The sequence below is a fragment of the Saccopteryx leptura genome, chromosome 11 (genome assembly GCF_036850995.1).
Source record: "Saccopteryx leptura isolate mSacLep1 chromosome 11, mSacLep1_pri_phased_curated, whole genome shotgun sequence".
Lineage (NCBI taxonomy): Eukaryota > Metazoa > Chordata > Mammalia > Chiroptera > Emballonuridae > Saccopteryx > Saccopteryx leptura.
Genome location: NC_089513.1, coordinates 49,869,250 through 49,991,145, shown reverse-complemented (window position 1 = coordinate 49,991,145; position 121,896 = coordinate 49,869,250). Strand labels below are relative to the sequence as shown.

Sequence of the window (121,896 nt, the reverse complement as noted above, 5' to 3'; positions counted from 1 at the left end):
TCTGTCTGACTGCCTCCCCATTTCCAACTTCAGAAAAATAAAAAATAAAAAAAATTTTGTTTTTGCTCTTCAAAAGGCAGTATTAAAGAAATGAAAAGCTCCTGACCAGGCGGTGCACAGTAGATAGAGCGTCGGACTGGGATGGGGAGGACCCAGGTTTGGACTCCGAGGTCACCAGCTTGAGCGCGGGCTCATCTGGTTTGAGCAAAGCTCACCAGCTTGGACCCAAGGTCACTGGCTCAAGCAAGGGGTTACTCGGTCTGCTGCAGCCCCCGGTCAAGGCACATATGAGAAAGCAATCAATGAACAACTAAGGTGTCGCAATGAAAAACTAATGATTGATGCTTCTCATCTCTCTCCGTTCCTGTCTGTCTATCCCTCTCTCTGACTCTGTTAAAAAAAAAAAAAGAGAGAGAGAGAGAGAGAGAGAAAATGAAAAGGTGAGTTAAACTGGAATATTTAAAAACATGTATCAAAGTACTTGTATCTGGAATATATAAAAACTTCTCCCAATTAGTGATAATAACCCAGTAAAAATATGGGCAGATATTTGAAGAGACACTTCACAATGAAGACACATGGCAGACAAATAAGCACAAGATGCTTAACACCACTGGTCATTAGGGAAATGCAAATAGTATCCCAGCGAGATAGAACCACATACACTCAGGATGGGTACAATGAAAAAGATCGATCATACCCAGAATGGGTAAAGACGAGCAACTGGGACTCTGACACACTGCAGATGGGAACCTATGTTACCATCACTTTAGAAAACATTTTATAAGTTTCATAAAAGTTGAATATGCACCTACCTTATATGAACTAGTCATTCCACTCCTGGCTGCTTACTCAAGAGAAATGAAAGCATATATCCATACAAAGGCTTGTACATGAATGTTCATAATGACTTTTTTTTTTTCCAGTTTATTTTTTACCTTCTAAATTACAGTTGATATTCAATATCATTTTTTTTATTATTAATTTTACTAGGGTGACATCAATAAATCAGGGTACATATGTTCAAAGAAAACATGTCCAGGTTATCTTGTCGATAAATTATGTTGCATACCCATCCCCCAAAGTCAGATTGTCCTCCGTCACCTTCTATCTAGTTTTCTTTGTGTTCCTCCCCCACCCCCTCTCCCTCTCCCCCCCCCCCCCAACCACCACATTCTTGTCAATGTCTTAGTCTCGTTTTTATGTCTCACCTAAGTATGGAATCATGCAGTTCTTGATTTTTCTGATTTACTTATTTCACTCTGTATAATGTTATCAAGATCCCACCATTTTGTTGTAAATGATCCGATGTCATTATTTCTTATGGTTGAGTAGTATTCCATAGTGTATATGTGCCACATCTTCTTTATCCAGTCTTCTATTGAAAGGCTTTTTGGTTGTTTCCATGTCTTGGCTACTGTGAACAATGCTGCAATGAACATGGGCCTGCATGTGTCTTTACGTATATCAATGTTTCTGAGGTTTTGGGATATATACCCAGTAGAGGGATTGCTGGGTCATAAGGTAGTTCTATTTTCAGTTTTTTGAGGAACCACCATACTTTCTTCAATAATGGTTGTACTACTTTACATTCCCACCAACAGTGAATGAGGGTTCCTTTTTCTCCACAGCCTCTCCAACATTTGCTATTACCTGTCATAATGACTTTCTAATAGCCAAAATCTCCAAACAACTTCAATGTCAATCAACAGGAAATTGATAAAGTCCACATATTCACATAATGGGGTACTACTCAGCAATAACAAGAAATCACTGATATACAGTGCAATGTGGATCTGAAAATGTTTTTAAGGAAGCCATTCAAGTGTACATACTGTATGATTCTACTTACATAAAATTCTAGAAAATACGAACTAATCTATAGTAACAGAAAGATGAGTGCTTGCCTGGGGATGGGTGTGGGGGACTATCAGGTGGGGCAAGAAAAGAATTGCAAAGAGCCACGAGGAAACTTAGTAGTGATAGTTAGTCTATCATTTTTATGGGTGTCTGTGTGCATGAATATATGTCAAAAGTTAGGAAGAGTATGAACAGTTCAAATCAATACATTATAATAGTGAAGATTTTGACTCAGTAGATTTGGTGTGAGGCCAAGTCTATTAAAAGCACCCAGGTAATGTTGATGCCATTTCCATAACGTTTTGAGTGGCAAATCTTTTGAATAGTCTTTAATTCATCATATTTAGGCATGTCATTTGAGTATACAATAGCAATGTATGGCTGGTACCATATTGGATAGTGCAGATAAAAAACCTGCCAGTTAAGAAAGTTCTATTGGATGTATCAAAATTCTTCAATACACTAACTATTCATCTTGTCTTGTCTGCTAGATAGCTCACAATTGACTTGTCTCCACTTTCAGGCTAAATGTCTTTTTAGAAAGCTTTGCTGGAATTCCATTTTGGGTTTTTATAATATATTGTTTACATTTCATTTTATCGTGTTCTTTAATCTTTGCATCAGAGTTGGAATAAAGTTTAAAAAATAGAAAGTCCAACTGAAAGCAAATGTTAGTTCAATTTAAGGAGTTTCCTAACAATTTAGACCTATTTAAAAATCTCACTCTGTAACACTTTTTCACCATCCAGCACATTAATATTTCATTGCTCTTGGCTGTACTCAGAATTATGTACCAATTCAAGTTCTAGTATGACTTCTTTCACTAAGAGCTGTAGACCTGTGGTAAATCAAAACTTCTCTAGTAATGTTTTCTTCTGATTCTCACATTCCACATTTTTCTGTTTATTTCAGTGTAAAGAGAGCAAGACAGAAAGAATGTTGGCTTTTTGGCTCTGAATAAATAGGGGTTGGTCTACATGTCCAGAATAGTATACACTTTTGATTTTGCAGGACTTATGGTCTCTGTTGCATATATACTGCTCACAAAAATTAGGAGATATTTCAAAATGAATATGAAACAATAAAATATCCCCTAACTAGCAAATGAATATGAAATGAATATGAAACAATAAAATATCCCCTAATAGACTAGCAAACTAACTGTAGGCTAAATCCAGTCACACCTATTCATTCACATATCATTTATGACTTCTTTCATACTACAATGGCAAAGTTTAATATACTGCTCACAAAAATTAGGAGATATTTCAAAATGAATATGAAACAATAAAATATCCCCTAATTTTTGTGAGCAGTATATTAAACTTTGCCATTGTAGTATGAAAGAAGTCATAAATGATATGTGAATGAATAGGTGTGACTGGATTTAGCCTACAGTTAGTTTGCTGATTGTTGGTTTAGATCGGGGTAGTCAACCTTTTTATACCTACCACCCACTTTTGTATCTCTGTCAGTAGTAAAATATTCTAACTGCCCACCAGTTCCACAGTAATGGCGATTTATAAAGTAGGGAAGTAACTTTACTTTATAAAACTTATAAAGCAGAGTTACAGCAAGTTAAAGCATATAATAATAATTACTTACCAAGTACTTTATGTCGGATTTTCGCTAAATTTGGCAGAATAAGTCTTTATAAAACAACTTACTATAGTTAAATCTATCTTTTTACTTATACTTTGGTTGCTCCGCCACCGCCCACCATGAAAGCTGGAACGCCCACTAGTGGGTGGTAGGGACCAGGTTGACTACCACTGGTTTAGATCAAAATACCATTCTAACCATCTGAAGAGATGCAGAGACATCAGGAAAAAAACCCCCATACTTTATTGATAACATTTTATAAACCCTGGGTACATAATATAGTTGGTGCTCACATCTAAAGACAACAAACACATTTTCATAATTTCAGGTTATACATACTTTAAATGAATTAACTAGATTTATAAAATTTACAAAAATTTTACAGGCATAGGAATACGCAGTCATGAGACTTCATTGTAAGAAGGAGTATAAGATATGTTAGCAATTTTTCAAACCTACAAAGAAAAATTTAAAAATTTACACTGTTAATAAAGTTCTTGCTTAATCAACATTTTCTCTTTATTCATCAGAAGACTTAATTAGAGCAGCTTTCTTCTTATACTTTTCTCCAATCTCTCTAATATTTTCCAAGAGGTCTTCAGACACATGTTCTTCATACTCTCTATCAACTTTAGAAATCTGTTCCTCAAGGTGTTTCTGGTGAAAACAATGGCAATTGTTAATTTCTTTTAAAGTGTTTGTCAAAATTACAGACAAGACTATACCATTTTTTTTTAAGTGAGAGGCAGGGAGGTGGAGACAAACTCCCGCATGCACGCCAACCAGGATCCATCTGGCAAGCCCACTAGAGGGCGATGCTCTGCCCATCTGCAGTCATTGCTCAGCAACCGAGCCATTATTTATTTATTTTTAGCACCTGAGGTGGAGGCCAGAGAGCAATCCTCAGTGCCTGAGGCCACTTGCTTGAGACAGTCGAAAGCCATGGCTGAAGGAGAGGAAGAGAGAGAGAGAGAGAGAGAGAGAGAGAGAGAGAGAGAGAGAGAGAGGGGAAGGAGGGGGAGGGGTGGAGAAACAGATGGTCCCTTCTCCTGTGTGCCCTGACCGGGAATTGAACCTGGGATATCCACATGCTGGGCTGATGCTCTACCACTGAGCCAACCGGCCAGAGCCAGAGTGTACCATTGTAAGAAAAGAAGTAAAAAAATTCTCTTGTATCACTAGGTAGGCTCCTCTGTGCCCTTTTCTAATCATATCCTCTCTTTTCTCCCCAGAGACAACCACTTTGCTAAACACACACACAGACACACAGACACACACACACACACACACACACACTATAGTTTAGTGGTAGTACTTGGGAACAACCTTCATATTTACTGAATGATATTAAATGTAATGTTCTATGACTTATTTTATTCACAATTTTAAGATTCATTCCTGTTAATTCATACAGCTATAGCTTATTCATGTACTGCTGTATAGTATTCTATTGAATGAATATATTACTTATCCACTTTACTGTTAATGTATGTTTGTTTCCAGGCATGGTAGGCTGAATAAGCAGCCTCTCCAAAGATGTCCATGTCCGAATTCTCAGAACCTGTGAATATGTTATCTTATATGACAAAAGAAACTTGAAGGTATAAGCTAAGAATCTCAAGGAAAGATTATTCTGTATTATCCTGGTAGGTCCAACAATATCACAGGGGTCCTTGTACGAGGGAATGAGCAGTGTGACACAGAGATAGGATCTCAGGAAAAAGAGAAGTCAGAGAGGTTAGCAGATGCTGTGCTACTGGCTTTGAAGATACAGGAAGAAGCCACAAGCCAAGGACTATAGTTGGCCTCAACAAGGACTGCAGCCCAGAGGCCCCATTTTAGTCTTCTGACCACCAGAAATATAAGAAAATAACTTTGTGCTGCTGTAAGCCATTAAATTGGTGATAATTTGGTATGGTACCAATATGAAACTAATATACCAGTTTGTTTTTTTACTATTTCAAATATAATTCCATAACAAATCACAACAAATTAGGTGGCTTACAACAGATTTCTTCTCTTATAGTTCTGGAGGCTAGAAGTCTGAAATCAAGGTGCTGACAGAGCTATATTCTCTCTGAAAATTCTAGGCTTTGCAGGCCTGAAATACACCAGATGGTCTTTGTTGCACTTGCTGAGCCCTGCTATTGTAGTGGGAAAGCAGCCACAGATAATATGGAAGTGAATGAGTGTGTTCCAATAAAACTTTATTCACAAAATTAGGCTGTAAGCACAAACTGCAGGCTACAGTTTTCTATCTCCTAGTCTAGAACATCAAGCTACAAGGACCTGTACTGGGCTCCACCAGGATCTGCTCAAAGAAACACACTGTTCCATGGAAAATATACTATCTGAAGATACTATTCCTCTGTTGTCTGCAGTATAATTTCATCACTCATAAAATTTCTCCACATTCGGTTTTAGTGATGATTGGTTGACTATCTATGCTCCTTCTATAATTTACTGGCTAACTGTGAATTCTGCATAGTGCAAAATAAGTGCTCAAAATAAGTATTTTTTAATATAATCTGACCTTCTTTAATAACATTAAACTACACAGAAATTAAAAATAGTAATTTATCATTAGTTTCAAACTTAATTTTATATTAACTAATTAAAACTTTAACTGTACATACCTTTCATATAAATCTGTTGTGATAAATCACTCCTACATTAACAATACTAAGAATACAGTAATAGTTATGACAGATAGAGGTACAAAGCATGTTGGCAATTATTTAGCACAACCCTGTCAGTTTACAGAAGAAGCAAGTAAAGACCAAAGAAGTCAAATGATACATACAAGCAGACTTTCCCAATCTAGGCCAATAATCATATATTATGAATGAATAGATCTCATTTATAATTTAATTTACTGATTTTAGAAAGGGAGGGTGAAGGGAGGAAAAGGGAGGGGAGAGAGAAACATTGATTTGTTGTCCCACCTATTCATATTCATTGGTTGCTTCTTGTATCGAACCTGCAACCTTGGTGCACTGGGACAACAATCCAACCAAGCTACCCAGCCAGGGACTGGCTATTTCTCTTATGAACCCAGAATAAAACTATTATATATCATTATACACCATCCTTGGAGAATGAGAAAGTAATCACTCAAATAATTTTCTGGTCTGTGGTTGAAAAAGGATATTAAAGACTATAGAGACCTGGCCGGTTGGCTCAGCAGTAGAGCGTCGGCCTAGCGTGCGGAGGACCCGGGTTCGATTCCCGGCAAGGGCACATAGGAGAAGTGCCCATTTGCTTCTCCACCCCTCTGCCGCGCTTTCCTCTCTCTCTCTTCCCCTCCCGCAGCCAAGGCTCCATTGGAGCAAAGATGGCCCGGGCGCTGGGGATGGCTCTGTGGCCTCTGCCCCAGGCGCTAGAGTGGCTCTGGTCACAACATGGCGACACCCAGGATGGGCAGAGCATCGCCCCCTGGTGGGCAGAGCGTCGCCCCATGGTGGGCGTACCAGGTGGATCCCGGTCGGGCGCATGCGGGAGTCTGTCTGACTGTCTCTCCCTGCTTCCAGCTTCAGAAAAATGAAAAAGAAAAAAAAAAAAATTAAAAAAAAAAAAAAAAAGACTATAGAGCTAGTAAATGGTTGAATTAGAAGAAGTGGGTAGAACTCAGGTTTTCTGATGTAGAATCCAGGATGCTTTTCTTAGTTTATTTTTTTTCCTCATTTTAATGAGAGGAGGGGAGGCAGAGATTGACTCACACATGTGCCCAACTGGGATCCATCTGGCATGCTCACTAGGGGGTGATGCTCGGCCCATTTGGGGCATTGCTCCATTGCAACCAGAGTCATATTTTAGTGCCTAAGGTGGAGGCCATGGAGCTATCCTCAGCACCCCAGGCCAACTCGCTCTAATTGAGCCATGGCTGTAGGAGGGGAGGTGGAAAGGGAGGAGAGGGTAGGGGGAGAGAGGGAGAGAGGGAGGGAGAAGGAGAGAGAGGGAGAGCTAGAGAGAGGGAAAAAGAGGGAGAAAAAGAGAGGGAGAGGGGGAGAGATGGAGAGAGAGAGAAGTGAGGTGGGGAGGGGTGGAGAAGCAGATGGGTGCTTCTCCTGTGTGCCCTGACAGGGAATCGAACCCGGCACATCCACGCGCTGCCCGACCCTCTACCAGTGAGTCAACCGGCCAGGGCCGCTTTTCTTAGTTTTCACCACTAAGCAGTGAAGAGCACTGCAAGCACGAGAGCGGCAGTTCCCCGTCTTTCAGCTGAGAGGAGGACATCGGACATCACATGCTCTGCTTTCACAACATGGAGGCCTATTAATGTGAAATAATGAGTCTTCTTTCTTTAAACCATTCACAACTGAGAATGTATCACCTAATAAGTTATCTAGGAATTTCAAAGTTTAGCATTTGATTTTAGCTTTTGGATTCTGTACAGCGGATTGGAGGAATAGTTTTACTGTTAAACTGTCAAGCTATGTAAAAGGTGAGAATAAGGTAAACTTCATGTTTCAGAAATACTTTATTCTGTTTATATGAAATTAACAGAAAAAAATATTTGTCATAACATGCTCTTTCATCTGAATGAAAACTTTAATGTACTAAAATGTTTTCAGTATGGAGAGCAAAGTTAGCCACCACATTCTATACTATTAATGTAATATCACTGTTGTTTCTGTGAACAAAACAGATTACTTTATAAGACGTATAAGTGTCTCTTTGCAACACTGCTAGAAAGGATTCTTCTGATAAATTTACACAAGATCATATTTCCCAAACAGAATTACATGAAAGTTTTAAAGCTTTTTTAAGATGTAGAAAAGCCCTTCACACACTTACCTCCACAGACCCTACATGTGTAGCAACCATCTCTAAAAGACACTGCAAGTTATTCCCCACTTTTCGTCTCTCTTCAGTTGTGGTCTGTACAACTAGTTGGTATCTGTGGAATAAAAACTCTTGTTTGAGTTGTCTAGGAAAAAAACTTAATATATCAGTTCTAGTTAGTTCACTTCTCCTTTTCATATTCAATAAAACCAGGTTCTGATAGGGATATCTGCTGTTGTTATATGTATAATTCACAGAGGTCCAATTTTCAATCATTAAAACGGAAGAAAAAAAAAATTCAAAGATCCCTTGCAAGCAACAAATATACAGCAAAAAGACCTCAATCTTTAACATACAAAGCTTGGGAGCAAATTACCTAAGTCTCCAAAAGGATTGTAAACTTAATCCTTTTTAAAAAAATTCATTTTAGAGGAGGAAAAAGAGAGAGAGAAAGGGAGAGAGAGAGAAGGGGGGAGGAGCAGGAAGCATCAACTCCCATATGTGCCTTGACCAGGCAAGCCCAGGGTTTTGAACTGGTGACCTCAGCATTCCAGGTCGATGCTTTATCCACTGCGCCACCACAGGTCAGGCCTTAATTCTTGATCTAATATTTTTCTATAATTATCATGCATAATAGCATTTAGAGTAAAAATTCCTCTTCACAAATGTTTTCAGAGGCAACACATTAAAAATACTTAAATGGGAGAGCAGGGGTCTTGTTTTTAGGCCTTCAAATTCAAATTCAAAACAAAAACTGCAAGCCAAAAAAACCTTCAACTGAGTTGACTATCCCTAGGCTATAAATAAGAAAGTGAACGCCTGACCAGGTGGTAGCACAGTGGATAGATTGTCTGCCTGGTACACTGAGGACCCAGGTTTGAAACCCTAAGGTCACTGGCTTGAGCATGGGATTATAGACATGACTCAATGGTCGCTGGCTGGCCTGGACTGCCCGCCCCAACAAGGCACATATGGGAATGCAATCAATGAACAACTAAGGTGCTGCAACTATGAGTTGATGCTTCTCATCTCTCTCCCTTACTGTCTCTCCCTTTCTCGCTAAAAAAAAGAAAATGAAGAACTGTGATTTTCTTCCTTTCTCTCTCTCTCTTTCTTTTTGTTTTAATTAAGTGAGAGGTAGTGAGGCAGGGAGGCAGGGAGGTAGAGACAGACTCCCGCATGTGTCCTGACCAGGATTCACTCAGCAAGCCCACTAGGGGGTGATGCTCTGCCCATCTGGGGCTGCTGCTCCAAGTTGCTTGGAATGGAGCCATTTCAGCACCTGCTGGAGCCATTCTCAGTGCCTGGGGTCAAATTGCTCAAACCATTTGAGCCATGGATGTAGGACAGGAGGTGGGGGACGAGTGAGAGAGGGAGGGAGAGAGGGAGAGGAGAAAGGGAGAGAGAGAGAGAGGAGGAGGAGGGGTGGAGAAGCAGGTCACTTCTCCTGTGTGCCCTGATTGGGAATCAAACCTGGGGACTTCCACATACTGGGCCGACGCTCTACCACTGAGCCAAAGGTCAGGACCAGAACTGTGATTTTCTTATGGGTTATACTTCTAACCTTAAAGTCAGATTTTTAAAAGTTATTTGAAGGCCACTTAAGAATTATATAACCTGTGAATTATCTATTTAGAATATTAATTTTATAGATGTTGTAGTAGAGAATTATATATATAAAGGCAGAATATTCTACAAGAAAAAAAGTCTATTTTTAGTTATAGTTATTACATGTTGTGCCTAAATTTTTTCCTATGTAAGTTTTAAAATTATAAGGAAAACCAAAAGAGAAAACTTGGCAATGTATAATTTGATAATGAAGAACTTCTAAGAAATGTAACATATAGCAGAACCCAGTCAGTTCTGTTATAATGCTTGTTTGGAAATACGTATTTGTTTCAATTGGATATATTAGGTAGCAATTTGAGCATAATGTAAAATTTGCATTTGCTGATTCCAATTTCCTTCTTGAGAAACATTAGGTGAATGCAGAAAACTGTACTCAGCTGAATCCATATGCAAAGAAATACATAAGACACAAAATACTCCCTCAGTTCATCACATGTATGATGAGCCACATGTATCCAAATCTGGTGTTACAACCTTCCATTTAATTTGGATAACCCTCTTCCTACCTCTCCTCAATAATGCAACCCTTTGGATACTCATTTCCCCACACAAACTTCAGGTCTTTTAAAAATAAAGAATGATATTTATCATAGTATTTATGTGTTAAATATTTAACATGCTTACAATTGTGCTAGCATTTTCATTAGGTCCCAGTTTTGTTTATGTGTCACTGACAGAGATTTTGTGTTGGGCTCCAAACACAATTTTCCTACAGGTCCTGTGATTCTTATCATAGATTCTGTATAGCATAGTAAATATTACGAAGGCATGTGTTGCGTTATAGCAAGCAGACTGACTATGTGATTTATAGTATAATATAGTTTATATATACCTAATTTCTAGAAACTATATATTTTTTTGTGTGGCAGAGACAGAGAGAATCAGAGGGACAGATAGGGACAGACAGGAAGGGAGAGAGATGAGAAACATCAATTCTTTGTTGCGGCGCCTTAGTTGTTTGTTGATTGATTTCTCATATGTGCCTTGACTGGGGGGCTACAGCAGACCGAGTGACCCCTTGCTTGAGCCAGCGACCTTGGGCTCATGCTGGTGAGCCCTGCTCAAACCAGATGAGCCTGTGCTCAAGCTGGCAACCTCGGGGTCTTGAACCTGGGTCCTCCACATCCCAGTCCGATGCTCTATCCACTGTGCCACCACCTGGTCAGGCTAGAAACTCTATCTTTAAAATGTGAGCTGAGCGAAGTTTATTAAACTTTAGTGAAATTTAATTAAAATTTACTAATAGAAAAAGTTATTTGAATTGATTTAAAATTTTATATTGTTTCCAAGAACAAAAAGCCATTTATTAAATTTGATCTAAAAAGGAAGGAGCCAGTAGCTATAATAGCAGCACAATGTATTTTTCTGGGGAAAGTATCTTCACATTACAAGCTATTTTGCCAAGTTCTATTTACTATTCCCTCGCCTTCAAAAAGCTCTACAACACAGTTTAAAGCAAGTAAATATAGATTTAGTTTTATAGCAATGTCAAATAATTAAACTGAAAATAACATGATAAATCTTGGTGAAATGAACTTACTCCCGCTGAATAGAATCTAATTCATTCATAGCTTCACTGAGGCCGTCGTTAACAGCACTCTCCAGCGTGTGCTTGTGTTTCTCCAAGGACTGCAGCTCACTGGCACATTTGTTGTCCTCTTCCTCAGCTTCCTATTAGAATAACAGGATAAAGCCATGGTTATATAGATTTCTTTTAATATTCACATTCTATATACTTTAAATGGACTTTAAAAAATTTATGAAAGCATTCTGAAAAGTCAGGTTGAATCATTTGTATTCTAAGGATTCTTACTGCTTTACATGTAAGAGATAATACTCTTTTAGGAATCTTATACTGTAAACATAAATGTGACCTCAACAAGCCTGAATAAAATTCTTTCAGCAGTATTTTTCAAGTCTGAACTATAGGAAATTTTATGATACTGTAATTTAATTTTTTTCCATGAGCATCAAAGATGCTGTTTTTATAACTCAAAATGTGGATAACTTTCATACTACTATTTAAGCAGCCCAAATTAATTAATTCTTAGGTTTCTCAAGATGAAATATAAAAATTCACTTAAGTGCTTTACAGAAAAAAAAGGTGTTGTCATAGAAGACATATAAAAAAAACAAAACTGATTACCAAATGCCTCATATTTCACATGTAGACCATATTATTGCTGGTGTATTTTCTAAAAATTTTACACAGCCTAAAGAATGTATAAGCCCTAAAGTTCTATAGGGCAAGAGAAAAGTTTTCAATTCCTAATACTTTGTTGGTGTAATTATGTAAAAAATATTCGTATGGTTAAAATTTTCATGTAAGATGCATTAACTGATAACGAACAGTCATCACACTTTGAGTACCTTCCTAAGTAAAATGCTGGCCAGAAGTGCGGTTGGAGGAGGTAGAGAATATATTTCATTATTTTACCCATAGTTCGGATTTCATGTAAATGATTTCCGGAATACTGCCAACATAGTCAGTTTGTAATGATACTTTATATGCAATCACATATACAAACGGCCTTATTGGGGTTTAAGATTTAGGAATAGTTACCACTAAATCTCCATAGAAAAGTAGACGAAATTATGTTTAAAACATGGTTTGGTCTTACAGGGATCCTAAATCACAATGCGAGTATAGAATATTAGTGACAGAGTAAACATATTTACCATTCCCTCAAGTCCAGTGAAATAGCCCAAGTCCAAAAACAGTCATTTAAAAGAATAAAATAACTCCTTTCCATAAACTTTGAATAGAAGACAAAACTACAACACAAGTTACAGGGTCAATCAATAATGGCATAGCTTTGGCTAATCTATACAAAGTGTGGCAAAGTTCTTACCTTAACTTTTTGTTGGTAAAGATCATCCAGCTTTTGAATTTCTTCTTTCAGAGTTTTTACACTTCTCTTGCTTTCTGTTACCATTGTATTTAACTTGGGGAATAAAACTTTAGATAAGAAATCATACCCATACATCAAAAATTTTAAAATAAGTTAAAAAACTCATATTAATAAATTAACTAACTAAACCATGTGATTTCTTCTAGTTCTTTTGAATACTCCATCATTTGTCTTAAGAATTTATTATTCCAAAGAGGAGTTAATTTCAAGAAAATCTGCAATTAATGTTTAAATGCAGAGTGGTATAGTAGGACATTAGTTAGGAATCAAAAGTGTGGCTTAATTCCCAGTAAAAGAAGGATAGCATTATGTTTTTCCACTAGTTGCTGTGGGAATGCTTTTAAGCTCTCATATATACAGTATTATATAAATATTATATACTATGTTTTTTATGTCAATTTATTAAAAATATAAATTATTTTTGCTTCTACATTAGTTTTCTAGCTTTCCATTTCTGTTCACTTTCTGGGATATTAAAAAACCTATTCATATGGATTTTATTGGGCAACATTTGCTAATTGCTTACAGTCAATGCATTTTTCCAAAGAGTAATAAAGCAATTACATTTAACCTTGAGCTTTAAGATATATTGAAACTTTTCCTGGATGTGGACTTTTCCTGGACTCCTGCTCCCTGTGACAGCTCCTAACAGACTGAACTGTGGTTGGGTTGCCTTTCTCAGGGATTTGGCATGGTGATGGGGCCAACTTGGACTTGGTGAACATGTTAAGGACACTACTTTTTTATGGATTCTTGCTGTATTGGCCAAGAGTTTGCTTAAAGGCTTTTAATCACTGTAAAAAAATAGAAGACTGGATAAAGAAGATGGGGCACATATACACCATGGTATACTATTCAGCTAGAAGAAATGATGACATCAGATCACTTAAAGCAGAATGGTGGAATCTTGATAACATTATGTGGAGTGATATAAGTGAATCAGAAAAAAGCAAGAACTGCAGGATTCCACTCATTGGTGGGACATAAAAGCGAGACTAAGAGACATGGACAGGAGTGTGGTGGTTACGGGGGTGGGGGGAGGGAATGAGGGAGAGGGGGAGGGGGAGGGGTACAAAGAAAACTGGATAGAGGGTGACGGAGGACGATCTCTCTTTGGGTGATGAGTATGCAACAGAACTAAATGACAAGATAACCTGGAAATGTTTTCTTTGAATATATGTATCCCGATTTATTGATGTCATCCCATTAAAGTAAAAATTTATTTATTAAAAAAAAAAAGATATACTGAAACTAAAACTGAAGGAAAAGTGTTTCAATAGCTCATTTCCTGCTAAGTGCTGATACCAGTTGATATTGGTAATACAGAACATTTTCAGCTAGATCAAGAGGAAAATATTTCCCATAGGAAACAAAATAGTAAAATGTATAAACTGACATCTTTCTTTAAAAGTAATGTTCTACATTTACATATATTTAAAAAATTTATATATCTATGTTTTGAGGAAAATTTAGTGAAGCTATTGTTATTTATTGAAAGGTAGGATGGTAATAAAAAAATGAGAACACGTTAAAGAAACTCGCATATACTTCAATCATCATTCCTATCCTATTTTACATATAAAAAGAGTGCCCTGAAAAGAATGCTATTTACTCAAGATCATGCAACCAGCATACGCCCAGAACTCAAACCTGGATGTTCCATCTCCAAGGACTTTTTCTATACCACCTGCCTTTTCTATTATCTTAAATACTATGGCTACTGAAGCTATAAATTTGCTTCTAATCAAATATACTTTACTTCTGAAGTAATTACTATGCAAGTTGTTTCACTGAATTCAACTGCAGTAAGAACAATGGACACCCAGATCACCAGCACTTCCACTAGATGCTCAAGGTTGTTCAAAATCAGGTTTACTTATCTCTGAGGAGCTTATATTTTCATGTCAGCTTTACTAAAGTTTCACCAATTAATTAAACATTTCCCCACTTGATTATGACAAATACACATTTCCAACTGGTAAACAGAAAAAATGAAAGAAAATAATAATCATCAATGATAATTTTGCAACCAAAAAGGACTACTGCTACTACTTGGGCATACTTCCTCTAGTCTACCTCCTTTGTTTCTTTCTTTCATTCAATAAAGAGCTCTAAAGTTGCTTATAAGAAGGTAGAGCCAGAAAATGGAATTCCATCACTTCTTGTCTCCAGACAACCAAGATACTTGTATGAAACCTTCCCTTTTTCCTTCCAGTCAGTTTCAGGATATAGGATACCCATTTCCTCATGAACAAATTTCCAGCTCTTCTCTGGATCTATGCTTTCATATTTCTTTATATCATCAATCCCTGCTGCTCTTAATTTTTAAAAAATTTATCCTCTTGCCCTTGAACTCCATCTCTTATAGTTAAAACCAACACCCTCCCCCATAAAGAATCCTCAAATAAAACCACAAAAAACAAAAACGTTTCCAATATACCACTTTATAACTACTGTTTCATTTCCTTTCCTTAGACACAAACATTTTTATAACAATCTAATTTGTCATAGTCCACAAAGAGTAACCTATTTCATACCATAGTATCTTTCATCTCCTACCATTTAAGTTTCAATCCACAGTAATATGCTCTCTGGCTCCTCTGCTTTTGCAGATGTCACTAGTAACCATCCTAGTTGCTAAAAAGCAAATGAACAACTTTCAGCCTTGATATTCGGAATCGGAGTAACATTGGTTGGCTCCCTTCTGAAATCCCCTTCCTTGGTTTTTAAGACCATGTAAACTCCTGCTTTCCTCTTTAATTCTTTGGAGGTCCTTCTAATTCTTCCTTTTAACTTTCTTTCTCTGCTTTCACTTTGACCTGGATGTTCTCCCAGGACTCTGGTCTTGGCTATATTTTCATTTGCTCACGTGAGAGCTCTCATTCTCACCAACTGAGAAATTTCCTGGTTTTAATTAGCTGCATACTAAGAAACATCTATCTGTATATCTCCAAACTCCAACTGCCTATTGGACATTCTTCACTTTGGTGACCCAGAAAACTGAAACTCAGCATATGCCAGTGTGAAATTCTCTCTTCCAGACCTTTCTCTTGTATCCTTTATCTAGGTTCTAGAACACCACCACAGACAAATATTCTCTTTAAGAAAACTTTTTATGCTCTTCTGAATTGTCTCCTTCACTCAGTTATCTCTGTACTGTTCAATTTTACCAAGAATCCTGCTAAGACACTTTTGTGTGTGTGGCAGAGACAGAGAGATATCGGTGTATTTCAGAAGCAGAAACTTTTTAAAAACTACTTTTGGAAATAGACTTTCAAAGATACTTATATGTGAGTTTCCCTGAATGCCTCTGACCACAATGAGAAACCTGGTAAGGAATTTCTTTCCCTAGTTCATTTTAACCCCAAATACTACACATCTACCTTTAAGGTAGCCATCTCAAAAACCTTTTAGCATAAAAAGGAGTATTATTAAATTATTTCAAGTTAAAAGTGGCAATTCTCCATTAAAAACAAAGGGGAATGCCCTCAGTTACATATATTCCTTCATCATAGATGATACGTAAAGTCTAGGATGTTTAAGTTACTTTAAAAATTACTTTAAAAGTTTCTAAGTCCACTCTCATTTTTCATATTTTATTAAAAATTTATTCCTTAGCAATTAGAAACCACAAATCGCATGTAATTTTGTTTTAAAAAATCTTCTTTTTGCTCTTAATGACTATGTGTTGTTACTTACTTGTTCTAAAGTGTCATCTAACCCCATTTTTTTATTTAGAGCTTTATTACTGTCCTCTTCAGTTTGGTTTAAGAGTTCCTTGAGTGGTACCTATAAAATACATAGGAATGTGTGTTACACATGACACAAGTAAATACACAGCTCCTCTCATGAGGTATCTATACAACGTGACAGAAGGAACCACTTTTGGAGAAAGAGTGAATTCGTGATATTCTGAATTTAAACATAACATTAAGAATGTAAAATTAATTTTTAATGTAATTAAACATTACTATAGAATTTAACTTGCTTTTGGTTTTGAATACATATAAAATTCTACATTTGCTTACCATTCTGGAATCTACTGTTATTAAACATTTTATAAGTACACTTAGTTTAATGCCATCTCAGAAACAATTTATTATATTCTCCAAATGCATCATTTCTATTAATCCTTTTCAACTTTTTAGTCTTACAATTATCTGCTTCTATTTATTTCCTTTTACCCTATCCATTGCAACTATATTGTAATAGCAGAGACTAGAGCAGGGTCTGGTTGAATAAGCTACACAATGGAGGACTCTGAAGCTGCAAAAGAAATGAGGAACATCTCAACATTCTACTGTAGAGATTCATAGGTTATTCTGTGAATAAAGAAAGGTGGGAGGCCTACATAGGTAAATGTTTACCAGTTTATTTATATAGAATATAACTCCGGAACAGCCGACTACAGACACACAGAGTGAGGTGTCTGGGAAGGGGCACGGGCCTTGTGTGCCCTCTGGACTTTGCCACTCTCCCAGCATCTCCACACATCCACCAACCCGAAGCTCTTATATGTTTGTGTTTCTTATGCTTTTCTGCTATTTTACTGATTTTAATTCGACAAAGCATTCACTGCTCCACATTATTATTATTTTTTATTAAAGTAAAACTTACACATTAAATGGTTAAACTGAAATACTTAAGTTAAAATAAAGTTAACTTAAAATTAAATTTTAAAGTGTACAATCCAGAGGCATTTAGTAATCCACCATATTATATAACCATCACCTCTAGTTCCAAAACATTTCTATCACTCCTAGAGAAGCCCCTGTATGTTACTGTTTTCAGTTGGTCTTTTGAGGTTTTAGGTGCGTTTTAATTTTGGGCTCTTCAGTTTCGAAAGGTATAATGTCCTCTTAACTTTTCTCCAAATATTGTGACAGTTGAAATGGTAACTTCTTAATTCTATTTCTATTTTTATTGCTCTATTATTATGTAAAATTATTTCAAAAAATGTTTCCTCCTTTTCTGAGCATATGTATTCTTTTTGCAATGGATGCTTTTTACAGTGATTTAATTCAGGTAATTATTTTTTATTTATTTATTTTTTTTTCATTTTTCTAAAGCTGGAAATGGGGAGAGACAGTCAGACAGACTCCCGCATGCGCCCGACCGGGATCCACCCGGCACGCCCACCATGGGGCAACGCTCTGCCCACCAGGGGGCGATGCTCTGCCCATCCTGGGCGTCGCCATATTGCGACCAGAGCCACTCTAGCGCCTGGGGCAGAGGCCACAGAGCCATCCCCAGCCCCCGGGCCATCTTTGCTCCAATGGAGCCTTGGCTGCGGGAGGGGAAGAGAGAGACAGAGAGGAAAGCGCGGCGGAGGGGTGGAGAAGCAAATGGGCGCTTCTCCTGTGTGCCCTGGCCGGGAATCGAACCCGGGTCCTCCGCTCAGGTAATTATTTTTTAAACTAGTCATGTCAAACTACTCAAAACAATGGTCAGTCAACTGTCTGTCTGGTTGCCTGGCTATCTGCCCACCTACCTAGCAATTGCTTGAGAAATAATTCAGTAAAAGACTAAATGTTTACTGGTTGGTTTTTTTAAAAATTGAAAACAAGTCTAGCTTTACTTAAACAGTCTATCGACCAAATAAACTGTAATCTCTGGGAAAATAGGGACTTTATCATTGTGGGTATTTTATTTCCAGCACCTAGCTAATATGGAACATATGTACTGAATAATTCACTGAAGGAATGAATAATTCTCAAAGAGAAATTGTTTAACTTTAGAGTTGACATTCTTATATTAAAAAATTAAGTATTTTAAAAATGGACATTTTAGAGGGCCACTAAAATAGTAAAATTTGTGAATAATTAAGTTGTAAAGAGCAATTTAAAATTTTTCTTCCCCAAATTACATCCTTTGACATATTTAACAATCAGGTACAGATTTCTCATCACTGATTGCTGAAGTCTCTTGATGCTCTATTATATTTTATGTTTTCATGTGTGTACTTGTGCCTGAAACTTTTTCCCACAGACAACCCCCATAATCTTCCAAGATTCATTTCAGGTTTGCCATCTCTCTGTGGATTCTTTTCTCTCCATTCTGGGAAGAACTGATCTTGTTACCATACTTTGTAAAGACTTCTAATAAAGTACAATATTCTACTGGATAGTTAAACAGATAAAATAGGTAGGGAGGAAGAAAAGGTATTATAATTCTAAGAGTAATGTATAATAGGAGAATTTTTTTTCTACCAAGAACAAAGAAGATAAAAACTTCCAGTATTTATTGCTATGTTTAGTCCTGAGTTACAGATATGCTGAAATCTAAACTTTTACTTATAGACATATGCACCAGACATCAATGATATAATTTGAAAACTCTGATGTACTCATCATTACTTACATAAACTTGAACTCTGTATTTGACAAGGCAGTTGGCACCAGCTTCAGGATTAAACTTTATTTCAAAGTCATAACCTTTGGAATTCTCAGCACCTTTAGGGATAAGTTTTAATTTTCTAGCCAACTTGTGATACTCGGCTAATTGTGTTTCAATCTATAAGATGAGAACACAAAAAGGAATGTTAAAAAAACAAACAACCCCATTCCAAATGGTTTTCAATAGGCATTTCTCTAATTTTACACAAAATTATATTATCTTTTTAGTAGTGTAGTAATTTAGTATACTATAAGCAGTATATTAACTACTGTTCTTCCATTTGTCTGACAAATAGTTTGGAATGAGTCTACATTTATTTTGTTATTAATGAAAATCCACCCACTTCCCTTTAAAAATAACTTATAGAACCAATAAGCAGATATAAAGGAAGAGGTATGAAGCAAACCAAACTTAGGTACATACATCACAGTCAAAAAACTTAAAACCAATGATAATACCTTGCTAACAGTTTGTTAAAGATTTTGATTTCAGTGACATGCATTTGTTCATCACCACCACCTGAATATAAGCTCTGAGAAAGCAGTCGAATCCCCAGCACCCAGAATAGTACTTGGCATATAGTAGATACTAAGTATTGGAGTAGAGAAATGAATCTTCAGAGTCTAGGCAATTTGTTTTCATACTGCTTCCTCCATTTAATACATGCTTATTCCCTTGTTGCTATTACCATCTATAAAAACGAATCCTTTGAGTGAAAAAACGCAATGGCAAAAGCACCCATTGGAACTTGCTTAAATAATTTGCCATTTCCAAAAATTTACTAGCTCTACACACTTATTAAATTTAAGATTTCTTATTGATGAATCCGGATATCATCTCAACTACCATTTGTTGTATAGTAGCTTTCTAGGGACTACTAATATGCATGTCTATTTATCCTTACACTAAATAGTACTAGGGATAGTTTCTTCTGTTCTTTACTAGCATTTCATTGATCAAATGAAAACCTCGTTCCCAAGCCCATGTCCTTTATCATGTCTAACTGCAGGGAGAGCAAATATGTGACATGTGTCTCCTCCCCACAACCAATTTAGACAGTGAAATCTGATTAACTCTTTCCTGATGATTCTAGATGCACTCTCAAAGTCTGTCTCAACAAAGAACTCCAAAAGGCTACCAAAGCCAGAGGTGGCACAGAGAATAAAAATTAGTTCAGAAAAAAATGATGAATGAAATATTTATACTAAACTTTTGCATTCTGCCACCATTCTTTACTATCTCTTACCCAGGACCCAAGGGCTTACTTATTTCAGTGTCCATGGTCCTATTGTGGCTCTTCATTAGGCTACTGCTTATCTACTTCCCTGATAATTTTATTTCTTTCAGCCTCATCTTCCAAATCAAAAGTAGCATTCTTTTTAGTACAGCTAGTTTTAGCTAGTTAAACTGAGAGTTTACCTAGCCCAGAGGTTCCTAACTTCTTCTTTCCCACAATGCTCAAGAGATAAAAATACACTCAGTAACTGTTGAGGTAACTCATTTCAGATTCACCAATCTAGTCTAACCACACTTCATTTTATAAATAAGGAAACTGAAACTATGACAGCTTAGATGACACACTCAAGTGACATAGGCATGATGTGGCAATCCAGGGCTAAAACACAGGTTTACCAAATTCAAGGTTCAAAGACAGGCGATTTCTTATGGATGCATATTTTTCTCCTTAATGTACAAAAATAGATTACTAGAGGGTTAGGAGGATGAGGGAGTACAGATGGTTAAAACAAAGCAAAATTACAGTGAAACAGAGCCAAAAAGAGAGGTAACACTTATTTTTGATCCTGAACTGTCTATTCCAGATTAAGAATTACATGTATAGGTGTTAAAATACAGGTTTTAATAAAGCAATTATTAAGAAACTTATTTAGAAACTGTCTGCATTTTACCTATAACATACTCTATAATGTGAACAGGATGAAAAGGCAGTATTGGCCCTTATATAAATGTAGCCACATTTGAGCTACTTTTTTTCCTTTTAACAATGGTGGTAAACATACAAGAAAAATATAAATAAAGATAAATATATAAGAAATATTATACTAAGAAAAGTGCTAGAAGTAATAGGATAAAATTGTATTACTTTTAGACCAAAAGATAGAAATTAATTTCTTCTTAGTGATATTTAAATTTTAGAAGTATACCTACAAACAAAACTTGTAACTGAAAATATTAGAGTAAAACACTTCAAATAAATATTTGTCTGGAACCCTAAAAAAATGAGCCTTTTAAAAGACATGCTTTCTTTTCCTTTCCTTAAAACAAATTTTATATAAGTTTTCTTAAGAATAAAAATAGTGTATTATAGCATAAAAGACTGCTGTGAAACTGATAGGAAAATTTTCCTAGACAATTTGTTACTATATTGTTTTAGAAACATTGGTGATATGTTGGTGATAATGCTGAGTCATTAAAGTCCTTTATACTGATTTTTACTGATTTCTACATTGCAAAGTCAGATAGTCCAGACCCATATAATAGCCCATTAGATATTTTCACTTGAATGTCCAATGAACACAATAGGTCCAGCAGACCACCTCCATTGCTGACTGGCAACTTCTCTTTTATTCCCGATTGAGGGGTAACTTGCTCAGTTGTCCAAGCCAGACACTGACTGTTCCTCCTCTTTTCATCAGGTCTTTTTCATTCTACCTTTTAAGTAGTCAGAATCTATCCACTTCTTTTAATCTCCACTAGCATTATCTAAATTCAGCTTATAAATTCTCACATTACTGCCATATATCCTTATCTGGCTGTTTTGCTATCTTCCAATCCATTTTTCCTATTATCAAAACAGATTTTTCTGCCCGATCGACGCTGGCGCTGTGGATTTAGTGTTGACCTGGGATGCTGAGGTCCCAGGTTCCAAGCCTCGAGGTTGCTGGCTTGAGTGCAGGCTCATCACTTTGAGTGTGGGATAATCGACATGATCCTGTGTTCGCTGTCTTGAGCCCAAAGGTCGCTGTCTTGAAGCCCAAGGTTGTGGCTTGAGCTAAGGGTCATTGGCTCAGTTGGAGCCCACCCATCAAGGCACATATGAGAAGTTATCAATAAATAACTAAAGTGACGCAACTATGAGTTGATGCTTCTCATTTCTTTCCCTTCCTATCTGTTTCTCTCTCTCTCTCGGTAAACAACCCCCCCCCCCCCCTGATTTTTCTGAAATGTGATACCTGTTTACAAAATTTTAAGGGCTTCTTAGAGTTTTCAGGATAAAATCCTGAATATGACAATGATCTTCACTGTCTGGCCCATGTTTATCTCTCACATCTCATTTGTTGCCCCCATCCCTTGCTATTAATTACCAGCCATGTGAAACGCTAAGGATACTAGAGTGCATCATGCTATTTTTTCTCTGCGTGCTCCCACATACTTTGCTGACTCCCGTACCCTTGCCATGCTAGCTCTTACTTCCATTTCCCAACTCAGTTCAGGTTTTATCTCTTCAAGGAAGCCTGATCCATCTGCCCACACAATGCACACTAAATTTGGGTTGAGTATACTAATGTTTTCTCAGTACCTTACAGAAATTCCTATTAGAGGTCTTATCTCATGGTAGAAAATATCAACTATACTAAAAGTTTCTTGACGGTAGAATCTGTGTCTTTTTATCTTTATTTCCTCTATGCCCAGCATGATTTGTATACAACAGAAGTTAAAATGAATGTTTGAGTAGTGAACAGGTAAATTAAGAGGTGAATCACGTCCTCTTCTTGTATAAAAGGCATGGGATTTATTAAAATTATTTTCATGACCTAGGAGACATTTTGCTTATTTTGGCTTACTGTTTGAAAATAAAAGACTACCTCAAATTTGACTGAAAAAGGCTACTGAATTGACTTAAAGGGATGAGTGCGTTTTAGTAAAATGTCGATGCTAAACAATTGTACCTGTTTAGCCAATTTATTCTACACACTCAGTTTTTAATCAGGACAGACCTTTACAAAGGTCTGCTCTGGTGAGCTGCCACTCTGGAAATGAAATGACATACCGCCTCTTTGCCTCTGGCATATTTTAGCTCCTCATTCCACATCTGCTGTTGTTCATCCTCCAGGTCCTTGGTTAGTTTATTAATGGTCTGCTGCAATTCATTTCTTTCATGATTTATTCTCTCTATGTCTGCAACTGAGTACTTCTGGTTATCAACAATATTCTGTAGTCGAGTATTCTCCTGTTTCATTGTTTCACATTCTAGTTCTGTGTAAAAAAAATTGTTACAATCCTTCAATTTCTAGAAAGAAAGTATGCCTTTATTTATTAATTGTTTAAGCAAGAGGAGAGATAGACAGACTCTCACATGCGCCCTGACTGGGACTCACCCAACTACCCCGCCTGGGGCCGATGCTCGTATCAACCAAGCTATCCTCTGTGCTTGGGACTGACACTTGAACCAATCGAGCCACTGGCTGCAAGAGGGGAAGAGAGTGTGAAGGGGGAGAGGGAGGGAGAGAGAAGCAGATGGTTGCTTCCCATGTGTGCCCTGACCAGGGATCAAAGCTGGGTTGTCTGTACGCATGGCTGGTGCTCTATCCATGAACAAACTGGCCATGGCCAAAAATTATGTCATTATTTAATAGATCTGATTAAGATGTCCAAATTTTCAAGTTCTGTACATATATGATTTCTCTTTTGGATAGTTCTGTTTGATTCTTCCTTATTAATGACATTTTTGAAAGATGAAACACAAGTTTTATGTGAACCTTATTTCCCTATTGCCATGCTTTGGTTTTCAGAAAGTGTTGTTTGGAAAAAATATGACCCCACACGTAATGGTTACGATTAAGAATTGTAGCCTGACTAGGCAGTGGTACAGTGAATAGAGCTGGAGTACCCAAACTGTGGCCCCCTGAGGCCATTTATCCGGTCCCCTGCTGCACTTCCGGAAGGGACACCTCTTTCAGTGGTGGTCAGTGAGAGGAGCATAGTTTCCATTGAAATACTGGTCACTTTGTTGATTTAAATTGACTTGTTCTTTATTTTAAATATTGTATTTGTTCCTATTTTGTTTTTTTTTACTTTAAAATAAGATATGTGCAGTGTGCATAGGGATTTGTTCATAGCTTTTTTTATAGTCCGACCCTCCAACAGTCTGAGGGGCAGTGAACTGGCCCCCTGTGTAAAAAGTTTGGGGACCCCTGGAATAGAGCATTGACTTGGGATGCTAAGGCCACAGGTTCAAAACCCTGAGGCTGTTGGCTTGAGCACGGGATCATAAACATGAAGACATGACACCACGGTCTCTGGCTCAGCTGGAGCCCTATCCTACCCCCATCAAGGCACATATGAGAAGCAATCAATGAACAACTAAAGTGCTGCATCTACAAGTTGATGCTTCTCATCTCTCTCCTTTCCTGTGTGTCTGTCTCTTAAAAAAATAAATAAAAGAATTGTTACACTTAAGGGGAATAGTCTGTCAATGTTCAGTTCAAATGCTTTTAATACTCCTACATGACTCTCCGCAATAAGCCAGGAAACCCACAAATTTTTCACAAACACAAAAATATTTGTATTAAAATATATCAGTTTATTCTTATTTCATTGAATTTTCAGAGGTTTCATCAGAAATTAAGTAACCATAGCAGTTAGGTTCTAGCTTTGCCTATTTGCCAAAATTTGTAATCAAGAATGACTATATTGTACCAAGGCAATATGGTACATACAAGAAGTAAATGAGTATGCAGAGGAGGAGAAATGATAAAATTTAAAATATCTGAGGTTATACAGAACAGTGTTTTTGAACCTTCTATCTCATAGCTTATAAATATGACAGCGGTTTAAAGCAGGCTGGGATAATGCATGGGGACGCGCATGACCAAGGGGGCCAGGAGAAATCATCCTGAGGGTGGGGAGGATTAAGATCTTGGCTTTGTGATAATCTGTTTGTAGCACTGTTGCTGGAAAGCTCTGCACCTGAACGCACAGTAAATTAATGGTTAATTTAAATAAAATTTTATACAGGAGTCTGCACAAAATAATCAGTAATGTACAGTATCTGTTGAGTTTAAATATATTTCATTTGCTTTTGGCCATGAATGGTTTTAACTAACCAATTAGGTTAAAATACTCAGAATAAAAACATCTTAGGTTAACAGCTGTCAAATTATTGTCTCAAACTAAATCACTCTGGAATGGCAAATGATTGAAGTATTTCTCTCTCACTCAGTTTGCAATTATTGGGAAAAAGGCTCACAAAAAAAAGCATAGGCCCTGGCCGGTTTGCTCAGTGGTAGAGCGTCGGCCTGGTGTGTGGGAGTCCCAGCCAGGGCACACAGGAGAAGCGCCCATCTGCTTCTCCACCCCTCCCCCTCTCCTTCCTCTCTGTCTCTCTCTTCCCCTCCCGCAGCCAAGGCTCCATTGCAGCAAAGTTGGCCCGTGCGCTGAGGATGGCTCTGTGGCTTCTGCCTCAGGCGCTAGAATGGCTGATTGTGGCAGAGCGATGCCCCAGATGGGCAGAGCATCGCCTCCTGGTGGGCATGCTGGGTGGATCCCGGTCAGGCGCATGTGGGAGTCTGCCTGACTGCCTCCCCATTTCCAACTTCAGAAAAAAAAGAAAAGAAAAAAAGTATACAAATTCTCTCGATTAAACACTAATAAAGTAAGAGTATTAATTTTATAAAATATTGATTTAATGGCATGACAAATATTGCTATAACAAGAAATTAGTCTATAGTTCCTTGTAACTATGGAAAACAAACAGTAGGGACCCAGTGTAAACTATTCAAAGACCTGGTTTACAGCAAATCTAAAATATATGATCAGTTATTAAATACAAAACAAAATACCCCATTCAGTCATTGCCCCTGATAATTATTATTCTGGACAGATGATCGCTATTCCATAGGGTAGAAGTTAAATATCCTAAGGACAACCTATACAACTCCTACGTGGGACAGACACAGCCTATAAAACCCAAAAAAGAATAAAATTGAGGCAGGCGAAGACTTGGGAAAATAGTATAGTAGGTTCATACTGTTATTTATTTTTTAATTGCCATTCAATGACAGCAATTTGTAGATAACTTCCTTTGCTCTCCTTCTGGCATCAGAGAAGTATTAATCAAATCATACACCAGTCTTTTCAGTGTCTATGATTAGATCAATGTGTTCATGAAAAAAAGGTTAGGAACACACAAGTCATAAACAAGCTTTCTTTAATTGGGATCCTGTTTCATAACAATCATAGTACTTGCATCTTTTCATTATATTTTCAATCACCTTAAGCTGCTGAGTAGTTTAGTGGGCAGTGATAGAGGTAAGGTCATTATAGCACACTGAAGCTAGCAGTGATTTAAGAATCTGGCTTATTAATTACCAGGTAGAATAGAATGTATATTTATATTCAGGCAGCCTGACATTCTTAGGTTAGGTCCTTCTTGGCTTCAAAAAGCCAGGTACCTGAAAACAAGAAGGTATCAAACACGCTGGGCAATGGTCACACAAAGATATGAAGTCCTAATCCCTGGATTTTGTAAACACTACCTTATTTGGAAAAGGAGATTTTGCAGATGTGATTAAGTGTAGTGTTTTGAGATGAGATTACCCTGAGTTGTCTAGGTTGGCCCTAAATGTTATCAAAATGTCCTTAAGGATAAAAGCAAAGAGAAACTAACAGACACAAGAGGAGACAGACACACAGACAAGGCATGTGAGAATGGAGGCAACACAGGAATGCTATGAGACACCAGACGCTGGAAGAGACAAGGAATGGATTCCCCTCCACAGTCCTCAAGCAAACTGAGGAGTCTGAATTTAGAGCCTTTAGAACTGTGAGTGAATAAATTTTTGTTGTTTTTAGAAACCAAGTTTGTGGTCATTTGTTACAACAGCCTCAGAAAACTAATACAGAAAGCACTGGAAACTTGGTAGCCTGCTTTAGCTATTTAACATTAAAGGAAAAAAAGATGTGGATGACACAGCTTTTTATGTGATTAATCTCACACAGATCCCCATCCCAGTCCGAATGACCTCTTTTAGCGTTAGTTATGCTTACCTATCCTAGAAATATCTTCATCGAGACTATTCAATTTTTGATCAAGAATGGCTGAATGAGACTCCAAATTGCTCAGGTATGCCTGATATTTTTGAACATCTGCTTGTAAGGAAGCTTTCAGTTTTCTCAATGTCTCTAAACGATTCTTTAAAAGAAAAAAACGTTAAATTAGTTATTCTCATCAATAATAATTCTATACTTCACTTGAAAGTAAAGCAATATTGCTTAAATTCATTTTAGAGTAAGGTAAATAAGAGTTTTCCTTTCATTTTTAGAGGGAGTCAAGGGACTTTACTAGTATTATGTAATTAAAAGATGTACTTTTTAAAAAGTCAGTTTGAGATAGAAAATGTCAAGAGCCAGAATGAAAAAGCACAAACACTTAAAATCTGATATTTTACAGAACAGTCTGGGTGCTTCAACAATATAACAGACAAAATAAAATTAGATATATGAATATTATCATTTAGCTTTTTGAAAGTTGCTAGAACACAATGTATTATATAAACCTTTTTATTACCATTTCCTTTCCACTAACAAAACTCAGGGCTCTTGTAAATAGAGATGTATAACATGAGAAACTGGTGCAAAATATCTTTTTGGTCTTACGTAAATAGGTAAGACTCTTTCATCATACTCTAATCATTAGTCCAAAACAGAACACAAGGGAAAACAAAGCTCCAGAGATATCAAACATGTTTTCATTGGGAGTTCTGTTCTATGAAAAAAGATTTACTTTTTAAGAAGCTTATTTTGTTTACCTATTTTTAAAAATTTTCAGAAGTAGCTGGTATTCAAAAAGAAGACCCAGGAGTCCAAAAGAGCTCAGTAAGTGTATAAGTTAATGAAGATAAACATGTTGACTAACCGGTTCTGTTTCTCTTTCTTGTTCCAGTCTTGCAATTTGTTCATTCAGTGCTTTGTTTTTCGCTGCTAATGATTCCAGCTTGAAAGCATCTACATTAAATAAATCCTCTGGAGACAAAAACCCAAAACCTTCATAAGATCTCAAATCTGCCTTGAACATTGTTCCCCAGGTTTTCACCATTGCTCTCACTTCTTTTGGTCTTTGGCCAACACTGTCAGCGAAGGACAATCACCTTCTGCAAAACAGCAAACTATCCTCCTTTCTCCATCACACTCTCTACCTCCTTATCCAGCTTTATTTTTCCGGTACCACTTAACACAATTGCCCTACAGTGCTCATTTGATTCTTGTCTCTGTCTAAAATAACGTAAACTCATTGGGCAGAATTTTTATCCCTTACTCATTACCGTATCCTCAGTGCCTAAATGGTGGTTAGCACACAACAGGTATAGAATAAATATTGTTTGAATAAATGAATACAATTTGTTTAATTAATTATAAAGAGAAATATTAAAGAACTCTACAGATGCTTTCTGTATTAGATCACTATGAACTTTCCTTTTTTAAAACATCATTTACCCTGCTCCCTCTCTCATTTGGAGAAGTGAAAATGCTCCAGATTATTCTTCAGAACGTACATCCAATGGGAACATAAAGGATTGCTTTCACCTATGTGCTAATAGTGGCAAGGCTATACTCTCCTGTTTTGATTGATTTTATTGTCCTTGGAAGAAAAGCTTTACATCGGGGTAGTCAACCTTTTTATACCTACTGCCCACTTCTGTATCTGTTAGTAGTAAAATTTTCTAACTGCCCACCGGTTCCACAGTAATGGTGATTTATAAAGTAGGAAAGTAACTTTACTTTATAAAATTTATAAAGCAGGGTTACAGCAAGTTAAAGCATATAATAATAATTACTTACCAAGTACTTTATGTCGGATTTTGCTAAGTTTGGCAGAATAAATCTTTATAAAACAACTTACTATAGTTAAATCTATCTTTTTATTTATACTTTGGTTGCTCCACTATCGCCAACCATGAAAGCTGGAACGCCCACTAGTGGGCGGTAGGGACCAGGTTCACTACCACTGCTTTACACAATATTATCTATTTTACCTCCTACTCTGGCATGCTATATACAAGGCTATCTCAGTATAAGAACAAAAACATAGAACAATACTTCTGCAACATTTTAGAGTTAGCCAGTAAATATTGAGTATCACTTGATTATAGCTGAGTGGAAAATTTTTTCTTTGGAAATAAAAGGGCAGATTAACTTTCTGTCACAAATTTTGAAAGCAACCTTAGGTCTTTTGACTAATTGGTTAATTTCTCAAATAGAACAGCAAAGATATCACAGAAATATTATCCTCGAAGAGGAATAACACTTGCTGATTATCTTCTGTTCTTCTGGTAGTGTGTTTGATACCATATGACCATCTAATCTTGCAAAACCTTGTTAACAAGTAGTTTAAGGTCACATAGCCAGTAAGGGGCAATGCCTCAGGTCTGACTCCAACACCAGTATTCTTTTGTTCAACTATTACTTCTTTTTACCCAGGAAACAATGAAGATAAAAATCAGTAGGTATCCAAATGAATTGAAAGTGAGTAGCTCGTAGAAACACTGGGTATGGTAAACTAAGCTACAAATCCATGGGCAGAGTTAAATAAATGACCAAAAGCAAGCACACTGGGAATGAGAACACTTACTCAGCTTTGACTGCAACTCTGCATTCATCTCCTCAAAGCTGTCAGCACCACTCATGAAACTCTCATAGCATTTTATGGTGTAGTCCAAAAACAACTGATTGGGTTAAACAGATTTAAAAACAAAGACATGATTCTCTATTTTGTTTCACTTTTCTAACTGAAAGTTTAGATTTGAATTAAAAGAAAGTCAGGAATACTAAGTAGCCAGATGAATTCCTACAAATGAGACACAAACCTAGGGTATATCACTAAATATGCTGCACAGACTTATTTTGCTAATTCTAATACTGAGGAGAAAAACACTTAAAATAGTAACAGAACACTATTCATTAAAAAGCAAAAAAACCTTATTTTCAGGAAGCTAATTAATAAATACAATTCAACATAAAATGTACAAACATTTATATTTAGATAATCAACTTTGTGAAAAATTTAAATGAATTACCAATCATATTAAGTCCAATTAAACTGACAAGGTCCAGTTGTGAAAACCAGAACGTAATTAATAAAGGCTGTAATTTCATTCTAACTTCAGGCTAAAAAATGGCATGACTATTAGAGATCTAAACAGTGTAATACTATCATTCTTCACATTTATGCAGGAGAAAGTAACACTTATTTTGCAGTTCTGAGTTGTTTTGGTCATGGAGGATGCATGCTTTATCAGGAGGTAAGGATGGCTGGTCAGAATTTTTCCATAGCCTACATGAAGTAAATATCTCTCAAACCAATTTACTTTGCACCGATCCTGTGCTTACTAAGGAATCTTCTTTTTACTTGGTTGATATAAAAGGGGTATTCTGAAAAGGCAGTATGAGAATTTCTATAATTGGAAAGGTGTTATCGCTGATGGTAAATTTTTCATTTTACTTCAGACAAGTCTCTTAGGAAATCAATGAGAATGAATCACTTTCCTTAAACTCAGTCAATTTTGATTTTTCAGGTTAAAAAAAAATGAGTTTCTGGATCCACAAAGCTGAGTGAGGCTCAGAATCTCAAGGTAATTGCTTTAATAACTCTCTAATTAAAAATAACCCTTTAGGCCCAGGCCAGTTTGCTCAGTGGTAGAGCATCAGCCTGGTGTATGGATGCACTGGGTTTGATTCCCAGTCAAGGCACACAGGAGAGGTGACAATCTGCTTTTCCACCCCTCCCACTCCCCCTTCTCTCTCTCTTCACCTCCCGCAGCCATGGCTTGATTGGTTTGAGCGCATCAGTGTGGGCACTGAGGATGGTTCCATGGAGCCTCCACCTCAGGTGCTAAAAATAGCTCAGTTGCGAACATGGCCCCAGATTGGCAGAAAATTGGCCCCAGAAGGGGGTTGCCAGGTAGATTCTGGTCAGACCACATGTGGGAATCTGTCTCCCCTCCTTTCACTTGGAAAAAGAATGAAAAAAAAAAAGCATTTCCTGAAATAATTAGCTAAAATAACTTTGGTTTAACCTTTAAAATAAATGTTAATAATTTTAATATTTAGTAAGTACTGTATTTATATTTGGGTGAAATCTGAGGCACATATAAATCTAGTCCAATACACATACTGCAATTTGAGAATTTTCCTGCTAGCTGCTTCTCTACTAGGGATCATAGCTAAAGTGTTTGTTTGTTTTTTAATCAATGGTATAAATCAGTTTGAACTAGTCAAGCATCTTTGAACTATTTCCTTATTTCCTAGGTAGTAATAACAAATGAGGCTGATATTATTTCCACTTTCTTTTATGAAAAACGCTCCAAAGAGTGAAGGAAAGAAGAAGGGCAGATAATTGTTTTTCTTCTTAGGGACCTGCATGGTGATAGACGTTTTACAGTATGCCAAGGGACATTGTTGTTTAACCTCAACATTATAAATTTATTCCTCAGAGTTGTCTGTCCCATTTGAATATATGAATTTATATATTTTAGAAAATAGGGTGGATGGGACTAGTTATATATTTTGGGCTCTAATAAGGTGTGGCTTGGGAACCAATTAAGACTGTTTACTTTTGGAAGTAGAAAGTCTGATCTAAGTGGCAATATGTTGAACTAAAATGACCAAAACAAACAAAAAACCAGCATGCAATATGTTAATGTTCAATCTATTATGCTATGTATTGACAAAGAATTTTATTAAAATAAGCTGCATTATTGATATCTTGGTTCTAAGAGATGGGAGAGGAAAAGAAATGTATGTATACATTAACAATAATGTCATGATTTAATTTTACTTGTCCTGTAATTTTTACCTACTTAGTTAACATTTTCAAATTTCTGTGCCTAATTTCAGGAAGTTACAATGGGCTTTAGAAGTTTTTCGGGCCCTGGCCAGTTTGCTCAGTGGTAGAGCGTCGGCCTGGTGTGCGGAAGTCCTGGGTTTGATTCCCGGCCAGGGCACACAGGAGAGGCACCCATCTGCTTCTCCACCCCTCCCCCTCTCCTTCCTCTCTGTCTCTCTTCCCCTCCAGCAGCCAAGGCTCCCTTGGAGCAAAAGATGGCCTGGGCGCTGGGGATGGCTCCTTGGCCTCTGCCCCAGGCGCTCGAGTGGCTCTGGTCGTGACAGAGTGATGCCCCAGATGGGCAGAGCATCGCCCCCTGGTGGGTGTGCCGGGTGGATCCCAGTCGGGCGCATGCGGGAGTCTGTCTGACTGCCTCCCCATTTCCAGCTTCAGAAAAAAAAAAAAAAGAAAAGCTCTATAAAAGAACAAATTAATTTCAATAGAGAGGCATTTAGTTAATACTATCAAGATAACTAATGTTAACAGTAACGAGAAATACCTTATTGTACATAATTCCATCTTCAGTTTCTTCTTCCAAAGGTTGGCCATCATCAAATAAAGGTGAGCTTTCTCTCATGGCAGTATGTAACTAATTAGTATACAAGCAACATATTAAAAGTTTATAAGGAAAACATACAGCTTTCATGTTTTATCAATTGCTCTTAGTGCCATTTTAGATGCATTTATATTACTGCATGCTTGAATATTTCTCTTCAGAGATTATTTTATTGAGCCTTAAAATATTATCCTTCAGATATATTAGTAACAAAATCCCTTAGGATTATAAAGGGATGGGTTCCATATTCAGTTTTATTCTACAGAGAAAAATAGGCTGATCTTTAGACTATTAACCCATTGCTAGCATATACATACATATAATGCAACTCTTAAAATCCAAAACATAAAACATGAATAATTATTTCTCTTTTACATGAACTCAATTTAGGTGCTCATATGCTATCTACTGACTCCTTCAGTATGTATCAATATACAATTTGGCTTGAATTTTACAATATAAAATCTTCAAAAATACAATTGTTTAAGCCTGAAAGTGATTACAGATAATAAATTATAACAAAACATTGAGATGTTTATAATTTACAAGCTAAAAAAATGGCTAAAGGTTTTTAAGGCACATAAATTCCATTTGGAATACTGTTTTTATAATATAAAACTGCTATAAAATGTGAAGCTACAAATGAATATCTAGTACAATGAATACTGAAGTTTCTAAGAAAAGGATTATGTATGAGTATAAAAGAACAATGTGGTTTCTACTGAAAAGATTTCATTAAATTTTCTTATCATAGGGCTCAATATACGATTCCTGTCATTGATTCTTAAATTGTTAGTGTTCAGTTTTTCCACATTAAGCAAATCAAGATAGGAAAGGAGATGTCAACTTATACAATAGACTTGGAGGCATCTCAAGAGCTTGTTTGCCAAAAGAAGCCATAATAGGTAATCCACGAGCTCCTGGAATCATTGTGGAAATGCTGTCTCCCAATCACTTAATGACATACCATGCTCAGGCAGAAAAGATTAAAGTGCTCTAGCAACAACAGGGGTGTATTTGGGGCGGGAGCAGAGAGGGAGTTACCCAATGTCCATGGGTATTCACTGAGGAGAGACAAATTAAATACATAAATTTTATATATAAAGTTCAATAAAACTTGAGTGAGTTGTATTAATGGACTATGGTATTAGATTTCTACTCCTATTTAACAATTGGGGCTGCTGAATGTACCAGAATGTCTACTGTTTCAAATTCCATACACTCAGTGCCAGAATACATGCAGTTAAGAGCTAACTGACGGGCAAGAGAAAGCGGGGGGGGGGGGGGAGGACGGAACAACATTGGTATTAAGGATTCTAGCACTAAGTAGAGCAGGAAACTCAGAAGCTTATAAAAAGAGACAGCATTAGACTCAATAAAAATGTACACTTCTGTAACAGTCAAAATACAGCACAAAAATCAAGAGTACAAAAGGGAAAAAATATTTGTACCATTTACGTAAGACCTAATTTCTCCAACTTGACTGTTTTTGATATACAAAATGGTGCTTACAAATAAGGAAAAAAGGCAAAAGACACAAACAGGCAGTAACAATGTAAAAAACGTTCATGTTTAAAACAAAACATTGTGAATATGAAAATTATCACATCAATTATTAAAAACATTGATAAGGCCCTGGCCAGTTGGCTCAATGGTAGAATGTTGGCCTGGCGTATGGATGTCCTGGTTTGATTCCTGATCAGGGCACACAGGAGAAGCGACCATCTGCTTCTACACCCTTCCTCCTCCAGCAGCTATGGCTCAACTGATTGAAGAGTTGGTCCCAGGAGCTGAGGATAGCACCTTTGCCTTAGGTGCTAAAAATAGCTCACACACCCAGATGGGCAGAGCATTACCCCACAGCGGGCTTGCCAGGTAGATCCTGCTCAGGGCACATGTGGGAGTCTCTTTGCCTCCCCTGCTCTGACTTAATTAAAAATAAATAAATAAATAAAAATTAAAAAAAAACATTGATAAGCTTATTAATATAAAATTCAATATATAAAGGGTTCAAATTAGAAGCAAATAATGAAATACAAAACAGTCAAAAATATGCACAAACAAGCAAACAAGTTATGAAAAACCATATAAAAACATAATTGCTTTAGTAATATTTGTATTAAAACAAGCTATTTTTCACTTTCCAGTGGTTGAAGATTTTAAAGCAATGTCTACGGTATGGGAAAGTTGGTGAGCTCATACATTGTTGAGGAGCTTTTACTAGGTGCAAGTTTTCTGGAGGGAAATTTGTCAATATGCATCAAAAGCTTAACAAATACAAAATACACAAAATTTTTTACAGCAAAAATGTACCTTTAAAATATATCTCGAGGAAATGTTTTAAGTTGTCTCTGAGTTGTCATGGTTATATCACTTTCTGTGTATGCTTTTCTGTATTTTCCAACCTTTTTGCAATAAATATGGATTTTAATTTAAAAAGGGAAAGAAAAATAAATGTTATGGGGGAAATAATTTCTTACTTTTTGAGCTGTAAAATCTCATGAAAACAAAAAATCTCGTGAATGTGGTACTTCCTACCCCTCACCTCAGGAATCGTGTATTATTAGTTTGAAGAATTTAAAATCAAGCATGCTTTTCCTTTTTTTCTTTCTTTTTAAGAAATGGGGAAGAGAGAGAGAGAGCAAGACAGGGAGCATGAGAAAGAGGAGGGAGAAGACGGAAGCATCTATTCATAGTAGTTACTGTCTGTATGGGTTTTTTTTGTATTTTTCTGAGCTGGAAATGGGGAGACAGTATGACAGACTCCTGCATGCACCCGACCGGTATCCACCCGGCACGCCCACCAGGGGGCGATGCTCTGCCCCTCTGGGGCACCACTCTGTTGCAACCAGAGCCATTCTAGCGTCTGAGGCAGAGGTCATAGAGCCATCCTCAGCGCCCGGGCCAACTTTGCTCCAATGGAGCCTTGGCTGCAGGAGGGGAAGAGAGAGACAGAGAGGAAGGAGAGGGGGAGGGGTGGAGAAGCAGATGGGCGCTTCTCCTGTGTGCCCTGGCCGGGAATCAAACCCGGGAATCCTGCACACCAGGCCAACGCTCTACCACTGAGGCAACCAGCCAGGGCTCTTTTTTTTTTTTTTTTTTGTATTTTTCTGAAGCTGGAAACGGGAGGCAGTCAGACAGACTCCACTGCTTGTATGTTTTAAAAAAGATTTTATTTATTCATTTTGAAGGAAAGGAGAGAGAGAGAGAGAGAGAATGAATAGGGGGAAGAGCAGGAAGTATCAACTCCTATATGTGCTTTGACCAGGCAAGCCCGGGGATTTGAACCAGAGACCTCAATGTTCCAGGTCGATGCTATATCCAATGCGCCACCACAAGTCAGGCAAAATCAAGATTAGGAGAGAAATAGAACCTTCAGGGAAAAAAACCCTTTTCTATGTATACATTTTAAAATGAGAAGTCAAATACCTTGATGCAGTCTATTAGCCAAACCAAGGCTGCCACAATGTGAGGCCATGTATGGGGGGCTCCCACTGTATACATGGAGCTTTTGGATAACGCAAAAGGATACCTATGGAAATTAGAAAAAATAGGCTAAGGCTAACTTAATAATTTTGTAAAAATAATATCTTGATTAAGCAAGAAGTTATATTAAAAAACTTCCATGTATATACCAACAGTTTGACTTGTTTAGAAGATCTTTGTTGAGTCTGTCCTTAGTCATCTTACGCTCAAATGATTTTGTGTATTTTCTGGTTTCTTCTCTACAGGTTACTCTGTGTGTGTGTGTGTGTGTGTGTGTGTATAAAAAAAATATATACCCTTAGCTGCAGAACTTGATTTATAACCAATATGCTGAACTTCTCTTAAAAGATCATCTGTTCCCTCAAATTAAATGTACCTCAAATAAACCACATAAAGGCAACTCTTAATCCTCAGATTCATCTCTCCGTGTTTACTATACACAGCTTTTTAACTTCACCTCAGCCCATTTTCACCAGGCCGACAATCCTGACTTTTTTGTTTCTGTCAAGTCTGTGGTCTCCAGCCCATCCTATCTATTCCTGTCACTTCAGTAGGCGAGGGCCTTAGGAGCTATCATCTGTAGTTAGGTAATAACCTCCAAATAGTTATTCAAGTTATCCTACATATGTTGCCCACCGTGACTATCTTAAAATATTTTTTTCTCTTAAAATCTTTATAAATTTATTGAGTTTGATTCTTCTCTGGTTCCAACATTCTGTCTAGGCAAACAAGAAATATAACATACAAACCCAAGCCCTTTAAAAATTCTTGGAACCTCCTCTTCAAACTTCGTGTCAGGAAGTTCATATGAAGGGCACAGGAAGCCATAAAGAAAAGTGAAGATCTTCAGGAAGTCTTTAACAGAAGGAGCTTGTAGAGATTTCATGGATACACTATATGCATAACCATTTTCTGTAAGAAACTACAATAATTCTTATGAAACATCAAACATTTTATAATAGAAAAACATAACAATCACAATTTATACTATTTAGTATTATAAAATACCTCACAGAGTAGTCGAATGCATTGCTGAATGAATGCTTTGTCATTAAGTGGTCTTGGGTCCTTGATTTTTTCAGAACAGGAAAATATACCGAACTGACTATTCCGGGATCCAGGTCCACTGGTTCTGGGAACATTTAAAAAAGTCAGTCAAAACTTGTGGTCAAGTCCAAATTATTTCAAGGTGATTTTATATTTTAATATCAGCATCAGACACTGAAGTTCAACAAATCTTTAATTTTTATTTAGCTAAACAAAATTATCTTCAAAGCAGAGAAAAAGAACAATGAAGAATATAGTATGAAAAGAAAAATGTACTTTTGTATTAGACCCATCCTTTAAAGACGTGCGTTTTGAGTCCACTATCTTCTGCACCAACTGTTCTTCAAGTCTACTCAATAATGCAAGTCTATCTACCATCTTTCCTACCCTCTATGATTGCTCCTCCACTCCCAACCTTTATTTGTCATTTTTTCTTATGGGAAACTGTCTTTAATATGTTAAATAGGTTGGGCATTCTTTTAGTCATGAACATTTTGATGTTATGCTTGACTATTAATTTACCATATATATGTATGCTATTTTTTTTTCGGGGTGATGTTGCAGGTCTGAAATGGGGCCGCGCCAGCAGGAAGGCGCAGCCCTTGGACGCCCTGCAATTCTGTAGCATCCGCTCATATCCTGGCAGCACGGGGCGCAGCCGCCAGGAGAGTTTAAGAATGCAATGTATGTTATTTTTAATCATTAATGGCTACTGTGTATATGCTACATTCCAGGTCCCTCTCCCAAAACAAAACTTTATTTAAATCTTCATAATGGTTCCTTTTACCTACTTATGTGGCCCAATTTAGCTCACCATTGTAGTTTATTAAATATACTTGGAATAATAATTTTTTATTGGAAAGATGCCACAAAATTGAGTTGCAGATGACTGTATCTGTGGGTCCCATATCCATGGGTTTAATCAACTGCAGATTGAAAGTATTAACAAAAATGTTATGCTATTGATGACATGTACTAACTATGTAGGTCTATGGTAGTTGTGTTTGTAATGAACATGTACAGACTTTTTTCTCGCCATTGTTTTCTAAACAATAACATATAACAACTATTTACATATCATTTGCATTGTCTTAGGTATTTTAAGTAATCTAGAGATTTAGAGTATATGAGAGGATGTGTGTGGGTTATATGCAAATACAACATTTTGTATAAGGGACTTGAACATATACAGACTTTAGTATCTGCAGGGGCTTCTGGAACTAATCTCCACAGGATACCTAGGAGACTGTACAATGAACTTTGCTGTAATAGGTGAACTCTATTCATTAAAACTTCAATTCTCACCCTGGCTCATTGGATCAGTGGTAGAACGTTGGCCCCGGGTGTGGAAATCCCAGGTTCGATTCCCAGTCAGGGCACACAGGATAAACGACCATATGCTTCTCTACCCTTTCTCCCTCTTCTCTTACTCTCTTGCCCTCCCGAAACCATGGCTCGATTGGTTTGAGCGCATCAGCCCAGGCACTGAGGATGCTAAAAATACCCTCTACCTCAGGTGCTAAAAATAGCTTGGTGTGAGCATAGCCCTGGATGGGCAGAGCATCGGCCATAGAAGAGGGTTGTCAGGTGGATCTTGGTTGGGGCACACACAGGAGTCTATCTTCCCTCCTCTCACTTGGAGAAGAAGGAAAACAAACAAACAATCAAACAAATAAATTTTATTTCTCCCTGCAAGTCTGCTTGCTGATTTCAAGTTCTCTCTTGCCTAGGCTCTAAAATTCTTTAGCTTGGGCCCTCTTGCTCCACTACCCTGATTAAATAGCTAAACTGAGACCTACTTTTCTTCATACTACTATTGCTTAACCTTTAGTCTATTTGTTTTATCACAAAAAGGATACATACATGTGTAGACTCAGCTCTCATTCTACATAAAACTACACTAATAGATATCTTTTTGAATTATGAGATAATTTCTCAACTAATCATAATACTGTATCATTCAACTTATAGCTTAAGAGCAAAGGATCTAAAACCAGACTCTGTGGTTTCAAATCCTGTCTTTATTACTAGTTATATGACTTCAGGTAAATTAAATTCTGTGCTTCAACTTCTTTATCTATCAAATAGAGACAGTAATAATATTTCTTCATAGGGCAGTTCTGAGGAGTAAAAGAGTTAATATAGAAAAAGCAGTTAAAACAATGTCCGGGTTATAAAAATGTTCTGCAAATGCTAGGTTTTCTAATTATCATTATCTCTGAGGTTCAGTTCTGAGATGGAAGTTGCATTAAAAAATGCCTTGAGATTTTTCATCAAATGGAATGACTACCAGAAACAGTTTAACTTGGTTTCATGGCAAAGACATAAGGCAACAAATATTTCATCTCTAAATATTTTCAAAACAACTGAACAAACAAATTTGTCTAAAAACAAAGTTAATTTTTGTTTTGGTGAGATAAAGTAACAGCATATTTTCTCAATTTGGGGATTGAACATTTCTTTAAAAAATTAACTTTATTGAGGTGCAATTTGCTTAGAATAAAATGTACAGTTTAATGAGGTTTGACAATGTATATACCTATGTAATCTCTATCACATTAAGACCGAACATTTCTATCATCCCCAGTCTTATACCCCTTAGTAGTCAATCCTGCTCCATCTCCAGGCCAGGAAACCAATGCTCAACTTTAGACAATGGTTTTCAAAGAATGGTGTAAGAGATCTGAGAAGTCAAACTAATTTTTTTTTTTAAGGTGAGAGGAGGGAAGATAGTGAGGCCGACTCCAGCATGCACCCCAATCAGGATGCAATTGGCAACCCCATCTGGGGCCTGATGCTCAAGTACTGAGCTATTTTTAATGCTGAAGCTGATGTGCTCCAACCAAGCTATCCTCAGCACCCAGGGCCATGCTCAAACCAGCTGAGCCACTGGCTGCGAGAGGGGAGAAGAGAGGAAGAGGAACGGAAGGGTGGAGAAGAAACAGAAACAGATGTTAGCTTCTCTTGTGTGCCCTGAATGGGAATCTAACCTGGGATGTCCACATGCTAGGCTGATGCTCTATCCGCTGAGCCACCAGCCAGGGTCCAAAACTATTTTCATAAAAATCTAAGATGTTATTTGTCACTTTCATCCTCATTATCTCATGAGTTTACAGTATTTTCCAGAGGTTGGCTATATGATGTACATTGTAAGAGACTAAATGCAAAAGCAGATATGGGAGTTTAGCTATCTTCTGTTAAGCCAGATATTAAGAAGATTTGCAAAAATGTAAAACCATGACCCTGTTCTTACTGAAATGTTTTATGGAAAATAATTTTTTAAAAATTAAAAGTACATTATACTAATGTGTATTAGCTTATTACTTTAAATTGAATTAATACATATTTTAAAGTTTCAGTTCTGATTCCTAGGTTTTTTATGATTTACTGATTTCACTTAACATAATATTCTCAAGGTCCATCCATGTTGTTGCAAATGGCAATAGCTCATCATTTCTTATGGCTGAGTACTATTCCATTGTATGCATGTACCACATCTTCTTTACGTAATCCTCTGTTGAGGTACACTTTGGTTGTTTCCAGGTCTTGGCCTCTGTGAATAATGCTGAGCTGAACACGGGGTTGCATATATCTTTGGGTACAAATATTTCGAGCTTTTCAGGTAAATCCCCAGTAGAGGGATTGCTGGGTCATATGGAAACATTCTTAATTTTTTGAGGAACTGCCATACTATCATCCATAGTTGCTGTATCAGTTTACATTCCCACCAGCAGTGAATGAGGGTTCCTTTTCTGATAAAAGCCAATCTAACAGGTGTGAGACAGTATTTCATTGTAGTTTTGATTTGCATTTCACTAATAGTGAAGGTGAACATCCTTTCACATATCTATTTGTTGTTCATACGTCTTCATGAGAGAAGTGTCTGTTCAGGTCCTCTCCCTATTTTTTAACTGGACTGTTAGTTTATTGTTGAGCTTTGTGAATTCTTTATATATTTTGGATATTAATCCCTTGTTGGGGCTATTGTTTGTGATATTATCTCCCATTTGGTTGGTTGCCTAGGGGTAGATTTAACTGGGGGCGCACTAGGTGCGCACCCTGAACCCCAACTTCTTGATGGGCCGCAAAACACTCTTTTCTAATGAAGGGAGGGCCCTTCCTTGGGCCCTTAGGGGCCTAATATTTTCTTTTGCACTTGGGGCCTCAACTAACCTTAAACTGCCTCTGGGCTGTATTTTTGTTTTGTTGTTGGTTTCTTTCGCTGTGCAGAAGCTTTTTATTTATTTTTGCCTTTACTTCCCTTGCCTTTGGGGTCAAATTCATAAAATGTTCTTTATGGCCAAGGTCTACAAATTTAGTACCTATGTTTTCTTCTAGGTAATTTATTGTTTCAGATCTTATATTTAGGTCTTTGATCCATTTTGAATAAATTTTTGTGCTTGGGGACTCAGTTTTGATTTCTAATATGGCTGATATCAACAAACATCGCTCACAAAATAAACAAAGCTCTGTGGAGTCCTTAATATTTAAGTGTATAAAAAAGTCTGGGACTAAAATTTTGAACTTGATAATGATTTCTCCTAATTTTAAATGCTACGATTCCAAAATATCTGAAAGCTAGGTATAGATGTTTAATTAACTATTCACTTATAATAGTGAAACAGTGGTCTGATTGTGCTGATATCTCTATTAGCATAATCTAAGGCAGATATAACCATTTCAACCATTTAAGACAGAGGGAAACTATAGTAGATTAAAACTTTCTTTTTAAAGAGATCATGTTATCTATTTTTTTGTGCCCTGAGAACATTTAGCCCAATGCATAGCTTTAAAAATCCCTTTATTAGAACTAATAAAAAAAGATCATTACCTTTTACCAAATACAGAGACTTTTCTTTCAGATGTAGGTCTGTTTATACTCAACTTTCCAAAGGTTGCCTTTTCTTTGCTTTATGAAAAGAAAGAAAACAACTCTTTGAGATAAATATAAAAAATATTAGTTCCAGTAATTTTTGTAATTATATATGAACCAAACTTCTTCCCCATAACCTATAAAAAGTAATTCAAAATTATGAAAACTTTTAGCAGCAATCATAACTTGTAAATGGAATAGGCTAATATAATTAAATTATAATGATAAAAAGTTAGGAAAAAAACCCAAATCTACATTATGATTTCAATTATTTTAAAATATGGACATTTATAAATAACAAAACAAAAACCTTAAAAATAGACATTTTCAATTATAGAATGATAGCTATATTAAAACCTTTTCTTTTGGGGCCCACTCTATACCGGAATACATTATCTAAATTACAAACCCAAAACATTGACAATGGTAGCCTTTACTCCTTTAATACAATTGTAGACAAATCTTGTGGTGTACGTAAAGAAAAAATATATAAACATTTTACATTTCTAAAATAGCAGAGGCTCATACTATGGACACCTAAATAACTTAAGAACAGTTAGCGAATAAAACTTGTATCTTGTTAAACAAAAAATGTCAACTTCATGGCTCAAAGTCTTTTGGTATTTTTAACTTTTTTTTCTGAAAGTTTTTTTTTTTTTTAAAGAAAGAGGTCCTGGCGCAAGAAGTCTGAACTGCCAGCAGCATGCCTTAGATGAAAACATAAATCTGATGTCCTGGAGTTAAGCCATTTTATACATCAAATGTGGGGGTGGGAGTGGGAGATGTAAGGTGTTCTGAAATAATTTACATTAGATACAGACTAACGGAGTGGGGCCACTTCTGGGACTGGCACACTCCTGTGGATTAGCAGCACACTGAAGTCTGAGTGTAAATATCAAACGGAGGCTCTTGGAGTGCTGTGGCACCTGGCTTTTCTTTCTTTTGGATATTCACAGAAATTGCCACATGGAAATTAATCCTAAATTCCAACAGATATACAGAAATGGGAGCAATCTCTCTCTCTTTTTTTTTTTTTACAGAGACAGAGAGAGTGTCAGAGAGAGGGATAGATAGGGACAGACAGACAGGAATGGAGAGAGATGAGAAGCATCAATTATCAGTTTTTCGTTGCGACACCTTAGTTGTTCATTGATTGCTTTCCCATATGTGCCTTGACCGTGGGCCTTCAGCAGACCAAGTAATCCCTTGCTCAAGCCAGTGACCTTGGCTCCAAGCTGGTGAGCTTTTTGCTCAAACCAGATGAGCCTGCGCTCAAGCTGGCGACCTCGGGGATCTCGAACCTGGGTCCTCCGCATCCCAGTCTGACGCTCTAACCACTGCACCACTGCCTAGTCAGGCGGGAGCAATCTTTTGTCAGAGCATGTCCACAGCTATTAACAGGCCAATGGTATTCTTTCATTCCGAGGCCACTGTAAGCTGTAACTTTAATTCTGAACACTTCACTACTTTTTTCTTGTTACTTGGTATTGATACAGCTCTCCAGTGGCTTACTACAGCTTTCTCTTAAGTGGAAGAACTTCACTCACAGGGAAAAACTAGTTTACGATAGCAAGTTATTTTGGTCACCTTTTCTCAGTGAATCTTGAGAAAAGTTTGGAGAGGCGATGTTCTGTAGGATGCTACTTAAACTGTAGCTAATTATCAGAGCAATACCTTTGATGGAGAACTTTGCTACTTGAACACACCTCAGTAAACTGAGGGTTATTGCACAGAGCCTGCTCAAACAAGCAGCTCTAGAATAAGGGAGGTAAACAGGAAGAGTGTTGAGGGAATTAACTTTAGGACTTGCCTGGTAAAAGACGTGCTTTTGAGAATTTAAGGAACAAATGAGATAAAATACAATAGTAATATGCCCACTATTAGCTTTCACGGACCCAAAATTAGGTACCACTAGGAACAGACAAGATTCATTGTGACACCACTCACACTCCGGCTTTGTATCCACCTTTATGGATTTCTTTGTCTAAGATGAAAAGGCATTGAAGTACTTACGTTTGAGGGGTATACAGGCCTTGTTTACTGAAGTCTTGGGATCTTAAATCCTGCATAGAGAGGCGACCGGCACCACCGGTAGAAACTGAACTGCGCTTCATGCTTATGACCTGCATTCATGAATTCAGTATTAAAAAGTCTTTCCAGGCAGCACTACTAAGCACCAACCATTACCTTTATACTCAAATAGAAAGGCGACCAAATTCCATTGTTTCTTCAGAATTTTCCGAGGAGTTAACCTAAATTCCCACAAACACACATGAATCTGAGCAGTCTTTTGTTAGCTGGCCTATAGCTATCAACAGGCTAACTGTTCTCTTTCTCCCACTCTCTGGCTGCTGTAATTTAATTTAGAACATCTCAGAATTTTTTTTCTTGTCACCACGGTTTAACCATCTACTTCTTCAACATATGTTTCTGCATCGATTAACCCACATGCCCACTCCCAATCAACACTTGAAATGTACTTCTTTAAGTTTTTTTAAAAAAAGATTTTATTTATTGAAATTTTATTGATTTTAGAGAGAGGCGAGAGAGAGAGAAAAAGGATTGGGGGAGGGAGGAGGAACGGGAAGCATCAACTTGCTTCTCATATGTCTGTGCCTTGACAGGGCAAGCCCAGGGTCTCGAACCAGCGACCTCCGCAGGTGTACCGGCACGGACACTAGGATGTTACGCTAGAATCTCAAATATACCAACCAGTTCCTATCTCTGTTCCCATCAATTCTTCCTCCTTTTAGGTCTCCAGCCTCTTTTCTCCCCATCAGCATCTCCATAAGCCCTCCCCTTTCCCTTGAAAAGTCCCGGCCCGTAGAAATTTACTCGACTCCAGGAAACCAGCGCCTCGCAGATTCGGCCCGAGGGCTTCCCACCACAGCCGACACCGACACGTCGCCCCTAAACTGCGGGCGCTGTCGCCCCCTCCCTCCGGAGCAGTTTTGCCGCCACAAAAGTAAGCCGAATTACTTACCTTTCTTCCAGTTTTCTGACAGGATCCAGAAACCGAATTTCCGCAAACCGTGCAAGTCCCCGCTAGACAGTAAAACAGGAACCGCCAAAACACAGACTCCTAGCGCCCATCCGCCGGCGCCGTTTGAATTTTAAAATCTCCGCTGACGCTGACGTCATCACGCGCGCTGCGCTCGCGCGTGCGCAGCTCTTTTGCGGAGCTCTTTTGTCGTCGGAAATCTGCGTCTTCCGCGTCCCGCTGTTTTACAGGGGTCGCTGGCGGCTCTAGAGCGCTGTGAGCGCTCCCTGGGAAGTCGGTACGACCCCCAAGTTAGGTCCTGAAGACTCGCGCGCTCCACGTATTGAGTAGCGGACAGAGCGCACTAAGTCACCCTGGAAAAGCTTTGTCCGTACAGCAACATGGCCGCTCCCGTGGACTCCTAGGAAAGGGGATTTTTTTTCCATTTGGGCTGAATCGGGTGTTTTACACTATTTAGATGGGTGCTGTTTGCATGGTGCAATTCTGGGAAGGTGGCATGCACTTTTCTGACAAGGGAAGCGGTGAAGTAGGACATAGTGATTGCTGAGTTTGGGCTCAGTCTTTCCCGAAGATTGCACTGGTGTTGGCGACGCCGAGCGAGGTTCGGGCACAGAATTTGCTCGCCAAGAGGTTTTACTGTCTTCTAGTCTGGTGGTGGTCTGTAAGAAGTTAGGAGGAAGACCAATGGTTAGGGGTGGTGTTCGTGTGAAGTAGAGAAGTAGGAGAAAGGTTCAGTGAGCATAGGTTGCTTTGCTAAAATAGGACAAGTCTGCTTCTCTGAGTATGAACTCCAGAGACAAACACTGCCTAGCAGGCATCCCCAAACTACGGCCTGCGGGCCGCATGTGGCCCCCTGAAACCATTTATACAGCTCCCGCCGCACTTCCGAAAAAGGGCACCTCTTTCACTGGTGGTCAGTGAGAGGAGCACTGTATGTGGCGGCCCCCCAACGGTCTGAGGGACAGTGAACTGGCCCCCTGTGTAAAAAGTTTGGGGACCCCTGATAGAGAGTGGTGGGGGTATTAGCTCAGAACCGAAGTAGGGATACCTACTTTAACAGTTGTGCCATTAACTAGAGTTGTAATTTTGGGAACGCCATCCCTTCTGAGTTTCAGTCTTCCTGTCTAAATTTCTATATCTCACTAGGCATTACAGGACCTCCTTACCGCAAGTGGTGACTCCGACTGGAAGACCAATACCAGAATTACCATCATCAATAGCACTTGTCTGAGCAGTTGCTTTTTGTCAGGCGCTGCTCAGCACTTCATGTCGATTATTTCATTAAATTCCCTAAACTGCCCTCTGAGATGTCATAGAAAACGATGAAATTGTGGCTCACTGAGATCAAATAGTTTGTCCTTGGTCACAGCTAATACATGGAGTTAGAAATTTGAATCTAAATGTTATTATGTAGTATTAACTGTGGTTTTAGTCAGTTATGTATTTCTTACTCTTTGTCCTCCCTCTTAAGTTCTCCACTATAGTAAGCAGTATCCAGAACTGAAAACCATCTTTTGAAAAAAGGATTAGTAAGTTCTGAAGTATCTAGTTGCCAGAAGGCAAGACTGCTCAGAACCATAACATCTACTCTGTAACCTTGAAATTTTGCTGTGGTTTAGTGCTTCCGATGTGCTGTTAAAACTGCATTTTGCTTTGCTTTTTACCGTTTTTGCACTGTATTGGTACCAGTGATTAAGAAGGGCAATGATACTGAAGAGTGGGCCGACTTACTGTGGCAAATGCAGTTTTAAAAAACAAGAATCGAATGCTAACAACTCTTCTGGAAATTGTGACCGTCTCTAGGTTTATCTCACTAAAAAGTAGATTCACATAGGAAATATAGTATTCTTTGTTTTGACAGGACACTTTCACCTGTTAAGGATTCAGTGCCTTTTAGACTTGGAAGATGGAGGATAAATGTCTGGATCCAAATACCAAGCATGGCTCAGGAAGATAGGAGGATCAAATTGGGATTGTAGAAGTAAGATCAGATTTTAACCCTCTTTGCCCAGGTTAGCTGAAAATTTTGAATTATGAACCCTGAATTTAAAAGTTTATACTAAACTATTGTAATTTTTCTTAGGCCTGCTATATATCATATATATATTGTGAATATTAAATTCTCTTCTGTGTACATGTCAAGTTTATTTGCTTTCAAATGAAATCTACCTTTGTGTGTGAAGTATATTTTTATTGAAATAGAGGACATTTAAGAACTTAATCTGGAAAGTTGGGTTTCATTCTAATCTTTAATTCCCAGTTTTTTGTTTTTTAAAGAAAGAAAATGTCTGTAGTGCACCAGCTGTCACAAGGATGGCTACTGGATCATCTTTCTTTCATTAACAAGATAAACTATCAAGTTCACCAGCATCACGGGCCTTGTTGCAGTAAAAATGAGCCCACTACTTCCGACCACCTTGATTCTCTTCACATGGATTCTGTGTCCTCTTTTGGATCCTCTGCTGAATTTATTGCTTCTGAATCTACCACTAAGCCAGATAATGATGATGGAGGAAATTGTGAAGTGTGCATACAAAAATATGTTTTTCGATCTGAACTGTTTGAGATCCACAAACCTTATATAACGTCAGCTATTCACAAAGAATGGCAACAAAGTAATGAAAAGGAAGATCTAATGAATGGCATTAAAAAAGAAATCTCCATTTCTACTCTTGGAAAGGTAGAAACTTTTAAGGAAATTTTATATTTCTACAGAAAACACAAAAGAAATTTATTATTCCAGTCCTGGCTGGTTGGTTCAGTGATAGACCATAGGCCTGGTGTATGGACATCCTGGGTTCAACCCCTGGTCAGGGCACACAGGAGAAGCGACCATCTGCTTCTCTACTCCTTCCCCTCTCCCTTCTCTCTATCTTTCTCTCTTCCCTTCCTGCAGCCATGGCTCGGTTAGGTTAGAGCAAGTTGGTCCTGGGGATGGCTCCATGGCCTTGCCTCAGGCACTAAAATAGCTCCGTTGCTTGGCAACAAGATGGGCAGAGCATTGCCCAGTAGGGGGCTTGCCAGCTGGATCCTGGTTGGGGCACATGTGGGGAATCTGTCTTTCTGCCTCCCCGCTTCTCACTTCAGAAAAAAAAAGGAAAAAATTTGTTATTACAATATCTCAAATATCTTGTGATTTACTATGTATAAGGAATAAATAAAGCGTAAGAATCAGTAAAGCATAAAAAGGCTTTAGCATATCTAGAGTAATTTTTAACTCCTTGCTAACAATCTTTGCTATATCATCTCTGCCCTCATAGATCTTATAATTGTAAAGTAGATGATATTAAATAAGAAACCTGTTGAGAATTAGAATAAGGAGAGTATTAGAGATAATTTATTATAGTTATAGGTACCTGAAATAGGAATTTTAATATTCTTGTGATTTTTTTTCATGTGCATATTTTTTCTTCTTAACAAATGTTAATTGGTCATCTATGTGTCAGGCACAGAACACAATATTTCTGAGCTTTCAGCAATACAGTATGTAGGTAATTTATCATTACTATTATTCATTCAGATGAATAATAACAAGGAGTTGTAAAGGACTTTACATTTTACCAAGTATGGACATTGTCTTTTAATGTTTGGGTATTTTAATATTTTATTAGGTATTTTAATGTTTAGGTATCTTATATTGGGTAAATTTCTCATTTTAATATGGAAGAATATTGATGAGCATATGTAATGAATGTTATCTTGACAAAACTTACTGATACGCTATGGCAAATTGTACAATTAGCTTAACCTTAAGTTCATTTATTTATTCAGCCAACAAACATTTATCGTTAGCCTGCTAGGAGTTTGCCACCATGTAAGCACAGGTTTCAGCAAAAAAAAAAAAAAAAGTACAAGAGTTGGCCTTGGCCGGTTACTCAGTGGTAGAGTGTCGGCCTGGCATGTGGAAGTCCCGGGTTCAATTCTCAGTCAGGACACACAGGAAAAGCAACCATGTGCTTCTTCACCCCTCTCCCTCCACTTCTTTTCTAGCCCCCCTCTCCTCCAGTAGCCATGGTTCAAATGGTTTGAACAAGTTGGCCCTGGACGCTGAGGATGGCTCCATTCCCTTGCCTCTGGTGCTAAAATAGCTCAGTTGCTGAGCAATGGAGCATTGGCCCCAGATGGCAGAGCATTGCCTGGTTGGGGATTTGCTGGGTGGATCCCAGTTGGGGCGCATGCGGGAGTCAGTCTCTCTCCCTCCCCATCTCTCACTTAAAAAAATTACAAGTCCCTGCTCTGTATTGCATTGTCTTATGTGTTTTTTGCTATGGAATTGTTAGATATAGAACAGTGTTAATATATCTGATTTGTACCTAACCCTCAGATCAATCATAAATAACTATTAAAAGTACATTGGAAAAAAATTTAGGTGATAGTACATGGATGATAGTTACTTTTTTCAGAAATGAAGAAAGTTCAGAATAATTGTACCATATATATATCAACTGATAGATGACACTGGTGACTGTTTATATATTGTGACAGTGTTTTTGTGTTCCATGGATGTCAGTGCTACATTTTATCATTTGGTACTTTTTCTTACTAATAGCAGATCAGGCTGAGGTGATCTTTTGTCACCTATTAAATTTGTATTAAAAGTAATAATAGTTATTCTTACTTGGGAAAGCTTTTGTATTCTTTCTTCATGCCCTCTGCACTGATTTTGACCTTAATAGTCAATTAGTACCTCTTAAAGACTGAGAGGGACAATATGGAAAATGTGATGAAAAAAATTTCAAAATAATTAATACTGTGATAGATGACAATATAATTTTCTCCCTGTAATTTACTCTTTAGAAGCGTAAAAGATGTGTTGTTTTCAATCAAGGTGAATTGGATGCTATGGAATACCATGAAAAGGTAAGGCGTGAAATATTTATTGATGACATAAGATTAATATGAAGTAGTATAGGCTCTGGTGGTTGGCTCAGTTGTAGAGTGTTGGCCTGGCATGTGGATATCTCGAGTTTGATTCCCAGTGAGGGCACACAGGAGAAGCGCCTATCTGCTTCTCCACTCCTACCCCCTCGCTTCTCTCTCTCTCTCTCACTTCCCCACCTGCAGCCATGGCTTGATTGGAATGAGTTAGCCTGAGCACTGAGGATGGCTCCATGGCTTCCACCTCAGGTATTAAGAAGAGCTGGGTTGTTGAGCAGCAGAGTAACACCCAGATTGCCCCCTAGTGGGCTTGTCTGGTGGATCCCAGGTGGTGCACATGCAGGAGTCTGTCTCTCTGACACCCCTATTCTTACTGGATAAAAAAAAAAATGAAGTAGTATAAATAAACACACTATAAAGAAGGATGGTCTTAAAAATCAAGGTATCATTTAGTCAAGGTTAGAATTTAATAGTGGCATGGTTTATTGTTAACTTTTATAGTAACAATTTAAAGCAGTTTTTTTTTTAACACTTTTTAAAAAGACTTTAGAGAGACACAGAGAGAGAGAGAGAGAGAGAGAGAGAAGGGGGGAGGAACTGGAGGCATCAACTCCCATATGTGCCTTGACTCTGACAGGACAAGCCCAGGGTTTTGAACCAGCAACCTCAACGTTCCAGGTAGATGCTTTATCCACTGTGCCGCCACAGGTCAGGCAACAAGTTAAGCCATTTTTTATTAAAACTTCATATATTCCTATTTTACATATTTGATGCAAGTAAACTTAGGTTATGTTGGTTAAGTTTAGACATTTTATAAATTATAAAAGCCTATCCATGGCTAAAAGAATTTATTGAGAGAGTGTCAGGAGAAAGCATGAATAATGTGAAGGATAGGTTTCTGGAACTTAGAGATAAAAGAAATCTAGGAGATAAATGAGAGAAAACAGAGGATACATAAATATTTGAAGCTTAACTCTAAGGAACACCTTTGATTAAAATGGGAAACGGTTGGGATTTGGCTGAGGAGGCATTATAGTAAGTACAATTTTGGACATGTTGAATTAATATGGTGGAAGGATATTAGTTTTTTTCTCTATCTTTATTGTGGTAAAATATACATAACAAAATAAATACATCATTTTAACCTTTTTTTAGGTGTATAATTCAGCATTAAGTAAATACACACTATTGTGCCATCATCACCACTAAACATCTCCAGAACTTTTTCATCATTCCAAATAGAATTTGTACCCTACAAATAATAACTTACCATTCTCTACTTCTCCTAGCCCATGGTAACCTCCATTCTACTCTCTGTCTATATGAATTTGCCTATGTTAGATGTTTCATTAAGTGCAAAAATGTAATATTTATCTTTTTGTATCGATATGATTTATTTCACTTAACATAATGTCTATAAAGTTTATCTATGTTGCAACATATATCAGAATTTCATTCCTTTTTAAGGTTGAGTAATATTTTATTGTGTGTATATACCACATTTTGTTCACCCATTCATTTGTTCCTTTGATTTGTTTCTACCTTTTAGTTACTGTGAATAATACTGCTCTCAGTATTGGTGTACACATGTATTTGAGTCCTTGCTTTCAATTTTTTGAGTATATACCCAGAAGTGGAATTGCTGGATCATATTGTAACTTTATTTTTAACCTTTTGAGGAACTGCCAAACTGTTTTACCTAACAGTTGCACCATCACATGTTCCCACCAGCAGTGCACAAGTGTTGCAATTTCTGCACATCTTCTTCACCTATATTGGCTGTTTTCTTTTTAGTATGAGCCACCTTACTGGGTGTGGAGAGGTATCTCACTATGGTTTTCATTAATACATTGGATTTTAAATGTATTGATGATAGCTAAATACACAAATGTTAAATCCTTCAGTACCAAAAATCTGTGTATTAATTGTGGAAATACACCTAATGCTTGGAGTGCCACTTGCAATATTAAAATGCAGAAATACACAGAATTCCAGGGCCTGATACCATACACAAAAGATTAATAATTTTACCAAGAATCCAAGGTCTGATATCATACAAGAAAGATTCATAGTTTTACTTTAAGATGTTAAATTAGGAAGTAGCATTTCTTAAATTCATATGTGTTCTGATTGCTAAATACTTGTGACTGTTAATGATAACTGTAAATTATGAAACATTTGTATACTACAGAATGTAATCAAATTCTTTTTTTAAATTATTTTTTATTTTTAAAATTTATTTGTTAACATGGATTCAAGTATGCCACTCAATATAACCCCCTCACCCCTAACAGTGTTCCCCCCATTACACCCTTTTTGCCCCCCTCTCCTTATCTCTTTCTCCAGCTTCCCTCTGGGATTTCCTGTCCTGTTATCTGTATTCCTGTGTTATATATATAGAATTTCACTAATCCCTTCACCTTCTCTGATCCCATCCCCTCATCCCCTTTCCCTCTGACAGCTGTCCCTCTGCTCCCGTGATCTCACATCTGCTTCTATTCTGTTCCTCAGTTCACTGTGTTCATTAGATTCCACATATAAGTGAGATCATATGATATTTGTCTTTCTCTGCCTGGTTTATTTCACTTAGCATAATAAACTCCAGGTTGATCTAGGCCATTGCAAAAGGTAAGATTCCCTTCCTTTTCACGGTTGCATAGTATTTCATTGTGTATATGTACCACTGCTTTATAATCTGCTTGTCAACTGACAGACACTTGGGCTGTTTCCACATCTTGGCTATTGTAAACAATGCTGCAGTAAACATGGGGGGGGGTGCATATCTTCTTTTGAATCAGTGATTTGGTGTCCTTAGGATATATTCCTAAAAGTGGGATAGCTGGGTCAGAAGGCAGTTCCATTTCTAATATTTTGAGAAAACACCATACTGTTTTCCACAATGGCTGTGCAAGTCTGCATTCCCACCAGCAGTGCAGGAAGGTTCCTTTTTGATCATACCCTCGCCAGCACTTGTGTGTTGATTTGTTAATGAGTGCCGTTCTGACAGGTGTGAGGTGGTATCTCACTGTGGGTTTGTGTGTGTGTGTGTGTGTGTGTGTGTGTGTGTGTGTGTGAAGCGAGGAGGCAGACTCCTGCATGCAACCCTACTGGGATCCATTCGCCAAGCCCTCTTCCAGGCAATGCTCTGCCCATCTAGGGCTGTTGCTGCTTTGCTTGGCCACGGAGTTATTTTAGTGCCTGAGGCGAGGCCATGGAGCATTCCTTAGCACCCAGGGCCAACTTGTTCCAACTGAACGATGGCTGCAGGAGGGGAAGAGAAAGGTATAGAAGAAGAAAAGGGAGAGGGGGAGGGTTGGAGAAGCCGATGTTTACTTATTCTGTTTGCCCTGACTGGGAATTGAACCTGGGATGTCCATACACCAGGCCGACGCTCTACCGTTGAGCAAAGCGGCCAGGGCCTCATTGTGGTTTTGATTTGCATTTCTCTGATGATTATTGACATTGAACATTTTTTTCATGTGCCTATTGGCCATGTGTATGTCATCTTTGGAGAAATGTCTATTCAATTCCTTTGTCCATTTTTTAATTGGATTGTTATTTATAAATTTTGGTTATTAATCCCTGATTAGACATATTAGTGAATATGTTCTCCCATTGTGTGGGTTGACTTTTTATTTTGTTAATGGTGTCTTTTGCTGTGCAAAAGCTTTTTAGTTTGATACAGTCCCATTTGTTTATTTTGTCCTTTATTTCACTTGCCCGTGGAGATATATTGACAAAAATATTACTACAAGAGATATTGGAGAGTTTACTGCCTATGCTTTCTTCCAAGATTTTTATGGTTCATGACTTATATTTAAATCTTTTACCCATTTTGAGTTTGTTTTTGTGAATGGTGTAAGTTGGTTTAGTTTCATTTTTTTGCATTTTCCTGCCTAATATTCCCAACACCATTTATTAGAGACTGTCTTTACTCCATTGTATGCTCATGTCTCCTATGTCAAATCTGAATTGACCGTAAAGGTGTGGGTTTATTTCTGGGTTCTCCGTTTTGTTCCATTGATGTGTATGCCTGTTCTTATGCCAATACTAAGCTGTTTTGATTACAATGGCCTTTTAGTAATACTTGATTTCAGGCAGTGTGATAACTGCCACTTTGTTCTTCATTTTCAAAGTTGCTGAGGTTATTCGGGTTCTGTTTTTGGTTTCATTGTAAATTTTTGGAATATTTGTTCTAGGTCTGTGAGGTATGCAATTGGTATTTTAATAAGAACTGCTTTGAATTTATAGATTGCTTTGGGTAGTATAAACTTTTTTTTTTTTTTTTTTACAGAGACAGAGAGAGAGTCAGAAAGAGGGATAGATAGGGACAGACAGACAAGAACGGAGAGAGATGAGAAGCATCAATCATCAGTTTTTTGTTGGGACACCTTAGTTGTTCATTGATTGCTTTCTTATATGTGCCTTGACCGTGGGCCTTCAGCAGACTGAGTAACCCCTTGCTCAAGCCAGCGAGCTTGAGTCCAAGCTGGTGAGCTTTGCTCAAACCAGATGAGTCTGCACTCAAGCTGGTGACCTCGGGATCTCGAACCTGGGTCCTCCACATCCCAGTCCGATGCTCTATCCACTGCGCCACTGCCTGGTCAGGCTAGTATAAACATTTTAATGATGTTTGTTCTTCCTATCTATGAACACAGTATATGCTTGCATTTGTTTGTATCTTCCTTGATTTCTTTTTTCAATGTCTTATAATTTTCTGAGTGTAAGTCTTTTACCTCCTCAGTTAAAATTATTTCTAGGTACTTTATTTTTTAAGTTTCAATAGTGAAGGGGATTGATTCCTTAATTTCTCTTTCAGACAATTTATTGTTGGTATGTAAAAATGCCACTGATTTCTGAATATTAATTTTATATCCTAGCACCTTGCCAAATTCATCAGTCAGATCTAGTAGGTTTTTGACTGAGGCTTTAGGGTTTCTTATGTACAGTATTATGTCATCAGAAAATAGTTTCCAATTTGGGTACCTTTTTATTTCTTCCTCTTGTCTGATTGCTGTGGCTAGAAATTCTAGAACTATGTTGAATAAGAGTTGTGGAAGCAGGTGGGGGGCAGCCAGGTCTTGTTCCTGGTCTTTTTTTTTTTTTAGCAAGAAAATCAGAGAGAGGGAAAGATAGGGACAGACAGGTAGGAAGGGAGAGAGATGAGAAGCATTAATTTTTTTTTTTTGTATTTTTCTGAAGCTGGAAATGGGGAGAGACAGTCAGACAGACTCCCGCATGCACCCGACCGGGATCCACCCGGCACGCCCACCAGGGGGTGACGCTCTGCCCACCAGGGGGCGATGCTCTGCCCCTCTGGGACGTCGCTCTGTTGCCACCAGAGCCACTCTAGAGCCTGGGGCAGAGGCCAGGGAGCCATCCCCAGCGCCCAGGCCATCTTTGCTCCAATGGAGCCTCGCTGTGGGAGGGGAAGAGAGAGACAGAGAAGAAGGAGAGGGGGAGGGGTGAAGAAGCAGATAGGCGCTTCTCCTGTGTGCCCTGGCTGGGAATCGAACCCGGGACCCCTTGCATGCCAGGCCGACGCTCTACCACTGAGCCAACCGGCCAGGGCGAGAAGCATCAATTTGATTGCTTTGGCATATGTGCCTTGATGGGGGCTTGCCGGGGATTACAGCCTAACCAGTGACCCCTTGCTCAAGTCAGCGACCTTGGGCTCAAGCCAGCGACCATGGGGTCATGTTCTATAATTTTATGATCAAGCTAGCAACCCTGCGCTCAAGCTGGTGACCCCAAACTCAAGCTGGATGAGCCTGTGCTCTAGCTGGCAATCTTGGGGTTTCAAACATAGTTCCTCTGCATCCCAGGCTGATCCTCATTCACTGTACCACCTGGTCAGGCTTTTTCCTGATCTAAAGGGGGTTGCTTTTAATTTTTGCCCATTGAGTGTGATGTTGGCTGTTGGTTTGTCATAGTTGCCTTTATTATGTTGAAGTATGTTCTCTGTATTCCCATTTTGCGGAGACTTTTGATCATAAATGGGTACTAGATTTTATCAAATGCTTTTACTACATCTATTGATATAATCATGTGATTTATATCCTACATTTTGTTTATGTGATGAATCACATTTATTGATTTATGAATATTGTACCAGCCTTACCTCCCCAGAATAACTTTTACTTGCTCATGATGCATGATCTTTTTAATGTATTGTGGGATCCCCTTTGCTAATATTTTGTTGAAAATTTTAGCATCTATGATCATCAGGGATATTGGTCTATAGTTTTCTTTCTTAATAATGTCTTTACCTGGTTTTGGAATGAGGATAATTCCTGCCTCATAAAATGAACTTAGATGTCTTTCCTCCTCTTGAATTTTGTGAAATAGCTTGAGAGGGATAGGTCTAGTTCTTCTTTGAATATTTGGTAAAATTTGCCTGTGAAGCAATCTGGTCCAGGACTTTTGTTTGCTCAGAGTTTTTTGATAACTGTTTCAATTTTATTTGTTGTGATCAGTTTTTTTAGGTTTTCTGATTCTTCCAGATTGAATTTTGGAAGATTGTATGTTTCTAGGCATTTATCCATTTTTCCTAGGTTGTCCAATTTTTGGGGATATAGATATTTATAGTATTTTCTTATAGTCCTTTGTATTCCTGTGGAGTCAGTTGTTACTTCTCTTTTATTTCTAATTTTATTTATTTGGGTCCTCTCTCTTTTTTTCTTGATGAATCTGGTTAAAAGTTCATCAGTCTTGTTTACCTTTTCAAAGAACCAGCTTTTGGTTTCATTGATATTTTGTATTTTTTTTTTTAGTCTCTATGTCATTTATTTCTACTCTGGTCTTTATTGCTTCCTTCTTTCTACTTTCTCAGTGCTTTTTTTGGCTCTTTTTCTAGTTCATTTTGATGCAGGGTTAAGTTGTTTATTTGAGGTTTTTCTTATTTATTTATTTTTTTCCATTTTTTTTTTCATTTTTCTGAAGCTGGAAACAGGGAGAGACAGTCAGACAGACTCCCGCATGCGCCCGACCGGGATCCACCCGGCACGCCCACCATGGGGCGATGCTCTGCCCACCAGGGGGCGATGCTCTGCCCATCCTGGGCGTTGCCATGTTGTGACCAGAGCCACTCTAGCACCTGAGGCAGAGGCCACAGAGCCATCCCCAGCGCCCGGGCCATCTTTGCTCCAATGGAGCCTTGGCTGCAGGAGGGGAAGAGAGAGACAGAGAGGAAAGCGCGGCGGAGGGGTGGAGAAGCAAATGGGCGCTTCTCCTGTGTGCCCTGGCCGGGAATCGAACCCGGGTCCTCCGCACGCTAGGCCGACGCTCTACCGCTGAGCCAACCGGCCAGGGCTTTTTCTTATTTTTTAAGATACGTTTGTAATGCTGTGAAATTCCCTATCAGGACTGCTTTTGCTGTGTCTCAAAGATTTTGGGTGTTGTCTGTTCATTTTCATTTGTTTCAAGGAAATTTTTTATTTCTTTCTTGATCTCATTGTTAACACATTCATTATTTAATAACATGCTATTTAACCTATAAGTGTTTGAATGTTTTTCAGTTTTTTTATTGTAATTGATTTTTAGTTTTATGCCATTGTGACCAGAGAAAGTGCTTGGCATGATTTCACTCTTAAATTTATTGAGACTATTTTGTGTCCTAATAGGTGGTCTAGCCTAGAAAAATGTACCACGAGCCCTTGAAAAGAATGTATATTCTATTGTTTTGGGGTAAATGTTCTGAAGATATCAATTAAATCCAGTTGATCTAGTGCAGGGGTCCCCAAACTATGGCCCACAGGCCGCATACGGTCCCCTGAGGCCATTTATCCGGCCCCCACTGTACTTTCGGAAGGGGCACCTCTTTCATTGGTGGTCAGTGAGAGGAGCGTAGTTCTCATTGAAAAACTGGTCAGTTTGTAGATTTAAATTTAGTTGTTTTTTGTTTTAAATATGTTCCCATTTTGTTTTTTTTACTTTAAAATAAGATATGTGCAGTGTACATAGGGATTTGTTTATAGTTTTTTTTATAGTCTGGCCCTCCAGTGGTCTGAAGGACAGTGAACTGGCCCCCTGTGTAAAAAGTTTGGGGACCCCTGATCTAGTGTGTCATTTTAGGCTGCTGTTTCTTTGTTAAGTATAGGATCTATCCATTGATGTTAGTGTTGTATTAAAATCCCCTACTATTATAGTATTGCTGTTGATCTTACCCTTTATGTCCATCAAAATCTGCTTTATATGTTTAGTTGCTCATATATTAGGTGCATAAATATTTATAATGGTTATATCCTCCTTTTGGATTACTCCCTTTATCATTATGTAGTGACCTTCTTTATCCCTTAATATATAGCCTTTGTTTTAAAGGCTATCTTGTCAGATATTAGTATTGCTATACTGGCTTTTTTTTTTTTTTCATTTCCATTTGCATGAAATACTTTTTTCCAACCCTTCATTTTCAGCCTATATATATGATTTGTTCTGAGTTGGGTCTCTTGTAGACAACATATGTCTGGGTCCTGTTTTCTTATCCATGCAGCTACCCAGTGTCTTTTGATTGAAGCATTTAATCCATTTACATTTAATGTTATTATTGATATTTACTTATTTATTGCCATTTTATTCTTTAAACCTATAATCCTCTTTCTCTTGATTTTGCTTTTCATTTCCTCTTTTTATAGCATCCCAGTTAACATTTTCTGAAGTATTAGTTTTGTTGTAATGAATTCCTTGAGTCTTTTTTGTCTGGGAAGCTTTTTATTTCTCTGTCAGTTTTAAATGATAGCCTTGCTGGATAAGGTAGTCTTGGTTGTAGTGCTTGTTTTGCATCACTTTGAATATTTCTTGCCAATCCCTTCTGGCCTGAAGTGTTTCTGTTGAGAAGTCAGATGTCATCCTTATGGGGGTTCATCTATAGGTAATTAACTGCTTTTCTCTTGCAGCTTTTAGTATTCTTTCTTTGTCTCTTAACTTTGGCATTTTAATTATGATGTGTCTTGGTGTAGGCCTCCTTGGGTTCATCTTTAATGGAGTTCTCTGTGCTTCTTGAACTTGTGTGACTTTTTTCTTGATCAGTTTAGGGAAATTTTCAGCTATGATTTCTTCAGGTACATTCTCTATCTCTTGTTTGCTCTCTTCTCCTTTAGGAAGGAACCCTAATGAAGCAGATGCTGTTTCTTTTCATGTTATCACTGAGGTCTCTTAGAGTTTTCTGTCTTTTTGAGCCTCTTTTTTTTTTTTTTTTTTGCTGTTCTGATTCTGTGCCTGTTTGTCTTGCTTATCCTCCAAATCGCTTATTTGATCCTTTGCTTCATCCACCCTGCTGTTGATTCTTTCTAGTGCAATCTTCATTTCTGATATTGTATTTGTCATTTCTGAATGGATCTTTTTATAATTTCAATATCTTTTTTAATGCATACTTTCTCTTTGTTTAAATTTTTATTATGACTGTCCACTGTTGTTCTAAGATCCTTGAGCATCCTAATAACCATTATTTCAAATTCTGTGTCTGGTAGTTTGGTTATTTCCATTTCACTTAAATATTTTTCTGGGATTCCTCTTGTTGATTCATTTGGGTCATATTTCTTTGCACATTTAGTCTGTGTTTTAGGTGGCTTTGCTCTGACTTTGAAGTTTGTTGTGGAGCTTTAATGAGGAAGATGGGCTCAATGCTAGTGGCCTGTAGGCCACCTGAATTTTCATGCACTGGGAATGCAGTATTGAATACAGACTATCCTTTCATGGGTGCTGTTATCCCTTTAGGCTGGCTGGCTCTAAGGCTCAACCTTGATCATATGTATTAGACACTGTGCAGTGTTTGTCCTGTTGGGTGTATTTATTTTTTGAAATGTCTGGTGCCTGCTGGACTCCTCCTTTGGCCATGCTGCTTGTATAGCTAGCTGAGTTTAGTGTTGGTGCTGTCTGCCCCCCACTACTGGTTGTGTTGGTTCTGGGTCCTCTTGGGTTGGTGTCAGCCATTGTTTGTAACCTGCTGTTGACTACCAGTCTGCAGCTACTGCTCTGTTTGTTGTATGTTTCTGCATTTTCTGTGCTTGGGTAGTGAGGGAGGGGCTAACTTGTATAAAAGGATCCTCTTTTTCCTGCTTAGAGTTGACAGAAGCTCTGTAAAACCCCAAGCTCTGTCAGATTTGCCTCCGTCGATCAGCTGCTTCACCTCCTCTTGGAGCTGCGTGGTCTCCCACAGAATCTTCTATAGAAGACTTTAGTGTAGCTCAGGGTGGTGAGCTCAGAGTGGCACCCCACTAACCCCTCTACAGGTTGCATGATTGATGGATTTGGGTATCTGAGGATGGGAATACAATTAGTGGGACTTTCTACTTCAGGGGTTTCTTGGTCAGGAGCTTAGTATGAGGAAAGTTGCATCTACTCCAGAGCCTAATCCCTCAGACTCTGCTGGATACTTTAATTCTATTTCTCCCCAGCGAAGTGAGCAGCAGGTTCAGATTGGGTGGGGTTGACAGTCCCCTCTGCAGAAGTTCTTTCGGCTGGTGAGCCCTTGTCTCTGGGAGGAAGACTGAGAGAATCCTTCCCTGGGGCTGACTGTGTCCCCACAGAAATTGGCTCAATCCCTCGACTGGACCCAACATGCTCGTGGGGTCCCACTCTCTGAATGTCCACGTTGCAAGCCTCTCTCCCTTTCCCCTGTGGAACCTAGCCCAGCAGGTCAGGATATCCAGAACCCAGGCTGCCGGACTCTGAAGCTTCACCCTGTCCAATGTGTGCAAAGCGCCGTGCAGGTGCTGATCACAGAAAGTGAACTTGCCTCAGCTGGGCCCAGTGTCCGATGAGCCCTCCCTTAGGACATACTGCCAGCTAGGGTCATTAGGTCCTAAACCACTGCTCTCTGCGGCTGAGCTCTCGATGTGCTATCCCTGGGCCTTCTTGGAAGGAACCTGGTGCGTAGCTTTGGGGGACACTGCCCATGACTGGTCCTCAGGAACCTTCTTGGAGCTACAGCAATCCAGTTTGTGGTTGCCTCTGCTGGGCCAAGGTGTACGTGGAAATATAAAGTTGCACACCTAAGCTGGCATTTACCCATACTGGCCCTGGGAGGAGGTCAGCAAAAGGCCAAAGTTCCCTAAAATCCACTCCTGTAGCCTCTGTCTTCTAGCTGCTTATTGGGCTCAGCCACTGAAATAAAACCTCTGATAGAGTCTAGTACCTGGGCAACTCAGGGATTAGGAAGGGTGCTGGGTGTGGCTCTGCTCCTAGGCCCCAGGTGTCAGTCTGCCCAGACTTTTTTCACAGCCCTCAGTAGGGTGTAGCCACCAGGAGTCTGATGGGTGTGGCCTCTGAGACCTAGAAGTATGGTCTGCCTGCAGTGCAGTCAGTTTCTACTGAATCTCCTGTGAGGTGGAAGCACCAGTCATAGACTGGGAAGCGTGCTGGGTGGGTGGGGGGAGCTCTGGCCTCAATGCCAGAAAACTGAGTCACTGACCTGCCCCCTGCTTCCTGGCTGGCTTCTCAGAATGGCCAGGTCTCCGTAGGGTGGGGCCGGAGAGATTCCTGAGAGTGGGGCACTTTCTCTCCCCACGCTGATGCTGCACAGGGGGCACTGCTCCACCCGAGAAAGATGGTGACTGTAGTATTGGGAATAACTCAGCATGGGTTCTTGTGGCCATTCCTTACAGTGTCTCTCCCTGGGCCATAACTTTACACTCTCCTCAGGCAACTCGAGTCCTCTCAGTTCTCCCCTGCTGGAGTCTGGGTAAGTGGCTGTGAATGAGATTTTCTGTGCTGGCCTGGTTTCTCACAGATAGAAACATCGGCTCTTTTCATTGCCAGATGCTCTGGGGCTCTAGGCTGAGGCACTGGCCTGGGGCTTAGGACCCTCACGTCTCAACTTCCCACAGTGAGAGTCCCTCTGGATCCTCTGCCACAGCTTGCTCCTGGGTGGGGCAGCACTTTTTGCATTTCCACACTTCCTACCAGTCTTGGTGTGGCTTCTTCTGTGATCCTTGGTTATATATAGATTTCTCTTCCTTTAGTCCAAAGTTGGGTTTATTTATTTATGTATTTATTTATTTAATTTTTAATCTTTCTTTATTCATTTTAGAGAGGGGAGAGAGTGAGAGAGAATGAAAAAGAGAGAGAAAAAGAGAGAGAAAAAGAGAGACAGAGAGAAAGAGAAAGAGAGATAAAGAGGGGAGGAGCAGGAAGCATCAACTCCCATATGTGCCTTGACCAGACAAGTGCAGGGTTTTGAACTGGCGAACTCAGCATTCCAGGTCGAGCTTTATCCACTGCACCACCACAGGTTAGGCTATTTTTTTTTCTTAAGTGAGAAGTGGAGAAGCAGAGAGATACTCCTATAAGCTCTTGGGATGTACCTGGCAAGCTTCCTACCAGGTGATGCTCTGCCCATCTGGGACCGCTGCCCCATTGCTCAGCAACAGAGCTATTTTAGCATCTGAGGAAAGGCCATGGAGCAGTTCTCAGCACCCGGGGCCAACTTGCTCTGACACATGATTGTGGGAGAAGAAGAGAGAGAGAAAGACAGACAGAGAGAGAGAGAGAGAAGGGAGGGCAGCGGGGTGGAGAAGCAAATGGTCTCTTCTATGTGTCCTGACTGGGAATCGAACCTGGGATGTCTATACATGGGGCCAATGCTCTACCACTGAGCCAACTGGCCAGGTCTCAAAGTTGTTTTTTCAAGATGATTATTCTTAAATTAAGTGTAACCCAGTTTGGTCCAGGCATGTGGCAGTTGGAATGTCTACCTACTACATTGCCATCTTGGAATCCTCCTGTACTCAAATTCTTTAAAAGTCAGAATAGAATACTTGCAAAATCTAATTTAGAGCTCTTTTAACTTCAGTAGCAAATTTGAATAAAGGTACTTTTTACCATTTTATTATCAATTAAAATTTTATAGAAATTAGAATCTGTATTTGCTATAATGTAATGTTCAGGAATTAACTATTAAGAAGGCTGGTATGAAGACTATTAGATATGTAGGTGACTTTAAGGGACATATATTATGCAAAAGCCTAAAGTAGAACTTGTTATTTTCTTCACTGAATCTTTCTGTGCTTCTCCCCTTTTTCCTATGTAAGTTTACTTATTCATTTATCCATTTACTCATTAATTAAGTTAATATAATCTACTTACAAATATTCATTGAATGCTAACTGTATACCAGTTACGTCAGCCCTGGAACTTCAAAAGATTGTATTATCGGATTAGCACAGTAGTAATGGATAATTTTGCCTGTTTTCCCATATCCTTACCATCATAGTTACTGTTTTTGATCTTTCCAATATGATAGGTAAAAATAGTATTATAGTATGGTTTTAATTTTCTTATTAGTGTTGAGAATTTTTACATAAGTTTAAAATCCATTTGTATTTTTTTAAGTGTGAACTGTTGGTTTACACACTTAAAAAGCAAACAAGTCAAAGAAAGTTTGTGCAAATGAGATGCAAAACCAACTTTTATTTCATTGGTGAAAATGCACTATACAAAAGGCTGAAAGTACGGGAGTATCTGCACGTTCCCTGGTCCCCTAATTTTTGTGAGCAGTGTATGTTAGGGAAATTAGGTCTTTGTCTATGATATAAATTGTGAATGTATTTTCCAGTTTGTTATGTAAATTTTAATTTTTTTCTTTTTTTTTGCCATAGAAACATTAAATTTCATTAGTTGAATGTATTTATTTTACTTTATGACTTCTGGATTTTTTTAGTCATAATTAGAAAGGTGTTTCTCTTTAAGATTTCCCCATGTTTTCTTCTAGAACATTTATGGGTTTCATAATTATATCTTTGATTCATTTAGATTTTGTCATGGTATAAAGTGTGGGGTATGGATCCAACTTTGTTTTGTTTCCAGATGCTTACACTTTTGTTCCACAATCATTTATTTTTTTCCTGCTGATTTAGATGTTAGATGTACTAAATTTGCATATACATTTGAATTAATTTCTGGTCCTTAAGTCTTAATTTGTTAGTTTATTTGCCACTCTCTTTTGAGATTTTACAATATGAATATTTTCAATTGATTTTTATCAGGGTGACACTGGTTAACATAATTAAAACAGTTTTCAGTGCCCAATTCTACAACACATCTCTCTGTGCACCATATTGTGTGTTCAACCACTCAGAACCAAGTCTTTGTCCATTACCATTTATCTGCCCTATACCCTTCTCTACCTCTCCCTGCCATTGAGCGAATAAGGACAAAAACAAAAAAAGGAAAAGAGAAAGAAAAAGAAAAACTATTGAAAACAGGTAACGATATGAATATGTTTTAATATTTGGTAGTGCTTGTTGCCCTGCCCCATCTTCTCCTCATTGCTTCTTTCTTATAGAATTTTCCTGGCTTTTAAAAATTTCTTTTGAATTTTAAGATCAATTTTAATGTCTGGTTAGAAAAAAAAAACGATTGAATTTTTTATGGCATCAAGTTAAATTTATAAATTAAATTAAGGGAATATTGATTTCTTTAAGATGCTGATGATCCTGCCTTAAAACATGAATGTGTCTGCCTGACCAGGCAGTGGTGTCATGGATAGAGTGTTGGACTGGGATGTAGAGGACCCAGGTTCGAAATCCCAAGGTTGCCAGCTTGAGCATCTGATTTGAGCAAGGCTCACCAACTTGAGCCCAAGGTTGCTGGCTTGAGCAAGGGGTCACTCAGTCTGCTGTAGCCCCCCAGTCAAGGCACATATGAGAAAGCAATCAATAAACAACGAAGGTGCCGCAACGAAGAATTGATGCTTCTCATCTCTCCCTTCTGGTCTGTCTGTCCCTATGCATCCCTCTCTGTGTCTGTATCTGTCTCTGTCACAAAAAGAAAACCCCAAAACAAAACAAACCATGAATGTATCTTTCTTTTTTTTCTTTCAAGTTTCTGTTATCATTCTGTAAAATTTTCTTTATAAAGGTTTTGCAAATTTATTGTTAAGTTGTAGTAATCTTTTTTTTTGTAATCTTTTTTTTTTAATTGAATCACTTGGGTTTTCCAGGTAATAATTATAACTCCTGCAAATAGGGATAGTTTTACTTACACCTTTCTAATTATTATATCTCTAACTTATTTCTCTTTTCTAATTATATGAGCCCAAAAATACAATACAGTATTAAATAGTATTTGTGATAGTATCTGTGTTTGTCTTGTTTCTGGCTTTAGTGGAGATGATTTCCTCATTAAGCATGATTCTAGTTTTTGGGCTGTATTGGAAATAGCAAGGAAGTTTTTATCTGTTCTTATTTTTTTAGTGTTATTATGAAACATGGTTATTGAATTTTATAAAAAATTTTAAGCATTTATGGAGATTGAATAGGTGATTTTTCTCCTTTTTAAAATTTTTCCTCATATGTACCCAATCCTTGCATTTGTATTAGGTATTTCATGTGACCATGATGTATTATTTTTATAGTCTACTGGCTTTTATTTGATTTTTTTTTTTTGAGAGAGAGAGAGAGAGAGAGAGAGAGAGACAGACAGACAGACATACACACAGGAAAGGAGAAAGATGAAAAGTGTCAACTCCTAGTTGCAGCACTTCAGTTGTTCAGTGATTGCTTCTCGCACATGACTTTACCCAGGGGCTCCAACCGAGCCAGTGACCCCGCACTCAAGCTGGTTTGCATTATTTGATCGTAAATGCCTTTTTGCTTAAGCGTTAACTTAGGAATATTTGATTGCACATACGACAAAAGATCACCCGTGTTGTAATTTTGTTCATGACGCAATTCTACATCGAACGAAGCAACAGCAGATCGATTCGGTGCTGGCATTCCCAACTGAGAACTTTGTTCGCAATTTCTAAGCACAAATCTTCAATCATTATCAACACTTCATTGTAGATTTCTGCTGTGAAATACATGTTCATATTTGAATTTTCCTTGCGTATTCGATGGAAAATATCTTCAGCCATGTGCGATTTATATTTCTCCCATAACATTGAAATGGAATTGTAAAATATTTAGTATAGCGTGTGTTGCTTTTACGTCCAACAGATGGTGCTGTTTTTCAAAAAAAGCATGTTTTTACCTGTCACAGGTGTGACATCTATATAATAGTAGGTATATAAAAAATAAAAACTCGTGTATTCGAATGCAACATTTTGTCAAAATTTCAAAGCAATCGGTGAAGAACTTTCAGAAATTTAAGATTTTGAACAAATGAACATTTACATTTTTATTTATCACATATATGGAGCACTTCACTTCTAACACTTCTGGTCAACAACTATGTGGAGGTTTTTCCCACACTAAGCAGTTCTTTTTGGCATCAGGTTGGTGTTCAAGCACTCTACTCATTTCTGCCCTGGTCAGTTGGCTCAGTGGTAGAGCATTGACCCAGCGTGTTGAAGTCCTGGATTTGATTCTGGTCAGGGCATACAGGAGAGGTGACCATTTGCTTCTCTCCCCTCCTCTCTCTCTCTCTCTTCCTCTCACTCTCTCTCTTTCCTCTCCTACAGCCATGGCTCGATTGGTTTGAGTGCACTGGCCTGACCCAGGCTCAGTGAAGCCTCTGCCTTAGGCACTAAAAATAGCTTGGTTGGGAGCATGGCCCAAGATAGGCAGAACATCGGCCCAAGATGGGGGTTGCCGGGTGGATCCAGGTCAGGGTGCCTGTGGGAGTCCATCTCTTTGTCTCTCCTACTGTCACTTAAGAAAAAAAAAGGTTTCAGCTCATTTCTGACACTGTTTATCCAGAGACAGCATCAGATTCCATAGGTTAAGGGCTCAGTCCCTGAAGCCCTAAACATGCCAGGAATAGGCCCTGGTTGTCAGCTGTGCTTCTGATCAATCTGCTATATAGATGGTAGGTTCCTATGACCCCCTTCTTCCCAAAACAGCTTACAGAACTCAGGGAAACACTTATATTTACCAGTTTGTTAAAGGTATGATAAAGGATACAGATGAACAGCCAGGTGGAAAGACATCGGGCACGGACTGGCAGGGTCATGGCACAGGAGCTTCTGGTTTTGTGGAGTTGTAGAATGCCACCTTCCCTGTATGGGTATGTTCACCAACCTGGAAGCTCCCTGAACTGTGGACTATTGAGATTTTATGGATGCTTCCTCATGTAGGCATGATCAATTATTAACTTCATTTCTAGCCCTTTTCTCTTCTCTGGACAAGTTGGGGCGGAGTGCTAAAAATTCTGAGCTTGGTCTTTCTGGTGACCTGTGCCCATCCAGGAGTCATCACTTAGGGTTCCTAGTGCTCGCATCACTTAGGAATTTACAAGTGTGTTTAGGAGCATGGTGTCAGGGACAGGATCAAAGACAAATATTAGAGTAAAAGATGCTCCTAGTATTCTAAACACTTAGGAAATTACAGGTGTTTTAGAATTCTATGCCAGGAACCTGGGGCAGAGGCTAATACATATATTTTCAGTTATCTCACATGTACCATTTCACATTCCCACCAGCAGTGTACAAGGGTTCCAGTTTCTCCACATCCTTGTCCACACTTGTTATTTTGTTGTTGTTTTTGTTTTAAAATAGCCATCCTCATGGATGTGAGTGGCATCTCATTGTAGTTTTTATTTGCATTTCCCTAATAATTTGTGATTTTGAGCATTTTGATATGCTTTTGACCATTTGTATATCTTTGGAGAAACATATGTTTATGTCCTTTGCTTATTTTAAGATTGGTTTTGTTTTTTGGTTGAGTTTAGGGAGTTTTTAAATATATTTTTAGGTATCTATTTCTTATTAGAAACATGATTTGAAACCAACTATACTCAAAGAACCAGCTTTTTAATGTCGTTAGTTTTACTATGTGTTTTTTGTTTTGTTGATATCTGTTCTTCATTATATTCTTCCTTTTGGTTTACTTTGCTCTATTTTCCCTAATGTCTTAAAGTAGAACCTTAGGTCAATGGATTTAAATATTTTTTCTTTTCTAATATAAGCACTTAAAGCCATAGGTTTCCTTGAATTACTGCTTTAGTAGCATTCCACATTATTTTAATACATATTTTATATTTTCATTTTCATTCACTTCTAGATATTTTCTAATATTACTTATGATTTCATTTTGACCTGTATAATTTATTTAGAAGTATGCTATTTCATTCCCAAATATTTGGGGTTTATCTCGATATTTTCTTGTTACTGATTTCTAACTTAAATCATTGGGTTAGAAGATGAATATACACTGATGGTTTCAGTCTTCTTAGATTTATTAAGCCTTGTTTTTATAGCCCAGCATATGAGTTATATTTGTGAGTGTATTGTGTACTATTTTTATATCATTTTGTACAGTCTTTTTTAAAAAAAAAATTTTATTTTTTTTAATTAATTTTGAGAGAGGAGAGACAGAGAGAGGGAGGAGCAGGAAGCATCCATCAACTCCCATATGTGCCTTGACCAGGCAAGCCCAGGGTTTTGAACCGGCGACCTCAGCGTTTCCAGGTCGACGCTTTATCCACTGCGCCACCACAGGTCAGGCCTGTACAGTCTTTTTGAATGTATAGTTTATAATTGTTGGATGCAGTGTTCTGTGAGTGTCAGATCAAGTTGGTTGTTAGTATTGTTCAGAACTTCTGTGTCTTTGGAGAATTTTGGCTTAATTGGTTTATCAGTTGGTGGGTAGATTTTTTTTAGGTGAGTTTAGGATTGTTTTACTGATATAAGATCTGTGATCTACCGAATACCCTGTCAAGAACTGTCAAAGGTCTGAGCTTTTACCCTATTACGTTAGTTAAGACCTAAGATTTTATTAAAATAGGATTTTATTGCTCCCTGCGTAGCAAGAAGCATGTGTTTTATGTTCATGAATTTCCTCCAAGTCCCATGGAGAGGATGCCGAGCAGCCTTGTTAAATGCTCTGTGTTTACAAAAGGTTTGATGCATAGCTAAAGAACCCAAGCTTAGGAAACCCCAATCTTTTATATGGGTTGCAAACATATTATTCAACCTTTTACCCTTGAGGGAGCCTTTATTAAACTAGACAGCAAATAGATCTGCCCTCAGCCTTAGAGGGAGACACAATCCCCATTTCTCATGCTATACAAATCCTTGAAAAATGTATTCTGGAACAAAAGCTGTCATTGCCTTTGCTCATGTCGGGAGACCTATGGTGAATTGTGTCCTAGTTGTCTAGTGGATCATGAGGTTTTCCAGTTTGAGTGGTGTAAACAGGCACTATTCTTGGCCCTGTGGGAGCTCCAGGCACTGTTTCTTCTCTGTCCTTTTGGGCAGTCCTATTCCTGGCCTCAGATAGTAGTACCCCTGCACACTTTTGCTGATCAGTACTTAGGGGAATTTCTCCAGTGTGACTATCTGCAGATCTTTGGAGTTCTCTCTGTGCAGTTCTTTTGTCTATAGTACTGTGAACTCTGTTGGTCTTGGCTGCTGTAAATTCTCAGCTGTCTCCTCAGCTCTGGATTTCTTCTAGGCTCTGCCCAGATTACTCCTTCCTGTGGCCTAGAAACTCTCCAGAGTTGGTGGGGGCAGTTTGATTATAATATTCCTCAGAGTAATTGCTGCCTGCTCCTCTGCCTCCTTCTCCCTTTGATGAGCTTCTTGGATCTGTAAATTCATAGTCTTCATCAAATTTAAATATTTTTGGCTATTCCTCAAATATTTTTTCTTCCCCCTTATTTTATACTCTTTTACTGAGTTGGTTTCAAGTGCATCAGTCTCTTCTTCAGTGTCTAATCTGCTGTTAATCCAGTCTAGTGTATTTTTCATTTCTGCTTTGTAATTTTTTTCTCTAGATGCTCAATTTTATCTTTTTTTAATGTTTATTTTATTAACTTTAGAGAGAGAGGAAGGTGAGAGAAAGAGAGAGAGAGAGAAAGAGACAGACAGAGACAGGAACATAGATCTGTTCCAAACAGTATGTACCTTGACCAGGGATCAAACTGGCAACCTCTGTGCTTTGGAGTGATGCTCTAACCAACCGAGCTATCTGGCCAGGGCCAATTTGATCTTTTATAAAAATAGTTTTCACTTTTCTTAACATGCTCATTTTTTGTTCACATTTTGAACATATGATATGGTTATAAATGCCTTAATACCCTTTCTCCCCCTTTTTTTTTTGTTTTTTGTTTTTTTGTTTTTTTTTCTCTGAAGCTGGAAACAGGGATAGACAGTCAGACAGACTCCCGCATGCGGCCGACCGGGATCCACCTGGCATGCCCACTAGGGGGCGACGCTCTGCCCACCAGGGGGTGATGCTCTGCCCCTCCGGGGCATAGCTCTGTCGCGACCAGAGCCACTCTAGCGCCTGGGGCAGAGGCCAAGGAGCCATCCCCAGCGCCCGGGCCATCTTTGCTCCAATGGAGCCTTGGCTGCGGGAGTGGAAGAGAGAGACAGAGAGGAAGGAGGGGGGGTGGAGAAGCAGATGGGCGCTTCTCCTGTGTTCCCTGGCCGGGAATCAAACCCGGGACTTCTGCACTCCAGGCCGACGCTCTACCACTGAGCAAACCGGCCAGGGCCCCCTTTTTTCTAACCTTTTAAAAATGGCTGCAAGTAAACCTACCTGACTTTTTTTTTTTTTTTACTTATTGTATCATCTGTGTCATTCCTGTGTTTTTATTGAGTGATTTTTCCTCTTATAATGTGTTGTGTTTTCCTGATTCTTTATATTCCTGGTAGTTTTCTATTCTTTGTAAGACATTTCATTTTCAGTTTTTTGGGTACTGGATATTTTCATATCCCTATAAATATTCTTGAGCTTTGTTTTTGGACAAAGTTTCTTTTAAACTGGTTTATCCTTTTGAGACTTCCATTAAGTTCTTTTAGTTAGGACCAGAGCAGACTTTAGAGGTTTTTTATTTTTATTTTTAATTACTGAGGCAATATCTGTAAATTATGGGAGTTTCTCATTTTGGCCAGTGGGAGCAGTAACTATTTCCAGTCTTGTGTGAGTTCTAGGAATTGTTCCCATTGATCATTTCTGAATCTTTCCCTGACATTTAGTTTCATCACTCATATATGGTATCAGTACTCAGCTGGAAACTTGACATTTTGCAGCTTTAAAGCCCCTGTTCTCTCTGTATTGCTCTCTCCTATCTGGTATTCTACTACTCTGCATACTCTGCCTGCTTGCCCTTTTCTGACTCCCAGCTCTATCTCTTCTACTGAGACTTTTGAGCTCTGAACGGGTCTCCTTCCCCATGCTGCTGCCTAAAACTTTCTCAAGACGGTAAGCTGGAGCACTTACTTCTCCTTTTTACAGACCACTACTCTGTGCTGCTTGACATCCATTCAACATCTGAAGGCCTTTAGAAAAATGATTTTTAGAAGTAATTTCAGATGAAATGTACTCCATATTGTCCAAAAACAGAACTTGGCTTTTTATATAATTATGGTAGTTGCATTATTGCACAACTTTGTTGATATGTTCATTTTATAATTTTTTTAATAATTCAAGCTATATTTTATAAAATTGAAGTTGTTTATTTTAAAATTGTCACTAGAAAAATTTAAGATTAAATCCTGTGATTGAAATTTAATTCTCTTTAAAAGACTACACTTTCTTCTAGAAACATTTTTAAATTTATTTTATAACTTTAAAGATATGTTTTCTTATATCTACTGTTTTGCTATTTAATTTTTGGTGAATTTATGAAGTTGTATCACTCCCCAGTTAGGAAACTGCAGTTCAATGGTGTACGCGCATTCTTATCTTTTCACTGTAGTATAAAGTTCTTTTCCTATAAGCATTAAGAATGATCTCAGTCCATAAAAGTTCATGTAGTCAAAGCACAGTATGAATTTCATTATTTAGAAAATTGTTCTAATGTCCGTGACTTTTTAATGTACCTAAAAATTTCTCTTACAGATCAGGGGGCTGATTTTGGATGGATCTTCACAGATTATTCAACAAGGTTTAACAAGTGGCTTTCTTCATCCACTTTCTGAAAAACAGGACAAGTGTAGCGAGCCCACTACTTTACTACGCGATACCTGCAATTTGTCAGAATTATGTGAAATGGCAAAGCATTTGCCTCCTCTGAATGAAATGGAACTTCTGACGTTACAGCTGATGAAAAATGATATGTCTGTTTCAGAGCAAGATTTATTTTCAAGGATTGTTGAAAACAACTCTAGCTTTACCAAAGTGATTACCTTAATGGGACAGAAATACCTGGTGCCACCGAAAAGCAGTTTTCTTTTGTCTGACATTTCTTGTATGTACCCACTTCTAAATTGTAAGTAATTATTTTGTTTATTATTAGAAAAAGATCATTTTTCTGTGGCCTCAAAAGTCAAGAGTTAGTCTGAATGTTGAATGAGGGTAAACATTTTATGAGGATAGGATAAACACTGAATTTTTTTAGTGTAATTTTGCTTTTAGGTTCGATTTTAAAATGCTGACTTTCGCTTTTTAAAAATTTTCTTAATTCTTATTATGAACAAAGTATAAAAAACTAGTCCCCAATAGAGCAAATACAGTTGCTGTTTTGTACTTAGGAATTCAGGATATAATTGGGTTTGACCGAATAACTTTATTAACTTTTCTTTATAGCAAAGTAGAAATATTGCAGATATGAAATTAATTCTTAGCCTTTTAGGTGACATTTTAAGTTAATGTTCAGTTTATTTTATAAAATTTCTTGAAATCTTTTCTTGTATGAAGTTGAAAAACTTAAGTATTGAAGTCCAGACCAGAATTTGAATTTAGATTCTGAAGCTTGACTAATTGTGAGTCTTTGTGTACTTCATAAAACTGAGTTTCAGTTTACCAATCTGTAAAATGGATATGATAATACCTACTTTTTGAGGAGCAAATGAAATAATCTATATCAGGACCTTAGCTCCATGATTTTTGTTTTTAATATATTACAACTCAACATTCTAAGGGATGAGATCAAGTATAATTTAATCTGATGTTTATTGTTATCTAGACAATTGATATCAAAATTCAAAGTTTAAATAACATAGCTTATTAAAGAAAAACTTCTTTCAATTGCTGCCAAACCATCTTAGACATGAGTGGTTATTCATGTTACAGTATCATAAATTCCTCAGGGTAAATGATAAGTAACAAATTAATGAGAAAATTTTGCTGTGTTTGAACATTTTTTCCATTCTTTTTTGATCTTTGTTTCTCTAATAGTTTAAAAACTGTTACTTCCTTATTTTAATTTGCATTCTTTTAATTACTTATGAGATTATTCATTTACAAAAATATATTTTTGTTTATAAAAGTAAGAGAAGGGACAGCTTGTCCTTACAGTGAAATTCCAATTAATAAATGTGGGTGGAATGATGGAACTGGAAAAAAAAATTTTTTTAATATATATTTTTTAAGTTTGATTTAGACAATTAATTTTAATGGGGTGACATTGATCAACTATAGTACATAGATTCAGAGAAAACATCTCCAGATCATATTGACGTTTGGTTATGTTGTATACCCATCACCCAAAGTCAAATTGTCCTCCGTTACCTTTTATTTGGTTTTCTTTATGCCTGTCCCCTCTCCTTACTCCCTCTCTCTCCTCCCTTCCCCTCCCCCCCTGGTAACCACCACACTCTTATCTATGTTCATGAGTCTCAGTTTTGTGTCCCACCTATGTATGGAATCATACAGTTCTTAGTTTTTTCTGATTTACTTATTTCGTTCAGTATAATGTTATCAAGGTCCATCCATGTTGTCATAAATCAAGGGTTCCCAAACTACGGCCTGCGGGCCGCATGTGGCCCCCTGAGGCCATTTATCCGGCCCCGCCGCACTTCCGGAAGGGGCACCTCTTTCATTGGTGGTCAGTGAGAGGAGCATAGTTCCCATTGAACTGGTCAGTTTGTTGATTTAAATTTACTTGTTCTTTATTTTAAATATTATATTTGTTCCCTTTTTTTTTTTTTTTTTACTTTAAAATAAGATATGTGCAGTGTGCATAGGAATTTGTTCATAGCTTTTTTTTATAGTCCGGCCCTCCAATGGTCTGAGGGACAGTGAACTGGCCCCCTGTGTAAAAAGTTTGGGGACCCCTGTCATAAATGATACTGTGTCATCATTTCTTATGGCTGAGTAGTATTCCATAGTATATATTTACCGCATCTTTATTTAATCTTCTATTGAAGGGCTTTTTGGAAAATGGAAAATGAGAGAAACCTGGTAGACTTCACTTTAACTGAGTGATCAAAGGTAGTATCACCAATGATGACACATTTTGACATTTGTATTTCCTGATACATTTTTCTGATAAGGACAGGGCATTCTTCGGTGATGATACTCTTGCCCAAAATAACCTAAGTTTAACCACAAAGAAATACCAAACCCACACTGAGGTACATTTTATAAAATAACTCGTGGGTTAGCCTTCAAAAGTGTCAAGATCATAAAAGACAAAGAAAGACTGAGGAGCTTTTTCAGATTGGAGGAAATTTAGGAGACATGGCACTAAATGCAATGTGTGATCCTGATTTGGATCCAGGACCAGAAAAAAGGATACTAGGTAGACAGTTGGGGAAATTTTATTATAGCCAATATACCAGTTTTAGGACTGAAACTTCATTTCATATAAAAAGTTTAAAACAAAAAAACCTTGAGGTTTGAAAGGACCTTATTAATATTGCTGTTAAGGCTTACAGGGTACGGTATTTTAAAATCACTGGTTAAATCATTGGTGACTACATGAGCTGTAGTTATTTTTAGATAGTCTCTGTAAAAATAGTAGGTGTAATCATGTTAAAATCCCAGTGGTACTAAATTAAAGGGTTAATCTCTTAATATTTTTTGATAAGTTATTCTATTTGAATAGCTGCCACAGATTCTTTGTTGCATCGCAGTATATTTGTGTATGTAGTGAATGTACTTCAGTTTGAAGAACATGTTTATATTTTATTGTTTCTAAAAGACTTGATTGATTTTTTTTAGAGCAAGGGGAGGTTGCAGAGAGGAGCAGGAAGCGGTAGCTTGTAATAGTTGCTTCTTGTATGTGCCTTGACAGGACAAGCCTGAGGTTTCGAGTGACTTTAGTGTTTCAGGTTGGTGCTTTATCTACTGCACCACCACAGGTCAGGCCATATTTAGTTTTTAAAGTGATTCTGAAATTGTGTCTTTGTTCTTAGATGGGAAAACATATGATGTAATTGTGATAGATCCACCATGGCAGAACAAATCAGTTAAAAGAAGTAACAGGTAGGTGTAAATAAATTTTCTATTAAATATGTTTTCTAAAAGCTATTGTCCTTTGTACAATCTAGTTATGTATGCTAAAAGCATTAGTTTATAATACAGTTTGTCTCAAACTTCAAAAACACTTGAGTTTTAAAATTTTAATTTCCTTAAGTATATAATTCTCTTAAACTAGAGTACATGTAGGTGTAAAGATATTAAAAGTAATATATTCATGACTAAGATTATTGATTGAACCAGTTCAGGGATATTTTTATAACAGCAAAGGGCAGCATTTTTGCCTTCTTTGATATCAAATTATAAAGTATAGAAATATGTTCCAAAATATTGATTTCCTTAATAATCTGACCTTTGCCCTAAGCTGCTGAAGGCAATCTGTGTCATTCCTGGTAGGATTGTCTTTGTGTGTGTGTGGACATCATTTTTGAAAACACTGTATTTTCTTTATTGCTTCTCATTATTATAGTTAGATGTTAAATTAAAAAAAATCAGATAGGCCAATTCTGTAATATTCTTTGGTAATATTTTATAGTTTTCTCCAAGAGTTATTTAAAAAATATGTAGCCCTGGCCGGTTGGCTCAGCGGTAGAGCGTCGGCCTGGCATGCGGGGACCCGGGTTCGATTCCCGGCCAGGGCACATAGGAGAAGCGCCCATTTGCTTCTCCACCCCCCCCCCTCCTTCCTCTCTGTCTCTCTCTTCGCCTCCCGCAGCCAAGGCTCCATTGGAGCAAAGATGGCCCGGGCGCTGGGGATGGCTCCTTGGCCTCTGCCCCAGGCGCTAGAGTGGCTCTGGTCATGGCAGAGCAATGCCCCGGAGGGGCAGAGCATCGCCCCCTGGTGGGCGTGCCGGGTGGATCCTGGTCGGGCGTATGCGGGATTCTGTCTGACTGTCTCTCCCCGTTTCCAGCTTCAGAAAAAAAAAAAAATATGTAGCTTAAATTTTATTTGTTTTTTTTATTATCATTTTTATGGTAATCATTCCTTTGGTCTCTGTTTCTATGAGTCTGTTTTTGTTTTGTCTTGTTTGTTTTGTGTATTTGGATTTCACATAAAAGTGAAACCATATATTTGTCTTTCTCTGGCTAACTTATTTCACTTAGCATAATAACCCTCTAGATCCATTTATGTCATTACTAATGGCAAGATTTCATTTTTTTTATTGCTGTGTAATAAATACTCAGTATGTGTGTGTGTATCACATCTTTATTCATTCATCTATTGATGGACACCTAGGTTGCTTCCATGTCTTAGTTATTGTAAATAATGCTGCAAGGGGTGCATATATCTGTTTGAATTAGTGTTCTCATTTCCTTTGGATAAATAACCCAAAGTGGATTTGCTGGGTTGTATGGTATACCTGTTTTTTAAGGAATCTTTATACTGTTTTCCATAGGAGAACTGTGTACCAATTCACAGCCCCACTGACAGTACACAAGGGTTCCCTTTTATACATACCCTAGCTAAGTCTAGTTATTTGTTGACTTTTTTTTGTGTGTGGTGTGTGTGATAGAGACAGAGAGAGAGACAGAGAGGGGGACAGATAGGGACAGACAGACAGGAAGGGGGAGAGATGAGAAGCATCAATTCTTCATTGCAGCTCTTTAGTTATTCATTGATTGCTTTCTCATATGTGCCTTGACTGGGAAGCTACAGCAGAGTAAGAGACTCCTTGCTCAAGCCAGTGACTTTGGGCTCAACCAGGGACCTTGGGCTCAAGCCAGCAACCTTGGGCTTCAAGCCAGTGACATTTAGGCTCAAGCCAGCGACCCCACACTCAAGCTGTTGAGCCCATGCTCAAACTAGTGACCTCGGGGTTTTGAACCTGGGTTCTCTGCATTCTAGTCTGATGCTCTATCCACTGTACCACTGCCTGGTCAGGCATTTGTTCACTTTTTGATAATAGTCATTCTGACAGGTGTGAGGTAATATCTAATTGTTTTTTGATTTGCATTTTCCTGATGATTAGTAATGTTGAGCATCTTTTCATGTCTGTTGACTGTATGTCTTCTTTGGAGAAATGTCTTTTCATGTGTCCTTTACCCATTTTTCTGTTGGATTGTTTTTTATTATTGAGTTGTATAAATTTCTTTATTTCTTTTTTTAAGAGAGAGAAACAGAGACTGACTGACAGGAAGAGAGAGAGATGAGAAGCATCAACTTTTAATTATGGCACCTTAGTTTTTCATTAATTACTTTCTCCTGTGTGCCTTGACTGGGAGGTTCCAGCCAAGCCAGTAACCCCTTGCTCAAGACAGTGACCTTGGGCTCAAGCCAGCAACCTTGGGCTTTAAGCCAGCAACTTTTGTTTCCAACCATGGGGTAATGTCTTTATGATCTCATGTTCAAGCTGGCGACCCCACGCTCAAGCTAGTGAGCCTGTGCTCAAGCCAGATAAGCCTGCGCTTAACCCAGCGACCTTGGGGTTTCAAACTTGGGTCCTCAGCATTCCAGGCTTAAGCATCCCAGGCTGATGCTCTATTCACTGTGCCACCACCAGGTCAGGCTGTGTGAATTTCTTATATATTTTGAATATCAACCCAGATGAAATATATCATTTGTGAATATATTCTCCCTTTCATTAGGCTGTTGTTTTGTTCACTGTGCAGGAAGCTTTTTAGTTTGATGCAGTCCCATTTATTTAGTTTTGCTTTTGTTTCCCTGCTTGAGAGGATGTATCAAAAAGATATTGCTCAACTGATGTCAAATAGTTTACTTCCTGTGTTTTCTTCTTGGACTTTTATGGTTTCAGCCCTTACATTTAAGTCTTTAACTCATTTTGAGTTTATTTTTGTTAGCCAATGAAAATTTTAAGGCATATGTGAAAGGTTTACTACACCGGCCTGGCCAGTTTGCTCTGTGGATAGAGTATCAGCTTGGCATGCAGATGTCCCAGGTATGATCCCTGGTCAGGGCACACATGAGAAGCAGCCATCTACTTTTTTTCCCCTCAGTCTCCCTTTCTCTCTCTGTTCCCCTCTCGAAGCCAGTGGCTCAGTTGGTTCGAGCGGCAGCTTGGGTTGCTGAAGACAGCTCTGTTGATTCGAGCATTGGTCCCGAATGGGGGTTGCTGGGTGGATCCCGGTTGGGGCACATGTGGGAGTCTATCTCCTCTCTTCTCACTTACAAAAAAAGAAAATAAAGGCTTACACTACCAAGTATCAAGACCAATTTAACAAGCTATAATAACTAAGATTGTATTTTTGAAAGGTAACAGGTGGAACAATGAAATAAAATAGAATTCAGAAACAAATTCTCACATATATAATTACCTGATTTATAACAAAAGTGACATTGTTGTGCAGGGGTGAAATACTTATTTTTTAGATAAATAATGCTTATTCAAGGTCATATTTATGAGGAAAAATAATGAATTATGAACCCTACCTTATACCCATTTACATCAATTCTTTTTTTCTTATTAATTTTAATGGGGTGAAATTGATAAATCAGGGTACATATGTTCAGAGAAAACATCTTCAGGTTATTTTGACATTTGATTATGTTGCATACCCATCACCCTAAGTCAAATTGTCTTCTGTCACCTTCTATCTGGTTTTCTTTGTGCCCCTCCCCTCCCCCCAGCCCCTCCCTTTACTCCGCCCTCCCCGCCCCCGTAACCACCACACTCTTGTCCATGTCTCTGAGTCTCATTTTTATTTTTATTTTTTTTCTGAGTCTCATTTTTATGTCCCACCTGTGTATGGAATCATATAGTTTTTAGTTTTTTCTGATTTACTTATTTCACTCCGTATAATGTTATCAAGGTCCATCCATGTTGTTGTAATGATCCAATGTCATCATTTCTTATGGCTGAGTAGTATTCCATAGTATATATGTACCAAAGCTGCTTTTTTTAAATCTTATTTTTATTAATTTTAATGCAATGACATTGATAAATCAGGGTACATATGTTCTGAGAAAACATATCCAGATTATTTTGACATTTTATTATACTGCATACCCCTTACCCAAAGTCAAATTGTCTTCTGTCACCTTCTATCTGGTTTTCTTTGTGCCACTACCCTCCCCCTACCCCCTACCTCTTCTTCCTTGCCCCCTCCTCACCCCTCCACCCCACCCCCTGTTACCATCACATTCTTGTCCATGTCTCTGAGTCTCATTTTTATGTCCCATCTATGTATGGGTTCATACAGTTCTTAGTTTTTTCTGATTTACTTATTTCACTCCTTATAATGATATCAAGGTCCATCCATGTTATTGTAAATGATCCAATGTCATCATTCCTTATGGCTGAGTAGTATTCCATAGTATATATGTACCAAATCTTTTTAATCCACTCATCCACTGATGGACACTAGGGCTGTTTCCAGATCTTCACTATTGTGAACAATGCTGCCATAAACATGGGGGTGCATTTCTCCTTTTGGAATAGTGCTATGCTGTTCTTAGGATATATTCCTAAAAGTGGGATAGCTGGGTCCAAAGGCAGTTTGATTTTTAATTTTTTGAGGAATCTTCATACTGTTTTCCACAGTGGCTGCACCAGTCTGCATTCCCACCAGCAGTGCAGGAGGGTTCCCTTTTCTCCACGTCCTCGCCAGCACTTATTCTGTGTTGTTTTGTTGATGAGTGGCATTCTGACTGTTGTGAGGTGGTATCTCATTGTGGTTTTATTTGTACTTCTCTAATGATTAGTGATGGTTAGCATTTTTTCATATGCCTATTGGCCATCTGTATGTCCTCTATGGAGAGTGTCTATTCATATCTTTTGCCCATTTTTTGATTGGATTCTTTGTCTTCCTGGTGTTGAGTTTTACAAGTTCTTTATAAATTTTGGTTATTAACCCCTTATCAGATGTATTGTCGAGTATCTTCTCACATTGTGTAGTTTGTCTTTTTATTCTGTTCTTATTGTCTTTAGCTGTGCAAAAGCTTTATAGTTTGATATAGTCCCATTTGTTTATTCTGTCTTTTGTTTCACTTGTCCATGGAGATAAATCAGCAAAATATTGCTGTGAGAGATGTCGGAGAGCTTACTGCCTTTGTTTTCTTCTAAGATGCTTATGGTTTCATGACTTATATTTAAGTCTTTTATCCATTTTGAGTTTATTTTTATGAATGGTGTAAGTTGGTGGTCTAGTTTCATTTTTTTGCAGGTAGATGTCCAGTTTTCCCAACACCATTTGTTAAAGAGGCTGTCTTTACTCCATTGTATGCTCTTACCTCCTTTGTCAAATATCAGTTGTCCATAAAGGTGTTGGTTTATTTCTGGGTTCTCAGTTCTGTTCCATTGATCTATATACCTGTTCTTATGCCAGTACCAGGCTGTTCTAAGTACAATGGCCTTGTAGTATAACTTGATATGAGGAAGTATGTTACCTCCCGCTTTATTCTTCCTTTTCAAGATTGCTGAGGCTATTCATGTTCATTTTTGGTTCCATATAAATTTTTGGAATATTTGTTCTATATCCTTGAAGTATGTCATTGGTATTTTAATTGGTATTGCATTGAATTTATAAATTGCTTTGGGTAATATAGACATTTTAATGATGTTTACTCTTCCTAACCATGAGCACGGTATATGCTTCCACTTGTCTGTATCTTCTTTGTTTTCTTTTATCAATGTCTTATATAATTTTCCAAGTACAAGTCTTTAATATACTTGGTTATATTTACTCCTAGGTACTTTATTTTTTTGGTTGCAATAGTGAAGGGGATTATTTCCTTAATTTCTTTTTCTGACAGTTCATTGTGGGTGTATAAAAATACCTCTGATTTCTGAATATTAATTTTATATCCTGCCTCCTTGCTGAATTTATTTATCAGGTCCACTAGTTTTTTGACTGAGACTTTAGGGTTTTCTATGTACAATACCAGATCATCTGCAAATAATGATAATTTTACTTCTTCTTTTCCAATTTGGATGCCTTTTATTTCTTTTTCTTGTCTGATTGCTGTGGCTAGGATTTCCAAAACTACGTTGAATAAGAGTGGTGAAAGGGGGCACCCTGCCTTGTTCCTGATCTTAAGGGGATTGCTTTTAATTTTTGCCCATTGAGTATGATGTTGGCTGTGGGTTTGTCATAGATGGCCTTTATCATGTTGAGGTATGTTCCCTGTATTCCCACTTTGCTGAGTGTTTTGATGATGAATGGGTGCTGGGATTTTATCAAATGCTTTTTCTGCATCTATTGAAATTATCATGTGGTTTTTCTCCTTCCTTTTGTTTATGTGATGAATCACATTGATAGATTTGTGAATATTGTACCAGTCTAACCTCCCTAGCATAAATCCCACTTGATCATGATGTATGATTTTTTTCATATATTGCTGAATCCGGTTTGCTAATATTTTGTTGAGGATTGTAGCAGCTAAAATCATCAGGGATATTGGCCTATAATTTTCTTTCTTTGTGTTGTCTTTGCCTGGTTTTGGAATCAGAATTATGCTTGCCTCATTAAAGGAGTTTGGAAGTCTTTCTTCCTCTTGAATTTTTGTAAATAGCTTGAGAAGGATAGGAGTTAGTTCTTTGAATATTTGGTGGAATTCACTTGTGAAGCCATCAGGCCCAGGACTTTTCTTTGTTGGGAGTTCTTTAATAATTGTTTCAGTCTCATTTGTTGTAATCGGTCTGTTTAAATTTTCTGATTCTTACAGATTGATTTTTGAAAGATTGTATGTTTCAAGGAATTTGTTCATTTCATCTAGGTTGTCTAGTTTTTTGGCATACAGTTCTTCATAGTACTTTCTTACAATATTTTGTATTTCTGTAGTGTCAGTTGTTATTTCTGCACTCTCATTTCTAATTTTATTTATTTGAGTCCTCTTTTTTTTAGGTGAGTCTAGTTAAAGGTTCATTGATCTTGTTTACCTTTTCAAAAAACCAGCTCCTGGTTTCATTGATCCTCTTTATTGTTTCTTTAGCCTCGATGCCATTTATTTCTGCTCTGATCTTTATTATTTCCTTCCTTCTACTACTCTGGGCTTTACTTGCTATTCTTTTTCTAGTTCTTTTAGATGCAGGGTCAAGTTGTTTATCTGAGCTGTTTCTGGCTTCTTAAGGTATGCCTGGAATGCTATGACCTTCCCTCTCAGGACTGCTTTTGCTGTGTCCCATAAATTTTGATTTGATGTATGTTCATTATCATTCGTTTCTAGGAATTTTTTAATTTCTTCTTTGATCTTATTGTTAACCCATTCGTTATTAGGTGTGGTTTTTTTTTTTTGTATTTTTCTGAAGTTGGAAACAGGGAGGCAGTCAGACAGACTCTCGCATGCACCCAACCGGATTCCACCTGGCGTGCCCACCAGAGGGCGATACTGTGCTCATCTGGGGCATCGCTCTGTTGCAACCAGAGCCATTCTAGCACCTGAGGCTGAGTCCACAGAGCCATCCTCAGCGTCCAGGCCAACTTTGCTCCAATGGAGCCTTGGCTGAGGGAGGGGAAGAGAGACAGAGAGGAAGGATAGGGGGAGGGGTGGAGAAGCAGATGGGCGCTTCTCCTGTGTGCCCTGGCCGGGAATCGAACTTGGGACTCCTGCATGCCAGGCCAACACTCTACCACTGAGCCAACCGGCCAGGGCCCATTCGTTATTTAATAGCATGCTATTTAGTTTCCAAGTGTGTGAGTATTTTTCAGTTTTTCTGTTGTGGTTGATTTCTAGTTTCATGCCATTGTGATCAGAGAAAATGCTTGATATGATTTAAATCTTCTTAAATTTGTTGAGACCGCTTTTGTGCCCTAACATGTGGTCTATCCTAGAGAATGTACCATGTGCATTTGAAAAGAATGTATATTCTGCTGCTTTAGGGTGAAAGTTTCTGATGATGTCTATTAAATCGAGTTGATCTAGTGTGTTTTTTAAGTCTGTTTCTTTGTTAATTTTCTTTCTTGAGGATCTATCTAGTGATGTTAGTGGGTATTGAAATCCCCTACTATTATAGTACTGCTGTTGATCTCCTCCTTTATATCCATCAAAGTCTGCTTTATGTATTTAGGTGCTCCTATATTAGGTGCGTAGATATTTATAATGATTATATCTTTCTATTGGATTGCTCCCTTTATTATTATGTAGTGACCTTCTTTATCTCTTACTATAGCCTTTGTTTTAAAGTCCATTTTGTCTGATACAAGTATTGCTACCCCAGCTTTTTTTAAATTTCCATTTGCATGAAATAATTTTTCCTTCCTTTTACCTTTAGTCTGTATGCATCTTTTGATTTAAGGTGTGTCTCTTGTATACAGCATATGTACAGGTCCTGTTTTCTTATCCATGCAGCTACCCTATGTCTTTTGATTGGATTATTTAATCCATTTACATTTAAGGTTATTATTAATATGTAGTTGTTTATTGCCTTTTTATTCTTTAAAGCTGTATTCCTCTTTTGCTATATTCATTTTCCCCTTTGATCTGTTCATAACAGGCCCCTTAGCATTTCTTGCAGCATTGGTTTGGTTGTAGTGAATTCCTTGTTTTTTTTTTTGTCTGGGAAGCTTTTTATTTCTCCTTCAATTTTAATTGATAGCCTTGCTGGATAAAGTAGACTTGGTTGTAGGTTCTTGTTCCACATTACTTTGAATATTTCTTGCCATTCCCTTCTGGTCTCAAGTGTTTCTGTTGAGAAGTCAGATGTCATCCTTATGGGGGCTCCTTTGTAAGGGATAGCCTTTTTTCTCTAGTAGCTTTTAATATTTTCTCTTTATCACTTAGCTTTGGTATTTTAATTATGATGTGTCTTAGTGTAGATTTCTGTGGGTTTCTCTTTAATGGAGTTCTCTGTGCTTCTTGAACATGTGAGACTTTTTCTGCCTCAATTTAGGGAAGTTTTCAGGTATGATTTGATTGAACAAAGTTTCTATCCCTTGTTCTTTCTCTTCTTCAGTAACCCCTATGATGCAGATATTATTTATCTTCATGTTGTCACAGAGTCTCTTAAGAGTTTCCTCAGACATTTTGAGTCTCTTTTCTTTTTTCTGCTCTGCTTCCATGCCTTCGTTTATCTTGTCCTCTAACTCACTGATTCTACCCTCAGCTTCATTCATCCTTCCTTTAATTCCTTCCATTGTGTTCTTCAATTCTGATATTGTATTTGTCATTTCTGACTGATTATTTCAATTTCCTTTATTATATTTGCTATCTCTTTATTTAGGTGTTTATAATGACCATCTATTGTTCTAAGCTCTTTGAACATCCTAACAATCATTATTTTAAACTCTGCATCCAGAAATTTGATTATATCTGACTCATTCAGGTCCTTCTCTGGGGATTTCTCTTGATTCACTTGGGTTGCATTTCTCTGCCTGCCCTTTTTGTCTGTGTATAAGAAGGATTTGGCCACTGGAGTCCAAAGGGTGTTGCCTTTGTGTTCCCTAGGTGTGGTCTGTCTGCTAGCCCACCACTCCTTCTACCCCTGCCTAGGGCATTCCGGTATGGGTGTTGCCCGCACTAGCCTGCTGCGGCTCTTGCTTTGGTTTCCGCCTCTCCTTCATGGGAGAGGCTGTGTTCACGTGCCTGGTTCTACAAGCCTCAGCCGGTCTCCGCCTTCACCCCGCCCCCACTGGTGGGGTTGCACGCTGTACATGTGCTACAAGCCTCAAGCCTCGGCACTAAGGGCAGGGGTGAGCACCTTTGCTCAGCTTTAGGTCTCTGCCTGTTTCCGGGCTTCTGCCCCGCCTTCATGGTTAGAGCCGGCTTGCTTGTCAGGCCACAAACCTCGGCTCTGTGGGCCGGGCAGGGCTGCTGGCCCGCACTCAGCTGTGGATCTCTGCCTTTCCCTGGGCTTTTGCTCCGCCCCCGCAGGCAGAGCTGGGTTACACCTAGGGCCGCAAGCCTGGGCTCCGCAGGTCGAGTGAGGCTGCGAGCCTGGGTGCCCTTGCTCAGCAGTGGATCTCCTTCTGTTCCAGGCTCCCACCTTTTCCCCGCAGGTGGGATTGCAGGCAGGCCCGCAGCTTGGCGGGAAGGATTTCATGTATCCCCTTTGCCCTCTGCCCCCGTGGGGCTAGACTCAATTCACCTGGGGCCTCAGGCGTGGCTGACTGGCTTCCATCCCCGCTGATGGAACCATGCCTCTGCATCCTGCCGCTTCTCGCCCTACAGCTAGCCCTCAGCAGTGTGGGTTGGGGTGCTGCAGGTCAGACCCTAACACTCCATACTGTAGTCCTGAAAGCTCCCTCCTTCTAAGCGACTCTGCTCTGAGTGCCGTGGGAGAGCTTGTTTGGGTGGTATCCTGCTTCCCTTTGCTGGTATTGCTGTTTCCAAGGGAAATATTTGCTTCAGATTTGGGGAGTGACTCAGCCCAGGGGTTAGGGTGGCCGTCTTTCAAAGTGTTTCTACCTGTGCCTTTTAAATTACACTCTCTTCCTGCTACTCCACTCCTCTTCTCTCTCCCCATCCCCCAGAGCCCTGGGTGGGTGGTTGTGAAAGAGGTTTTCTGCGTGGTCCCTTTAAGAAGAGTCCTGGGTCTGAGAAAACTATCTCTTTCTCACAAACAGTATCCTGACTTGTTTCTCAGCTAAATACTGTCCATAAGCCTCTTCTAGGCTCTGGAGATGCAGGCTGGGGCTTTGTTCCTGGGGCCCAGGTCCCTCCCCGCTCTGCTAAACTCTCTTCCCACCATGCAAGTCTCTCCGGGCTGCCATTTGCTCCCCAGAGCTGGGCAGCCCTCTCCGTGTTTCTGCTTTTCCTACCAGTCTCACGTGGCTTCTTCAGTGTTCCTTAGTTGAAGAGTCCTCTTAGTTTAGTTCAAAGTTGTTTTTTCCAGATGATGGTTCTTAAAATTAAGTTGTAATCCACTTTGGTTCTGAAAGTTGGAAGTTGGTACATCCACCTACTCCATTGCCATCTTGCCGCCCCTCTTTTTTCAATTTAAAACTAATTACAATTTACATTCAATATTATTTTATATCAGTTTCAGGTATATAGCATAGTGGCCAATCATATACCCTATAAACTATTCCCCTCTATATTTTCTGAACACAAATGGCACCATACATAGTAGCTATTACAATGTATGTGAATAAGGGTAGTGAAAGAGGATATTTCTGTCTTTTCCTGATCTTAGGGAAAATGCTTTTAGTTTTTACCCATTGAGTATGATGTTGGCTATGGGTCTGTTATATATAGCCTTTATTATATTGAGGTATGCTCCCTCTATTCTCATTTTGCTGAGAGTTTTTATCTAAATGGGTACTGGATTTTATCAAATGCAGTTTTATATCTAGTGATGTGATCATGTGATTTTTATCCTTCATTTTGTTTATGTTATGTTTCATGTTTATTGATTTGTGAATATTGTACCAACCTTGCACCTGGAATAAATCCCGCTTGATCATGGTATATGATCTTTAAAATTTATTGCTGGATCCAATTTGCTAATATTCTGTTGAGGGTTTTTTTTTTATTTTATTTATTTATTTTTTACAGAGACAGTGAGTCAGAGAGAGGGATAGACAGACAGGAACAGAGAGAGATGAGAAGCATCAATCATTATTAGTTTCTCATTGCGCGTTGCAACACCTTAGTTGTTCATTGACTGCTTTCTCATATGTGCCTTGACCGGGGGCCTTCAGCAGACCCAGTAATCCCTTGCTCGAGCCAGCAACCTTGGGTCCACGCTGGTGAACTTTGCTCAAAGCAGATGAGCCCGCGCTCAAGCTGGCAACCTCAGGGTCTCGAACCTGGGTCCTCTGCATCCCAGTCTGATGCTCTATCCACTGCGCCACCACCTGGTCAGGCTCTGTTGAGGATTTCAATGTTAATGTTCATCAGGGATATTGACCTAGAATTTTTTTCTTTTAGTATCTTTATTTGGTTTTGGGATTAGGTTAATTATGGCCTTTTAAAATGAGCTTGGAAGTGTTCCCTCCTCTTTAAATTTTTGGAATACTTTCAGAAGGATAGATGTCTTGAATGTTTGGTAAATTTCACCTGTGAAGCCATCTGGTCCAGGACTTTTGTTTGCTGGGAGTTTTTTGATTACTGCTTCTATTTCAGTAGTTGTATTTGGTCTATTTAGGTTTTCTGATTCTTCCTGATTCAGTTTTGGAAGATTCTGTGTTTCTAGGAATTTATCCATTTTTCACAGGTTGTTCAGTATGTTGGCATATACCATATTTCCCTATGTATAAGACGCTCTCATGTATAAGATGCACCTTAATTTTGGGACAAAATTTGAAAAAAAAATTACATAAAGTTATTGAACTGAAGTTTTATTCATTGTAAAATTCATGCAACTCCTCATCCGTGCAAAAAAGTAGGAAATGCAAGTAAAAAAACCTACAACCACTGTATAAGACGCACCCAGGTTTTAGACCCCAAATTTTTCAAAAAAAAAAGTGCATCTTATACATGAGGAAATACGATAGTTGTTCATAGTATTTTCTTACAATTCTTTGTATTTCTGTGGTGTCAATTGTTGCTTCATCTCTTTTATTTCTGATTTTATTTACTTGGTTCCTCTCTTTTTCTTGATGAGTCTGGTTAAAGGTTCATCAGTGTTGTTTATCTTTTCAAAGAACCTGCTCTTGGTTTCATTGATCTTTGTATTATTTTTGTTTTTAGTTTCTATGTCATTTATTTCTGCTCTGACCTTTATTATTTCTTTCCTTCTACTTACTCCTGGCTTTGTTTGTTGTCCTTTTTCTAGTTCTTTTTGGTGTAGGGTGAGATTGTGTATTTGGGATTTTTTTCCTACTTGAGATAGACTTGTAATACAGTGAACTTCCCTCTCAGCACTGATTTTCCTGTGTCCCATAGATTTTAAGTTGTATGTTCATTTTCATTTGTTTCTAGGTAACTTTTTATTTTTTGTTTGATCTCGTCGTTAACCCATTCATTGTTTAGTATGAATGTTTTTCAGTATTCTTTATTGTAGTTGGGTTCTAGTGTCATACCACTGTGTTTAGAGAAGTTGTTCAATATGATTTTAATTTTCTTGAATTTATTGACTTATTTTGTATCCTAACTTATGGTTTATTTTTGAGAACGTTCTGTGTGCATTTGAAAAGAATATATGTTCTGCTGCTTGGGAATGGAATATTCTGTAAATATCAATTAACTGCATCAGATCCATTGTGTTGTTTGAGATTGTTGTTGCTTTGCTGATTTTTTTTTTTTTCTGAAGCTGGAAATGGGGAGAGACAGTCAGACAGACTCCCGCATGCGCCCGACCAGGATCCACCTGGCATGCCCCACCAGGGGCGACGCTCTGCCCACCAGGGGGCGATGCTCTGCCCCTCCGGGGCGTCGCTCTGCTGCAACCAGAGCCACTCTAGCGCCTGGGGCAGAGGCCAAGGAGCCATCCCCAGCGCCCGGGCCATCTTTGCTCCAATGGAGCCTTGACTGCGGGAGGGGAAGAGAGAGACAGAGAGGAAGGAGGGGGTGGGGGTGGAGAAGCAAATGGGCGCTTCTCCTATGTGCCCTGGCCGGGAATCGAACCCGGGTCCCCTGCACGCCAGGCTGACGCTCTACCGCTGAGCCAACCGGCCAGGGCTGCTTTGCTGATTTTTTGTCTGTAAGATCTATCCATTGGTGTCAGTGAGGTGTTAAAATCCCCTAGTATGACTGTATTGCTATTGGTCTTTGCCTTTAGTCCATAAAAATCTGCTTTGTATATTTAGGTTCTCCTGTGTTGGGTTTATATATGTTTACAAGGGTTATCCTCTTGTTGCATCAATCCCTTTAGTATTATTTAGTGACAGTCTTTCTTTTTATGGCAGTCTCTATTTCTTTTTTGTTTAGAGTGTGTTTTGTCTGATGTAAGTATTGCTACCCCAGCTTTTATTTTTGTTTCCATTTCCATGGAGTATTTTTTCCATTCCTCTACTTTCAGTCTGTATATGTCTTTTGTTCTGAGGTGGGTCTGCTGTGGAGAGGAGGGTTATGTTTTATTATCCATTCAGCTACCCTATGCTTTTTGATTGGAGCATTTAATCTGTTTAAGGTTATTATTGATAGGTACTTATTTATTGCCATTTTACTCTCTATATTTGTGTTTCTCTCTCTTTCTCTCTCTATTTCTTTTTTGTAAAGCAGGTACTTTAACATTTCTTGCAATAATGCTTTGGTGGTAATAACTCCTTTAGCTGCTTTTTTTTGGTTGGGAAACTCTTTAGTTAGCCTTCAGTTTTAAATGATAGCCTTGATGGCTAGAGTTGTCTTAGTGGTAGGTCCTTGTTTTTCATCACTTTGAGTATTTCCTGGTAATCCCTCTGACCTGAAGTATTTCTGTTGAGAAATCAAAGGATAATCTTATGGGAGCTCCCTTGTAGGTAACTGTCTTTCCCCTGCTGCTTTAATGTGCTGCTTTTATGATTCATTATCTTTAACTTTTGTCATTTTAATCATTATGTATCTAGATGTAGAGCCTTTTGATTTCATCTTGATTAGGATTCTGTGCTTCCTGAACTTGTGTGGCTTTTTCCTTCACCAGGTTAGGGAAGTTTTTAGCTATTATTGTTTCAAACAGGTTCTCTATCCCTTGTCATTATGTTATTACATATTATGTTATACCAGTCTTTTCTCAGCTTTCTTAATTCTGTTTTCTTTTTGATTCTGTGCTTGGGTGCTTACTTTTATCTTGTCCTCTGTATTGCTGATTTGATCCTCTCCTTCTTCTAACCTGCTGTTGATTCCTTCTAATGTATTCCTTTTTAAAAAAAAATTTTTTCCCATTGATTTGAGAGAGAGACAGAGAAAAAAATCATCAACTGTTGTTCTACTTAGCTGTTCCTTGGTTGCTTCTCATATGTGCCCTGACTGGGCATCAGATTGTGATTTCAGCATACCAGGGCAATGCTCTGTCACTGAGCCACCTGGCCAGGCCCCTTGTGGTGTATTCTTTATTTCAGATATTGTATTCTTTATTTCTTTCTGGTTCAATTTTATGGTTTCTATACCCTTGTCAATGCTTACTATCTCTTTATTTAAGTTCTCACTGAGAATGTCCATTCTTCCCCTAAGCTCCTTGGGCATTTTAAACTCTACATCTGGTATTTTGGTTGCTTCCATTTCATTTAATTCTTTTTCTGGGTATTTTTCTTGTTTTTCATTTGGGGCATATTTCTTTGTCTTCCCATTTTTTTCCCTGCCTTTTTGTGTTTGTTTCTGTGCATTAGGCAGATCTGTTACTGTTTTCAAGCTTGTTTTAAGGACTTTCTGATGTTGGTGACTTACGGGTCTCAGTGATGCAGTGTTCCAGATCATCTGAGCTAGGTGCTCCAGAAATTATTTTTGTGTGGATTATGTGTCCTCTCCTGTTGTAGTTGAGTCTTGAATTCTGTTGGCCCATTTATAGGTCAAATTAACCCTCAGGGTGACTGACTGAGGGTTAATTTGACCTCACTAAGGGGGTAGTGTGGTCAGTACTCAATGAGGGGAATGTGGTCCCCACTGCAGAGTCATACCACTCAGTCTCTGCTAGAGCCTCCAACCCTAGCTCCCCCAGGTGAAGTACACCAGATTCATGTCAGGTGCAGCCAATTGTTGGCCGGCTGCAGCCACCAGAACTTGAGCAAATAGTTCAAGAAAGCATTCTGTTCTGTGTGGCCCTGGATGGGCCATGGGATGGGGGCAAGCCACACTCTTCCCCTTAGTGCTGTAGCCATGTCTGCTTGAGCCCTGGACTGGAGCCCCTGAGGAGGATGCTCTTCGAGTGCTGCATCTCCGAGAGAAGCCACCTTTCCCGGTGGTACTGAACTCAGGAGATGGGCCAGTGAGACTTGGACGAAGAAATCAAGGGAGCCCTCCATTGGGGGTGGCGCCATCCTTCAGGATTGATGAAAGCTATGCATCTCCTCCTAGGTTTGTAGCTGCGCTATCAGAGATCCTGATGGGATTCTCCAAGGGGGTCTTGCTGAAGGTCCCATCTCTTGAGCTGCACTGCCTTCTCTTGTAGAACTGAGCTCAGAAGGACAGGGCCAGCAGGATTTGGGAATGCAGGTCATGGTAGTCCTATGTTGTGGGTGGTGCAGGCCCATGGGAGGGGAGCAAGCAGCATGCCTCCCCTTAGTTTTACAGCTATGCTGCTAGAATTCTTGACAAGGTTGTCTTTCTTTGGAGGTGGCGGTGCTTGCCTAACCCCTGGGAGCAGAGAAAGATAGGCCCCTTTCCAAAGACCAGATCTTCCTCCAGAGTTTTACAGAGTTTCCTGCTTCAATGGCCATCTAAGAGTCTGCTTGTGGTTTCTCCAGAAAAAGAGTATTCCTGAGGTCTCTGTTGGTCCCTTTATGCTTAACTTGAGCTTCGCAGGATGGTGTTGCCAGTATTTGGAGGACTGGGTTACTGTGCTCCCCCAGCTGGCCCTGTAAGAATAGGAGTGCTTTACTCTGGAAGATGGTGCCTGAGGGTGATGTGGGATATTGACTCAAGACTGGGACCTCAGTAGCCAACCCTCCAGATCTTTCTCTGGAACCTTGCCACCGAGATCTTCTCTTTATGGCTTCTGTATGCCCTGAGTTGTCTTCCATGTACTAGAGCCCTTGGGAGTGCCCAAAAGCAGGCTCCTGTGCATTGTTCCTTTATGAGAGCACCTGGGGTTCTAGCTGACTCCTTCCTCTTTCCAGCAGACAGAGTCCCCGCTGATTTTGCTGCTAAATGCTATGCAGACTCCTCTTCCTGGCCCTAGTGCTCTGTTTGGGGGTCTTGGCATGTGTATTGAGACTCCACGCCCATTAGGGGGGATCTTTGCAGCTGAGATAACACTCCAGCTTCTTAGCTGCTGCACTTGGTTGCAGGGGTCAGCCCTCTCTTTGTCTCCCCCTTCTTTCCAGTCTCTGTGTAGCTTCCTTTAGAAATCCTTGGATGTAATACTCCCGTTCAGCTATCTTTCAGTTGGTTATTCAGGTTGACTGCTCTATAATTTAGCTGTAAATTTGGTTTGGTGCTGGGAAAAGGTGTGTATTGCTTTCACCTACTCTGCAGCCATCTTGGGTCCCACTCCCCCCCCCCCCCCGGTAAAAAGCATATTGTAAATAATAGTAAAATTACTGAAATTTAATGACCTTGGAAGTGATAAAGAAATATAGCCTGGCTTGACCAGGCAGTGGCACAGTGGATATAGCATCGGACTGGGATGCAGAGGACCCAGGTTCGAAACCCCAAGGTTACCGGCTTGAGCCCTGGGTTACTTGCTGGCTTGAGTATGCGATCATAGACATGCCCCCATGGCCACTGGCTTGAGCCCAAGGGTCGCTGGCTTGAAGCCCAAGGTCGCTGGCTTAAGCAAGGGGTCACTAGCTCGGCTGCAACCCCCTACTCTCCCTCTCCCTTCCCCCTGCCCCGTCAAGTCACATGAGAAATCAATCAATGAACAACTAAGGTGCCGCAACAAAGAATTGATGCTTCTCGTCTCTCTCCCTTCCTGTCTGTCCCCGTCTCTCTGTCTCTATCACAAAAATAAATAAATAAATAAATAAATAAATAAATAAATAAGTAAGTAAGTAAGTAAGTAAATAAATAAATAAAAGAAATATAGTCTGATAATTTTAAACAAGTAAAAATGAAAAATGAAGTTATTTCTGACTTGCATGTAATAATGTGTCCACTGGATGTCACTGTGGCTTCATCTTTAGTAATACAAATAAACACCTATGGGAGAGCTTTGTGTTTATGGTCAATGTTTTACAGGTCTTTTTCCTGCTTTTTCTTTTTCCTTTTGCAGTAAATTTTGCTGATATCTTTACTACTTATTTTTAGGTACAGTTATTTATCACCACTGCAAATAAAGCAAATACCTATCCCTAAACTGGCTGCTCCAAACTGTCTTATTATTACTTGGGTGACTAATAGACAGAAGCATCTACGTTTTGTAAAGGAAGAACTTTATCCTTCGTGGTCTGTGGAGATAGTTGCTGAATGGCACTGGTTAAAAGTAAGTTCAGAAGTTAACTTATTTGCTAATATGGTCTGACATATAGGTCACATTAAAGTAGCATCTACTTTTTAATACTTAAGATGTTGAAGGAATACTCCTTCAACATGTCAAATTAAAACTTTTACTTTGCTGCCATATACATTTATCTTTTTATTCTTAAGGGTTTATTTATTCTTTTTTTTTTTTTGTAACAGAGTCCCAAACCACTGGCCTTAGTAAGTCTCTCAGGGAGATATTAGGGTGACATTTAAGAAGCTTTGATATTTGCCTTTTCAAAAAAAAAACCAAACCAAACCAAAAAAACCCCCCTTTGGGGACTCTATCCATCACTAAACATAGAAACACCCTTGTCCTTCATCTTCTTCCTCTTTATACCTCTACAATTTTGGTCACTCTTTTTTACTTCTTTTCTTTCTTTGTTTTTATGTTGCTGGGGATGGGAGGGAGAACAGCAAAGTTACCGACTGTGGAAGAGGTGGAAGATGCTGGAACCAAGAACATTTCATACTCTTAACTTAGGCCCTTCAGTGCCTTACATGCTACTTTGCCTATTTTTGAAAGAAATGATTGCAACTCTCAGATTGGTTGAACGATTTTTTTTTTTTTGTATTTTTCTGAAGTTGGAAACGGGGAGGCAGTCAGACAGACTCCTGCATGCACCCAACTGGGATCCACCCAGCACACTCACCAGGGGGCGATGCTCTGCCCATCTGGGGTGTCACTCTGTTGCAACCAGAGCCAATCTAGCGCCTGAGACAGAGGCCACAGAGCCATCCTCAGTGCCCGGGCCAACTTTGCTCCAATGGAGCCTCGGCTGCAGGAGGGGAAGAGAGAGACAGAGAGGAAGGAGAGGGGGAGGGGTGGAGAAGCAGATGGGCGCCTCTCCTGTGTGCCCTGGCTGGGAATTGAACCCGGGACTCCTGCACCCTGGGCCGACGCTCTACCACTGAGCCAACCGGCCAGGGTGGTTGCACAATTTTTAATATCTATGTTTGCTATAAGAATACCCAAAAGTACAGAAAAATTAAAGCATCAGTTCAGAGTTCAGTGGACATTTTTTAAAGATACATTGTCTACTTAGATGAATTCCACAAAAGCTCTTCTAAATTTTAAAAAGATAAGCCAAATTATTATTAGTTAAATTTTAATATTTATATAGGTGGTATATTCATGTTAGACATAGGAGAGTTCTATTTTTCTGTGTTTTGTTTGTACTTTGTAGTCTACTGGAATATCTTGTGAAAGCTATATACATTGCTATTTGCACCTCTTTTATGGGACTTGGCAAACAAACATTAACAGTTGTCTCTTTGCTTTCATGACATAATGGGCTTAGCTTTGGTGATTTGGTGCAGGAACATGACAGGAATTTAAAACCCCATTCCACCCTGCCCATTTTGACAGTTATTTATAGTTAGAGATTGGAAAGTCAGGAAAAGGTTACCTTCTGAAATCCAAACCAATAAAGTGTTAATACGTAAAACTAAGGCTCTTCATTTATAGTAGGAAGTAGTGAGAGATGGTATGATAAGACCATAATTTAGAACAAAAATACAATGTATTATATGAAACACTATTAGGTGATTACACATACTGTTATAACAGAAGAAGTAATTTGCATTGAGTATTAAGAATAACCAGAGGATGAGAATTTCCAGTGCTTTTACTGTACTGTGTGGTAGAGGTGCTCTCATGGGCCCTAAACATGATAAAAAGATTATACTGCTTTTGTTTTTTTAGGTACTCTGATATGGGGTAAGGGGTTCCATAGATAAGAGATATGAACATGCTGATAATGAAAATATCAATATATAGTTCTATGGCTTATTAAAGAATTGATAGTGTTATTATAAATTGTGTTTTGAATTTGATTAGCTTAAGTGAGTCTTTGAGAGTCTGATCACTCCAGGGTGAAATGATAAAATTGATTTCTGGATTTATAATGCCAAAGGATTGGATTATTGTCTATCTCATCAATCTCTGAGCTGCTTTCATAATTAATTTTAGCTCTGACAATATTTAATGACACTGTTTCCTGTACAAAGGAAAACGTTATAATCTACTTAGTCATATTGCCAGTAATCATGAAATATTATTTGAATGAATGAATAAATGACTTAATTATGGCATGGTTTCCAGGAATGAATGTTAATGTGATGTAGGAATTTTCGTGTACAAGATGATAAAGTGATATTTAAAATATTTTTGAGTCCCTTACAACTACTTTGCTCAATATGGTAGTTACCATGTTGCTAGTCCAAACTGAGATGTGGTGTTAAGTTAAAATATTGGATCTCTGAAGCTTAGTATGAAAGAAAGAATATAACAGAGCTCAGTAACTTTTTTGAATTGATTACATATTGAAATGATAATATATGTGTTTTTTTTTTATTTCTTCCTATCAGATCACCAAGTCAGGAGAGTTTGTGTTCCCATTAGATTCTCCACACAAAAAGCCTTATGAAGGTCTTATATTGGGGAGAGTTCAAGAAAAAACTGCTTTACCATTACGGTAGGAAAGGTGATTTTTAAAAATTATATAAATGCATTAATTTTTATATTTTTAAAAATTATTAATAAAATGATCATTGATTTTCCTTAATTTTTATACTTTTAAAAATCTGAAAATGTCCCACATCAGAAAAGTTTGAATGATATGGCAAATGGAAGTTTATAATATATTTTGTTTTGTCTAGTGTGCAATTGTCATTATTGCTGAAAAGGAAATGTTTAGAAATGTGTTTTTAAATTTTCTTTGTGACAGAGACAGAGACAGAGAGAGGGACAGATAGGGACAGACAGACAGGAAGGGAGAGAAATGAGAAGCATCAATTCTTCCTTGTGTCTCCTTAGTTCATTGATTGCTTTCTCATGTGTGCCTTGACTGGGGGGCTATAGCAGAGCAAGTGACACCTTGCTCAAGCCAGTGACCTTGGGCCCAAGCCAGCGACCATGGGGTCATGTCTATGATCCCACGCTCAAGCCAGCGACCCCACCCTGAAGCTGGTGAGCATGCACTCAAGCCAGATGAGCCCACGCTCAAGATGGCAACCTTGGAGTTTTGAACCCGGGTCCTCTGCATCCCAATCCGACGCCCTATCCACCATGCCACCACCTGGTCAGGCATGGAAATGTCTTAATACTTAAATTGATTTCCATTATTGTTTCTATTAATTAATTTTAAATTTAGATTGAAAGGTGGAAAAAGTATAGGCAACTGTGACATATATAAAAATGTTTTTAAAACTATAATTTACTTTTGTTGTTCTGTTTTAATTAGAGATGTGGTTCCCATTCCGGATCACAAGCTACTTGTCAGTGTGCCCTGTACTCTTCACTCACATAAGCCACCTCTTGCAGGTATGTTTTATAAAAAGAGAATTGTTATTATGACTTTTGTCAAATTGAACAAAAGGATTGAATTTAGTATTTAAATGGTCTAGAGGTTTGGAGATTAAATCAGATATGTTATTTTAATCAATATTTCAAACTTTTATAGCAGGGTTTATGAATGGGTTTTTCTTTTTTCCTGCAAAAAGACTTATTGTTATAATTTGGGCCATGGCTTGGGAGAGGACTCTCTCTGGTGGTTAAAGGCTGCCTAGTGGCTGCAGGGAGAGGCTTAGGCAGAAGCCCTGACACTGGTGATGTAGAGGGGCCCCTTCGAGGCCACCAGGCTCAGGAGGATCCTTGTCGTACTTGAAGGTGAGCCTTTTAAAGAGATACTTGCTAACCCAGCCCGAGTGCCAGTCAGCCTGTAGGAGTTAGTCTGGTCCCGTCTTCTTGGTGAGATTTACTTCTCATCTAGGAAGGAGCTCTCCAAGAAGGCACAGAGAAGAGCACCTGTGCCAGCAGAACTCAGGGCCTGCAGATCCAAAAGGACCTGCTTCAGGTTCTGCTCCAGGGTCACGGTGGCTTCCGTGGACAGCTCTGCACGTCCTGGAAGAGGGCTCTGCCCTCCTGCTGGCTTTGCATCTTTAAGAGATGCTGTGGCCCACTCATGGAAGAAGTAGCCACATGCTCTCCAGAGCCATATCATCGTGGCAATAATAAAAGCCCAGAGAGGTAGGTGTACAGTGCCCACAGATGCAGGTTGACCAGACAGCTGATGGAGGCCTTGCCCTTGGTGGAGTAATTCTGATTAATCTGAGAACTCATGGTTGGTCAGCAGGAGGAGCTAACTATAAGAAATGATGTTTGCTGGTCCTGGAGGTTGCCACTGGAAAAGAGGTTGGAGGGTGGGTGGGGCCTGGAAGAAGGCGAGTTTAGATCTCTTCTGTCCAAGTACTTTTGAAGCAAGAGACGGGTCCACACACCACTGGATGTGCTTCATAGATTAGTTTTATATTACCTCAGCCTTTCCTCTTAAACCATTTTTAGGTTTCCCTTACTACTGGTTGCTACCATCACTGGCCTGGACAGAATGAAGACTCATGGGGCCTCTGAGGACTGTAGTTTAGCTACCAGCTTTGCTTTACTACCAGGGCTCTATCCCTTACTTGTTCTAAATCTAGGAGCTCGAATAGCATTTAGAGATGGTTAGAATTCACTTGATATTTAGTAGAGACTCTCAGGGTTTTATTTTGAGGTAGTGTTGCTTTTCTGAACCATCAGAAAATTAATTGCTGCAGCCTGCAATTCTTACTAGTGAATGTTTTAGTATAATGTTCATCGTTCAATGAAACTAAGCAGCAAGTAATAATGGAAAGTTTTGGCTTTGGAGATTGACTGACATGAGTTTGAATCCTGGTTCTGCTACTTGAGTGAGTTACTTTAATCATTTTTCACTTCAAGGTCTTCATTTAAATACAGAATAATGACATTTAATTTTTCAGATTTGTGAGGATTGGTTATAATATATTTGAAATTCTGTAGCATATAGTAGAAGCTCAGTGAATGCTAGAATTTTCAAGTGAGAGTTTAAAAAATAGGATATAAGTCTTTGGGAGATATGGAATTTGAAATTCAAAGTTTACTGTTAAAATAATTAAATAATTTCTTAAGGAATTTTTTCTTTTTGTGAGAGTGGGGAGATAGTGAGACAGACCCCCAGGTTCACTCCAACTGGAATCTACTTGGAACCTCGTTTAGGGCCAATGCTTCCAACTGAGCTATTTTTAGCACCTGAGGCTGATACACTCAGACCAACCGAGCTATCCTCAGTGGGTGGGGCCAGTGCTTAAACTAATTGAGCCACTGGCTGCAGGAGGGGAAGAGGGAGAGAAAAGGGAGAAGCCAATAGTCACTTCTCCTATGTGCCTTTAATGGGACTCCAACCTGGGTTGTCCATATGCTGGACTGACACTATCACTAAGCCACAGGCCAGGGCCTATGTATTTTATTAAATTTGGTGATCCCTGATTAAAAACCCCCAGACTTTTAAAGCTGTCACTCAGGAAAACTACAGGCTGCCAGACTATCGTATTATTTTGCAGAAAATGATACAGTTTATGAGCTAGTATATGCAGGAAAGTGAATACAAATTCCCCAAATAATTTTTTTTGGGGAGGGGGAGAGAGAAAGATAGATATGGATGGACAGACAGACAGGAAGGAAGAGAGATGAGAAGCATCCTCTCATAGTTGTGGCTCCTTAGTTGTTCATTAACTGCTTTCTCATATGTGCCTTGACCTGGGGCTTCAGCCAGGCAAATGACCCCTTTCTCAAGCCAGCAACCTTGGGCTTCAAGCCAGCGACCTTGGGCTCAAGCCAGCAACCTTGGGCTTCAAGCCAGTAACCTCGGGGCTTAAGCCAGTGACCATGGGGTCATGTCTATGATCCCACACTCAAGCCAGTGACTCTGTGCTCAAGCCGGTGAGCCTGTGCTCAGCAGTATAAGCCCCCCCATCCCCCGAGTTCAAGCCAGCAACCTCAGCATCTCAGAACGACACTTATCTATTCTATCACCACCAGTTAGGCCCAAAGAATTTTTATTGGTAGCACGTAGGCTTTCTGTTATCTTAATTGATTATGCGGAAGAAACATTATAGTGTTATTACTTTATTTGAGAAATATTCATATGTCTACCTGATGATTAATTCTTTGACTTATAAAGATTCTCAATGAATTATTGCCTTTAAAATTTGGACTGTCATAGATTCTTTAATGCATTAAATATGTGACTTAAATAAAGAGTGAGATTCTATTTTTCTTTTGAGAAAGTTGTTTGGCACCAGTTATACTTGATGAAGGAAGTCTAATTTGTATTCTCATTTGAATTTTCTTTACCAGTCACTGAGTATCAAAACTTAATTTAGTGTTTGCCTTAGGGCTTACTTTTTTACTTTTAAAAATCCAAAAGAGCCCTGGCCGGTTGGCTCAGCGGTAGAGCGTCGGCCTAGCGTGCGGAGGACCCGGGTTCGATTCCCGGCCAGGGCACACAGGAGAAGCGCCCTTTTGCTTCTCCACCCCTCCGCCGCGCTTTCCTCTCTGTCTCTCTCTTCCCCTCCCGCAGCCAAGGCTCCATTGGAGCAAAGATGGACCGGGCGCTGGGGATGGCTCTGTGGCCTCTGCCTCAGGCGCTAGAGTGGCTCTGGTCGCAATATGGCGACGCCCAGGATGGGCAGAGCATCGCCCCCCTGGTGGGCAGAGCATCGCCCCTGGTGGGCGTGCCGGGTGGATCCCGGTCGGGCGCATGCGGGAGTCTGTCTGACTGTCTCTCCCCGTTTCCAGCTTCAGAAAAATGGAAAAAAAAAAAAAAAAAAAATCCAAAAGATAAGACACAAAACCTTTCATTCTTAAATGATAATTAAACTATTTATTAATTACTTTTAAATATAATAAAATTATGTTTAAAGATTAGTTTTAAGAAATAAAGTTTTTAAATAGTGAAACAATGTCATCTGTTACTGCTAATAAAAATTAGTGTTACAGCCTGTATCTATGAAATACAGTTCTGCCTTATTCCCAACAGAGAGCAGCACAAGCACATTTTTAGAACTGAGAACCATTTAAAAAACAAAAGTTAGATTTTTTTTGGTGGGGGGGGGGGTTTACATTACTCCATATATGTAATTGTTCTGCTTTGGGTAAGTAGTGGTGGATGAGAAAGATTTGTAATCCTTGATTTTTAAGTTCATGTTATTATATAGCAGTGCATGTATTTTGGGTGTAGAGCCATACAGATTAAAACTACCAGAAAGTAACTTCCAGATTTCTGTATTGTATTTTACTTCGAGATTATAACTCTAGGATTTGGGATGATACATGTTATGTATATAATGTTTAGAACTTTTGCATGTAAATGTGTTTTTGTTTGTTTGTTTGTTTTTTTCATTTTTCTGAAGCTGGAAACAGGGAGAGACAGTCAGACAGACTCCCGCATGCGCCCGACCGGGATCCACCCGGCACGCCCACCAGGGGCGAAGCTCTGCCCACCAGGGGGCGATGCTCTGCCCATCCTGGGCGTCACCATGTTGCGACCAGAGCCACTCTAGCGCCTGAGGCAGAGGCCACAGAGCCATCCCCAGCGCCCGGGCCATCTTTGCTCCAATGGAGCCTTGGCTGCGGGAGGGGAAGAGAGAGACAGAGAGGAAGGAGAGGGGGAGGGGTGGAGAAGCAAATGGGCACTTCTCCTGTATGCCCTGGCCGGGAATCGAACTCGGGTCCTCCGCACGCTAGGCCGACGCTCTACTGCTGAGCCAACCGGCCAGGGCTGCATGTAAGTGTTTTTAAGCTGAAAATTTATAAAATGAAATGTTCTCTTTTGCTTCTAGAAATATCAAGGTTTTTTAGTTATAACTTGCTATTTCTGCTGCAAAATATAGAAAAATCTAAATTGGCAGCATATTTCATTTTAAATGATACATTTACTCTATTTTTAAGTTTTGAAGTTTCCTCCTTAGATCGAAAGATTAGCCACCAATAGTTATGGCTTACAACCTAACATAAATGTATACTTTTTGGTTTAAAGATTTAATATGAAAATTATGAAATAAAAGTCTTTGATAAAAGTTTTTTTTTTTTTTATATTTTACCTTAGAGGAATTTCCATTCATTTTTACTACTTTACTTAGTAACCATTTCTATCTGAAGAGTAAAACAGTTTGATGAGAGTCTGTCTACTGTTCGAGCAGCTTCTTCCCTAGCTGTGCTTCTTGCTTCCAGAGCAAAAGGGGCATGACTGGCTCTGTGTGGATTACTACTTTCTCTCTGTTGGTTAGAGTATGTTTACTAATGCCAGGTGTTATGTAATTACCCAAGTATGTACATGTTATATTTAAATTTATACATTTGCATTTATGTACTTTGTAATTGAGATATAACTGATATATTACTTACAGGTGTACTGCATAATGTCATATATATATATACATATATACAGATGGTCCCCAACTTACAATTTTTGACTTTACGATGGTTCCAAAGTGATATGCATTCAATCAAATGCTACTTAGAATTTTTATCTTTTCCTGGGCTGGTGATATGCAGTACCGTAATCTCTCATAATGCTAGGCAGCAATAGCTAACTACTGCTCCCAGCCAGCCACACAATCACAAGGGTAAACAATCACTGTAAACCTACACGATTATAAACCTAAATGATGGTGCATTTATTGTGTTAAATAAGTGTTCTGAGGATGTTTAAGGTAGGTGTAGGTTCAGCTCTGATGTTCAGTAGGTTAGGTGTGTTAAATGCATTTTTGATCTTTGATATTTTTAACTTGTGATGGGTTATCAGGATGTAAGCATGGTAAGTTGAGCATCTGTATTGTGAAATGATCACCAACAGTAAGTCTAGTTAATATCCATCCATCACCAGACGCAGTTATAATTTTTTTTCCTGTGATGAAACTTTTAAGATTTTGCACTTTTATTTTTTTTGCATTACTCTTAAATTGATATTTAAAATTAGAAAGGCAAAAACATTTTTATTAATTTGTCTTTATTTCTTTTGCCTTGTTTTGAAATTTAACATCATAAGACATTATTACTCCTTGATTTTCTGTTTTTGTCAACTGGAAAGAAAAATATCATGTGAGAAAGGGTACATTGAGAAAGGAGGAGGTGGTAAATGGGTTTATGTCGTATGTATTTTTCCACTCTAAGTACCTGGCCATCTTTTCTATTAGGTTGTAAACTCTTAGAAGACGGATAGCTTTTTCTTGTTAAAACCCATAGCACTGATTAGAGTGGATGCTCAGAATAGTAAACATTTTTGACTGACTGACTCCAGTTTAGAGTTCCAAAATAGAGTTACTCACATCTTTGTACTAAAAGAAAAACTGAAGAAATAAGCAAAAACAAAGAAAGAGAACCCTGTTTCATTATGACCATAGACCACATTAAAAGTGAATTGAGGCTGGTAAGGCATTGAATTCATGGAGGAAAAAATGGACAAGTGATAAAGGATTATTGTCCTCTAAGACTATGGAGAAATATTTCTCTTTCAAGTTTGGCAACATTTAATTATACACTTAGAAAAGCACTAGAAGTCTTCATGTCACCATCTCCTAGAACAGCGGTTCTCAACCTGTGGGTCGCGACCCCGGCGGGGGTCGAACGACCAAATCACAGGGGTCGCCTAAAGCCATCGGAAAATACATATTTATTATACTTTTTTTTTTTTTTTTTGCATTTTTCTGAAGCTGGAAACAGGGAGAGACAGTCAGACAGACTCCCGCATGCGCCCGACCGGGATCCACCCGGCACGCCCACCAGGGGGCGACGCTCTTCCCACCAGGGGGCGATGCTCTGCCCATCCTGGGCATCGCCATGTTGCGACCAGAGCCACTCTAGCGCCTGAGGCAGAGGCCACAGAGCCATCCCCAGCGCCCGGGCCATCTTTGCTCCAATGGAGCCTTGGCTGCGGGAGGGGAAGAGAGAGACAGAGAGGAAGGTGCAGCAGAGGGGTGGAGAAGCAAATGGGCGCTTCTCCTGTGTGCCCTGGCCGGGAATCGAACCCAGGTCCTCCGCACACCAGGCCGACGCTCTACCGCTGAGCCAACCGGCCAGGGCTACAATACATTTTTAAAATATGTATTTCTGATGGCTTTAGGCGACCCCTGTGTTTTGGTCGTTCAACCCCCGCCGGGGTCGCGACCCACAGGTTGAGAACCGCTGTCCTAGAAGCTGGCAAAGTCCAAATTTTAATTTAGTGAGTTATAGACAATACTTTTAATTCTTTGGTTTTTGATAAACAGGACTAGTGCTTTTAGACAAATAACTATTTTGCTGTAAGAGCAATTGGACACTATTAAACATAAAATTTTTTATATATTGCCTTTTAAATTGCACCTACATCAAGTATATATAAGAAACCCTTCTTATACCCAAAAGTAATTTGATAGATTTCTTCCAAACTGTCTTGTATAGCAATTAATATTATATTTTACCTGTCTATTGACTTTCATCACTGAATTGTTTTTTCATACCCAGCTTCTGTAATTGGTTAATATTGCTCACTTAGCAATGTGATCAAGGTTAAATTGACTTAAATATTTGTCACACAAATAAGCATGGGCTTTAAAAAAAAGCTTCTGTGGTATTCTTTTCTTTCTGTTAGTGTTGATCACAGCTATGTAGCCAATATAAATGTGGTACCTTTTTGGAACAAAATTTAATTTCCATATTAATACATCGAATAAGGGATACTTAACTGTGGAAATAATATAGTGAAATTTTAGCTAAATAAGGATCTATAATTTGTAAGTGAAGGAATGTTCTTAGTACTACCAAGTTATAGCTAAGGGGATGTAGTTATTTGTTAGTTATATGTTCTGAATATTTTGTTATGTGCCCAACTCTTTATTTACTTCACTTCACTTTCATAAAAGTATGTGTTTGCAGAGACATATTTTACCTTAGTTTTTATTTATTTATTTATTTATTTATTTATTTATTTATTTATTTATTTATTTATTTTTTATGGGCTGTCATCTTTAATTCTAGCTTGCACCCGGCGGGTAAGTAAAACATACACTGGGCTCCAAAACCCACTCACATTCAGTGCTCACAAAGCTACTGACTTATCCGAGTTTCCTAGAATCAAAGGTTTCTAGCTCACCAGACTTATTCACCTTGTTCTCCATCTCCTTCCTTCTCCCTGTGCAAACTCTGCACTAACTGGCTTCTCACTCAACACTCCGCCATCTTGGCTACTTCTCCTGGCCTCCTCCACGTGGCCTTTCTCTGCTCTCTGCTCTGCTCCCTCTGGCCTTTTTCTGCTAATGATAATCTCAGGAACCAAGAGAGCTACCTTAGTTTTTGAAGCGAGTTTTGTTTGTATTGTTACTCTAGACTTCTTTTTCATGTATGCATTACATTTATTAAAAATAAATTAAGTTTGTACTCAGGAGATGTGTCAGCAGTATTGGAAAACTGAAAAGTCATCTGTGTGGGTGTTAAAATCCTCATTTCTCATCTACAAATGAAACCGATAAATCATGGCAACTGAAAGTTCTTGTGTTGTTCTCAATCTCAAGGGTACTTAATTTCAAATGGCTTTGTACTTATAAATAGCAAAGCTTGTGATGAAATCCTGGAAATTAATTTGATGCCTTTTTTTTTAAGGTAATATTTTTGCTTTTCTACTCTTAACTGCTAAAAGGATATTGACACAGTTCTTAATAATTATATTTGTGTGTTTTGTCTTTTTTTTTTTCTGGACAGAGGTTTTACAAGACTATATCAAGCCAGATGGAGAATGTTTGGAATTGTTTGCTCGAAATTTACAGCCAGGTTGGACTAGTTGGGGCAATGAAGTTCTCAAATTTCAACATGTGGATTATTTTATTGCTCTGGAGTCTAGAAGCTGATTCTGATCCCAAAGTTGTGATTTTCTTCAGTTTTTGCTCATCCCTCTCCCTTCATTTTAACTGATTTTTTCTTTTATTACCAATATGCTTAGAAATTGAAACAGGACTTGGTTGTTCAGCATAACGGCCAGAAGGGGCTAGCCTTCATATAATTTTGAGATGAATTTTACTTCAGTTGCATTAGTATTGTATATTATTCTAGGCTTATTACAAATAAAGATGTAAGCTTTTAAAAAGAGGGTAAGACTTTGTTATTGAAAATGTCACAAAGCCTGTACGGTGGCTCACAGATCATAATTCTGCCTATGGATATGTTTTGTTAGGCCACAAAATGTTATAAAATTTTATTGAACTATCATTCTTTAAAAAATCAGGAAATTTCACATAAAAGTTCAGATTTCTGCTTCTCTTTAAACTTTAGGTGTTCTGGCTACACTGTGGCATGTATTCTTATCTAGTATCATTTTGTAAGACTCAGTGGTGGAAGCTCTTTTGGGAGGGGCTGTGTTCTTTCAGTTTATGACAGTACCTCTTGCTCCACGTCACTCACTTATACTGTTTATGTGACCCCAGTACATCCCAAATATGCAGCTTCTGTTACACTGTTACATACTGGGGAAAGCATTCAAAGACCTGCCAAGTTTGTACTGAGTTTAGGAAACATTTTTGGAGGCTTTTAAATTGTGTTTAAGGTCACTTTTCAAGTATTTGTAAGTTTTCTTGTCTTTCTAGGAATATAATTTTAAAATATTTCTTATAAAAATGTCTGAGGTGGATCCAAGATGGTGGCAGAGTACGTTAAAGCTACACTCACCTCTTCCTAGGACAAAACTGGAATTACAACTAAAATATAGATTAACCTGAATAAGCAACTAAAGACTAGCTGAGCAGAAGTATTATAACCAAGAATTTATAGAAGAAGCCACATCAAGACTGGTAGGAAGGGCAGAGATGGGAAAAGGGCTGGCCCCAGTCTCATGGCATCTGGAATTCTGGAGGGATATATCAGCTGTAAAAGTTACCTCTGAGGAGTGTGGGGTCTCAACCCCATGCCACGCTCCCCAGCCCAGAACTCTAGAGCAGGAATACATGCCCACATAATACCTGGCTGTAAAAGTCAGTGGGGATTTTGTCTGCCACAGAGAGACGTAGTCTGCTAGACACACAGGTGCCCTTTTAAAGGGCCAGTGCACAAAATCTCCTTTGCAGCCACTCATCCTGGGCTCTGGTGGAGTGAGGGCAGAATGGACTAGAATTGTGTGAAAAGAGACTGGGGTTTGTGGCTCTGGGGAGAGAGCTGAAGGGACATCTCTCAGGATCCCTGTGCTGGGTATCTCTCCCATACCACAGATAAATCATGCTTGGGTGAAGCACTCCCCTCATTATGGCATCAGCTTGGGGGAATGCAATAGTCCCACTCTCTAGAATCCCTGTCGCCCCACCCTGAGGAGCTCATGCCCTGCTGAGGAATTAGCTGCTTGGGCTGGGATCTAGAGGTCAGGGTAGATTCAGGGTATTAGTGACTGACTTGTGTGGCTTTGGGGTGGGGCCATTACCCCCACTTCCCAGTGAACCTGAATAGCACCTCGCCCTCATAGGAGAGTCACTGATCCACCCTCCAGACTCTGGTGTCCCCGCTCTACTGAGTGTAAGTACCCTGGGAGGTCTGAGCAGAATCTGGGACACATTGAGTCATGTGGCTCTTGGGTAGGGGTCACACTCCAACCTTCTACCAGGCCCGATCAGTGCCTCCCTATCTTGGGAGATCCACTAGTACTATCCGTTTGACTCATGGTGGCCCTCACTGCTGAGCTTGGTCTCCTGGAAAAATCTGGGATAGACTGAGTTGTGTGGTTCTAGAGGGAGGCCATTTTTCCCTCACACATTTGAGTGATGCAGAGCCCTCCCTTCACCTGGCCAAACCTTGATTTGTTTAGGCCTGATAAAGTCTGCTGGCCTCAGCCTGATGACTTCCTGACATCCTGCCCAACCACAAAGATGTGCAAGCACCCAGAGGGTGGCAGCTTGACTTGGTATACCCTGTGATATTTTCTGAGTGGCCTCAGACCCAGCACTGGCAGCAAGGTTGAACTGGTGTCGATTTGGTGAACATTACTTGGCCTTACTTGGAGACTCACTGAGAACCTACTTCATACAACTTGAGTACCACTAGGGGATTTTTCAGTGACTATTGGGAAGCATGCAGGTGGAGGTAGGTAGAGGTGGAATTGGGTTGCTTTGGGCATTTTCTGACCTCCCCTGGGTTTGATACTGGTGGAAGCTGGCCTTAGTTCATAGCTGGATCTTTCCCATGTGCACATACACCCAACAGAGGCAGCCCCAAATAGACTGCCCAGGGCCAGTTACAGGCAGTGTTTGACATTGGCCTGCACCAGCATCCTTCCTAAGAGACCCCAGAACCAACATACCCAGTGGCTAATTTCAGACATCAGAGCAGGATTTGATTAGCTTCATAGCAGCATATCCAAAGGGAGATTTTGCCAGGCACCAGACCCTTTTGAAGTGAATTCTGTTTTATGTGGTTAGCAACTTCACAGCAGCTCATACTGTGTTGCCAAGGTCAATCCTCACAGTCAGAAAGCCTGAGGGTTGAACCCACACACCAAGGGGCCAATAACAATAAAGACTCAATTACAACAAGAAGGTTTACATAACCCACACAAGAGATGTTCCTGGAGCACCCAGATCAGCTGACCAAGGAGACTGAACCAATGTGTCCCACAGGACACCTGCTACACAAGGCCACCCTACTAAGACTGGGAGACAGCAGATCTATGTAATTCATAGAAACAGACACAAAGAGGCAGCCAAAATAGGAAGACAAATATGCCTCAAATGAACGAATAGGAAGAATCTCTAGAAAAAAATGCTAAATGAAGTGGAGGCAAGTTTTTTTTTAGATACATAGTTAGAAAAAGTGGATATAAGGATGCTCAAGGAACTAAGTGAGAACTTCAAGGAACTTAGAACTTCAACAGCTTGAAAAAGGTCATAAAACTATAAAAAAGGACAAGTCAGAGATGAGTACAATACCTGCAATGAAGAATACACTAGAAGAAATAAACAGTAAGTTGGATGAAGCAGAGTATTGCATCAGTGATTTGTAAGACAAGGTAGCAGAAAACCAATCAGGGCAGCAAAAAGAGAAAAAAATAGAATCTTTTATGTATTTGTTTTTGAGAGATACAATTAGTTAATTCCACTTAGTTGTGCCATTGATTGCTTTTCATATGTGCCTTGATGGGGTCTTGAACTGACAACCTCAGGCATTGAACCAGAGCCTTCAAGATTGAGCTGGCACCCATGGGTTTGAGCTGGCAACCTTGGGATCAACCAGTGACCTCAGCACTCAGGAACAATGCTTTATCTACTGTACCACCATCCAGGGCAAAGAATCATAAAAGCAGTAAGAGAAAGTCAGTGACCTACAAGGGAGCTACTATGGACTTTCAGATGAATTCTCAATGGAATATTTTAAACCAGAAAAGATTGGCATGTAATATTCAAAATGATGAAAAGCAAGGGCCTACAACCAAGACTACCTTACCCAGCAAGGCTATTTAAAATTGAAGGAGAAATAATGAGCTTCTCAGACAAGAAAAAGCTAAAGGAGTTCATTACCACCAAGCTAGTATTACAAGAAATGCTAAAGGGTCTTCTTGAAGAAGAGGAAGAGAAGGGGAGGGAGAGCAAGATGGGGATGAGGAGCAGTAGCAGTAGGAGGAAAGAAACAGAACAACAACAGAGGAACTTAATTATAAAGATTAAGATGGCAATAAATACGTACCTATCAATAATCACTTTAAATGTAAATGGCTTAAGTGCTCCAATCAAAACACAGGGTAGCTGAATGGCTAAGAAAACAAGAACCATATATATGCTGTCTACAAGAGACCCGCCTCAGAATGAAAAGATAACACGCACTAAAAGTAAAGGGAATTGAAAATTTCATGTAAATAGAAATAAAAAAGCTGGGGTAGCAATACTTAAGTCAGACAAAATAGACTTTGAAACAAAAGCAATAGTAAGAAACAAATAAGGACACTACTTAATGATAAAGACAGCAATCGAACAAGAGGTTATAACCCTTGTAAGCATTAAGTAACCAACATAGGAGCACCTAAATATGTAAGGCAAATCCTGATGGACATAAAGGAGAGATTGACAGTTATAATCATATTAGGGGATTATAACACCTCATTGATATCAATGGATATATCGTCCAGAAAGAAAATCAACAAGGAAGCAGCAGTCTTAAGTGACACACTAGAAGAGATGGATTTAATTGATATCTTCAGAGCATTTTATCCCAAAAGCAGCAGAATGTACATTCTCTTCAAGTGCATTTGGAACATTTTCTAGGATTGAGCATATGTTAGGACAAGTCTCAATAAATTTAATAAGATTCAAATCATATTAAGGATTTTATCTGACCATAATGGTATGAAACAAGAAGTCAATCACAAGAAAAAAAAACACACCAGAAAACACACAGAGATGGAAGCTAAATAATGTTACTAAACCAGTGATTTTCAAATGATGTGCTGCAAGAATTTTTAAAACATGAAATACTTGACTAGTCAGAGGCTCTGACCTCTTTCCTCTTAGATTGTGAAATGAAAAAATGACAATAGCCTACCTAATGATAGTCATCTGGTATGAGTGAATCAAAATTACACCTATTTTTTTTTCAGATTGGCAAAAGTATGTTTTTGGTGTGCACAGAATTTTAATTAGTTTCTTTGTGGCATCAGATGAAATGGTTGAAAATCACTGTACTAAATAATGAAGGGGGTTGAAAGAAAAAAACCACACAACTCAAAGACCTGATAACAGTGTGGTGATTACTGGGGACAGGTAGGGTATTGAGAAGTGGAGGTGGGTATAGGAAGGACAAGTGGTAATGGATGGAGATTTGCCTTGGGATGACAATACAGTGTACAGATAATATGTTGTAGCATTGTGCACCTGAAACCTGTATAATTTTGTTAAACAATGTCACCCCAATAAAAAAATAAAAGAAAAATGAATGGGTTAACAATGAGATCAAGGAAGAAATTAAAGATAACCTGGAAACAAATGAAAATGACATAACAACCAAAAAATCTAAGGGATGCAGTGAAGGAAGTCTTAAGAGGAAAACTCATAGCACTGTATAACTACTTCAAGGAACAAAATTTCAAATAAACAATCTAACTTTACACTTAAGGAATGAGAATAAGAAAAACAAAGCCCAGAGTGAGTAGAAGAAAGGAAATAAAGATCAGAGCAGAAATAAATAAAATAGATTAATAAAATAATTCAAGAGATCAATGAAACCAAGTGCTGGTTCTTTGGAAAGATAAACAGGATTGACAAACCTTTCATTATACACAGAAATAAAATGAAAGGAAAACAATGAATAAAACCACAAATTTAAGAGAAGTAACAATTGACACCACAGAAATAAAAATGATTGTAAGTAAATATTAAGAACAAACATATGCCAATAAATTGTAGAATTTGGACAAAATGGATACATTCCTAAAAACATATAATCTTCCAAAACTGAATCAGGGAGAATCAGAAAATCTGAATAGAGCCATTACAACTAATAAAATGGAAGCAGTAATTATAAAACTCCCAGCAACAAAAGTCCTGGACCAGATGGCTTCACAGGAGAACTTTATCAAGCAGAGAAGAATTAACACCTATCCCTCCCTAACTATTCCAAAAAATACAGGAGGAGGGAAGACTCCCAAGCTCATTTTATGAGGCCATCATTATCCAACTCATAAAACCAGATAAAGACATTACAGAGGAAGAAAATTACAGGTCAATATCCCTGATGAACATAGATATAAAAACTCTCAATAAAATATTAGTAAACTGAAAAAAATTAGTAAACTGGATTCAGCAATATGTTAAAAATTATTTACTATAATCAAATGGGATTTATGTGATGCAATACATAAAATGAAGGGTAAACATCATACAATCATATCAATATATGCAGAAAAAACATTTGATAATACTCAGCACCCATTTATGATAAAAAACTTTAAGCAAAGTGGGAATAGAGTGAACATGCCTCAAAATTGAAAAGAAGTAAAACTTATTGTTTGCAGATGGCATGATACTGTATATGAAGAACCCTAAAGATTCCACCAAAGAGCTACTAGAACTGGTAAATGAATTCAGTAAAGTGACAAGATATAAAATATCCAGAAATCAATTGCATTTTAACACACCAATAACTATCAGAAAGGGAGACTAAGAAAACAATCTCATTAACAATCTTTATTTTTAAAATGCCTAGGAATAAATTTAACCAAGGATGTAAAAGACCTGTACTCAGAAAACTAGAAGACACTGAAGAACGAAATGGAAGAAGATATAAATAAGTGCAGGCATATAATGTGTTCATGGATAGGAAGAATTAGCATCATTAAAATACCCATACTGCCCAAAGCAATCTATAGATTTGATGCTATTCCTATCAAGATACCAATGGTGTGTTTCACAGAACAAAAAAAATATTCCAAAAGATGTACATGGAACTATCAAAGACCCTGAATAACCACAGGAACCTTGAGAAAGAAGAATTAGTTTGGAGGAATAATAAATACTACCTGATATAAAACTATACTACAAGGCCATAGTTATAAAAACAGCCTGGTATTGGTATAGAAACAGACATATAGATCAATGGAATAGAATAGAGACACCCAAAAGAAACCCATGTCTTTATGGTCAATAAATATTTGACAGATGAGGCAAGAACATAGAATGAATTAAAGACAGTCTAATAAATGGTGTTAAGAAAATTAGAAATATGCAAAAAAAGCAACTAGACCACCTTTTATATCATGCACAAGAATAAAAAAGTGGATTAAATATTTAAAGGTAAGACTCAAAATCATAAAAATCCTAGAAAACAGCAATGTCTTGAACATTTCTTGTAGACACACACACACACACACACACACACACAATCTCCTCAGGAAAGGGAAACAAGAAAAAAATAAACAAATGGGACTAAATCAAACTAAAAAGTTTTTGTACAGCAAAGGAAACATCAACAAAATGGAAAGACAACCCACTGAGTGGGAGAACGTATTTGCCAATGATACATCTGATAAGGGGTTAATATACAAAATTTATAAAGAACTGATACTACACAACAAAAATGCAAATAATCCAATTTAAAAATGGGCAAAGGACTTGAATAGATACTTCTGCAAAGAGGGCACACAGATGGCCAATAGACATAAGAAAAGATGCTCAGGGTCATAATAATCAGAGAAATGCAAATTAAAACACAATGAGAGGCCCTGGCCAGTTGGCTCAGTGGTAGAGTGTTGGCCCAGTGTGTAGATGTCCTGGGTTCAATTCCTGGCCAGGGCTCACAAGAGAAGCGCTCTTCTGCTTCTCCACACTTCCTTCTCTCTTTTCTCTCTATCTCTCTCTTCCTCTCCCACAGCTAAGGTTCCACTGGAGCAAATTTGGCCCGGAAGCTGAGGATGGCTCTGTGGCCTCTCTGCCTCAGGCGCTAGAAGGGCTCCAGTTGCAATGGAGCAACGCTTCAGATGGGCAGAGCATCACCCCCTAGTGGGTTTGCTGCGTGGATCCTGGTTGGGCTTATGTTGGAGTCTGTCTGCCTCCCAGCTTCTCATTTCAGAAAAATACAAAAACAAAACAAAACAAACAAACAATAAAAAACCCCCCATAGTGAGATACCACCATCATCTGACATCTGTCAGAATGACTATTATAGATAAAACAGCAAACAAATGGTGAGACTATAGAGGAAAGGGAACTCTTATCCACTACTGGTGGGAAGGCAGATTGGTACAAAATATTTAAAAAATGAAACTGCTCTATGACACAATGATTCCACTCCTTGAAATATATCTGAAGAAACAGATATATTTGAAGAATTCTTTCAAATTCAAAAACACTAATTTGAAAGAATATATGCACCCCAATTTTTTTTTGTATTTTTTTTTGAAGCTAGAAACGGGGAGAGACAGTCAGACAGACTCTCGCATGCGCCCGACAGGGATCCACCCGGCATGCCCACCAGGGGGCGATGCTCTGCCCACCAGGGGGCGATGCTCTGCCCCTCCGGGGCATCACTCTGCCGCAACCAGAGCCACTTTAGCACCTGGGGCAGAGGCCAAGGAGCCATCCCCAGCACCCGGGCCATCTTTGCTCCAATGGAGCCTCAGCTGCGGGAGGGGAAGAGAGAGACAGAGAGGAAGGAGAGGGGGAGGGGTGGAGAAGCAGACGGGCGCTTCTCCTGTGTGCCCTGGCCGGGAATGGAACCCGGGACTTCTGCACGCCAGGCTGACGTTCTACCACTGAGCCAACCGGCCAGGGCCTGCACCCCAATTTTTTTTTTTTTTTCATTTTTCTGAAGCTGGAAATGGGGAGAGACAGTCAGACAGACTCCCGCATGCGCCCGACCGGGATCCACCCGGCACGCCCACCAGGGGCGATGCTCTGCCCACCAGGGGGCGATGCTCTGCCCATCCTGGGCGTCGCCATATTGCGACCAGAGCCACTCTAGCGCCTGGGGCAGAGGCCACAGAGCCATCCCCAGCGCCCGGGCCATCTTTGCTCCAATGGAGCCTTGGCTGCGGGAGGGGAAGAGAGAGACAGAGAGGAAAGTGCGGCGGAGGGGTGGAGAAGCAAATGGGCGCTTCTCCTGTGTGCCCTGGCCGGGAATCGAACCCGGGTCCTCCGCACGCTAGGCCGACGCTCTACCGCTGAGCCAACCGGCCAGGGCCTGCACCCCAATTTTTATTGAAGCACCTTAAATGCCTGTGAGTAGATGCATGGATAAATTGCTGTGCTACATTTACACAATGTAATACTACTCAGCTGTAAAAAAAAGAAGAAAAGAAGAAGAAGGAGGAGGAGGAGGAGAAGGAGGAAGAGGAAGAGGAGGAGGGGGAGGGGAGGAAGAGAAGGAGGGAGGAAGTGGAAAAGGAGGAGGAAGAGGAGGAAGGGGAGGAAGAAGAAGAAAAAAAAGAAGGAAGAAGAAAAGGAGGAGGAGGAGAAGGACGAGGAGGAGGAAATTATACCGTTGGAACAGCAATGATGGACCTGGAGAGTATTATGCTGAGTGAAATAAGCCAATCAGAGAAAGACAAATTCCATATGAAATTTATGTATAAATGGAATCCAGTGAACAAAGTTAACAGACAAAATAGAGATGGAGATATATATATCCATAAAATATAAATATAAATATATATATATATATTTAAATTTATTTTTTCTCCTTTTCCAAATGAGAGGAGCGGAGATAGACAGACTCCCACATGCACCCCGGCTGAGATCCACTGGACAACCCCTTTCTGGGGGCAATGCTTTACCCATCTAGGACCATGCTCACAACCAAGCTATTTTTAGCACCTGAGGCAGAGGCTCTACAGAGTGCCTAGGGCCTATGCACTCAAACCAATGGAGCCATGGCTGTGGGAGGAGGAAGAGAAGAAGATGAAAGGAGAGAGAGAGAGAAAGAGAGAGAGAGAAGGGGAAGGCAAAAGGGAGGATGGAGAATCAGATGATCACTTCTCCTATGTGCCCTGACCAGGAATTGAACCCAGGGCATCCACACGCCATGCCAGCATTCTGCCACTGAGCCAACTGCCCAGGGCGGGATTAAGCAATGATTTGTTTTCTATCATTACTTTCACTCTTTTAGAATTTTATATAAATGGATTCATAGACAATGTAGTTTATCATATCTGGCTTCTTTCACTTCAGATATGAGTTGAAACTTCTCATCTCCCCACCCCCAGTAAAATCAATAAATAAAAAAATTTAAAAAGTCAAGCCCTGGCCAGTTGGCTCAGTGGTAGAGTGTCAGCCTGGCGTGTGGATGTCCCAGGTTTGATTCCTGGTCAGGGCACACAGGAGAAGCACCCATCTGCTTCTCCACCTCTCTCCCTCTCGCTTCTCTTTTTCTTCCCCTCCTGCAGCCATGGCTCAATTGGAGCGAGTCCCTGAGTGCTAAGGATGGCTCTATGGCCTCCACCTGAGGCGCTAAGAAGAGCTAGGGTTGCTGAGCAAAAGAGCAGCAGCCCCAGATGGGTAGAGTATCTCCCCTAGTGGGCTTGCCGGGTGGATCCTGGCCAGGGTGCATGTGAGAGTCTGTCTCTCTGCCTCCCCTTCTCTCACTGAATAAAAACAAAAACAAAACAAACTTCAGACTAGATTTCCTAACCTGCACCTGATTTAATACATGAGGAAACTTTGAGATCTTTGCTGTTCCCATTGTGGTTCTGCCTGAAAACAAATAATTAAAAACAAATTAAAATAAAGGCCACATGTGGCTTTGGGCATACTCTTTATTGCATACTGCTGTGCTGACTCTGAGCTTCATAGTACTCCACCTTGTTCTTTGATGACTTTCATAGGTGGTTGTTGAGAAAACAGGTGTATTATGCTTACCTGCTTGTACTTTGCCTGATTAGTGTGTGAACACATAGCAGTGGCATGAATGTATAGTCTGTGTAAGGCTATGGGTGCTTGCCCTCAAGGCGGATGGCGGATATCTTGCCCACCACCGTGAGAGGCCATTTTGCTGTTTGTTTGCCTGAGAAGCGGTTTTCCCTTGCTGGTTTGCTCATCTGCTGTTGAGAGACTCTTAAATAAGAGTCATAGCTCAGTGCTTTCTGGCTCCGCAGTTTCTCTACCATCAGCCTGAATCCAATGTGATCCTGCCAGGCCTTGACCACCAGCATTACAGTGGTTAATTGACAGCCTTCTGTACAAACATGCGTCAGTTGCATTCTGAGAAATGCATCATTAGGCAATTTTGTCATTGTGTGAACATCATAAGAGCGCACTCACACAAACCTAGTGCAATGCTGGTGGCTGAGGTCAGGCCGGTTCACCTTGGATTCAGGCAGACAGGAGAAAAATTGTGGAGCCAGAAAGGGTTGGCCCATTTGATTTAATAGAGTCTCACAACAGCGGACAAGCACACAGGCAGGGGAAACTGCCTCTCAGGCAAACAAATAGATAAATGGCTCCTCACAGTGGCAGGCAGGCAATCTACGCACCTGAAATCCCCCTGAGCGCAAGCACCCACAGCCTTATGTAGGCCATACACACGTGGCGCTGCCATGTGCTCATGCACCAGTCAGGCAAAGGGCTTGCAGCTGGTAACCCAGAGAGCAAGCCTAACACAGCTGCCCCATGTTCCACCCCTTTAGGGTTGCTCACTTCACAATCTACATGACAGGAAACAGAGACACAGCAACAGCAAAAGTTACACAATAATTAAAATAATTACAAAGGTGGCCTTCACAATGTCTCCCTGAGCACTTTGCCCAAGTTTTCACCTGGAGGGCCACCTCTTACTCCATACCCCATGGTAGGTAGGAGGACTTGTGTAGTCCAGGGCTGTGTCCATGGAAACCACCAAGTGTCCTTGGTGCATCTCTGCAACTGGATGAGAACCAGTGCAGGAGGGCCTCCACAGGTGCTGCAGCCCCCAGTCAAGGTCTCTCATAGTACTGCCCACGAACAATGTCCATCAAGGGAGCCAGTGCCTCTCTCGGGTTGCAGTCCAAGAGTCAGTCCATGATAGACAACCGAGCTGTCTGTGCAGATCACCAAAGTAAAGGTCCGTTACAGACAACTAGCCGTACAGTTCTTTATTAACGGACCTCAGCACCTTTCCATAGTGTGCTCTGTTGTCACAAGTCCCATCCAAACTCCTCAGAAGTCCAAGCTCACAGGGCCTGGCAGAGTCAAACACATTCAAGGCCTGTGTTGCCTTAACAGTTCTCTTAGCTGCTGCTGTAATTTATATTGTAATATATATGCTCTAATTTATTATATGTAATATTACCTTCTAATGCCAACATCTGCTGCACATTAGAAGGGGACTCGTGGATTGCCAATTTCACATGGTGCCTCTGGCCCCTGCCCGTCCCTGTTGGATGGGTTCCTCGCCTTTCCCCCTATTCATACTGGGACAATGGGTCTTGGGGATCCTGTTACCTGAATGCCAGCCACTTTCCTGGCAGATACTGGGGCCACCCGCTTCCCCCACTTTTTCAGAGACTGGAACCTGTTCTGACTCAAGCTGCTGCCAAAGCTCCAACAAGCCTTTTTTATTAGGCTTCCCATCTAATTTCTCCCTATCTTCCCGGCTGCAATCAAATCCACCCACATCTGTGTTCAGCTAACCTCTATAGTCCCATTTCTCCTGTTAGGGGGGCAGCACAGGCAGCAGCCCTCTAAGGTCCCTCTCTGTTCGGAGAACATGATGCCATCCACCCCTCTGTCCTGCAACTGCAGCAACCAAGCTGCCAGTGGCTCGGTGGGTTTCTGCCTGAATTGTGCCCCCAACTACATCAGATCTGCCCGGGTGTAAGGCTGGGCCACAGAGTGCTCCACTACCTGGGGAGAAGACTGTGACTGCCCCTGAGGGACTCTTGTCTGCTGGGTCTTTACCTTCTTGGCGACCACCAGCTGGACTCTGAGTCTGCTAATGACAGTTGCAGCCCAAGCCTTCCCCTCAGAAGAGGAGGAGTCAGAAACACCTGCTCTCATTGACTCAGAGCCACTCCGCTGGCAGGAATGCAGCTCTATCTTCTGCACGTCCACTTCGGCTCCTGCGGCTGCTGGCTCTCAGCCTGAAGCTGACTCTCAAGATCCTGAATCCGCAGTTGTTTCTCCAACAGCTGTTACTGCCAACGTTCAGCTTCCAGGGCAAACTGCAACTCATGAACCCCTAACTTCTTGTACAGAGGCCACTCCAGTTCCAGGCACCATTGGTGCTCAGTCTACACCTCACACTGCAGCTCTCAGACCTGGTCGACCTCCTTCTCTGGTGCTCACCCCAGTTCACACTGTCATTGGCACTCAGTATGCAGCTCATCCTGGAGCTTTTGACCTCGCTCAGCTTCTCATACAGAGCTCTTGGTTTCTTCTTGCAGGATTGTAAAAAGCATGCAGCCCATGGTCCCCAACAGGAGTGCCACTGGGAACAGCCACTCCTCTATTCCACCCCTCAAGGGTGTCGGTGGCTCCATACTTGTCTGTTTCGAACCCTGCCTACAACACCAGATGAAATGCTGGTGGCCAAGGCCAGGCAGGTTCACACTGGATTTGGGCAAATGGTAGGAACACTGCAGAGCCAGAAAGGGTTGGACCATTCCATTTAATAAAGTCTCACAATGGTGGACAAGCACACAGGCAGGGGAAACCGCCTCTCAGGCAAATAAGCAGCAAAATGGCCCCTCACAGTGGCAAGTAGGCAATCCACACCTTTGCAATCCCCGAGTGCAAGCACCAACAGTCTTATATAGGTCATACACACATGGTGCTGCCACGTGTTCACGCACCAATCAGGCAAAGGGCTTGTGGCCGATAAACCAGTGAGCAAGCCTAATGCAGCTGCTCCACACCTAGATTTTTATAGCCACCACACACTTAGGCTCTAAGATATAGCCTATTGCTCCTAGGCTCCAAACCTCTATACCATGTTACTGAATATTGTAGGCAATTGCAATACACTGGTAAGATTTGTATATCTAAACACAGAAAAGATACAGTAAAAATATGGTATTAAAGATAAAAAATGATACTATAAAGGACACTTCCATGAATGGACCTTGCAGGACTAGAAGTTGCTCTGGTGAGTCAGTGAGGGAGTGGTGAGTTAATGTGGAGGACATTATTGTAGACTTTATAAACACTGTATACTTGCGCTACACTAAATTTATAAATTTCTTTTTCCCATATTAAGCTTACTATGACTTATTTACTTTATAAACATTTAAATTTTTGTTAACTTTCTGGCTCTTTAATAACAATACTTAGCTTAAAACACATGCTGTACAGCTGTCCAAAAATACTTTATGTTCTTCTTCTATAAGCTTTTTCTATTTTTAAAATGATTTTATTTTTACTTGTTAAACCTTTTTTTTGTTAAAAACTAAGACATAAACACACATATTACCTTAGGCCCAAACGGTCAGAATCATCCATGTCACTGTCCTCCACCTTCACATCTTGTTCCACTGGAAGGTCTTCAGGGACAATAACATGCATAGAGCTGTCACCTCCTGTAACAATGCCTTCTTCTGGGGCACCTCTGGAAGGACCATCCTGAGGCTCTTCTTGAGGAGGCACAGCTCTTCAGAAGTATGTCCATGGTGGTTTATTTTATTTGTTTCTTTTATTCATCATAGATTTGCTTATAAGCAAATAATGCACCACACACATTCCTCTCTAATAATGAAAACCTTTCAGTGTTAGAGTCCATCTTTTCATAGTTTTTTAAAAAAATATTTATTTATTTATTCATTTTAGAGGGGAAGTGGGGAGAGGGAGAGAGAGTGAGAAGTGGGGGAGGAGCAGAAAGCATCAACTCCCATATATGCCTTGACTGGGCAAGCCCAGGGTTTCGAACCAGCGACCTCAGCATTTCCAGGTCGACGCTTTATCCACTGTGCCACCACAGGTCAGGCTCTTTTCATAGTTTTTTTTTTTTTTTTTTCATTTTTCTGAAGCTGGAAACAGGGAGAGACAGTCAGACAGACTCCCGCATGCGCCCGACCAGGATCCACCCGGCACGCCCACCAGGGGCGATGCTCTGCCCACCAGGGGGTGATGCTCTGCCTATCCTGGGCGTCGCCATGTTGTGACCAGAGCCACTCTAGTGCCTGAGGCAGAGGCCACAGAGCCATCCCCAGAGCCCAGGCCATCTTTGCTCCAATGGAGCCTTGGCTGTGGGAGGGGAAGAGAGAGACAGAGAGGAAAGCGCGGCGGTGGGGTGGAGAAGCAAATGGGCGCTTCTCCTGTGTGCCCTGGCCGGGAATCAAACCCGGGTCCTCCGCACGCTAGGTCTTTTCATAGTTTTTAAGGAGCTTGTTGAGGTCTGCAAAGTTTCTGCTAAACCCTTCAATGTGAATTTTCTCAGGGGAAGAAGGTTCTCTTTTTCTTTTCCTGCAGTTTATCTCTTGCCTTTTCTTCAATTATGCATTCCAGTTTCAATTTCAACAGCTTCTTATTAGTCAGTCTTTCAGGAACCACCTCCAAGAGCTCCTCAATGTCATCCTCATACATACCCAGGGTAAAGATATTTGCCATCTCAACCACAGCCTTGTTGATTTTCGCAGTCTCTTCATTGTTGGCAAATGCTTTGAAGTCATGGACAGACCTCTTGAGTTTCTTCTTCCAGGTACCATTCATACACTCCTTGGTGACATAACCCTGTGCCCAAGCAAGGTTTTTAATGTAGTAACAGATGCTGTGATCCTTCCAGCATTGCATTAATAACTTCTCAGTATCTTTCTCAGGTGCAGCCATAGCCTGGACAAAGGTAGTGGGCCTTAAAGACTGCTATAACTCCTGATCCACTGGTTGGATTAAAGAGGTGGTGTTTGGAGGCAGAAACACCACTTTGATATTGGAATGAAGATTTCCAATAAAAGGAGGATGCCCAGAAGTATTATCAACAATAAGCAAAATCTTGAATGTTATTCTCCAAATAGTACTACTTCTGCATTTTGCTGGCATAGCAATTCAGGAAGGCATCTTGGAAGAGGAGCTGGGTCATCTCTGACTTCTTATTGCTCTTGTAATACATCGGCAGCGTGAGCATATTGGTATGCATGAAGGCCCTTGGGTTTTCACTGTGCCAAATCAAAAAGAGTTGCAATATGTAGCTTGCAACATTGGCCCCAGGCAAGACAGTTACCCTGTCCTTAAAAGCCTTGAAACCAGGCAATGACTTGGCTTCCTTAATGGCTAAGAGTCCTTTTAGACATTTGTTTCCAGAATAGGAAGATTTCATCTATATTGAGTATTTGCTCCGTTAAGTAATTTTTCTCCATAATCAGCTTATCCAGAGTTCCAAAAATTCTTTAGCAGCTTTCACACCAGCACTTGTGACTCACCACTCACTTTCACATTATGTAATGAATACTAATTCATTTAAGCCACCCAGAGCTAGGGGCAAACTCAACGTTGCCGTCAGGTCCAGCCTTTTCTTTCAACATCGCAAACTTTTTGCTTTGGCTGTCATCATCATGGTGCTGAGAGGGCTGCACTTTTGTGTTTGGTCTTTAATCCAGGTCATTAGAAGTTTCTCAATGTCTGTTGTAGGCCCTTCTTGAGTTTCATTGCCTTTAATGAAGGAGAGCCTTTAACAGCTTCCAGCACTCTGTTTTTATTTGTCAGAACTATAGCGTGGTAGAATGGGACAGGCCTGACTGATGAGCAATAACCATCGCTGCTTTCCCACCTTTGTAGTCCTCAATCATGTTTAATTTTACTTCCAGGTCACTCACTTGATGTGGCCTCTTACTGACAACATTAGCAGTGGATATCATATGCTTAGGGATCATGATGAACCAAACAACATGAGAGTAAATCAAGCACAAGAGAAACTAATTTAATCAAAAATGCAATAAACACGAGATGTATGAGGCTACTGCTGGTAATCACCATATTGTTGTCTGTGTCTATGAAAGCTTTTTAATTTTTTTGCTTGATCTCTTTGTCTTTTTGACCAAGTCCCCCCAACCCCTTTAACCTCAAGTGATTTTACGAAGTTGTAGTTATAATGAGGGCACAGGTTCATAGAGTCTAGCTGACATGGCTAATAAGTGATAACCAAGACTGGAATTCTATTCTAAATTAAGGAACTTGATTTTGTACCATGTTTGCCAATAAACCTGAGATCTTAATAATAGGCCCATTAGCTACTAATCCGACGATCCATTGAAGGAAACAGAATGGTTTACATATAATCATCCAAACATACCTTTCTTAATACATAATATCACCAGTCTTGGATTAGTAACACAGTATTTTTTATTAGAGCTTTTAGTGACACTATTTGAAACTGGCAGCCTGAGTGCAGCTCAGAATCGCTCAGATCAGATGGGGTACTATGTACCCTTTGAGAAAAGCGATGTCCTTGTATTTTTCTCATTCAGATTAACCTTTAAGTTCATATTTTAAGGAGACTCTGCAAAATATAGACTTGGACTTGAAGGAGGAGGTTGAAGTGATTATAGAGGAGAGATTAAGGTAAGTATAGGTGCAAATTATTTTATTCACCATGATGATTTGTTATCAGTGTTTGGATGTATGGACCAACTCAGAACTGGGTAGAGGGTTGTAATGAAATTTACGACCCTGTTGACCAGTCTGCTCCAGCCTGAAGCAAGTTGGAATACTATAACCAGCCTTCCCCTGCTAAGTATTCCTAGGAGTTACCCTAGGTCTTCTGCAGCTTCTGTGAACTTGAGTGGGACTTCTGGGAGTTTTTCAGTATCAGTCCAAATCTTTGGGACCATATAAACACCAAGTGATCTCTAGGAGTGTAGAGCATGAGGAAAACCTTTTCATCTACTTCATCTGATTAGA

At 39.2% G+C, this 121,896-nt stretch overlaps 2 protein-coding genes and 1 non-coding gene across 8 annotated transcripts; 1 reads left to right on the top strand and 2 right to left on the bottom strand.

Annotated features, from left to right (window-relative positions):
- Positions 1–3,592: 3,592 nt before the first annotated feature.
- Positions 3,593–45,087, bottom strand: NDC80 (NDC80 kinetochore complex component). Of its 3 annotated transcripts, XM_066352623.1 has the most exons (17): positions 44,971–45,046; positions 44,001–44,110; positions 41,946–42,023; positions 37,076–37,199; positions 36,817–36,989; positions 36,011–36,113; positions 32,525–32,614; positions 29,773–29,866; positions 28,060–28,166; positions 27,192–27,336; positions 23,194–23,399; positions 19,149–19,301; positions 16,488–16,577; positions 12,729–12,821; positions 11,417–11,547; positions 8,260–8,362; positions 3,594–4,119 (listed from the first exon to the last, which is right to left on the bottom strand). In XM_066352623.1, the coding sequence occupies exons 2-17, from the start codon at positions 44,099–44,101 to the stop codon at positions 3,982–3,984; spliced, it is 1,929 nt and encodes a 642-aa protein (XP_066208720.1). In that variant the 5' UTR covers positions 44,102–44,110; positions 44,971–45,046; the 3' UTR covers positions 3,594–3,981. The 3 variants fall into 3 exon arrangements, with proteins under 3 accessions (XP_066208718.1, XP_066208720.1, XP_066208719.1); XM_066352621.1 differs by lacking the exon at positions 44,971–45,046 and having other exon boundaries at positions 3,593–4,119; positions 44,001–44,116; XM_066352622.1 differs by lacking the exon at positions 32,525–32,614 and having other exon boundaries at positions 3,595–4,119; positions 44,971–45,087.
- LOC136383653 (small nucleolar RNA SNORA14) lies at positions 37,668–37,797 on the bottom strand. Its single transcript, XR_010747467.1, has one exon. It is a non-coding gene; the product is annotated as a small nucleolar RNA SNORA14 (small nucleolar RNA).
- A 70-nt stretch (positions 45,088–45,157) lies between the features above and the next one.
- METTL4 (methyltransferase 4, N6-adenosine) lies at positions 45,158–104,697 on the top strand. Of its 4 annotated transcripts, none has more exons than XM_066352438.1 (10): positions 45,158–45,243; positions 46,850–46,969; positions 47,266–47,668; positions 49,786–49,848; positions 71,592–71,961; positions 74,831–74,900; positions 92,554–92,728; positions 95,137–95,243; positions 96,012–96,091; positions 104,342–104,697. In XM_066352438.1, the coding sequence occupies exons 3-10, from the start codon at positions 47,273–47,275 to the stop codon at positions 104,485–104,487; spliced, it is 1,407 nt and encodes a 468-aa protein (XP_066208535.1). In that variant the 5' UTR covers positions 45,158–45,243; positions 46,850–46,969; positions 47,266–47,272; the 3' UTR covers positions 104,488–104,697. The 4 variants fall into 4 exon arrangements, with proteins under 4 accessions (XP_066208535.1, XP_066208537.1, XP_066208533.1 ...); XM_066352440.1 differs by having other exon boundaries at positions 45,176–45,265; positions 71,679–71,961; XM_066352436.1 differs by having other exon boundaries at positions 45,176–45,265.
- The last annotated feature ends 17,199 nt before the right edge of the window (positions 104,698–121,896 follow it).

Bases quoted from the DNA above. Each gene is read 5' to 3' on its own strand.
- NDC80 (XM_066352621.1), bottom strand. From the start codon at position 44,116: ATGCAGGTCATAAGCATGAAGCGCAGTTCAGTTTCTACCGGTGGTGCC. The intron at 37,200-41,945 runs GTAATGATCTTT...AAATGTTCCCAG, and splicing joins GTCTCTGTATTTGGTAAAAG to AACCAGTGGACCTGGATCCC. The intron at 29,867-32,524 runs GTATTTCTCGTT...TAACCCAATCAG, and splicing joins ATGGAATTATGTACAATAAG to TTGTTTTTGGACTACACCAT.
- METTL4 (XM_066352438.1), top strand. From the start codon at position 47,273: ATGTCTGTAGTGCACCAGCTGTCACAAGGATGGCTACTGGATCATCTT. The intron at 71,962-74,830 runs GTAAGTAATTAT...CTTTGTTCTTAG, and splicing joins TATGTACCCACTTCTAAATT to ATGGGAAAACATATGATGTA. The intron at 92,729-95,136 runs GTAAGTTCAGAA...TCTTCCTATCAG, and splicing joins CTGAATGGCACTGGTTAAAA to ATCACCAAGTCAGGAGAGTT.